The following is a 131,068-nucleotide window of genomic DNA, read 5'->3' on the forward strand; positions in this document are numbered from 1 at the left end:
ACTGTTTTTTCAGCTAAAGCCTAGTACGTTTAAGCAGTGTGAGTGCACCCGTTCCGCGCATAACTGCGGACAGCGGGCCGTCCACAGCACGCTTGAAAGAGGTGGGCTTTTGTAGAGCCGTTTGCACATGTACGAGCACGAGCGTGCGCATGTGTACGAGCACGAGCCCTACGGCGGTAGCGGTATGTGCGCCTGTTCGGACATAGAAAATAGAATGACGGACCATGCGCAGACATTTAACAACAACAACAATGGCGGTGAAAGGTTCACGTTGGTGTGATGCGGAGGTGGAGTGTTTACTGCAGATTTTGGTCGGATGAAAATATTCAAAAACAGTCGACAAGACGCACAAAAACTCCAAGGTCTGTGGAAAGATTTGTAAACAAAGCCACACACACGCGATCAATGCGTGTGACGTGTTACGGCATGATGACGTATGGACAGCAAGAAGCATTTGCACGAGGCCCTGGCAGTGTGAGTACAAACGGGGCTGGGGCACAGGGGGAGAGGGAGGGGGGACAAGTACCCTGGAGCACGGGGCGCGGTGCGGGAGGACAGTGTGAGTGAGCCCTAAATGCCAGCGCTGCCATAGTAAGCATGCTGAATGCTAGCCAGCAAGGATGAAGAAGGATGAGCAGGCAGTTCAGGGCTTGCTGGCATGCATGAAGGATTTTGATGTTGAGCCCTTTGACATCTCTTCACCTCACTGGTCGCTACAGTCAGGCCTGGTTGCCTCACCAGAGTTAGTGCATGACCTAAAGACTGCACTTTCAGATGGCCAAGCTCAAGTTGAAACCTTCCTGCTAGAGTGGGTGTTCACAAAAATCAAGCCTCTCACTACAACTGTGTGGTTTTATTAAACAAACTACATAAATCTAATAACTCCTACCGTAAAGGGTGTTTTAAACCAATGAAAAGGTGTCACACTCAAGCCCGGACACCCGATTACTGTCTTCCACTTGTTTATTTTGCATAAGAATTCCTTTAACCAAACATGCTATGCTAGCTAGCACCTGAACAGTAACCGTTCCGTTTGCCAGCTAATCAACTGAAATGACACAAAAGAAAACAAAATCAGAATATTAGTGATGCGGACATATCTACTGTATAATCTACATACATGAACACACAGTATATATAATATTCAACATAAGGTGTAATCAAATTACATCTCTCACCAGCTCAGCTTCACCAGTCAATACAACGGCCTTAATACAAAAGAAGATCCGACAGGTTAATATATCTGCCCCACATAACCTAAAGGGAGGATTGCTACCACAAGAGGTCGCTTTGACATTATATCAAATGCGGGATGACACCACACCTCCCACTTGTCCTAGACCAAGTAGGCCATAATAAGTATTATTAATACAACAAGGTAATACACAGAACATGCAAACTGTTCAGCAAAACAGATTCAGTCCAACTCCCACATTCAAATTTTCACAGTTCCAGCACCTCTTACGTACGCAGGGGAGCAAACAAAGCCTCACCAACACTGCTCAACAACCTCTTCAACATGCGGCCAGCTGCCTCCATTGCCCCATTCCGATGGGATGAGTCCACTAGACTAAATTCCATCACCAAGTCAGTTCCAACCACAACCGCTCTCCTTTGGACTTTCTCCTCGTCAATACCCACCAGGAAGCTATAGAGATCCTCCAGTGCACGTCTTTCCCCCAAGAAGTTGGTGCCCTGATCGGACCACGGCTTTCTGGGATGACCCCTGGGATGACCCCTCAATTGATAGGTCCTCAACCAAATCTTCATGGATCACTCTTGAGGCCATACAACTCAAGTGCATGCCCCAGACCTCCTTCCTCATGCACCACCTTACAGTGTCCCTGACTGTGTATGGACTGTATAGGTCCAGCGTTGTATACTTGAAAGGAGCTGCTGGCCCAATACGTACAGAAGGAAGATCACTCATTACTTGAGAGCATAACTTGGCTCTGCTCTTCTGACAATGCATTAGTCAACACCTTTGCGAGCGACTCTAGGGCCCTGTACCACCCAGGCTCTTTTCCTCATCCGAAGGATGGTACTGACAACGCCTTCATGGTTGGCATGTTGGGCTTCTTCGGCAATGAGGGTTCTTTTAGGGGATCAGTGGAATCCCAGGTCCCTCCTTACCAATAGACAAGAGGCCCGTTGAACTGTTCACAACCAGACGGTTGAGTGTCGTCGTGGGGAAGGTCACACCTGTCTGGGCAGCGAAACATAAGTCCTTGAATGCCTCCTCTCTCTCCTGGACTGTGAGTACAGCCTCCCACTGTTCTCGCTCGCCTGTTTGATTTATGCTGATCAATCAGGAGTGCACGACCCTGCGGACGTATCTCACAGTATCACAGAGCTTGGTTAGTGTAGCAAACCTCGAAAGATTCACCAGTCCTACAAGAGCCAAACCCCAAACCATATTTATACTGCAGGCACTAGATGCTGTCGAAGAAGACCCTGCAGCAGCACCTGGTGAGGAGCCTCTATTATCAATTGTAGGATGCGACGTGATAATCTGTCCGTGTCCATGGCATCCACACTGGTAGGACCGCCTGAAGCAGACAACTCCTTTGCCTGAGCCCTTGTAATGATGGCAGAGAAGGCCATTCCTTCACTACTCTTCCACAAGGAGTTACCATCAAGCTGCTCAGGGGAACACCCATTTGTGACTAGATCAGCCCCATTGTACTGACCGGGGACCCACCACCAATATGTCACTGGCCCGGCCTTCTGGTTCTCACCAACACGGTTAGCAAAAAAAGTTTGAAACCCATAACATTCCCGTTGGATGGCTCCCAACACAGTCTGGCTGTCGACAAAGTGGTACCACCTATCCACTTCCTAAGTATGTGCTCCTTCAGCTTAGCAGCAAAGACGGCTCTGCCGATCTCCGCTTTTACAGCATCGCCCTTCTGGTCAAGGAGGGGTCAACTTTGCCTTTGACTCTACAAGCCGGGTCACAACACTCCCTGAAGTCTCCCAATGCAACTAGAGGAATGCCCCATTAGGGTCACAGTTCCCATCAGAAAATGTGATCCCCCAGGGATTACCCAGCCAGACGGAAGGTGTAATACTACTGGGGAAAGTGAACTTAGGAAATATTCAAAAACAGTCGGACAAGACGCACAAAAACTCTGAGGTCTATGGAAAGATTTGTAAACAAGCAACACATCGCGATGACGTTGATCAATGCGTGTGACGTGTTACGGAGTGATGATGTATAGACAGGCAAGAAGTATTCACGCAAGGCCCTGGCAGTGTGAGTACAAACGGGCCTGGCCCGCGGGGGAAGAGGGAGGGGGGGACAAGTACCCTTAAGCCCGGGGCACGGTACGGACGGACAGTGTGAGTGCGCCCTCAGTGTACTCAGCTGGGCATACTCTTTGAAGAGGTTTATTGCCCTCCCGCGCAGCTCACCATACAGTGGCTTGTCCTATGTATCCTTAGTCAATGTCCCAGCCTCTTGAAAGGCCCTCTTGGCAAGATTGATACCCTTCTGTTTCAGGGGCATGGCCAGACCAAGGGGGGCATAAAGCCCGGCTACCTGGCTCAGTAACATACGATGGGTAAGGGGATCTGGTTTCTTCTCCTCTATGTCCTCCGTGGTGAGGTCGAGCTTGGTGCGCATCTTTTTCATCCTTGCGGAGAAATTAACAGCCACCATGAGGAAAAGTTTGTCCTCCCCCATGTGGTAACCCACTCCCAGGGCCTTGTTGTGCTCATTGTGTAGCCGGTTGGGCAACACGCTAGCCTTGCCTCCCACTTTGGCCAGACCACACTCACGGCTTAAGTTGAAATCCCTGAGTTGTAAGGATGGCCTCAACCCCCTGAAGGATCTCACTCAGTCTCTGGGGGTTTTGTGGGACACCAGGATGTAGTCCACATAATCGTTGTCTACGTTGACATGTCTTTCATCCACTTTGTCAGCGAACTGGGGCATATGGCCATTCTCCCTCATGGCCAACTGGGCGATACAACCAGCTGGCTTATCACCACTGTTCATTCGTACCACGGTGTAGTCCTTAATGTCGTCCGCGACTGACATGCAGCTCCTGATCCTCCAGCCACACTGAATTGTACATCTTGGACACATCTCCAACCTCTGCATGCCCCCCTCCCGGAAACAGAGTAGGACCACCTGGATGGGGTTAAAGACGTCTGGACCCTTCAGCAGGATGCCATTCGTGCTCACACCCCTGAATTCATGGCTGCTGTCCCAAACTATCCATTGCAGTCCTGGAAAGCTTGATGGTGGCCCCCCTGGCTACCATGTCACACACCTGCCTCGCGTATGCCTCTTTCCATTTCGGATCCTTCTCGAGGCACTTCTCCGACTTATGCCTTGACAGCTTTGCGATTGTTTGGCAGGGTAGTAGGATTCTCTTTCCAGGGGTACCTGACGTCCCAGTGGGGCTTGTTGCTGTGGTTGTCACTTACTTGAAGGTCAGACCTCCCCTGATGATCTCTATGCATGTATGAATTGTAGGACACCGAGAGGATGTGCTCCATGTGAGTCCTCTGTGTCTGCTTTTCTGCTCAGCATCACAGGAAGGGAGCGGGAGATGAGACATTTTTATACTTGTTTCAATATGAGATAAGGTGTGTTTTACAACCTCAAACCCTCCTGGGGTAATTAAAACCCAGAACATCAGGATGGAGGACCCTTTTATCCTAAATCAACGTCAAATCTGACCACATATCAAACTGTAGGGTCGGTCTCTGTTTGGAGACAGAGGGACTTTCAGTGATAAGGACGAAACAACACGACTTTGTTTGAAAGTTTGAAAAACAGTTAAAGTTCAATGTTTCATTGCGACTGGCTGTTCAAAGACATTCTTGCAAATGTGTAACAGTATATGCATTATTTGTGTCTTGTTGTGATTATGTTTATGTGGTTTCAGAAGTGCAAAGTCTCTGTCTAATTCCTGAAATATTCTGTGTTTTAATAATACTTCCCTTCACTCAGTAGGGTTATCTGTTAAAACTGCCTGCCCAAGGATTTTGGTTAAATTGGATATCAGAAAGATTAATAACGGAAAATCAACCAGAGATAGTTTAATCTTCCCTGTTAGAATTCTGGAATATAAAGCAGTTAATTCGCTCAGAACCAGAGGGTTGGGTTAGGCAAAGAGCCCCCCTTCTCAATCTTCCTGTAGATAAGGAAGACAGACAGAGTTGTCTTCTCTTCGCACTTCCGACTCTACTCCATTATTTATTGCATCTCTCTCCTCTCTGCCCCTCTTCTTACCCTCTTCTGCTTCCTGCATTTTGTTTCTTTTGTTTCTTTTGTTCAACTTTGTTAACCCAAAGTTAGCAAGAGATGTTACTTTATATTTTGTTTTCTTACTAAAGTATCCCGTTTACTAATCTATTTTTATCGCGCGACTTTCTAAGTTTTCTACAACACGTTTTTATCTTTTATAAGTATAGTAAAACCCCTAGTGTGGTCATTCCCTTTTTGTCCAGCCGGCAAATTGCATCGAACTCGCGACACCAGTCCACAGAACCGGGCAGAACTTTTTTTTGCCAACCAACAACAACAGCCAGAGGCAAGCCACGTACAGAGCTGCAGCCACCTGAGGAGCTGAATGCAAGCCGGGACGGGAGCCGACAAGCCCCGCCGATCCAACTGCACAGCTGACCCAGCCTACAGACCAGAAATCAGGTCCGCCAAACACCGGGACTCGGACATATGAAACCTGCATCAGTACTGTAAGACGCCAGGGCAACTGTAATATCAACGGCAAAGTAAGGTTGGCCTTTTAATACAACTCCTGGTTGAAACGTTAGTAATAATTAAATTCTGATCCAAGTTCTGTTGACAGGCTAACAGGCAGTTTAAGTCCAGCAATATTATAAACCAGCCCCGTAGGTCTGAATCACTCTGGTCTTAAACTTTTTTATATCCACATTTAACCCTTTTTCACTTCTCTATTCAGTGTTGTACTATCCTGTATTCTCCATGTTAGGTAGTCAAATAAAGGATTATAACTTTACGTCGTTGTGAGAGTCTTCTGTTCTGTACAGAAAGTGTTGGTCCCTGATAAGGCTGTGGTACGAACTAACGTGTTAAAGACGAGACTGATAAAAATTAAACAATCAATTACTTTAAATTACTAACAGGTATAAAACCTTCACCAAAGTTTAATAAACACCCTGTCTTATTTTGGTGCCCTACTTCGAGGTAATATAAATCCTACATTTTAACGAGTCGAGTAAATCTCATCTCATCTCATCTTCATCCGCTTATCCGGGGTCTGGTCGCGGGGGCAGCAGCCATGGAGAAGGACTTTCGGGCGGCACCGAGGTGCTTCTGGAAAACCATTCGACATCTCAGGAGGGGGAAACGGGGAACCGTCCAAGCTGTTTACAGTAAAGACGGGTTGTGGTGACCTCAGCCGATGAGGTAATCGTGCGGTGGAAGGAGCACTTTGAAGAACTCCTTAATCCGACTAACACGCCCTCTTTTGTAGAGGCAGAGCTGGAGGCTGATGGGGAATCATTGTCAATATCCCTGGCGGAAGTCACTGAGGTAGTCAAACAAATGCGTCCAGAAATGCTGAAAGCTTTGGGTTTGGAGGGGCTGTCTTGGTTGACACGCCTCTTCAACATTGCGTGAGAGTCTGGGACAGTGCCAAGGGATTGGCAGCCCGGGATGGTGGTTCCTCTTTTTAAAAAGGGGGACCAGAGGATGTGTGCAAATTACAGGGGTATCACACTACTTAGCCTCCCTGGTAAAGTCTACTCCAAGGTGCTGGAAAGGACCGTTCGTCCTATAGTCGAACCTCAGATTGAAGAGGAACAATGTGGATTCCGTCCTGGACGTGGAACAACGGACCAGCTCTTCATTCTCGCAAGGATCCTGGAGGGGGCCTGGGAGTATGCTCATCCAGTCTACATGTGTTTTGTGGATCTGGAGAAGGCATATGACCGGGTTCCTCGGGAGATACTGTGGGAGGTGCTGCGGGAGTATGGGGTGAGGGGGTCACTTCTGTGGGCCATCCAATCTCTGTACACCCAAAGCGAGAGCTGTGTCCGGATCCTCGGGAGTAAGTCGGATTCTTTTCAGGTGGGGGTTGGCCTCCGCCAGGGGTGCGCTTTGTCACCAATCCTGTTCGTGATTTTCATGGACAGGATATCAAGGCATAGTCGTGATGGAGAGGGGTTGCAGTTCGGTGGGCTGAGGATCTCGTCTCTGCTTTTCGCAGATGATGTGGTCCTGATGGCATCGTCGGTCAGTGACCTTCAGCACTCACTGGATCGGTTCGCAGCCGAGTTTGAAACGGCTGGGATGAGGATCAGCATCTCTAAATCTGAGGCCATGGCTCTTAGCAGGAAACCGGTGGATTGCTTACTCCAGGTAGGGAATGAGTCCTTACCCCAAGTGAGGGAGTTCAAGTACCTCGGGATCATGTTCACGAGTGAGGGGAAGATGGAGCGTGAGTTTGGCAGGAGAATCGGAGCAGTGTTGCAGTCGCTCTACCGCACCGTTGTGACGAAAAGAGAGCTGAGCCGGAAGGCAAAGCTCTCGATCTACCGGTCAATCTTCGTTCCTACCCTCACCTATGGTCATGAAAGCTGGGTCATGACCGAAAGAACGAGGTTGCGGGTGCAAGCGGCCGAAATGGGTTTTCTCAGGAGGGTGGCTGGAGTCTCCCTTAGAGATAGGGTGAGAAGTTCAGCCATCCGTGAGGAACTCGGAGTAGAGCCGCTGCTCCTTAGCGTTGAAAGGAGCCAGTTGAGGTGGTTTGGGCATCTAGTAAGGATGCCCCCTGGGCGCCTCCCTAGGGAGGTGTTCCAGGCACGTCCAGCTGGGAGGAGGCCTCGGGGAAGACCCAGGACTAGGTAGAGATATTATATATCCACACTGGCCTGGGAACGCCTCGGGATCCCCCAGTTAGAGCTGGTTAATGTAGCCCGGGAAAGGGAAATTTTAGGGTCCCCTGCTAAAGCTGCTGAGTCGAGTTAATTCATAATGAATTCAACGACTAATATATTCTAGCCATAATAAATGTAGGCTTAACCTCCTACAGCATGTTACTAATCCAACTTATTCCCCAGAGTTGTTTGTGCTTTTTGGTCTCGCAGGTCTCTGTTGATAGTGGTGGTGCCTACTGACGTGGTTCTGTGTGTAGGTCTCTACTGATGGTGGTGGTGCCTGCTGCCTTGGTCCTGTGTGCAGGTCTCTACTGATGGTGGTGGAGCCTGCTGCCGTGGTCCTGTGTGCAGGTATCTTCTGATGTTGCTGGTGCCTGCTGCCCTGGTCCTGTGTGCAGGTCTCGGCTGATGGTGGTGGTGCCTGCTGCCGTGGTCCTGTGGTCCTGTGTGCAGGTATCTGCTGATGGTGGTAGTGCTTGCTGCCGTGGTCCTGCATGGCGCTTCCTGCTACATCTATAACTATTAGTCAATTATACTGTCACTAGTCTTATGAATTATAAAATTTGTAGCCATAAAAACACCATCAATGGTATGTCTTGCTGTATCGTAGCTGCTTTTGGCCCTACTCATCATTGATCATGTTTGTCATGATTATTATCCTTTTCATATTCTATCACCTTAGATGTGCCTGTTCCTACTATTCTGCTGTATTAACTGCCATAACACATAAGTCATATTCACATTACTATAGATATTGTTATAGTTACTGTTACTATTTGGCCGCTTGCATCTCTGGAAGTGTGTCTGTCTCTCCGTCTTTTGTCTGTCTTTGACTTTCTATCTTTCTCTCTCCTTTTCTTCCTCCCCAAGAAGTCAAGACAGATGGCCGTCCTCCACAGAGCTGGGTCTGTCCGACGTTCCTGCCTGTTATAGGGAAGGTTTTCGTTGCCATCGTACTCTACGGGGGAATTGTTGGGTCTATGCCTACTCTGTAAAGTGTCCTGAGATAACTTTTGTTATGATTTGGCACTATAAATAAAATGTAATTGAATTTAATTGAATCTCCTTCCCCCCAGGGGCACACTTTCCACAATGACAACAACCACACAGAGGGCTACAGGCAGCCCCAATGCTGTCCCACTGCAGCCACTTGACAATCTTAGCATTGCATGCAGCCGTGATTCTGACTTCCACTCTGCTCTTTAGCTCAGGGCAGTATTTATGGAGAACCTTCACTCTCCTGGACTCTGCCCTCATGGAGCACGCAAAGTGGGTCGATGAGTGGCGCAAATCACCTCAATGTCCTCAAAAAGGTCCAGGTGCAAACCACTGACGGTCTTTCGTAGTGGACCATCCCACAACACCAGATCGCCGCACCTCATCATCCGCTGGGGTTCAGGGCGACCTTCCCGGGTACTGATAAGTAACTAAATTTTCTCTGGGTGGGTCAGCTCCCCCGGTTTGACAACACCTGGGAAGAAGTTCTCCAGGTGCTCCTAGTCCACTGCATGATCCACTCTGGCAATCTCCTCTAGTCCTTAGCAGAGCATTTCATGGAGCCACCATGACCCCTTTTTCGTGACTACTTTATATGGTCACACAGTACCTCTTTGTCTCAACCCTCACCTCCATACCACCTACACCGTATATGAGTGTGATTGGCTCACCTACCAGTCCAAGCCTCTCTGCTGCTTGGTGAGTGATATAGCTAGTATCAGAGGCTAGATCAATTAGGGCACTGACCCAGTCCCCCTCTACACCAACATCAGGAGGTGTTTTTAGTTCCACTCTCGTCCACCAAATCTATACCAACACATACTGTTGAAGACACCTTTTTTGTGCAGGCCTTTCTAACAGCCTCCAGTTGAACTGGGTTAGACCAAAACCAGCAAACATAGTCTCTTGTTCTTCAGTCAGACCACGCGGTTCTCTCTTCTTTTCCCCCTTGGTCTCCAGCCTAGCAGTGTCCCTTTTGGCGAGTGATTTGAGGCACAGAAAGAAGTGGTGATCTAAAGGGGCATCACCCCTTTTACATTTGTCATTGCGACAAAGACAGTTTGTATTGCATGGACAGACTTTTATCTTTTTTTTGCCCTCCGTTCTGCCGGGTTGGCCTTCTTAAATGTCTTACACCAGTATAAACGTTGAGTATGCCCCTCTTCACTACACATCCAGCAAGGATGATTCTCCTCTCGCCTCACTTGCTGTGGCCTTGGTAAAACTGTCCAGCAGGTGGAAGAGCCTACATTCCAGAGAGCCTGTCAGTTCGGCTAATGCTTGAAGGGTCACCCAGTTACTCTTCCACCTCCAGTAGCTTCTTCTGTGTCCAGAGAACTTTGGAAGGCTTAGGGGTGCAAGTGCAATCCCGCTCAATCCCTGAGAGGTGGCAGACAGGCTCTGCCCTGCCCTACCACTATCCAGTAACACAACATGCGCTTCTCGCTGCCACCGCAGTGTGCTATAGAAGCCGGGGTCAAATTTTGGGTTCATGGACCACTGTGGTGGCTCTTGGGGAGACGTTGACGGGAGGCTGTTCTCTTGTGCCCCACTGGAACGGTCCACAATACTATCCATTGCTCTGATAACCACAGCAGCAGTCGAGTTGGTGGCTTGTCCTGCACCTGCACTTTGCACCCCATCATCCTGGGCTGTGCCACTGACCCCACCACCATCCGAAGGCCCACTCGGTTAATCAGTGAAGGTTGTTCCTCCACTGTCCACACTTCCTTGACCATCGCCTCCACCATCTTCTTCACTGCCTGCCAGGAAATCAAGGTCGCTATGCGCTTCCCTTTTGCTTTGGCGTATGTAGTCAATGCAACTATAGTCATTTTTCCCTGCTCCTTGTAGTTGAGGTCGCTATGACATTACAACAAATGCGGGATAACTCCACAACAACCATCCACAGGAATAAGAGGCAAAATTTCGCTGGAGATATTATCTTCACTACATCTGGTGCTCATATAAAGGTTGCCCAAATAGAGAGATTGGGGCTTGCAGCCCTAGTGGACCTTGCAGAGGGATCAGGAATGTTCCAACTTGAGTCAGCCCTTAAGAGGAGAGTGACTCAGGAGTGCCTTTCACTACAATTTAGATGGGTCAATGCGCAAAACTGTGAAGAGCAAGTTGTTAGAGCTCTTCAAGCTAGACCCAGTAAGTTAAAAACCAAGAGACCACGTAAGCCTTGTGGACATGGGGCTGATCTGACGGCTTGCCACCCTCACATCTGAAGACCGGGAGTCTCAGAAACTGGATGGTTCAGAGTACCACTGGTGTGATTACTTGGATAAAATATGTGCTTTGACCTTCTCACACCATGCCAACGCATACCTCATCATCCATGTAAATGACATATATGACCTTCCTTTCAGCATCAAGGATGATGAGCATAATCGTCGAGCAGCAAAACATCCAAGCCCAAAGACCGGTTCCCAGGTGCCACTGAGTTCAGCCAACTCATGTTTAATTCAGGAAACAAGGCTAGACTACAGGAACTTGTAAAGGAACAGCTGAAAAGACAAGCAGGTCAGGGGCAAGGGGACATCATATACTGCAAGGGAGAAACATCAACCAACCTGAGCACTGCCGTGGCTAAGGGGGACTATTCAGACATCCAGAAGCAGATACAATGCTGATTAAATGCAAGCATATGTGGCACCCCTGAGAGGTAATGGCCACAATAATATTATTTTGTATAACGTGTTATAAGCCTTGGGGACATGGGGCTGATCTGACGACTTGCCCCCTCCACATCTGAAGACCGGTAGTCTTGGAAGCTGGATGGTTCAGAGTTCAACCAACTCATGAATTAAACATGAGTTGGTTGAATTCAGTGGCACTGAGGTTGTGGAATAGTTTAATGTAAATGACGAAAAACTGAGAACCAGCTGAATTGTATAGTGAAAGCTTGTAGTGTTTACATAGCTTTTATTTTGTATAAAATAAATCAGACTCGGACACGTTCTGGAGGAAAACGGAGATGCATGGTGTTTTCATTACTCCGCTCTTTACCTGCTTCTACAAGTAACATATTTGTCACAACGGTCCTAATCCTTGGGACCCGTAACACATACGTTAGTCAACTGCCGTGCCATACTCTTGGAAGAGGTTGCAGATATCATCATACCTCTCCATGTGATCACTGGCAGTGACTACACCTCAGGGTTTTATGTTCATGGGAAGAAGAAGGTGAAGATCAATTCTGAGGCAAGAGAGCTCCTGGGATGTGTGGGCGAGAGTCTGGAATTAAAACATTAAGTCAGAGCGGATATGAAGGCATTGTCCTCTCCATCATTTATGCTGAGAGTGCAGATGTGAGCTGTGGCTAGGCCAGAGTTTCCAAATGACACAAACTAAAGAATAAGTGTACAATCCGTCTCCCATCTGATGATGACTCTTTGAATCTTCATATGGAAAGGTCAAACTACCTTGCATATTGCCAGCTCCATTACAACCTGCAAGAGCATTCTTCTCCCATTGGTCACGGCTGGGAACTAGTGAACGTAAAGTGTCGACCAGTGCGTCACACCCTGCCCCCCCTTGCCCAAGCAGCTCATGTCTCATGACTTCTCAGATGAGAGTAGCAATGATTATGAGAGGAGTCAATGTGAAGATTCAACAGATTCAGATGGGGAGTCTTTTTAGTTAATTCAATAAATAAATAATTAAAAAATCTTAATGTCATGTAAATAAAAACTCCAAGCTAAAGAATCTTCTCTGTCTCCCTGCTTTCATTTGTTCCATTCCAGACATCTGATGACCTATGTGTAGTATTGGCAAGGTTTCACAAGATGGCGCTGCGTGAGTGGCAGCCTGTTACAGCAGCTCTCGCTCACTTTTGAGCTTTTTCCTCTTTTTATATTTCTTTTGCACTGTCTTTTGAGCTCTCTCTTGGGCAGTATGGAGACCAGACTTGCGTACTTCGTTCTGGTCTCAATACTTATTTTTTCAACTTTTTCCGTTGTGTCCGGGGAGCCTGTACGCAGCCCTGTTGTTTACTGTAGGGATCAGCTGTTGGCCCTCAGTGGCGCTGCGGTGCAGCCGCACGAGCGGCCTGATGTCCCCCGCGAACTGAGGAGGAGGAGACGTGGGTGCAGTTCCGGAGCCGTTCCAGAGCCGCTCGCCGTCGCAGGAGGACATGCTACAGACCCGTCCTCCCGTATGTCATCATGGGGAATGTAAGATCTCTTCCCAACAAGATGGACGAGCTAACGGCGCTGACCCGGCATCAGAGGGACTACCGCGAGTGCAGCATCATAGTGCTCACTGAGACGTGGCTAACGGAGCTGACCCCCGACACGGACGCTAACCTGGACGGGTTTCAATTACGGCGGGCAGACAGGATGGCAGAGAGCGGTAAGAGGAAAGGAGGAGGGCTGGCTGTGTTTGTTAATTACAGTTAGTGCAACTCTGGGCACATCACTGTTAAAGAGCAAGTCTGCAATAAGGACATCGAACTTTTAGCTGTTAGCATGAGGCCATACTACCTCCCGAGGGAGTTCACACAGGTGATTGTGTTAGCTGTGTGGAGTCTGGAAAAGCCTAAAAACTATCTCAGGGCAGAGGACACCAGGCTCACAGGCTGCGGGGGATCAGACGTAGGTGAACAACATTATATGAGCTGAGGAAGATGAAGGTGAAGAAGGCTACGGGTCCAGATGGGATGAGCTCGAGGCTCCTCAAGTCCTGTGCAGACCAGCTGTGCAGGATTGTAGAGCACATCTTTAACATGAGCCTGAAGCTGGGAAAAGTGCCACTGCTGTGGAAAACCTCCTGCGTGGTACCTGTACCAAAGATCCCTCACCCAAAAGACTTCAACAGCTACAGACCAGTTGCTCTCACTTCACACCTGGTGAAGACCCTGGAGCGGCTGGCCCTCATCCATCTCCGCCCTCTGGTGGGCCCCTTTTTGGACCCTCTCCAGTTCGCATATCAACCCAGCATCGGAGTGGATGACAGATCACTGTCTCACCTGGAGAAGGCTGGAAACACTGTGAGGATTATGTTCTTTGATTTCTCCAGTGCCTTTAACACCATCCAGCCTGCACTTCTGGGGGACAAGCTGGAGCTGGCAGGGGTGAACCAACACCTCACATCCTGGATCCTGGATTACCTCACTAACCGGCCACAGTATGTGAGGACTCGGGACTACGTGTCGGACACAATAATCTGCAGTACGGGGGCCCCACAGGGAACGGTCCTGGCTCCTTTCCTGTTCACCCTGTACACCGCAGACTTCTACCACCAATCCCCTCACTGCCATCTACAAAAGTACTGTGCTATCGTCGGCCTCATCAGGGACGGTGACGACGGAGCCTACAGAGAACTTATTCAGGACTTTGTGGACTGGTGTCGGCGGAACCACCTCCAGCTCAACGCCGGGAAGACCAAAGAGCTGGTGGTGGATTTCCGCAGGCACAAACAACCCTGCACACAGGTGAACATCCGGGGAACGGACATTGAGATGGTGACATCTTACAAGTACCCGGGAGTTCACCTGAACAATAAACTGGACTGGTCTGACCACACTGCAGCAACATATAAGAAAGGTCAGAGCAGACTGTACTTTCTGAGGAAGCTCAGGTCCTTTGGAGTGCAAGGGGCACTCCTGACCTCCTTCTATGACTCTGTGGTGGCATCAGCCATTTCCTATGGAGTAGTCTGCTGGAGCAGCAGCATATCAGCAGCAGACAGGAGGAGACTTGATAAACTTATCAAGAAGGCCGGCTCCATCCTGGGATGCCCTGTGGACAGGTGGTGGGAGAGAGCAGGATGCTGGACAAGCTGTCATCCCTGCTAGTACAGGAGTCCCATCCCCTGCAGGTCACTCTCACAGCACTGGGCAGCTCCTTTAGCAACAGACCGATTCACCCCTAAGTGTGCGAAGGAGAGGTATCGCAGGTCCTTCCTTCCTGCTGCTGTCCGACTTTACAATCAGCACTGCTCCCAATAGACTATTGACCTCATCCTGTACCCTGTATCCTGCACTGTGCAATATGCCTATACTATGGGCACTTCTGTTTTTTGCACTATTTGGACATATTTAATCATATTTATTCACTCCATATTACATTATTACAAACCAACAAAACAAGAACAACTGCAATGTATCATGTGAATATGTATATATGTCTATTTCCATTCCTTCCCTTTTTAAATTTAACTTTATTGCTTATTTTTGCTATTTTTTATCTAATTTTGTCGTATTCTGTTGCTTCTGTGACAAAAGAATTTCCCCGTGCGGAACATTAAAGGTTTTCTGATTCTGATTCTGATTCTGATACTTGCCCTAAAATGTAATTTGTAACTAATTCCGTGACATTACTCCATCCAAGTGCCGTATTCTAAATACTTTGATTACATCACAACTTTCTTCATGGGATAAACTGAAACATTATGCATTATGTTAATGCAGAAGATCATCTCACAGAAATAAAAAATAAGTTAAAAGCCCAGAAATTCACTTGAGAATTCTAAAAGTAACTCATTAAATGGACCAAAGTAACTGTATTTTGAATACCACACATTGAAAATGTAACTGTAGGAAATACAGTTAGTCATATTGTGTATTCTGAATACATAATCCCAAATACATGTATTCAGTTACTTCCCAACACTTCCTATGTGTATGTTGTAATTTTACTGTCCATAACTGAACTCAGTATGAGCAGAGCATTCATTTGAGCCTAATATTAAGGCTTTATGACAATTTTGAAAAAATTACATTTAAAGAGCCAGAACTTGGTGGCCATCTTGAATTTAAAGGTCAAAAATAGGTAAAATCAATAGATCTAAATTATATATGAATTTATTGGCCCAAATAGTCTCAGAAACCATGTATTATGCAGGACCGTGGGTAAAACCATTAAAAGTTAATTTCCAGCTTGGCTGACAACCGCCATTTTGGTTTTAGAGCTTTCACAAAATTTCCCCACATTTTTGTGAGGGGCACCCCGGCTAATCTTTTTCTTTAACCTTTATAGATTACAAATCCAGTGAGAAACGAACCTTCGCTCTCCACGGTCACAGAACTTCTATAGATGACCCAACTACTTCAAATCAATGGTAATATAAGAGGAAAGCAATAATTGTTTATTACTATAGTGCTTTTCTTGTGTCTTAGATTTAACTTGAATGTGCCCAATGTCTTATTAAGATATGTTTACAGACAGACAGGCAGACAGACAGACAGACAGACAGACAGACAGACAGACAGGCAGATAGACAGGCAGACAGGCAGTCAGACTGACAGACAGATAGACACGCAGTCAGACAGACAGAAAGACCCCATAACTTAATAAACCATATTTGGCTTTTATTTTGAAGGGCGTGTCAGACTGCAGTGATGATGTCATGTCAGCAGAAGTGAGATGTTGCCATAGCGATGGTCAGTGCTCTTTGACCCATGGGGCAGACAGTCCTATAGAGAATGTATTGGAGCGCAACTATTAAACTCAGTCTTCTAGATCAAAGACAGTAACTCTGATCGCTTAGATCTCTGGCGGTGAGAGTGAAGACACCCTGGCAGACATTTAGTGTAAGATTTGTCTGGATTGTCCAAAAACTATGAGCGTGTGAGTAGTTTTTACAAAGACCCTGAAACTGATCCGATTCCCATAAGTTATTAGTGTGTAGTGATAATAAAGAATGAGAATAAAGAAGTCTGTATGTGGAAGTATGTTGAACTAGATGAGGTTAAAAGAGAGGTATGTTCAAGAGTATTTTCAGCTGATCTCCATTGGTTTGCATTCTAAAAAAATATATGGTTGAATATATGCAAAAGTATGAGAGGCAGAAATTATTGAAAGTCAGCACACAAGAGCTGAAAGAGCTGAACATTTTGATTGTTGAATGGTTTTTGTAGCTGAAAGTATGCAGAAGCTTAAGACAACTTAAAAATGTACGGTAGGTATGAGGAATAATAAACCTTAGGATAACTTTGGTTGGAATGCTGAATAAACACACCAATGATACTAATAAATATGTAGAATAACAAAGGTTGTGACCAATAAACATTTTAATAACAAAGGTTGTGAATGATTTCATCGTCCACACCAATAGAATAGGACACATAGATAGCTGTTAGGCTAGCTGGTTTTGACCCAAAAGCAGACTAGGTGAGAAGCAGATTAAATGAACAGAGTGAATCCAAAACAGGCAGAGTAATCCGAACGACAGAGAAAATCCAAGACAGGCAGTGTGGCACACAATCTTGCAAAACAATCTGACAAAGGACACATAGAGGGCTGAACTTAAATAGGGAGACAGAGACCAATCATTGGGCAGGAGAAAACAAGGTAACAAGCAAACTAATTGGCAGGACAGGTGTGGACAATAAGTGGTGGAAAAAACCGGGGGGAGTGGCGTCACAGCCACAAACACAAAAGCACATGGTCTGCAAACAAAGGCATGGCCAACAGTACACAAACAGACCAGCAGAGTGCACCGGACCCAAAACCCTGACACTACCCCCCCCCCCCCCCCCCCCCCCCCTCAACGAACGCCTCCGGGCGTCACTTTGTGTTGGGCGGGTTGCTGACTGCGAAAGTCTTTTATCAGTGTCGGGTCCAGGATGTGCCGGGCTGGGACCCAGCACCTCTCCTCAGGACCATAGCCCTCCCAGTCCATGAGGTACTGGAGTCCTCGGCCCCGATGCCTGACGTCGAGAAGCTTGCGTACCGTGTACGCTTCAGTACCGTCAACAAGCCGTGGGGGCGGGGGAGGGTCGGGCTCAGGGTGCAAGGGACTGGTGATGTATGGCTTGATCTTGGAGACGTGGAAGGTGGGGTGATTACGGCGAAGGGGAGCGGGGAGCTCGAGGCTGACAGCAGTGGGGCTAAGGACTTTAGAAATGGGGAAGGGCCCGATGAAACGGGAGGTCATTTTGCGGGACTCCGTTTTCAGGGGAAGGTCCCGAGTTGAAAGCCATACCCGCTGGCCCTGGCGATAGCGTGGAGCTTGGGTGCGGTGCTTGTCAGCCTGGGCCTTCATCTTGATTGAGGTAAGAAGAAGGGTTGCCCGGGTGCGCCTCCACATTCGACGGCAGCGGCGGATGAAGGATTCGGCAGAGGGAGACCCCACCTCCAACTCCTGGTCTGGGAAGAGAGGTGGTTGGTAGCCCCAAGGAGCACTCGAAAGGGGACCGGCCAGTGGAGGAGGAGATATGGGAGTTGATGGCGTACTCCGCCCAAGGTAACTGCCGGCTCCAGGATGTCGGGTTCTGGGAGGCCACGCAGCGAAGATGGATGAAACCCAGAAGATAAGCAAACAGATGCTCCGAGGAGCTTACAAAAGGCTTTCCAGAAACTGGACGTAAATTGCGGACCTCTGTCCGATACCACCTCCAGGGGCAACCCGTGCAGTTTGAACACATGCTGAATCATTATATTGGCTGTTTCACTGGCAGACGGAAGACTGGATAAGGGAATAAAGTGTACTGACTTGGAGAAGCGGTCAATGACTGTGAGAACAGTGGTGTTGCCATCAGATGGAGGTAGACCAGTGACAAAGTCAAGGGAGATGTGAGACCAGGGTCTTCTTGGGACTGGCAGGGGTTGCAGGAAGCCAGCAGGGGGTTGTGTTGAGGTCTTGTTCCGGGCACAGACAGGGCAGGCAGCGACAAAGTCGCGGACATCCTTACTCATCGTAGGCCACCAGAAGCGCCAACTGATGAAGGCTTGAGTTCTTTTAGACCCTGGATGACAGGACAGTCTAGACGAATGACCCCACTGCAGAACCTGAGAACGAACAGAACTTGGGACAAAGAGGCGGTTAGTGGGGCACTAGCTGGGCCCTGCTTCCCTAGCTTGGGCTGCAGCCACAACAGATTCGATCTCAAAATGTGCTGCCTGGACAAAGCAGTGGGCAGGCAGGATGGGATCTGGTTCTTGGATCTCGTCACAGGAGCTGAACTGTCGGGAGAGGGCATCAGGTTTCACGTTCTTGTGGCCAGGACGATAGGACAGAGTAAAATTGAACCTAGAGAAGAATATGGACCAACGAGCTTGCCGAGGACTAACCCTTTTAGCAGAGCGGATATATTCAAGGTTCTTATGGTCGGTCCAGACCAGAAATGGCACGGTGACCCCCTCCAACCAGTGTCTCCACTCCTCCAGGGCCATCTTCACTGCCAACAGTTCCCTATTGCCCACATAATAATTCCGTTCGGGTGGTGTCAGACGGTGAGAAAAGAAGGCACAGGGGTGGACCTTGTTGTCCTTGGCCGAACGTTGGGACAGTACTGCTCCCACGCCAACATCGTATGCATCAACCTCCACAATGAACTGCAAATCTGGGTCTGGCTGGATCAGGATTGGAGCAGAGGTGAAACGCTGCTTCATGGTCAGAAATGCTTCCTCTGCCTTGGGAGGCCAGGAGTACTTAACAGAAGTAGAAGTCAAAGCTGTTAGGGGGGCAGCCAATGCACTGTAATTACGTATGAAACGTCTATAAAAAATTGGCAAACCCGAGGAAGCGTTGGAGTTCTCGCCGGGTAGAGGGTGTAGGCCATTCCACCACTACCTTGATCTTCTGTTGGTCCATCTCGACAGTGCCGGCTGAGACCACATACCCAAGGAAAGAGACGGAGTTCCTGTGAAACTCACACTTCTCTGCTTTCACGTAGAGTTGGTTCTGCAGGAGGCGTTGAAGCACCTTTCGGACATGGGATGTGTGTTCGGCTAGGGACTTGGAGAAAATTAGGATATCATCCAAATAAACAAAAACAAACTTATTAATCATATCTCTGAGTACATCGTTTACCAGACACTGAAAAACAGCTGGGGCATTGGTAAGGCCAAATGGGGGGACAAGGTACTCATAGTGACCGGAGGTGGTGTTAAAGGCCCTCTTCCACTCATCCCCCTCACGGATACGAACTAGATGGTAGGCGTTCCGGAGGTCAAGTTTAGTAAACACTCAGGCCTCTTGAAGTAACTCAAACGCTGAAGAAATCAAAGGGAGCGGGTAGCGGTTCTTGATGGTGATGTCATTGAGGCCTCTGTAGTCGATACAAGGTCGTACGGAGCCGTCCTTCTTGCCCACAAAGAAAAAACTGGCACCAGCAGGAGAGGAGGACGGATGATGCCCGCTGCCAAGGACTCCTGGATATACTTGTCCATGGCTTCAGTCCCCGGCCGGGAGAGGGAGTAAAGGCGCCCCCTAGGGGGGGACGTGCCGGGCAGGAGATCGATGGCACAATCATAAGGGCGATATGGTGGCAGGGAAGAGGCTTTGGACTTACTAAAGCCAGCTTTGAGGGCCGTATAGTCTGCAGGGACTGAGGAAAGATCCGGAAACACTTCAGAGGATCTGGGATCTGGAGTAAAAGGAGCCTGAGCACGAAGAAGGCAATGAGAGTGACAGAACAAGCTCCATCCCACAATCTGCCCACTAACCCAGTCTATGTTAGGATTGTGTTTAACAAGCCAGGGATGGCCAAGCACTACGGGGGCTTGTGGAGAATCAATAACGTAGAAAGACAGCTGTTCATGGTGATTACCCGAGAGGTGCAGACTCACCGGAATGCTGGCACAGGTGATCTTGGCCAACTGCTGTCCATTCAAGGCATTAGCCACCAGAGGAGTCTTAAGGGACAATAAGTGGTGGAAAAAACAGGGGGAGTGGCGTCACACCCACAAACACAAAAGCACATGGTCTGCAAACAAAGGCATGGCCAACAGTACACAAACAGACCAGCAGAGTGCACTGGACCCAAAACCCTGACAGATAGCTAGCTACACACTTCTATAAATTAATAAAATTACCCTCACCTTTATCACCTGCAACATTGGATATTTACATTAGTCCATCAATAATTATAATCCATTAATATATTATTCTGAAACATCCAATTCTGCATAATGAGTAACTGTATGTTTACTTTTTGTACATTAAGCACATTTGAATGCTAATACTTTTTTACTTTTACTTAGGTAACATTTTGAATGCAGGACTTTTTCTTGTAACAGAGTATTTCTAAAGTGTGGTATAAGTAGTTTTACTGGTGTAAAAGCTCTGAGTACTTCTTACAACCCTGGGTATTATACATTATATATATTATTATAGTGGTGGATCTGAACTCTTCTTCCACCTTTGCAGTTACATAACATGCGGTCACACCCTCCACCCCCCACCAGTTGCTGCGAATATTATGTGGGGGTCCAATGAATGACTAGGTCAAAGGGTCTATACTGTAGCAGAACAGACAACGTGATACCCTTTGAATATCCAGACGAGAAGCCACACTCTGCAGAGTCCATTTCACTGAAGACACAAACAGCTCCTCTCCTCCTTCAGCCATGGCCAAACGCAAGTCAAAGAAGCCACAAGAAGAAGACACCTCCATTTTGTTGGAGTCATCAGTGTCACAGTCCAGGAGAAAGATAAACTCCCACACGTCTCTAGCAATGATGTTCATCATCATTATCTCCACAGTTGGGGCCTCTTTAATGGGGTGGTTTTGTGTACAACAGCAACACAGCCTCGACCAACTGTCTGAGTCTTTTACAACGATGCACAAGAAAATTACAAACCTGAAGGAGATGAGGGACACACAGGTGAGTTAACAAAGTTAGCTCACTATTCTCACCTGTGTTTTATCTGCTGGGCGGTGTCACTTCTTTGTAGCTCAGAGGACATCGAATAGCCTACCTGAAATTGATGATTTGCCTTCAAAATAAAATAATTACATTTGTCATTTTTGAATGTATATATATATATATATATATATATATAATCCAACAATCAAATAGATATGAATGTGTTATAACTCTTTCAGTGACTTGTATTGTGCCGTTTAAATGGATAACATGGATGAAAATCATGGTCTGGGACTTTATTTTGAAAAGCTAAGGCTGTAAGACATTAAAAAAGGGCTGCCTTGACACTGCTTGTAACACCTGTTGTTATTTTTAGCCTGATCTGTGCAACTGCATGGTCACGTTTCAGTGGCATTCACAGCACCAACGGCTATTGTGAAATATTAGTATTGCTAATTATATCTTTCATGTTGCTGCCATCAGGGCACAGATACAAGCTGCCTTTCTGTAGAGCTAACAAACTAAAAAAAAATCCCTCATGCCCACTGCAATCAGTCTGGTCAACAACCACATTAAATTGTGATTAATTTTAATGATTTTGTTGTTTTTATGTTGTTGATTTTATAGTGTTTTGTGTTTGATATCTGATATTTGTTTACCGTGGCACTTTTACTGCTAGCTATACACCAAATTGCCCCCTTAATGAAGACAGCTTGAACCTTTAACCATGATTATTAGCAGCTGCTGCCCCCGCGACCCGACCCCGGATAAGCGGATGAAGATGAGATGAGATGAGATTGCTACTTGTTACTCTGTTATTGTCTGTAATCCTAACATTTTCTGGAAAATTGGTTGATAAGCAGTTGGAAATATCTGGGTTTAGTTGATGCAGAAAATTAAATGCATGCATTAATCACATCACATTCATCACATCACATCACATTGATGCAAAAATCGTCCACACAAAACAAGATTGCTATAGAGCAGTGGTTCCCAAACTGTGCCGTGGCTCATTTCTGTGCCTTGAAATTTGTCTTATAGATGATTATTAACACAGAATCATATGTGAAGGTGTCCTAAGAAATACTTTTTTTCATAAATGGTATGCCTTGTGACAAAAAAAACATTTGAGAACCACTGCTACAGAGGGGTCCTGCTCACAATGGCCTAATACATTCAGAGATATTAAAAAGGATAACTACAGTATAAACAATATTTAAATTCCACTGACAAATTCATATCATCCCTCTATGTATTGCTATATTACACAATCCTTTTTGCTATAGATATATGACATTAACAAGAACAAGAACATATGTTAAATGTTTGAACTGAAGTCAAACCACATGGCTTAATCATTTCTCCTGCTCTCCAGGCTGATACAGGTCTTGGTGTTGAGGAGAGGATCTTTGCCCTGGAAGAGACCAAGAAACAGGCTCAGGAGAAGGCGGAGGTTGCCTTAGCCACATCACTGAAGTTAAAGAGCTCAGACCACTACTCGCAGCTTTGGGCCCTCAGGGATGAGGTGGACACCCGGTTGACTGAGATAAATCAGGTTGCCCTGTCCGTCACAATTCTCCAGGCCATGTTCAAGAACCAGAGTGAGGAGTTTATGGCTGTGAAGGAGAGCGTAGCATTCGGTTTGAGCTCCAGCTCAGCACTGGCTGAAAATGTGGCTGAGTTGACTAACACTGTGGCCAGCGCATGCTCCAGAGTTAACGAGCAGGTTGCATCAGTGAAGGCTCTTAATGCACATTTAGAGGAACAAGCCTCAGACCTAAATGAGCTGAAAGAGTCAATGAACTTTTATAATGTTGCACTTCATTCAAAGGAGATGGAGATCAACCAAGACATGGCTGCAATAAAGTGAGCTGAATCTCATTTCAGAGTGTATCTGTATGCCTGGGCAGTACTTAAAGAGGTGTTAATTGCTGTTATGTGTGGTTTTTTTCAGGGAGCTTGTCGAAGCTAAGCAGACCATGCAGGTTCAGGCGTTAGAGGAGATGCTCAGTTCGGTGCAGATTACTTTGGATGAGCAGTTTTCCTCGTCACAGACCCTCCGAAGCAGCGTCATGGCTCACCTTCAGACCTTTCACACCCAGGTAAAGCCCATTCAGTATTTTGTCACTGTTTTTCAAGGTAACAACTGTTCAATTCCATTACGATGAATAATTTATAACATATCCTTCTACCTCAGTTGGGGAAAGCTCCTTCTTGGTCAATGAAACTTGAGACTAATGAGGAGGGTTCAGCAGCAGAAGAGTTCATCTTCACGGCAGCCCAGAATGCCACTGAGGTACAGGAGGAGCTAGAAGATGTTGAGGAAAAGGATGAGCAGCAGCAGGATGATGAAGATGAAGCAGAAGAGGAGACAGAGGAGGAGGAGGCAATGCAGGAAAAACAGCCACTGGAACAGGAAGTTGAGGGGGGCAGTATAGAGAAGAAAGAGGAAGAAGAAACTACACCAGGAGAGCAAGAAGACAAGGAGATTACAGAGCAGAGTGAGGAGCAGGAGGATGCTGGGGAGACAGCAGAAGAGGTCATTGCAGAAGAGACTGAAGACAGCCAAGTTTCGGACAATACTTTGGAAGAGGAGGTATCTGAAGAAGTCGTGGAAAGCTTTAAGACTGTAGAGGATGAGTCAGCTGAGTTAAATAGTGTGGTCTTCATGGACGGTAATGAGGAGGACGGGTAGTGAAATGTTCCAGCAAATCCTTGATGTTTTAAAGTCTTAGAGAAATGAATGGGAAGTATTTCTATACACACCATCTTACAAATGATGTGTAGTATTTGTTTGCTTCTACTTGTGTCAGCTGCCCATTACTGAAAAACATGAAGACACTTTTGAATTTCAGTCTGAAATTATTTAAATTTTATAAATTTAAGTCTTGACAACAATTGACATGTGACCCCTGCTGTTAGTTAAATATGAAGTATATAGTCAGCAGAAACATTGGAAGGATTGAAATAAAATAAAAAAGTCACTGAAAGAGGTTCGACCTGAACACGGCTGTTGAAGAAACAGGATGTGTTGATATAAATTACATGATTTCTGTACATTTATTTCATTCATTTTGCAATATTAAAAAGAACATGAATGGGACTACTTATAGATTGTCACTTAACACAAGGACATATTTAGTGTCTCTCTCCATGAAGTTATTTGTGGTACGAGTGCACATACATTTGGGAACATATGATTCCATTGGTACATACTGTTCTCTTGTCATGATGCTCTTTTGTGAAAAGGTTAAAGCACTATTTTCAGCCAGCAGGTGGTGCCTGATAACTGTCATAATGAGGAAGTAATCAACAAATAAGGAACAAAAAAAATGTATTTCTTGAGTAAAGGAGGAGGGAATGCTACTTACAACTAGGTTCATACATTTTAAAGACAACAAAACCCATATTAAGCCAGTTATTAAGTTCATACATGTATTTGAGGTTTCTACTTCAACATGTTTAAATGCTTTAAGGTTTAAAAAATACAACATTTTTCTCATACTGTCTATCTGAATAAACCTGTATTCACTCTCTGTCTGAAACGTTCCGTTTTATTGCCTGTCTCTTGAAAGTCCCCTCTTGGCTTCTCTGCACCATGATTGCAGCATGGAAATGACTGTGACGTCACTGTAGCAACACTTTACCTATATATAGTATAGTTGTGACAACTGTACAGACATCCTGACAGCTTGTTAAAAGTCACAGTTTCTGAATACAGAATGTGTGCATTTCTCCATGGGTTGAGTGTTTTGATACTTTCACAGTATTTATATAGCACTGATCTACTTTATAATAAAAAAATACATGGAAATCTCACAAAACAACAAAAAGGAGCATGATGGTCAGATGTCAACATGCTGACAGTTATCAGGTGTTTTAAGGCAAAAAATTGTTTAAGGTTTAACTTTCTTAAAATGTTAAACACATAATTTCTTTAATACCATGAAGTGCTTAAACAGTTGCTACACATTTAGCTCAAAATAAGGGCAAAAACTCCAATAATCATGTTTGTCCAGAAAGAGCAGAAAATAATATTAATCTATCCAAAAACAAATTGTTAAACTGGAGGTTGCATGCACTAACTGTACAAATAGCATTTGTGAAATTATTTGACTTATTCATTCCTGTGATCAGATTACAGCAGGTGCAGGCCGGAGCTTGCTCTGACAGCCAACTGTGACTCCGACTGGAACTAATTAGAAACAAACAGACTGGAATTATGCATGTGGTGTTTATCAGTACCTGAGACCACTAACGTGCCAACCTGCCATCATTCAGTTTTTAACCCTTATTGAATATTTTGTGTGAAAGTTTTCAGTGTATTTCCCATGCAGTATATTTGTCACGTCAAGCATTTACAGTACAACATGAGTAACACACAGATGTGTGCAACCCCTTCAAAGTCCTTTTTAGGGGAATAAATTGCAAACAAATGACCTGTGCTAACATAATGAATGCAACTGTGTCATGGAACATACCCAGAAAGGTTTGCTAACTCTGCTTAACTGTCAGCACATGCAGCCTCCAGCTTGATTAAATTGAAACAGGTCTTAAGAAGAAGAATTCCTTTATTTGTCCCGCAATGGGGAAATTCAATTTTCACTCTAGTATTAATTTTCATTTTACACACACACAGGCCCGAAATACACACACATGCACAGACAGGACCTATATACATGCAATTAATAGAGGGATGTTAGAGCGAGGGGGCTGCCAGTGACCGACGCCCCCGAGCAGTTGGGGGTTTGGTGCGTTGCTCAACAGCACCTCGGCAGTGCCAGGGGATGCACCTCTCCAGCTACCAGTCCACATTTCTCCTCAGCCTCAGATCTACCTTCTACATTACCAGCTGTTTTAATTTAGGGGAGGAATGTAACTAAATACATTTTGTCAAGTACTGTGGTTAAGTACATTTTTGTGACATACATTTATTGTACATTCTTGCAAGCCACAGATTCTTAAGCGCAGCAACCTGTTCATTCTCTGCTTCACACATTCTGACGTAAAGATGGTCCAGCTGGCAGGCAGTGCTTAGTTCTAGCTCGACTGTTTTCAACATGGCAGCTGGGTCACAAATGTTCTCATTTTACAGGTAAACAGTAGACAATTTATGTTTCTGAAAACATTTTAGGATAGAAATGTGCAGTGAAGTCACATAATCTTGATTCATACTTGATCAGTGCTGCCTAGTTTGACTCTTTGACCTGAGTTTCGTGAGCCTGGTTCGTTGAGATGGACAGACCTAATTTGCATAAAGTTGAAGTCCAGTCGTGTTTATGCAAATCCAGATATGGTGAACGGTCAGTTAACACCGCAGGGCTGTATCCATCATGCAGTGGGCTGCCAGATGTGCTGCTCTCCATGAACAAAAAAGAATAGGATACATAGACTTCATATACAGTAGGCTACGCCACCGTTTTATATAAATGTTTCATTGGTCTACAGAAACCCCTCAAAGTTTTTTTCTGGTGACCAGGCTGATTTATGAGGTACTTTTACTGTACATTATTATTTCCCTTCTACTTTCCCTTCTACTTTACTTCTATTCCCCAACAATTCAGAGGTAAATATTGTACGTTTTACTTACATTCCATTCCATAATAATCATATGTTTTTGTCAACATTAGTTAATATTTACTTTGCAGATTCAGATTAGTAACAAAAAATACAATCAGCTAATTAATTATGATGTATTATTAAAGATGATAAAGCAATTGGAATTAGCTCCAGTTTCACTAGCTGCAAAATAAAAGTGATTTACACACAATACATTACAATTTATAACCCAACAACATTGATACATGATACTGAAAGGGCCATTCTGTATAATGAGTGCTCTTACTTTTGGTGCTTTAAGCAAATTATGATTCAAACAACAAAGTAGTATACACTGTGAAATTGATATTTTTATCCCCTCACTGTTTCTCTGCCCTCTCTATAAAAAACAACAAAAAATCCCAATAAATCGCTTATTTTTAATGCAAAGGAAAGTGATAAGTGCACTTCCCTGTGCATTAGATACAGTATTAAAATAAAATACATAAAACCTTAATACATTTATTTTGTGAACAGTTTCATTACATCTACAGAAGCTACCTTAAACACATGAAGACTAATGATGCTTTACTTTTTCCATTTTTGGCTGAATGACTCTTAGTCCCTTGAGAGCCCTTGTGAACAATACTGCTGTCAGATCCTTGTGTCCACACACACACACACACACACATACACACACACACACACACACACACACACACACACACACACACACACACACACACACACACACACACACACACACACACACACACACACACTACAGCCCGCCTACTCCCCAGTCCCACCACTTCCTCCACAGCTCTCACATTAGTGCAGTTCTTTCAGGCTCATCAGATATTCAATGTCTCACCATCACATGAAGATCACACTTAAACTCAGGAAACAGCCACATTATTCAGTGGATTATAAGTGAACCTCTCTACAGCTGCTGGGCTGCTTTTGTTTTGTTTAAGAAGAACTTTTATTCATCAAAAAATAATAACTTTTTGGAAGTACTTTGGACAACATTACAGCTGCATGTGGAGGCCACCAGCTCGGGAGCGATGTCATCTCTACTTTCTCACAACAAAGATCAGCCGCACATCAGAAAGTCGCTCTCTGATTCTTCTCCAACTCCATCCAGTGCCACCACCAAGAGCCTGAGGGTAAGGCCCGATGGTCTTTAATCTTTTCAGTGTCTGTTTAGTTAGAGGAAATGCCACAGCTGACATCTTGCAAATACTAACATCAAAGCTAAGTCACTGTCAAACAAACCTCTGTGGAACAAGCCAGAGAGGTTTTTATGTTTGTAGAATCTTAGCAGCTACATGATCAATGGAAAAGAATGTGAAGCCATAAATGACCTCTCACTGCCTCAGTTGAAATGAACTCGAGTCCTTTTTTGGAAAATACAGTTTACACATGACAGCTGTTGGAATGCAACTGCAGTTTTTTTTTTCTAATGTCCTCTAATCCTCTTTATACTTTGGCTCCATTGCAATATTTTCCTTTAAATTGTGCTACAATAGAAAATTTGTAAGAGCAGAATCTATAAAGGTGTAATGAGTGTCTTCTCAAGTTTTCCTGGAAAGCATAGTTGCTCAAAGTGCAGCCTGCAGACCAAAGGAAGTCCTCAGAAACATTTTGTCTGGCCCCCAGACGTAAAATGAAATGCATGCATTATATCTGAAACATCCAGAGTCCATTTCAATACTGTCACTTGCCCACATTTAATACACAACCCAATTGCGTCGGGAGCAAAGAAGGAAATCAGGAGATGTTGTATAAAAGCATCAAAATCCGTGCAGGGAGGAGGGTCGGGGTAATGGATTGGTGCCAAAACACAGGACTTTTATCTGGGGGACTGGTGTTCCTGTCCTGGATGTACTAAGACCACCACAACCTGTTTTTGAATCTTATCCAAGCTGATTTGTTGCCTACACTTTTCAGTTGCGGTCCGCTTCGTATCACTTTTTCATGGCGTTAAAAAGAATGTCATATTTCACAAGATATCCCACAAATTATTGTGCATAACTTTTCGTAAGATATCATACGAACCTTCTGACGAGAATACGTTGTTAAGTGTCGCAGGCATTACATTCATCATTTCTAGTGCTGTTTTTTTTTATTTTGATGGCCGTAATTTGGAAATGAGATATGTGCATTTTTCCTGTGCGGCCCTCAATCATATGTGGGCTCCGTAGACTGGCACTCAGTCCCTCGATTCAGAACCCCTAAAAGCTATAATGATATTCATTTATTTTAGTACTTTAATTGACAATTAATCATACCCAAACATATACAGATGATGTTTCCGTTTTTTTAATCAAATTATGTATATGCTGATTTGAATGACACAGTCAAAAATGTGTTAATGGTTAGATTATGAAGTCCGTTTTATATTATATGTTGGGCATTTTCCTTTATTCACTTATACCTTATACACTTTATACATAAATACATCTTCTTCTCTATTGTTTTTCATTCTTATGATTTCTTATGTTTTACTCATTTTACTAAATGTATCTATCAACCTTTCATTGTTTTTCCATTAGGTAATACTGTAAGCATTAATCCTTATACACTTAACATTTACGATCCTATTGTTTTTAATATTATGTTGTTGTAATTTTTGTGAAATCTCTGGCACAAGAATTTCCTTAATAATAAAAAAGTTCTAACCATGTCTTATCTTATCTTATCTTATCTTATCTTAATCACTATTAGTGTACCAGGGACAGTGTGGTTATACCCCAATGCCACAGATAATAAAGGTTTTTCTATTATAACACTTTGACATGTTTGTAATAACCTGCATAAAGTGTGAAATAAATTACATGTTGATGTGCATGGTAATAGGAATAATATTGAATTCCTACTGAATCGAAGGAAAAGTTGTAATCTATCTTATCTGTTTATGTAAACTAAAGAATCCACTTGGGAAAGAGAGAGGGAGAGAGAGAGAGAGAGAGAGAGAGAGAGAGAGAGAGAGTGAGAGAGAGAGAGAGAGAGAGAGAGAGAGAGTGAGAGAGAGAGAGAGAGAGAGAGAGAGCGAGAGAGAGAGAGAGAGAGAGAGAGAGGGAGAGAGAGAGAGAGCGAAGAGAGAGAGAGAGAGAGAGAGAGAGAGAGAGAGAGAGAGAGAGCGAGAGAGAGAGAGAGAGAGATACAGGAAGAGAGTGAGAGAAAGAAAGCAGAGGCTGAAAGACGGGATGAACAGAGGAGGAGGGATTGAGTGCTTACGACATGCTTGTGGGAACTCAGACGTTATGTATGTTTATTTCTCTGCTAGTCCTACGGGAAGCTCACATTTTCCACTTGGGAATAGCTGGTCAGCAGGGAAGAAGTTCCTTGCAGGATCCAGAGAGGCTGGAGGACAGCTTAGTGACAGAGTCACTCACATACATGGGACACAAAAGCCTATGTTTCCAACAGCATCTGTTTATACGTGCTGTCGCTTAATCTAAGCCAGATCTTTTTCCAAGTCTGCATACTGTATATCATTAATGAGCGTTTACAGAGCAAATCCAAGTGTCCAGAGAGCCCTAAAGGAGCTGACATCAGAGTCTGGTGAGGCTCCAGAGATCTTGTAAATGTCCGAGCAAAGGCAAATCACTATGTTTACACGTACTGTCTGTAACCTGAAGCCCTGTTTCTTCTTCATATGAATCTACTTAACATCTCCTTGATTTAGTTAGATGTGTGACTGTTTAAGCAGTGGTCACCAGTATACTGTTTGCTTTAGTTTATATGACTGTAGTTGTGCATTTACTCAAGTATTTAAGTAAAAAGAGTATTTTCTGTCCATGCCACTTTATACTTCTACTCCATTTCAGACGGAAACTGCATGCCATTTATCTAACATTAATTTGGCAAATCAAGACTTTTGCACATTAAGTATGTGACTATTAAGATTACTAACAAGTTGATTGACAAAAAAAAGTACTGTAATGAAAGTAATTTTTCAAGTACAAATATGTCATGGTTCCAGCTTCACAAATGTGATGATTTGCTGCATTCCTTGTAATAATAGTTATAATAATAATAATAATAAAACAATAACAATAAAAATAATAACACTACAATAGTATGTGTACATTAACGTGCTGTTTCTTTTACCTTGTTATTGTATTTGTAAATATTTTATGTCTTATTATATTTACTTTTTTTTCCTTTATCTTTTTTTTTTTTGTTTTCCTTTTAGTTGTTATTTTCTTTAATGGAGCATGTCACACGTTTGCTCTGTACAACCAGAGTGACAATTAACATCTTGAATTTTGAATAAATGTTGAGGTTTAGACTGTTGGTTAGACAAAACAAACATTGTTAAGGTGTCATTTTGATTAGCTTTTAATACCTGTACTTTTAATACATTATCCTGATTCAACTTATTACTGACATTTTCAATGCAGTACTTAAGTCTTGTAGACTTTTCAGTCAGTGAGGTATTAGTACTTCAACTTAAGTGAAGGATTTACTGTGTGACTGTCACGAAAATGTCTCTATGTCTGAAACAATATACGATGCAAAATGGAACAGCATGTACTATCTTCGAAGTTCAGTCAGACAACCCACGTTTGAAATGTTTATTGCAACAGCAGAGCATCGTTAAAGTTTGGCATCTAGACTCCAACTTCATCTCTTTCTCTGCAGAAAGTTTATAGTATGAGATAATGTTAAGTGATAATCAAATATATTCCTCCCCGTCGGAGCCTGCAGGTGGATGCTAGGACAGAAAGAGAAGTCAGCAAAACTGATGCAGGGCAGCAGTGGCATTGAAAAGGGAAATGTTTGCAGCTTAAATAGACAGCCACATTATGTGAAACAGTGCAACTCGAGTTGACAGCCTGAGCTACCTCGCAGGCATCGCTCCATTTATGTCAGCAGCAATATGTAATTTTAGTGCATCATTACTCTGGTATATGCTCATCTAATTACTGCAGGCAGGATAATTACCTATTCTAAGTTAATACATATTGATTGTTAGCATTAGTTAATGTCATAAAAACTGAAAGAGTGATTCACATTACATACATGATTTATATGATGACAGAGCATTTAAATATGGAGTGGATGAGTTCAGCAGGTTCAGAGAGGATTGTGATTTCTCTCCGCTGTCTACTGTTTTATATCTTAATGTCATTTTATCTTTAAGCACTTCCAATTGCCTTGTTGTTGAAAAGTGCTGTAGTAGCTCCTAGAGGCTGCACTTTGGCTGATGGAGCTCACAGTGACACTACTAACATGATGATGCTAATTAACACTAAACAAAAAGTCCAGATGAGCTGGTGTGAACGTCAGACAAAATGCATTTTTGTTCAAAAACTTCAGGACATCACCTGAGTTATTATAATTCATCCTATGAGTGCCATGTTTGTCTATGTAAAATGTAATTGTAATCCATGTATTACTTTCTGAGATAACACTCAAAACCACAAACGTGAACCTCATGGTGACACTAGAGGAAAAGTAAGAGGATCACAGAAGTCATTAGGATTCATCGTTGGTCGTCATCGTCCATGATGACTGGACAAAATTTCATAGCAACCAATCCAATAGTTGTTGAGATGTTTAGATAAACCAGCAGACCAGCATTGCTATCCCTAGAGCAATGCCAAAATAGAATAAAGTAATATAGGCAAATTTATTGCAGCACTGAATACATTTTTAGATGTCTGTTTGAATGCGATAGATTTTCAATTCAAATATATATATATATATTCATTATATATATATTCATTATATAAATGGAAAATTACAAATTAAAGGAAACATCTGAATATCAAAAATTTTGTAAATCATAAACTATGGCCTTCGAAGTCATACATGAAAACTAAATTAAACACCTATGCTCTTCCATCATCACCACCAGCATCATCATCAGCGGCAGCACTAAACAAGGGGAATATATGAAAATTCACACACAGAGCCTTTTATCTGTGATCTTAAAAAACTGTTCCCAAATCATTTAGTGTAAACCCGCTATTACTAAAACACTTTTAATTTGTCATAATTTATATTTCATATAACTGGTGATGTTCGAATGAAACCTTTGCCCCTCACAGTCAATTAAACGATGTTGTATCATGCTAAATTTTCTCATCTTCTTGAGTTTTGTTCTGCTTTTCTATGTGAACATCTCTCACCAAGGAAACCGTCTAACTTCCAGCTTCAGCAGGCAATTATGCACACAAGCCACTGCCAGAGCTATTACCTTCTTTGGATGTGTTTAGTTATCTCTGCCTGTCAGTTTATTTAAGGGATCACTTCCTCTCTCCTTCTTTAACTTGGCTTGGTATTTCAGACGGCCATAAACCTTTTCTTGGAAAACTGAAAAAAAAAGTATTTTGTGAGGAATTGTGGTGTCCCTTCAAAGAATTGCTGCACTTTGCTTTTAGATCTATTGATAATGAACGTACTTGCTGACATTTTACATCCTGTGCGCATTGAAACTGCGTGTTTATAATATTATGCATAAGAAATGGTCAACATTGTAAAAAAATACAACCTTGTTTGTGGATTTGATTCCACATAGTGCTTCAGAAATCTCACATTCTGTCAAACAAACGATGAAGTCAAGCTGTGAGATGTCATTATTTGTTCAGTAACGAGCATCTACTGAAATAGAGGACAGCTCATGACGGGGTTGAATGACTTGTTTATGCCAGTGTAAAGTGTAAGTTGGGACTAAGTAAAGCTGAAGACTCGGGTAAGATAATCAGGAATGTCCTTACATTGGCATGAATGTTGCATTTTGCTCAGTTCTAAAACATTTCTCTTCTCTTTCAGCACGAAAGACTGTCCAGGTGAGCAAATCTAATCCACACCATTAGTACAGTACATACAATTATCAACGAAGAGATTGACACAAACAGCAATCCATCAGTGTCTCTGTGACATTCAAGTGTGACAGTAACTGAGTCAAATCTCAGTGTTGAACACTTAATACCTGTCTTGTGTTTTCAGACTGAGCTCTTCTGGATCCTCTGACGTCTCCAACGACTCGTCGACAAATCACGCTGAGTCGTACTTCTTACGGCGGGACAACAGACTGTCAGCAAGAAAACGGGCAGAAGAAGAATCAGCAAACAATGATTATAAAAAGGCAGGTGATGCATGTTGATCAAACAACTGTTGTTTGAACTAACAAAGGAACTCACTGTTATAACTTGACAGTTAATTAACTCACGTAAAGAGTCTGCATCTTGTTTAACCAGCCATTTTCAACTCGGGCTGTCCTCATGGAGCTTTACACAGTGGATATGAGGACATCCTATACACACGAAAAGATGGTTGAGCCTCTGTCAATTCATAATGAGAACTGAAATATCCAGCCTGCAAAGGATGTTGCACTGCCAACACAGAAACGTCAAAATAAAAGTACACAACAAAACGTTACATAAACAGTGGCTAATCAATTAATAAGTTGTTGCACAGAATATAAATCGGCAAAATTGTTTGACATGATCATGATATGTGATCATCTGATTTTGTAATTTATTAATTATCATTTATTAAGCCATTTATTTTTGATACATTTTGTCTGGGTTTTCTAACTGTTTGTTATCCAGATCTATTTGAAGGCATTATCTTGAAATCTTGCAAATTGTGAAAGATGTTTAGTAGAAGTCATGTTTACCCAGTTCACCCTCTTAGTTTAGCAGTTCGCATGCTAACATTTGCCAATTAGCACCAAACAAGGCCAAACACAAATTTGGTCTTTGAAATAAAACTAATTTAAAAACAATTTAAACGTTTGACCCGATGATGGCTCTACAGAAAAAGTCACCAAAGTGATTAGAATTCATCCTGAGGGGAATATGAATTAATGGCAACGCATCTAATAATTGTGGATATTCAAGATTCAAGATTCAAGAAGCTTTATTTATCCCGAGGGAAATTATTGTGCAACAGTTTCAATACAAAGGTGGGAAAGGATCAGAGTAACGATAAGCTAACATAATCAAATAAAAATAAGCTAACGTAAAGTGTGACAGAGTGCAACAGACATTGTGGTTAAGCGTAGGTATATACAATATACAACAATACGCACTGTGCAGTTTAGCAGCAGATTGAAATAAAATAAGCTAAATAAACTAAATAAGTGAGAAGGAGCGATAACAATGTTAAAAATTTAGCAGCATTTCCTACAGAACTAAGTGACAGTAAAGTACAGTGTAGCAGCATTTTACTGAGATACGTTACAGTAAACCACAGTGAAATGTAGCAGCATTTCCTACAGAGCTAGGTTACAGTAAAGCACAGTAAGTGTAGCAGCAGTAAGTTACAGTGCCACAAAATAAAGTGATGTAGTGGTGATATAAAGTGACAGTGTAAAGTGTAGCAGCCTTTCTTACTGAAGTAAGTTACAGTACAACTGAATAAAGTTGTGCAGTGATGATATAAAGTGACAAAGTGACATTATCTCAGGATACAGTGTCTCCACTGTTCCTTACCTGACCAGGGGGAGATGAATTATAAAGTTTGATGGCCACCAGAAGAAAAGACTTCCTCCGCCGTTCAGTATTACACCGGGGGAGAATGAGTCTGTGGCTGAAGGTGCTTCTGCTGGAGGTCAGCAGATGGTGGAGAGGGTGAGAGTTGTTGTCCAGGATGCTGTGCAGTTTAGACAGCATCCTCCTCTCAGACACTGCCACCAAAGAGTCCAGTGGGACCCCTAGGACGGAGCCAGCCTTCCTGATGATCTTACTGATTCTCTTTGCGTCTGCTGCCCTCAGCACACAACAGCAAAGAAGATGGCACTGGCTACCACCGACTGATAGAACATCCTCAGCATGGTGTTACATACATTGAATGACCGGAGCCTCCTCAGGAAATAGAGACGACTCTGTCCTTTCTTATAGACAGCCCCAGTGTTCTTGGACCAGTCCAGTTTGTTATCCAGGTATACTTCAAGGTATTTGTAATCCTGGACAACATCCACAGTCACGCCGTTGACGGAGATGGGTGTGGGGGCAGATTTACTCCTACGGAAATCCACCACTAGCTCCTTAGTCTTGGTGGCGTTTAGAATCAGGTGATTAGCTGCACACCAGTTGATGAAGGAGTCCACAACGGCCCTGTATTCCTCCTCCCCTCACTGACACAGCCAACAATTGCAGAATCGTCAGCAAACTTCTGCAGGTGGCAGGACTCAGAGAGGAGCTGAAAGTCTGAGGTGTACAGGGTGAACAGAAAGGGGGAAAGAACAGTTCCCTGTGGAGCTCCAGTGCTGCTGACCACAGTGTCAGACACTCCGTCCTGCAGTCTGACATACTGTGGTCGACCCGTCAAGTAATCCGTAATCCAGGAAACCAGGGGAGGGTCAACCTGCATCGCCATCAGCTTAGGTCCCAGCAGAGCAGGTGGGATGGTATTGAACGCACTGGAGAAGTCCATGAACAAGATTCTCACTGTGGTTCCTGGTCTGTCCAGGTGGACGCAGGCACGGTTGAGCAGGAAGATGATAGCGTCCTCCACACCTAGTCTCGGCTGGTAGGCAAACTGTAGAGGGTCCAGTGATGAGCTGACCAGGGGCCGAAGAAGTGAAAGGACCAGCCTCTCCAGGGACTTCATCAGGTGCGACGTCAGCGCCACCGGTCTGTAGTCTTCGGAGGTGCTGGGACGCACCTTCTTTGGTACTGGTACCAGGCAGGATGTCTTCCACAGCACAGGGTCCTTCTCAAGACTCAGGCTGAGGTTGTAGATGTACTGCAGGACTCCAAACAGCTGGTGCATGCTTTGAGGACCCTCGGGCTGACACCGTCGGGACCTGCTGCCTTGCCTGGGCAGAGTCTGCACAGCTCCTGCCTCACCTGCTCTGCAGTGAAGGTCTGTCTGCTGTGTGTGTTGGTGGGGATGGAGAGAGGTGATGCCGGGGGGGAGGGGACAGGTAGGGCAAAATCAGGAAGGAATTGAGGGGGAGGGGGGGTGTCAGCAGGGCTGGAGGTTTGGAGGTGGATGGTTGTGGAGGAGCCGTGGGGGGGTGGTCCAGAGCCCTTTCGTCAAATCTGTTGACGAACAGATTCAGCTCATTGGCACGTTCAGTACCACCTCCTACTGTCTGGCTACTAGATGGTTTGTAGCCAGGGATGCTCCTCATGTCGCTCCACACGTCCTTTAAATTGTTCTGCTGGAGTTTGTGCTCCAACTTCCTCCTGTAGGAGTATTTGCCCTGTTGGATCCTCTCCTTCAGCTCCCTCTGGACCTGCCTCATCTGCTCTCTGTCCCCTTCTCCTCTGAAGGCCCTCTTCTTCGCATTCAGCAGGACCTTGATGTCTTGGGTGACCCACGGCTTGTTATTTGGGAAACAGCGTACAGTCACTGTAGGAACAACGCTGTCCACACAGAAATTGATGTATCGTGTATATATTGTACAAACCTGATGAAAAATGATAATGGATATACTGTATGTACAAATGTTTGGGCAAATGCAGCCAGTAGATGTTGAGATATTCCATTGGGTAAGTGTAAACTCTGACTTGTTCATTGCGATAGATGCTAATTGAGTTAGATTTGAGTCAAATAGTTAGATTTGAGTCAAATAGTTAGATTTGAGTCAAAGTCTATCTTTGTGTTACCGGCCCCTGTGAAAATCCCACAAACCATCACTGCAGCTGTTGATTGGATTCTAACTATCTACCTTCTTGCACTTATTTTCTTACTTCTACTGTGAACTTTACAGCTGCTGGACAAAAGTTTGCACATTTCTTCACATCTGTACACATTTTATACAAACCCTTTAATATAGATCTACAATTTACATATTCATATATTTTTCTATTGTAAATTGTCATCACCAAATCAAATTCCTTGCATGTGCAAACATAACCTTCAGTGAAAATGTTTCTGATTCTGATTTTGATTACAGTCTGAGTTCTGTGAAAACAATCACTTTGGAAATGCTAACAAATGCATATTTTGTAGATGTATGAAAAGGCACTGGCCACCAATCAAAGGCTCAAGTCCAAGCTGGAGACAAGTAAACAGGAACTGGCCATGATTCAGGACCATCTGCAGAGAGCACAGGTACGGCGCACACCCAAGAACTAAAGGGAATGGTAGATTTCTTAGCACGCACACGCACACACACACACACACACACACACACACACACACAGAAATGCCTCCCATATATATTGTAATGATGAAATCAGGTAACACTGTAATGTGAGAGAAATGTGACATGAATGATAGCAGTTACACAAGGAAGCTGTAATTACTGTCAGACTGCACGGCTGACTTTTGCAATAATAACAGTGAGTCTCTGTGATTGAGTTCCTGTGTGCAACTGTGGAATATTTTACATCAGACACTTAAATGTAACACCTTTAATTATACAGTTGCAAGTATGTGTACTACATTATATATGCTATAATCTTTTTGAAATAACCTTTCATTAACGCAGAAGGGAAGTGTGGAAAATTGTGGATCCAACATGCTTGAGACAGAAAAAAAGGTAAAAATTCATAATAATACTTATAGATATGTTTTTATTAAGTATATTGACTTATTTATCTTAATCATCAAATGCTCTTCTAGGAAAGCTGGAGTCTAAAAAACAGGATATCAGATATTGAAGAACAGCTGAAGGTAATTCTAGTTACTTTGTGATTCCCCTTAATATTCACTGCAACTTTTTTATATTCAGTCTCCTTAAAATACAGCAGGATCTCTTAACTCAGGAGGAGCTTATTTGACATGAGGAAAACAATGAACAATAAATCTAAACAGAGTAAAGTGTCTGTGGGACTTGGAGCGGCGGTGTTAGCTGCTCTGTCTGCGGTGGTTTTAGCTGACATCATTTGTCACCATTATGCTCCGTTGGCTGAGGAATGTGTGAGCACTTTGACACTGCAGCAAGCGAGCGAGCGGGCGAGCCATCAGTATTCATCTATAGTCTAACGTTCACAGATGTCTGCTGTGTTATGCCCAAGAGGATACAAACAAAAACCTTGTTGTTATCTGTGAAAGGGAGGGTCTAAATAAACACGAGATGCTTGCTTAAAACAGAGAAGCACGTTATTGTGTGCATTTAAATGAGCGAGTCCTCTCCAATTGTGTCCGTGTATGTGTAATGTGTGTTTGTGTAACTGTTTTATTGTAATACTCTGCCCAGACGGATCGAGATCAGATTACTCTTTTTTTGTTATTGGGTTGTCCGTCCATATCTCAGGAACCCCTGGAGGGATTTTCTTCAAATTTGGCACCACTTGGACTCAACGTCACTGTGATCTCACAAAACACACGTTTGTCCATGATAACATTTCACGCAAATATCTAACAAGATAAAATGATAGATGATTACTTTTCATACCCAAAAGGTATAAATCAGAAACAGAGAAGGAGACATTTGGTCGGATACTGCATTGGTGAAACTGTGTTGAGCTGGTGTTTCAGATGTTTTTAAAATTAAAAAAGAAGTAACTTTTTTTCAGACTAGGACTGATGAAGCCCCACGTTAGCTTCTGCCAGTACTGGATGATGGTCAAAAGTTTCTATCCTGATATGGATTAATTCATTTTATGATAACAATAACATTACATGTTTTATGTTCATTATGAGTATTTTATCACTTTATTGACAAATTTAGTGAAAAATATAAACTCTAACTATTTCAGTTTGTTGATTTATTGTGCTGGTTGTGATCAATTTAGATGATATAATTATAATTGTCTATCTTATATTGCAACGTATGATTCCATTGAAAGATGATAAATGATCATATTGAACCATCAACCAGCTTCAGATGACCATTAGACTGCATGTTTTGTTTGGAATGACTCCGTTAACTCGAGTCTGGAAATGTCGCAGGAATACAAACCAGGACTTTGTGTAAGAGACAACCCACAAAATAAGCTGTACAGTTTCCATATGCTAACAGTTAAAATGCAGCATGTGAGGTAGACCTATAGCCTATTAATAATAAAAAAAATATATATTTACCATAATAATAAGATGCAGCACAGTGAGCCCTCCAAGTGAGGAGCCACGTGTAATTTTAGGCCTGTGCCCTCTTTAGTTGTCTCATGCTCTATTTGTAGGCCAAAGCCGAGCTGAAGATGGAGAACCAGAGACTGAAGGACGAGAATGGAGCTTTAATCCGCGTCATCACTAAACTGTCCAAATGAGACAGGAAGCAGGAAGGAAGAGAAGAATACGGATACCAGAAGCCATTTCTACGCCTGTATTCTTCCTGCATTCATCCTCTGACAGAATGTATGTACATAGTTTCCCAGTAATGTTGGAAACTCAGGTCCTGTGTGTGTTGAGTAACTAACAACTGCAGGGGTGAGGACACATTTGCCATCATCTGTGGAAGCTTCATGTTATTGTACTGTATCTAAAAAAATACATTAAATAAAATTCAGATTGTATATTCATAAAATATTTCTACATAAAAGGCAAACCGACCAATTGGTGTGTTTTTCTTCACTGTGCAAAGCCTTTACAAATACATGTACATATATGGACAAAATATTGCAGGTATTTCCACATTACCATGGAAACTACAGTATTTTTGTTCGCTTCCATAAGCAGCAAACAGTCTCTTAGGTATCTGGGACAGATCATGGATGAGCTACATTTCTTAAGAACATGGGAGCGTCATCTTTGATTAAAGAGCTTTACCTTGAGGTATCATGTCACAAATAATACATGTTTCCCTTTTTAACTGCATTTAAAATGATACAAAATAAAATAAAAAAAACAAACATATTGCTTCACAGCTGTCAGCACCACAGCAAAATCAGAGATGCATTTAAAATGATAGATAGAAATGTAAGGTGATCAAAAGTTAATTAAAAGAAGAATTTAAAGAAGATCATGTACCATGACAGACACTCAATGAACTCAGAGTTGAGACTTTTCTGTCTTATGAGACAGGTTTAAGATGGACGAGTAGGTCAAAACCACAGAGTCCTGCACACTGTCTAGCAAAAATACATTTATTTCCTTCATCAGCAAATACATTTATTTTTGCAAAATAGACAGTGTACGAAGGCTTGTTAGCAAAATGTTAAGAAGGAACTTTGAAGCTGAAGTATTGTTAAAAACATCAGAGTGAAATGAAGTGAATTGTTTTTATATATGAATTTCACTTTAATATCATTTGATCATCACGACTGAAGACAAATACTTGTTGTGTTTGTGTTTTTTACGACAACTTCAAAAGCACCACGCTGGCTAAAATTTATCATCTGTTTCACATTCAAAAGATTTAATGAGTCCTATTTACAATCTTACATTCACAAGAACTCTGTCAGACTCACATATTATTTTCAATTCTGTTCATATTTGATTTAGTGTATTATGGATTATGAATCATTGAAGAGGTGCCTTTAGATTTGTCCCAGATTTGTAAGGGAATGACATATTGTCCTAAACTCTTTTGTCTCTTTGGTTGCTTTATCATCCGATGGCTAGAACACTCACTCCTCAACACTCTTCCAATTTTATGCTGTATATAATGCCACCCACTGACAGGAACAGGAAAAGCACCCTCTGATCCATTTACACATCACGCAGGACGAGACTACTTAAAATGCCTTTATTTCCTATGAGTACATTTTGACAATACACAGATGTCCTGACCACATCCCATATGTTGGTTCCCTTGAGTAATTCTACATAGAGTGACATATGATTACAAGTTTTGTGGTAATTTTGTTCTCTTTAGTTTGCTGGAAAACATGGATTTTTGCACAGAAATAAAACATGCAGTTCACAAAAAGGCACAACTACTGACACACCTCTACAACAAGACAAAAACAAGAGTCAAGAAAGATGTTCAAGCATTTCCCTTGTCTATGTTGCTCAGAAAGTGGATAGGTCGGAGGATGATCAGGTCTTTGGATGTTCTGTATCATGGCTATGTTCATATAAGAGGACTAAAGAGGAACCACTTTTGAAGCAGCAGGTTGGCAGTATTGCATAACGAATGTTGTTCTGAACTCTTTGGGTCTGCTCTGTGCTCAAGATAGCTTGGGAGACCCAGGAAGACAGGGATTTTGTTGCCTGCATTGCAGAAAAGTGACCCATATAGTCATTTAACAGAACGCCAATAAAGAAATACAGGCTCTTTTGGTCCTATTGCAAATACACAAAAATAGGAGACATAATCTGATGGCAGCTCATGTACACGTAGATGGGAGTGAGTCTATTCAATTACCCCCAGGAAAGCATGACCTGACATGAAAAGAATGTAATCTGGCGCTTCCACTCATCCTGAAATCAATTCTTCAGAACAGACTCGATATTAAAAATGGAAATGTTGTGTATTCCTCTCAGTCCCTCTTAACATGAAGAGAAAGCTACATTGTTCTCTCAAAGATGGGTCTTCATGAAGATTAAAGGTCCTCTTCATGCAGTATTATTGAAGAGTAAATGACAGCACACAGGGTAAACAAATCCCCACATTAGAAATGTCATGGTAGAAACAACATTGATATCTCAGAGCATGCACATGTGACACGAAACCAACTCATCCCATTACAGTCCATCAGTCAAATAGTTTGTTTGTTTGGAATGAAAAAAATATTGATTATTTAATCATATGACTGGAGCTCTTTAAGAGGATTACATCAATAATATGCATTAATAATATTCCATAGAACTGATCCAGCAAAGAAACAGTAATAAAAAAAGAATTGTATAATAATGTTAAAAAGCAAAGTTCAGTTTAATTTAAATGCAAATTGCTGACTAATTTCTTATGTTAAGAGGTATAATCAGACATATGGGAGCAGGATTTGGTGAATAGCAATAAGATGAGAAGGAACAGTTTAATGATTGACACAAGGAAAAAAGGCTACAAGTCGCTTAAATCGTCCATCGTGTATCTACATTTAATAAACTAAGACATGACACCCATCTGGCAGGAGTAAATGAAAAAAACACTTGCGGTACACTGAGATAGAAAATCAAGGAGCCGACAAATATCCTCCTTTTAAAAATAAAAAAAATACAGTCTACTGGTCAGTGACCAACACATACTGTATAACAAATGCAGGCAGAAATGAACAATAAATATATGACTTGTAGCCCAAGCACATCAAAACACTGGGTTTGGAGAACAAATAGAAAACAAAGCGTGCAGTTTTGTGGCAAATTAAGGGGATTTCTTTTTTTTCTTACATGTGTAACACAAAGCAATCCTGCTTTAATCCCAGGCATTAAAGGAGCCTGTGAACCCTAACATTGATTATTCAGACATACATCCAGTCCCATTCAGCAAAAACACATACACTTTGCAGTCAGTGCATACTCTTTTTTTACTCCGTTTATTATAAAAAATGACACAGAACACAAACACACATACACAATATAATTATGGTTCCTCTTTAAAACATGCTACTATTTACATCATCTTGTGAATAGCATGCTGTAGCGTATTAACAAATTTTGCGTGATGCATAATGTCAACAATAGGAAGAAGTAGTACTGTGCTGCTGTTCACCCGCCTGCAGAAGTTTGATTTCTGGTGACAATATGGCCTCCTCTGGAAGCAAAGAAAGGCTGTAATAATTTGAGTTTTATACGCAACTGAAGGCTCAATTCTGAAATTTAACCTCCACTGAATATTTAATGTTGAAATGTACATACCACTGAAATTATAGAATTCAAACAGTTTACTTCTAAAACCATTTTTCTCACTTTCTGAAAATCACATTTGACACTATTTGCACAACTTTTTTTGCGATCTGAAACTGAGAAATATATATTTTTTATTTAACTGTCCTGTCTACGAGGACCTAAAGTATGTACTTTTTGGTGAATTTCTTTTGGATGGATGAATATGAAAAACAACTTCAGTCGTGCATCAGGAAGGTAGATTTTATCTGCCGAGCCTGGCAGATAAGGCAGAATATTTTGTGTGCATGGCATGAAAATAAAATCAATAAATCAAATAAAACTGGAGTCTTTCTACCACCTTGAGTGATATAAGCTGGACATTTCAATGATTTCATAATGCTGACATGTTTTCTAAATACTAGTTATTGTGGCAATAAATATACTGAAGATCAGCATCACATACATTTGTAATCCCTTGTGGTTTTATGTAACTCACGGTTTTCATTATTATTTTAATCAAATCATAATTTCTCTCACTAGATATATTTCTCAAAGTACCGAAGCTACTGTAAAATCTTACCATGTACCTCATAGTAAGAGCAGAAGCACCACGAGGGGTATAAATAACATGTCTGGTTGGGAATCAGCGCTATAGGAAAGAAGTTGAATCATTTCATTCAGATGGTCGGCTTTGGTAGCCCAAATTTTCAAACTTGAATGCTTCATCCTGAATTTTGGTGTGCAAATGAACTTGTCTCTTTTTAGATAAAAAGGACCAATTGAATTTGATCAAATTGAATATAGTTTTCTCCCCCAAGGAGGTTTTGATTTTGGTTTGTTTGTTTGTTTGTTTGTTTGTTTGAACCCATTACATTTTGGAGCGGATATTCAAATTAATTCTAAATTGTTAACACTGCCAAGGGCATTTGTCCCTCATGGAGGTCTGCGCTCTCTTCTACTTCTTCGCAGTTGAGTTGAACACAATACTTTGAAATTTCCAGGTGGAGTTTCCAAACCACATTAATTCAGTTAAATGGTTCTCTAGGTAAAATATTTCAATGCTATAAATTCAGAGGTATTCAAATATAAAAATTTAGTTGTTCAGAGTAATACATTTTTAGGTGCTTATAAGATTCAAGTCCTAATGGGCTTTTTTTTTTTTGCTTCAATACCTCTGCACATCAGTCTAACAGTTTCTGTGTTGAAGTTGATACACCACCTTGTTGCAGCATTTTGGCTCCAGGTTTACAAAGCTTGTGGCCAATGAGTGAGCGATCCAAACAACATGAAACACTGCGAGGCATGATACATGCTAGATTCTGCAGCTTTATTTGGTTCAAGCAAAAATGGTCCAAGGTATGTTGACTGAATAATATATTTCGCCCTGTTGAGATTCTACAAACCTGCATTTTGTAGTTAAATTCACGCTCTCTTCTTACATTTCAAATTCAGTTCTCTATAAAAACATCTCGTCTTTGACCAAAATCCTCATGTTGTTTCACCGAAAACTGTTAAAATATTTAAATGTACTGCAGTTTGGTAAAACAAAACTAAGGAAGACATATACTCTGTAAAATGTATATCCAAACAAAAAAGATTAATATGGCACTGTTTTAGGAAGCAAGAGCAGAATTTAAAAGGAGCAGTCATAATTGGTTTGAACATCATTGATAAGCTTTCTTGTATCCTTACTTTGTCCGCAGATAAGTAAGATTTTACATCCAAGTTGTCAACACAAGACAGAACCCAGATGGCACATTCCCTGACTACTTTTGAATAAAGTTTTCCTTTTGGGTAATAAAACAATGAAGCTTTCTCTATTTTCCAAAGTGTCATATCAGGAAAGGCACCCTTGTATTCCTGTCCTACATTAGATCTGTCAGAAGACACAACAAATTAGTGTTGAACCTAAATGCATAGATGTGCCTTCATGGCAACACAAAACAAGCAACTTAGATCAGACCATACTGTGTTTCTACTGCACTGTATTTATCTCCCCCTCCAATGAGAGCGGATAAAATTAAAACAATCATTTATGCAGCTTTAGCATGAAAATTAATTGCAACATGGATTGCTGCATTCAGTGACTTTGACCTCATTCATTCTCAATTAAATATTTTTGCATTAATAGACTTAAACAGACTCTATGCAGGAAAGAACCCAATACTACAGTACTTTCTATTGCAAGTTAAAGCACACATATTAGCAAGATACAATACTAGGCATGGTGTATGCAGAGCAGTCAGGAGGTAAGTAAAGCATGCTCTATAAACTAAACTAAAGCTTTATTTCCAGCATTGTCTTCACCAAGACTTTCGTTCAGTGTCAGCACCCTAAGAATCAGTTTCTAAGTTTCTTCAAATGAAAGAAAGACCAACAGTCGATCATTCATGAACCAGTCACGCGATAACGCAACGCCACTCTCCCCAGCATACACGAATGTGTGAAATGTGATGCACAAAAAAGAGTTTTTTCGACCATGAATGAGCGGATATTCTAAGATGTCTCTTTTTTGCTGAGCAGGTTTCATGACGAGGAGTCATTTGTTAAGTCATGGGTTTCATGCAAAGTAGGGGTGGGGGTTGGATTTTTGAGTTAGTGCATTAGCTGGTTGGTTGAGCACTTTACTTCTTTGCATTCAAGGATGCCAGCTGACCATCAATATCCTCCTCTGGCTGCAATGGATGCCACTGGGCAATGGGGCGGCGCGGATTGGCCAGCATGTCTGACCAGTGCTTCAGACCTAGGCCAGTTGCCTTACTGCCCACAAAGATCTTTCCAATGGCATCGTTCTTACCGATCTTGTCATAATCAAACACTGTGACCGCCACCAAGATTTTCTAAGAAGGGAAGAAGAGAGAATGTGTAATTATTATTTTTTATAGTTATTAAGGCATTAAGATATGCCCTTTAATTACTTCATACTTACTTACTAAAGATAAAGATAAGGATAAATATTTTGGTTTGACTTGTACCTGCATCTGTTCCAGAGGGATTTCAAAGCTGAATGATTCATTATAGTAGGGGTTTAGGGTGTTCTTCTTCACTGTGGTCTTCTTTTTCTTCAGACGTTTACCCCCCTGCAGCAGCTGGATCTTCACATAAGGATCTGCAAAGGGCATCCATATAATCAGTAATAGCACTATATTTTCCTTCAATATTTACTTCCTTTTTGTGACTTCTGATATGCATTTCCATCATTTGGATTTTTTCCTGTGTTGATTTATCCTCTGTTTTGTGACATATGTATTTGGGTCTGCTGAATTACAAATGTGAACTGCATTTACCAAGTGCACTTGACTTGATGAAGCACAGTCATTATAAACTCTGGGATTCCCTTTTGTCCAAAAAAATGCACATTAATAAAGAATATAAAGCAAAATTAACATTAGTCAAATGTATTGTATTTTCTTCTTATTTTATGTATTAGTATGTATAAATATGTTGTACTTCTGTATTTTTCAGTTTTGTTGACTGGAGGGGCCTCTTTTGGGTAGTTGATGACTGTCATAATGTATATGGGGATAAACAAGAATATTTGTTTGTACTTATATTTAAAATGAACGATGTCCAGTATTACATGTGTATGTAGAGGCTGATGATTTGCTGTTGTTCTCAATCTAACCTCCAGTACTGACAAATACAAAAAGAGCCTTCCTTACAATAAACCATGTCTGATGTTTTCATTATGTGTTTTAAGCCATAGCAACAAACACAAAGCCTAAAGTGTCTGACAACAACACTAATCTCAACAAAAGTGTATTAATCTATACTTTGTTTCCAACACTGTCATTTTTCTCTACCAGATAATCCACAGGCGTCCATCTTCTTCAGGTTCTTTGCCTCCAGGATGCAGACGGTGAGTTTCCCTGCGGTGGGGACGTAACGGAGGGAGATGCAGATGTCTCCGAGTTTCTCAGGCTGAGCAGTCAGCACAGAGAGAAGAGACAGAAATGACACAAGCTCATTAGACAAGCATGAGAACACAAGCAAGAGCTGAAGCAGAATGTTCTCAGCTACAGTCTGCTGAATGTCTTGCACGTTCTCTTTGGGGCCTATATTAAGTTTGAGAACAGTTAAGGATATTAAACGGACCACTGAGGGGAAGAGATGGTGGTTTTTGCTTCAAAAGGTTGAGGCAAGACAAAGAATGTTTTCATGCACGGGTCAATTAACATGTCTTCTTTCAGACTAGTGAAAAGGAAGCATCCAAAATACACATTACAAGGTCACGTAACGTTATGAAGACAAGATCCCTGAAAAATGATCCTACTGCTGAAATCTATCAATGATATCAGTCTTCATTCAAAGCATAATTTCAAAAGTTTAATTCTTAACAGCACCTCCTCTTGATCTGCACTCTCCAGATCCTTCCACTCTTCTATCGGCCGTCCGAGGTCGATGGTGTTCATGGGAATCTTCACCTCTCCAATGACGTCATGTTTGGAAAATCGGTCGTAGTCGTAAACAGACATCAGCAGAGTCTTCCCACCAAGCTCCTCGTAGGGCACCTGATCAACAGACACAATACTGATGCACACCTTGATACTGCATGTTTTCAAGAGGTACACTAAAAGAAATATGTTTCAGCGAGTTGGATCTAAAGTTTAACTTAATATGTTCAAGAATAATTTTGATAACTCATCATCTTAATTATTATTTAAACATAGTCATGGTGTTTTTTCAGCTACTATAGAAAATCAGTGAATGAGTGAATATTTTAAGGGACACTGTGTAGAGTTTCAAGTAATTTATTACGTCTTCAGTCATAGACAAGTCCTCATCGGTGTACAATTAGGCTACCCCTGCCAACATTCTGACTTATCCTCCTGTGCGAATAATTTCTTATAGGAAAGGTAAGCTCGATGGAGGCTTCCATGTCCTTCCGGTCTATAAAAAACTATGAACGGCCGAGAGAGACAGAAGGCACTATGTGGTACCGGTATGGCTAAGCACGATTCTGCTCAGAGCAAGAGTATGAATAGATGCGAATTAAAAAGGCAATGTGACTGTGGTTGAAGGCCAGTGTAGCTTCTACTACACGCCTGGAAAGGGAAGGGTGAGGGGAGGAGTATTCAGTCGGTTGTAATCTCTAACTCGCCACTAGATGACGCTAAATCCTATTATTGTCCTAATGACATACATTGAATTAAAATGTATATAACCTCTCATTTCAAAGTCAGAGAAAAATATTAGAAAAGACAAATAGCTCCAGCTGACTGAAACTTTCTTAACGTTGAAGATAAATCTATGTGGTGCCATCCTTTTGCAGCGACACACAACCTTTCAAGTTCAAATAGTAAGAAGTGACTTGGTTAAACTGTAAATTCTGTTTTTGCTGCTGCAAATTTGCAGGCAGGCAGTGCTCCCAGCGTTACCCAGAGCCACTTGTGAAGTCTCTGCAGGCTTTATTAGCAGCATGTACTGCCAGCTGCATAGACTAGAGAGAATACATTGGCAGCAGGTTCGGAGGATTATTTGTGCAGCTCATTATATATAAAAACACAAGCTTCCTCACTGTAATCCATACATGTTTGATATGTGTCTCTTTCTGTTTACAGCTGCAATTGATTGACTGAAGCAGGATATACACCTTTTCTGCACCAAACAGCAGACATACTGACAGGACTTACCTTGAATATAAATGTCTCATTGAAGACTGGGTTCAGTGTTTTCTTGTGGACTTTGGTGTCAAACTTCTTCTTCTTTTCAGGTAGGAGTTGGACTTTAACGTAAGGATCAGATGTTCCACCTGAGTCCATGGATATGAGGTCCGCAGCTTGAAGGATGCCAACTGTGAGCTGTGTGCAGAGGAGGTGTGGGCATGACATAAGGCACAGAAAACAGAATTGTATCAGGCCAAAATCGAAAGCTTTTTTTCATTTATGTCAGGGTCATTAATTCAGAGATTGATTATGTAACATCTGACAACTTAAGCTGTGCAGTCAATGCAGATGTTTCGAATGTCAGAGGGTTTTCTTCATTGTCACACAGCTGTCACACTGTGGTTTTTCTTTACCAGACGATGTGTGTTTACACTGTATGTTCAAGCTAGTTTTACATTAGGGACAACTAGAACAGATACCTACATATTTTATTCTAGTCTCTGCTTTGTTTTATGTTGATTTAATTTAATGAATTTACTCTTTGATTTAACACTCAAGGCTCATGAATTCATGTCATACTACTCTATAGGCTACTGAGATAATTACAGCAACCATGGTTACTAAAGTTTCTGGATCTTTTCCCAGGGCAGAATGATTGCAAAACTATTTAATACATATAACGATTTTCAAAATTGGTCAGCATGTTGCTCTGCTGAGGTTTTACAGACCTTGAAGGAGCAGTTTTACATTTTGGGAAATATGCTTTTTTCGCTTTCTTGTAGAGAGTTAGATGAGAAGATCATTATCACTCTCATCTGTCTGTTTAATATGTTAGCCAGTTAGCTTAGCATAAAGAGAGGGGGAACAGATGCCTATATCTGACCATAATTGAATTAATCTAATCTTTCATTCATTTTCCACACAAATTGTCCTGTTGCTTAGTTAACAAAATTATGCAGGATGACATCACTGAAAACTGCATTGCAGGAAGCTAGGCTAGCCTGTTCATAAGCACCATTACCATTACAATATAACCATAAACTCCAACCAGTAATAGAATGTCTATATTTTTTTAAAGCTTGCAAATTCTGTAATGTATTTACAAGTGAGAACCACAGACCTTTCCATTTTCAAAGTCATAATCTATAGAATATTGCAGCTTCCCCAGTTTCTCTTCTTCTTTCTCCTCTTCCTCCTTCTCCTCCTCCGTCAGTCCGGTCTCTCCCTCGTCATCATCCTCATCATCCTGGTGCGTCTGTGGTGTGAAGGTAAGACAAAACCGAGTGTTAAAGGTCATGGGAGCGGGGATCAGACTGCGCGGCTCCCCACGACAGCCAGCATGCCACAGACACTGGAGCTCACTGGAGTTTTTACGTGGGAGACACATGTTTTGGTTACTGCTTACCTGCACAGCACCTGATGATAATAACCAGGGATTTATCATTTACAAGGTGAGAACTATCTGTTGGTTACACATAAATACATGTTTTTCCTTTTTTAAATCCCACACACCTTGTCCTGTCAGTGTTTTTGTGGTCATTGGGCAATTCTTTCAACATGCCTGTGCAGTACAGTGACAGCCAGTCAGTGGAGGGTTTGCATGCTAGTTTCACGGAGAGGGATGATAAATGCAACAGTTCTCAAATGAAGTCAGATATTAGCACAACTCTCTTGTTTATCAAAGGGCTTTGATTTCACAGATTGAACAAGGAGATGCATGTTATATAAAACACCCTAAGGAACTATCTCACAACAGCCGATGCACACAAAAACGATCAAAGGCAAATAAGACGTAAAATTCAGTGCAAGGACCTGGCCTTCAAATAACATTCTGCTTTGTTAAACCCTACATTCACAACTTTCAGATTTCAAGATAAAATTCAAAATTGCTTTGCTTCACCTCTAATGTATTTTGCACCAAATAAAATGCCTGTCTTTTCAGCTCACCAATATTACAATAAATGGTTCAGGATTAAAGAACACAGGCAGCTATTTGAATACTGTAGACTCCCATTGCTGCAGAGTTATTATTGTAGTTATGTTAAAACCAAGGTTACCTTGTCTTTGAAATGTCATTACCCTTTTATTTAGGAATCCAGTGTCTCCACATCCTACTTCCCCCTTGAGCCTTACATGAAAAGGACAGATTTGCTTGTATTTGGCTCTTCATGCAGTTTTAGCATCACTGTTTCCATGTCTCCCAAACAACCAACCATGCCCTTCATCACATGCATAGATTAATAGTGTTAAATGTGTCTTGCATATCATCTCTTATTCCAATACGTTTTATATTGGTGTGAGTTACAGTTACATTGTCCCAGGAACAATGCATTAAATGGTTAGACTCTCCTCTCTGGGGTTTATGGAGCACATCATAGCTTCCCATTGCACCCGTTTCGATTGTTATCACTCCATTGAACAGGCGTTATCAGTTGTTATCAGCGTCATAGACATCGGTTACTCGTAGGTTCAGAAGTTATAATCCATCTTTCTAACCGGCTTGCTGTTGCTCTCTGGTTGCCAAGGAAATGTAAACGTCACACTCGAAACATCTATCCCATTGGTTCTTCCAACTTTGCGTGTTTGAAAGGTCAGTGTCAACTAGGCAAATCTGAGCGGTGCGCACTGCTACTGCAGGCGATGCCGCTACATTGGGCTCTACCGCCTCTCCTATAGGAAATGAATGGAATGGCTGGCGCAAAGCGTTTTTATCGCGTGTAGTGGCCTTTACACTCCCTACTCCCTACTATTGTCGCTCTTCATTATATCATCTAATGGTGTGTTCACACTGCCCACGTTTTGTGCCAATTGCACTGCATGATAACATACAAAGTCTTGGCAAAAGCATGAATGACACAAATTTTGCATGTGTGTATCACACCATCTGTGTATCCCACCATCTGTGTATCCATGAGTTGACATATTTTGAATTTTTGCGGACGGTGTGGACACAACATTACAGCACAGTGAGTGTCTAATATTGATGCAGATGGATGCTCCAGCTTACCAATAGAATATATGAAAAAGGCCTATTGAGGTGGCTAGGAGGTTAAGTAAAGTCATCCCACCTTATTTCTATGGTAGTGATAACAACTGATAACATGACTCCCATTCAATCGGCTGTTAACATTCGAAGTGGGTGTTCCATTGTTCCATTCTCAAGCTGTCATAACAAAAATAAAAAATAAAAAAAAGAGTTGCAAAGGAAGCTAGGACTTTCATTCCATGAAACCCCCTCCGCCCCGGGGGCCAGAGAGCGTCAACGTGAGCTATCCACCTACCGTAGAGCGGGAGTCCACCACAGTCAAGAAACACGAGGCACACACAAGACAGGCACAAAGCGGAGAAAAAAAGGAGGAGAGCAGAGAGAGGAAGAGATTCAACTCACAAAACACCAAACATACTACAACAAGAGAGGCAGTCAACATCACCACCACAATTATGATGAGAAATGACACTCTTGTTTTCGGTTGGGGATGATATCGTGGACACAAGTAATTGACTGCTTTAATTAACTGTCACTGGAGCTCAGGGCAATCTATGGTGATGTTGGTTGATTAGTTCTCAAATTAATCATGGGCTTTTCTAACATGTATCCTCTGATTTACTGTACTTTGCTTTCAAATTCTCAGAATATTTCTTCGGGTCTCATGCCTTCATTCATCATCTTTAGTTATAGAAATGCAGCTTTTTGAACTTTGCGACTTTCCATTTCATAGTGCTGACTATTAATGTGCCCCTGTGTGTACCCTAATGTGTACCCTGTAAAAAAGCGTGTCATTTTACACCATAGGACCACAATGGAATACATCACACATTTAACAACCACACCAACAACATCAAATAAATGGAGGGGAAGAGAGCTCTCCTTGTGTCCTCTACAGCCTGGGCTACAAAAGCTGCTGGTAAAAGATCAAATTTGGTTAGCTACATACATATTTAAATAAATGAAAACTCAGCAGTAAATGTCATAAATAACAATAAAAAATGCCTGATAAATTGTTGTAGAAAAGAAGAGGCATAACATCACCCAACACATCCCGTTCCCCTGACTTTTGCAGCATGTAGGAAGCATACCTCGCCCTGCATGTTCTTCATGTTGAAGCCATCCTTGCCCTTCTTCCCTTTCTTGTTCTTCTTCTTCTTGCAGCAGCATTTTTTGATAATGCAGAAGCAGCAGGTGAGGATGAGCAATGCGGCCACCACAGCGATGGCGATTAGTGCCCATGGAGGCACTGTCGGTTTCAAAAGCAATAGAGTGATAATTGAGACTGACTTTTAAGTTTGGACTTCATCACAAAGAAGTTGTAACTTTTTGTAAAATAAAGAGCACTTTGAATTGCAGTTGGGATGCAGTGCGACATTACTTACATGGGATTTTATCAATTTCATTCAAGAATTTGCTCTTGATCTCCTCAAACATGTCGTTCTTGCTGATCTCTGTGTTGTTGGAGCCAGAGGTGTCTGGCATAGAGGTGGAGATGACAGCCGGGGTTGGAGCCATGGTCACGGTGGTGACGGCGGTGTGCTCAGTGGCCTCCACGGCCTGTGGCCTTCTGAACAAGTTGAACTTCATTGTCAAAGACTAGGTGCAGCGTCCCTGAGGTGGCACACATAGATCAAACAGAAAGGGAGGATGAGATGTGTCAAAAAAAATGATCATGCCATAACCTCAGCGATGAAATATGGAACAAAAGCTAAAATTGCAAAGCAGAATATTTTATCTTCATTCATATTAAAATACTTTCAGAATATACTTTTTGCTGAGGCTTATTGTTACAGCTGTTTCCCCATCTATAGTCTTAATGCTATGCTTAGCTAATTGCAACCCGCCTCAAGTTCTGTACTTAACAACAAGAGATGTTGATCTTCTTATCCAACTCATGAAAATAAATGTGATAAGCATATTTCCCGAAAAGTTTATTAACTATCAAACATACAATCTTTTCATGCTCGTTCCTTATATACTGTTGCCCCTTAGTGAGTGACGCATGGATAATGATGATCTCATTTGTTTGAGAAATGATGAGATCAAGAGCTGCAATGAAGCTACTCAGCTTAGTGAAATATGGAGGGATGTATGAACAGGCTGTGTGGAAGTCATCACAATCAACAATGTTCATTGACAGTAAATTATTACACAGAAGTGAGTCACATTAATGAGCAGAAATGTTCAACTGATAAATCTCATAGGACATAAAAAGCCATAAAAGCTGAGACTAAACAAACATTACACTGATGATGTGAGACTATTTTTTTTCCTAATGTCCTACTGAATGCAGTGATCTGCCAGAACTGAAGGAGACCAAGAAACAGAGAAGGAGGCAGTGAGATCTCGGCAGGTAGATGGCAGCTAAGTTGTCAAAGAAATAATAGAAAAGATTGATACAGCTACAGTATAATTCCTGTCTGTTAAATATAAATCCACAGCCAGTAGATAGAAAGAGTTGAAACGGGGAGGAAAGAGCTGGGCTGGCTCTGTCCAAACAATATTCAGTCGAGAGTAAAACCGCAACTTGTTGATTTTACATTTCTATTTTTGTATGAATAACATAAATTTGATGACACTACAAAAAAATGATACCTGCCAATTGGTCTTAATAATGTTTAGAGCTCTCTGTTTATGAAGAAGTAGCTTTTGTAAGAGTTACATGTTGCTTTGTGATATTTCATTTCCAATACTTCTTCAACCCGCTGGAATGTTTCTCTGACGCAGTAGCCTTTCCTCCAACATTACTGATTAAAGCCTGTAGGGTTAGCTTTGGACAGAGCCAGGCTGCAGTTTCCAGTCTTACTGGCTGCTGGCTGTAGCTTCACATTTACCGTACAGACATGAGAGTGGTATCGCTTTTCTTATTTCTTGGCATGAAAGAGAATATGTTTCCCAAAATGCCAAACTATTTCTTTAACACTCATTGCACAGCATTGATGCCCTTTGGTTTGGTCTCCTGCAACTTCCTGTGTGGAGTTACCATGTTCTCCCTCATGTTATATTCAGTGTATTTGAGTCAACATGTCCTCATACCATACAACAAACTGCCAATGATTCCAAAAACTTTCTAAACTAAATATCTAATATTGTGAAATGGCCGTACGGTGGCAATTTGAAGGCAACAAAAATACTTGGTTGGTAAAAAGGATCATGGGATGGCTTAAAATGAGTCACAGACAAAACTACGTCAGGGATGGAAGTTGGTTAACTTAAACAATGTCACCGTTGACTTTTGGTTTCAGTCTGTCCCTCTTTGTGACCATAAACACAGTAAGAAGAAGCTGTTGTGGAGTCTGTGAATGAATCATAGATGGCCAAATATGCTTTGAAAATTACTTATTTGGATTGGCTGGCATGTGAATTTATCCCATCAAAAAATAAATAAATATTTGAATACTTAATATAATACAATAAAAGAAACAGAGATAAAATAATGAGCTTATGTAATGACAGAAAAGGCATCAGCTACAATTCATCTTGTTCCAACTGGTTCCAGCTTCTCACTTGTGAGGATGTACAGCATTTCTATATTTTTTTTGTGATTGTAGATAAAATATATTGATATTTTTGACTGTTTGTCAGACAAAATACGACATCTGAGGCTTGGGCATTGTTCACAATTATCTGACATTTTATAAACGACACTATGAATCAGTTTGTCACGGATGAATCATTAGTTGCAGCCCTAAAGAGGAATAATCTAAAATGTAATGTTAAAAACAAATAATGAGGCTGCCATTCAAATCGGTTTAACCACATTCAGAGAGTAACAAGTCTCTCATCACAATGCTTCACCTTTTTATCCTTAGGAAATTTAATCCATTGCAAAACAGCTGACAAAATCAATTTACCTCCCAGCCTCAAGTGAGCATTATATTATTTATTATCCACTTTCTCTTTGCATCACTGAGAGTAACACCAGAGTGCTATTAGCATTTATGAAGGTGTTGATGCTCTGGCCTAAATGAGGCCTGCTGAGAAAAAACATATGCTGCAGATAACAGAATGCATCTGACAACTGTCATATTAATTCACTTTTTCAAATTAGATTAAATTAGAATCTGTGCATTATAACTTGGTGCAGGGAAAAAGAAATCCTCTTTGTGGTCATGTATTGCTTACTTAATGCAGACAATAACATTACACTAATAAGGAGAAAAAACAGTTTAGATCGTATCAGAAAGATTATTTTTACTGCAGTATGTTACATTTCTGGAAGCTACGTGTGTGATAGACTGAATTATATTATTTTCAGTACTGACCACTGTGATTTGGATGCTGCCTTTTTGCTTTCTTGCCCCCCCACCCCCACCCCCACCATAACCACCATTATTTGGTTCTCTCTTTTTTTAATTTCTTAGTAGCTCAATGTCACTGCTGCTACTGTGTGTGTGTGTGTGTGTGTGTGTGTGTGTGTGTGTGTGTGTGTGTGTGTGTGTGTGTGTGTGTGTGTGTGTGTGTGTGTGTGTGTGTGTGTGTGTGTGTGTGTGTGTGTGTGTGTGTGTGTGTGTGTGTGTGTGTGTGTGTGTGTGTGTATCAACACTGCTCTCCAGATAATTTCTGCATTATCTCTGTCTCAAAGCCCTAACAGAAAATGATCTCTTTCAGTTAAAAGACAGACGATTAATAAATGTTATAGGGTTTCAAAGACACAAACACACACAAACACAGAGTTTATGTGTCAAATTAGAGTGGTATACAGTGAGTCTTTTGCTGTAGAGACATTGTTTTAATCTAAAAAAGCTCATAGAACATGTGAGGATTTCTGTATCACACCAGGAAAGTGAACCAGTCTGTCGACGTCCGGCAAATAGAATCATGATGTAACTTCATCTTCATTGACTCAGAGGCCACAGATCAATATATATTACATTCCAACATGTGTAATTTAGCGACTTTTTTCAACGAGAGAAAGGATTTTACAGTAGAGGCCTGTGTGCTGTGGGCCAGCAGATTATTGTTGCTAAGCAATCCTGATAGTGTCTATCAGCTATCCAGAACTGCCCTGAACCTGCCTATAGCCGAGGTGACCAGCCAATCAAATAAACATTTGGCTCAAGGCCAGCATTAAGTCACTGCCTGATCGGTGGGCATGGGCATGATGTGAGTGCCAACTGCTCTGCTCTAGTCAGCTTCATGATGATCACGATTAAAGTTTCAGCTGCAACAGGAATCCTTCCAAAAAATAATCACTTTATGTCTGCCAAAGAATTCACTCAACAAATGATCACCTCTAATAACCTCTAACTGAACATGTCAGCAGCTCTAATTAACATAAAATTCAGTATAATTTCTGCAAATTAATAAAAATGTAACACTCTAACTTCCATTACTTAGAGTATGCTTTCTGTTAGCATTTAAATGATCAGTAATGAGGATATCGCAAATACACCAAAACACATCCACAGCCCCCCTTCTTGTTTTAGCCTGATGTTTACCTTTGTGCCATCAGCACTCGGTCCTTATCTGCTGATTTCTACATCAGCATCACTCAACCACACAAAAAAAAGCCCCTCACACATTCCGATTCACAAAGATATTCATGTACAGAGAATACAGGAATGGTTAACATTAATAGTAATAGTTTATCTTGAGTCACTTAGTTTGAAATTGCAAAGAATATCCTCTAAGATAGCCATCTTCTAGTTGTACATTTTGATTGTATTCATGTTACATAACTGCATCCCTTGATTTAAAAAGATCCCCCCAAAGAACTCACCAATCAGATGTGGTATTCCCTTTTGCGAGGTGGCCCATCCAATATCAATAACTACAGCTAGCTACAGTCCCTCAGAGCTGTGGTAACATAGTCTGATCTCTCCCATAAGCAGAGACTGCAGTCTCCTCTCACTTCTCTCCACTGCAGCACTACACCCCTCCTCCTACTCCTCCTCCTCCTTTTCCAATGCAACCCATATCCCCCATTTTCCACCCTCCCATCACACACTTGCCTACTCCCTCTCTGTCTCTCTCTCTCTATGTACTCTTTCCCTCTATCTCCCTACCTCTCTCTCTCTTTCGCTCTCCAACCTAATTTGTGATGCTGCTCACACAGCTGATTGCAGCATGCCACTCTTTGGTCTAGCATTGGAGGGCAGTTGTAAAAAGATCAATATGCACACGCTTTGGTGTATGTGTATTAAAGATAAAGCCACAGTTTGCATGTAGCGATGGGGATGTAGTTTGTTGGACAGCTGACAAACTCTTAAGGGTGTGCTGACTTTACGACATCAGCTCCAAATAGTATAAAACTGAGCTCATCCAATTAATTGGATCTCCACAATTGATCGACGAAGTGTGATATAACCCTCTGGAGAGACTGTTCATCGTTAAAACCATTCAGAAAGAACAATTGAAACCAAGAATGATTAGGTCAACTTGTCTGCCTTCCACGAATCCCTCAGGAGACCTGTCAATGATGACTGGAAGTGAGCATATTGCAGAGCATTTTCTCCAGGTACAATACAAAAAAAAATGCAGCAGCCCACAGTGTAGATTTAAAACCATTACATCATCAAACAACAGATGTGTGACCAAGAAGCATGCATAGCGAGATATGAAAGTATTAGTCTTGAATATAAAAATCTGGGTAGCCGTTATATTTATTCTGCATCATAAACAACAAAATCAACAAATGCATGAGAAAGTCCCTCATGCTGTTACTTCTTTACATATTTGAGCCCTTTTCGATTCCATGATTTAATCTTTGTACTCGGCTTTCTCCTCAAACCCACTCTCCCTCTTTACTCTCCTTGGGGAAATACCTGTATGTGCTCATGTTCAGCTAGTAGCTGTCAGCAGGAGCCAGTGTGAGGTGCCTCCTCTCCCTTCAGGTTACACTGCAATGCCCTGCTTCTGCCAGAGGGGGGCAGGAATCTCACACAAAATTGCTGCATCACAGCACACAGATGCACTGTAAAGTAATGCCCTGAGATGCATGTATTCCATGTTTTTTTTTTTTTTTTTTACCCCAAATCAGTTTCTATCTCCTAGCAAAAGTGACACATACAACTCTTTTTAAACACTACATTTAGCTGTAACTTTGTACAAAAGGTCACCAAGGTGTTTTACTTTATTTGGGTTGGATATTTTTTTTTTATGGTTTTCTCTTTCATTAGGTTCTCCAAACCTTTTTCAATCCAGGAGTGGGTTGAGTGACCTTGCTATCTATTTGCCAGCTACATAACTCATTGTAGAAATGAGTGATTTGGTAGACTGAGCTGTGTAAGGGGGTGTCATAGGAGTGAGAAGGATGTGGCATAATAAGGGACGACCAAAGCAGCAAGGTGATGTTAGGAGGGTGGTACCGGTGCAGACAGATGTAGATGTAGGGAAGGTTTTATTTGCCACTGTACTCTACGAGGGAATTGTTGGGTCTATGTTTATCATAAATAAGTCAGTCACAGTGAGTGTGGTCTTTACCTAGTTTGAAAAGTGTCCTGAGATAACTTTTGTTATGATTTGGCACTATAAATAAAATTGAATTGAATTGAATTGAGTCACAGGAGGCAATTTGTGAAACAGTTGTTATTTGAGGTTAGATTTTCTGAGTGTCTATTGGTTAGTTTCACAGAAAATGGTGACAGACGCCAGAGTCCACCAACCACACACTGAGAGGAAAAAGATGCTAGTCACAAGTGCGCTTTCCTGTCTTCTAATTGGCTGTGTGGGTGACCTATGAGCTTGCAGTAAAAAGAATGCGGAAGAGGAAAGTCTGCTGTCTCCAGCAATATATATATCAAGTTTTTACATTTTATCACTAAGATACTGATATAACAGTGAAAAAACATCACTAGGACGTGCAGGCGTCAACCTCAGAGGGTTAACAATGCAGAGAGGATGAGTTTCTTTCCAGATCTTGTAACAAACAAGGACTTATCGACCTTATCAATGAGGAGCTGGAGAAGGGCTGAACTGTTATCAACACAACAGGTGATGCAGACGTGGACATTGCCAAAGCTTCAGTCAAGGCCTCAGAACATCATCCCACAACCTTGATAGGGGAGGATACAGACTTGCTCATTCTTCTACTGTACTATGCTGGGACGAATAGAGGCCTCTATTTTTGTTAAGACGCATCCAAAACTACAACCAAGTGTACAACATAAGTGAGATGAAACAAGTCATAGGTTGTGACTTTAGTTGCCAGTTACTGTTTATTCACGCCTTCACAGGATGTGATACAACTTCATGGATTTTTAGTGTTGGCAAACAGGAAGCATTCCAGAAACATGTGAATGGTGAATAAACCATCCAGTCCTGTGCAAATGTGTTTCTGCTCCCACATCAAGCAAGGAATGTCATAGAGGACCATTGGACCAAGGCGATGGCAGTGTTGTTTGGTGGAAAGGGTAATAATTTGCTTGCCTCTTTTTGCTAAAACGTTTTAAGCAGGAAATTGTTACCGTCAAATAATTTGTTACCCCAGAATGTCTGCCTCCAACTGAGTCCTCAACCAAATTCCACCGCCAAAGAGTTTACTTCCAGATCATGGTGTGGATTGGAAAGGAAGGTGACATGAACACAGTGGACTGGGAGTGGAAACTGTTGGACAACTGGTTCCTGACAGTTATGACCAGTAAGACTGCTGCCCCAGAGAGCCTCCAGCAGATGATCCACTGTAATTGCACAACTTCCTGCGAACACAACGGTGCAGTTGCAGGGCATATGGACTACCATGCATGCCTGCTTGTGGCCCATGTCAAGTTGGGAATTGGAATCACTTTAATCAACCTCTATGGGAGGAAGAGTGTGACAACTAATGATAAATCTAGTTTCTAGATCACAGGGCAAAAAAAGTATAAAAATATAACCAGAATAGGAGGGAAAACTGAAAAAAAAATCTAAAAAAAAAATTAAACACAAAAAATAAAATAAAAGGAGTCACCAGCAAGTCAAACTTAAAGCAGACTGATTTGCCGGTGTTTCGGTTTAATGAGTGACCGTGTTAACTGGAGACTTTCAGCTGAGTGCCTCTGCAGTTGCAGATGATGAAAACAGGATTATGTTTTTCATAGAGATACTCATAGACTGTATGAAAAGGAGATACTCTGAGATATGTTTTACTACACCAGGGAGACTGGTAGGCTACTGGCTGGTGGTGCACCGAGTTAACCTTTGTCTTTCATATAATTTGCCAACGGCATGACTACAAATCTTCAAGAATTTTTTTTTTTTGAGTGGTTAATAAAATTCTACGCACACATTTACACAGACAGGTTTCAAAAGACAAATGATTGATTTAGAAAATGAATTGGAGAAAGAGATTATTAGGAAGAACTCGCTCTCTTCCTGTTTATTGTATCAACAAGCAACATACAAAATGTGACTGACACATTTACTCAAACAAAACTATAAAGACAGATCAGTAAGTGACTTTTGTTTAACATTGTAATGAAAAACTAAACTAAAACTATAGAGCCATTCACAATGACAGACACATCTGCCGTCATTACTGCCAAGCAGCACTATTCTACAGAGAGAGAGAGAGCGAGATAAGGCTAATAGCCGCATTATTAAAAGTAATACAATTTTGCTTTGTAGAAAATCATATGAGGCTGTATTATGAAATATAGACATTTCATTCAATTTATCTTCAGTCGTTCTAAAGCACTTAAAATAGCAAACTGAAATGATGACGGATTAAAAATCTTGTAAGTCTGTGCACTGGCTCTTTTACCAAACAACATAAAATATATCACTTGCTAATGTGAAAACATTGGTGTGTATATAATACTGTAGATCTCATTTTCAGCAATATTATTACTTACAGTGTTATTATATATTGTAGTATGCATACGTTTACACATTATCTTATCTTATTTTAAGCAAATCCATGATATTTTCCCTCTGCTTACCAATTGTTTTTGTTTTCTAAACTTGAGTAGTTTTCACAATGTCAACAAGATACACACATGTTTATATATTTCTTTCTTTGTTCTTATAATATAAATGTATTTCTGATTCTGATATAACCTCTTTGATTTGAATTATTACATTTTAGTATTAGCAGCTCTGAACTTCCATACTCATAAACAAAAAGATTTAAAAGAAAAGTAACTGTTATTCAAATAATAATCAAAAGCGGTTTGTCAACAATAATAAAAAAAATGCTCAAGATTTTTCCTTCTTCTGGATGAACACATCAGAAGTAATCAGCTAATGTTCTCACTTCTGCTTCATGACTCAGCAGCTTTGGTCCCTGGCAGAGTTTAGTGCAAGGTCACAATGATGCTCCATTACCACCCGAAGCAGTGATAGTACAGTAGGATTGGTTCACTTGGACTCCCAGTGCATTGTGGGATACTCAAGCACTTCTCTGACTCTCTCACTCAGAGCATCTGTGAATGTGTAAAGCTCTCTCTCTCTCTCTCTACTAGTCATCCTCTCCACAGGATGAGTCAGGCCTCAGGAATGCGCTGCACTGGGACATTGATAAGAGCAACACAACCACTTTTAAAGCCCCAGATAATGAACATTTGCAGACAATAGCTGCTGCCAACGTGGGCCGTCGCCGGGACGTTTTTGGTCGGGATGATTCTTCTCCACTGAGGCGGTAAAGAGGATGCGGAAAAGACTGCATCCTCTCAACTCCTGCAGGGAGTGCTGCAATGCAGGGGTACACGAGAGGAACACAAAGCTACTTTAGAAGGTAGTTTGTCCAACAGTCAGCTGCTCACACTCTTCCTCCATTTCCTGCCAGGCCTCACTTCTTCCTCTCCTCATTGCTTTCATCTCTTGCCCCTATCATTCTAGCCTCCCTATCATTCCTTTCTCTCTGTATCTCTTTTTCACTCTCTCTCACACACACACACACACACACACACACACACACACACACACACACACACACACACACACACACACACACACACACACACACACACACACACACACACACACACACACACACACACACACACACACACACACACTTACGGCACTGCTGGCCAGTCATTACTGCAGCGTAGACTACAGTAAAAAGAAAGCACCATATGGTCGTAGTTGGCTCTGTATTTCAGATGCAGTGTTTGGGTGTCAGTAGCAGCAGTGTGTCTGTGTTTGCCTCTCTCCCTCTTTATGCGTGTCTGCAAACACCAGGTGGATTTTTTTTTCTTGTGCTTGAGAGCTCTTGTGCAGTGACTGAGTTACTGGCATGATGATATTAAACAGTGTGTTCGGTCAGTGTCAACATGCACATGTGAGTTAGGGCTGGGTTTAAAAAAAAAATTGTTTGAATGATCCAATATCGATAACGAAAAATATATTTTCGTCTCTTTGTATCATAGGAAACTCAAAGATCTAAGGAATCCATTGGTACCAACCATGTCATGCTACTTTGGAAGGATGTTAATAACGCTCTAAAGTTAAAATTAGGAGGTAGACACCTCTTCCCGAGTTCCTGTCGGCGGCCCGGTCGACACCTGTTAAAGTCAGCGACCAGGTCTGCCTGCCTCCCTGTATATTCAGCCGGTCCTGAGTCTAATTTGGGGCCGGATCGTTATTTCAGATACTCCAGATGTCTCAGCAGCAGGAGCGGTAGGATGTAGCAGGGCTGGCTTCATCCTTGTGTCGATGTTTTTTTCCTCTCACTCCTCCGTGGACCTATTTGTGACTGTTCCTTGTGTTTTTTGCTCCTGTTGCCCGTTTCCCTGTCAACCTGCCTGCCAGCCTGCTTGCTTAACTGCCAGCCTGTCTCCCAGCTTAGCCCCCTCCTGTGCCCGTTCCCCGTGACAATTTTTTCCCAGTCCTCTCCGTGTTTTCCCCTTGTCCTCTGTGCACCCTTTTGTGTTATGTAAGTAGCTCATTAAATCTATTAAACCTGACTCCCGAGTTTGTGTCTGCATTTGGGTCCAATCCTCCATGTTTTCCTTGTCACCGTCCATGACACTGCACTCATACTGTGTCTCTTTTCTTCTCTTAGAAATTATTTTTGTTTGTTTTGTATGTTCACTCTTAACAGAATATCAAACATTTTACATTGCCTTTGTGTCTTAAATGTGCAATAAGATTACTGTCACTAACTTAATCTGAATGATTAGACCTCCTGTACTAAAGCAACAAAGAACTCAGCCTCCTTAACTTCCACACAGGCTGTTTCACTATGCTGATTGTCACCAAAAGGAACAAAGTCCTCCAAATCACACGTCTCGGAAATCATTGGTCTCCCTTCTCCCAACCTTCCAGACCTCACTGACACTGCCATCATAAACAAATCACATCAGCATAGCACAAGACCCCAGCCACTTTCTGAACGCATGCTCCATACTACTCCCACCCGGCTGCAGACAGATCTCTGTTCTGTAAAAAAGCATGCTACAGTAAGAGCTTTGTGCCCTCTGCCACCACTGACCTCAACAAACTGTAGGACCTCAAGAGGAAGTGCTTTCTAATGAGTTCTTTGTGTCTGGTTTTTCTGCTCAGCGTCACAGGAAGGGAACGGGAGATAAGACGTTGTTATACTTGTTTCAATATGAGATAAGGTGTGTTTTAAAACCTCAAACCCTCCTAGGGTAATTAAAAAACCAGAATTCCAGGATGAAGGACCCCTTTTAACCTAAAACAACGTCAAATCTGACCGCAATTCGAACCGGAGGAGCGGTCTCTGTTTGGAGACAAAGGGACTTTCATTGATAAAATCTAAACAACAGAACTTTGTGTAAAAGTTTGAAAACAGTTAAAGTTCGATGTTTCAACGCAACTGGCTGTTCAAAGACATTTTTGCGAGTGTGTAACAGTATATGCATTATTTGTATCTTGTTGTGATTATGTTTATGTGGTTTCAGAAGTGCAAAGTCTCTGTCTAATTCCTGAAATAATTTGTGTTTTAATAATAGACCTGTCACTATATCCAGGAGAATGTGATGATGTGTAGTATCTGTATCTGTTAAAACTGTCTGCCTAAACATTTTGGTTAAATTGGATATCAGAAAGATTAATAATGGAAATTCTAACTTCCCTGTTAGAATTCCGGCATAAAAGGCAGTTGATTCGCTCAGAGCCAAGGGGTTGGGTTATGCGAAGAGCCCCACTTTTCGTTCAACTGTGAGACAAAGGAACGGACAGAGGTGTCCTTGACTCTCTTCTGCATCTCTTCTTCCCTTAGCACCTCTGACCCCTTCTTTACTTCACTTCTCTCTTCACACCTCTGACCCCCTCTTCTGTGCTTCCTGTGGTTCGTTTCCTTTGTTATTTGTTATTAATCTATTTTTTTCGCGTAACTTTATAAGTTTTCTACGCCACGTTTTCATCTTTTATAAGTATAGTAAAACCCCTCGTGCCTTTCCCTTTTGTCCGGCCGACAGATTGCACCAAACTCTAGTTCACAACCGGTCAGAATTTTTGTCAACCCACAAACAACCTCCAGAGGCAAGCCACGTGCAGGGCCGCATCCACCTGAAGAGCTGAATTCAAGCCAGGACGGGAGCAGACAAGCCCCGCCGAACCAACTGCGCAGCTGACCCAGTCTACAGACCAAGCCCAGGTCCGCTAAACACCGGGACGCGGACCTACGAACATGCATCGGTACTGTAAGATGCCAGGCCGACTGTAATATCAATGGCAAAGTAAGGTTGGCCTTTTAATGCAACTCTTGGTTTAAACGTTCATGACAGTTAAATTCTGATCCGAGTTCTGTTGACAGGCTAATTAGAGCCAGCCCCGTAGGTCTGAATCTCTGGTCTTAAGCTTTTTATATCCACATTTAACCCTTTTTCACTTGTCTATTCAGTGTTGCACTATCCTGTATTCTCCGTGTTAGGTAGTCAAATAAATGTTTATAACCTTACGTCGTTGTGAGAATCTTCCGTTCTGTGCAGAAAGTGTTGGTCACTGATAAGGCTGTGGTACGAATTAACGCGTTCAAGACGAGACTGATAAAATTTAAACACTCAATTACTTTAAATTACTAACAGCTTTTAAACCTTCACCAAAGTTTAATAAATATCCTGTCTTATTTTGGAGTGGTGCCCTACTTCGAGGTAAAATAAATCCTAAATTTTAACGAGTCGAGTTAATTCATAATTAATTCAGCGACTAATATATTCTAGCCATAATAAAGGTAGGCCTACTCTCCTACAAAACTATAGCATTAATACTCAATGGGCTCATGTTCTTGTGAATGTGTTGTTTGTTGAGGCTATGTTTTTGGGATTGGTGTTCTATCTATCTATCTATCTATGCTCAGATTGTAGTTAGAACTCCATGTCCTAATAAGAATGATGAAGGTTTCAGGTGCAAAAAACCTGAAAGAGAGATTTAAAGTCCCCCTCCACTCACAAACATGTTTGTCTTCTTGTTCCTCCAGTTGGATGTTAAAGCTTCACTGTGCAGAATGAAGTGTGCAGAGCTTATCACAAGAAGACTGTTTTCAAATTCATCTGCTAAAAGCGGAAAGTTTCTCTGTGTGCGTTAAAATCTGATTTTTTTTATGGCAGGCTTATGAGCCTGATTTGTGACGAGTCAATTCTGGTGATCCTGTGATTTAGAACCTTTTAATGTGTAAATCATACTTTTTTGTGAAAAAAATTCTGTGTATTTAAATCGCCCCCTGTTTGTACTCTAACACAGTCCTGAGAAGACGTCTAATCCAAGAGGTCCTGGCTGCAGACCTCCACTGTGAGGTCGCTTCCACCCCAGGCTCCACTGTCAGAACACCTCCACTGTCGGGACAGGAAATGCAGGTAATACCTTTCAAAATAAAATCGTGAATGCACTTCCATTTGAATAGTTTTCCTCACAATTGCATTAATAAGTAAAAAATATGACATCCAAATCTCGGACAAAAAGCCATCCATAACCTGTATTCATTCAAAGAAAAAAATAAGGCTGTTGATGTGGACAACTGAAGCATTAGTCTCTAGTTTTCAAAACCCTTCTCATAATGATTGCCATATATGTAGACTAATATGCACTGCACTGTGTAATTCTACAACTTAGTCATTACGAAAAACAAACAGTGAGTGATATGACTCTGGGCTCAATTGTCTATTTGTAGCCTGCTATAAAGCTGAGGATCTTGAAAAGAGTTCTAATAACTGACCATGAAAACAATGGAGGGCAGGAATAGCATTGTCATTGCACATTTTCTCTTAAGCTATTACTCATATTCATATGCCAACATCTCATAAGATGTCATAGGCCTATACATTTTATTGTGTAGTATACAGAGTACTTTGGTGCCTTTTCATTATTATTATAATATTTTTGACTAATTGACTTTTTCAATATATATATTTTTAATTAGTTTTTCTGTTGTATTATTCTGTATTTTTTTTTTTCTTAACCACCATACATTTCTTGTTTGGTTCTATGCCTATGCTAATTATGTTCTTGTGCTGCTGGAACATCTAAGAACCACTAAATACTACCCTTACTCTTGATATCTACAGTATAATCCAAGTAAAATGATTAAGTGATCAATGAGAAAAACATTTTTAAAAAAACACACCAAGTCACAAAATGATCCAATGTTCTGTAGCCCTTTATTATCAAACAAACTCACTCATCTCCGTGCCTTTCACAATATGCCAAATAATATATAATTACCTCACAGAATTTCCACATGTACTCTGTTTTATAAAATCAGAATCAGAAATACTTTAATAATCCCATTATTTTTTGTACAAAACAGATATGCAAACAACAAATATTATACAGACAACATATCTTAGAAAAACTTCTAAGAAATCAAAAATACCAGACTAATGTGCAAAAGAACATATTGTCTGTGGTTGAGTCTGAATTACAGAGAGGAGGTGACAGGCTCTCCATGGGATGCATTATATCATTTAATGACCACAGGCATGAAAGGTTCCTGTGGCGCTCTGTGGTGCATCTGGGTGCGAGGAGTCTTCTGCTGAAGGTGCTCCTCTGCTGGGCCAGTGTGTCGTAGAGAGGGTGGGAGACATTGTCCAGGATAGACCGGAGCCTGGACAGCATCCTCCTCTCTGCCACGGTCGTCAGGGTGTCCAGCTCCTCTCCCACGACATCACCGGCCCTCCTGATAAATTTGTTCAGTCTGTTGGTGTCTGCGACCTTCAGCCCACTGCCCCGGCATGTGACAGTGAAGAAGATCACACTGGCTGCAACAGAGTCATAAAACATCCTCAGCATCGTCCGCCAGATATTAAAGGACCTCAGCCTTCTCAGGAAGAAGAGTCGACTTTGGCCCTTTTTGTTTCTAGTCCAGTGCAACTTATTACTGAAGTACACCCCCAATTACTTATACTCCTCTACAGTGTCCACAGGGACCCCCTGGATGGAGACAGGGGTCACATGTGTTTTCACCCTCCTCAGATCCACTACGAGCTCCTTTGTGTTTGTCACATTGAGCTGTAGATGCTTCAGCTCACTCCAAGTGACAAAGTTGCCCACAACAGTCCTGTATTCACTTCCATCTCCCTTTCCAATGCAGCCAACTATTGCTGAGTCATCAGAAAACTTCTGAAGGTGGCAGGACTCAGTGCAATAGTATAAGTCTGAGGTGAAGAGGGTGAAGAGAAAGGGAGAGAAGACAGTCCCCTGTGGGGACCCAGTGTTGCTGACCACCCTGTCAGACACACAGTTCTGTAGGCGTACATACTGTGGTCTGCCCATCAGGTAATCCACAATCCAGGACGAGATGGGGGCCTCCACCTGCATCGCAGCCATCTTCTCACCCAGTAGAGCCAGACGGATGGTGTTGAATGCACTGGAGAAGTCAAAGAACATGACTCTCACAGTGCTCGCAGTCTTATCCAGATGATAGTAGACTCTTTTCAGCACGTAGACGATGCAGTCCTCAACTCCCAGGCGGGGCTGGTAAGCGAACTGTAGTGGATCAGTGAAGGGCCTGACCATAGGCATTGGCTGCTCCAGAATGTATCTTTCTATGTCTTTTCAGGTCTTCATTTAAGATTCAAGATTCAAGAAGCTTCATGATGTGGGACGTCAAGGCCACTGGTCTGTAGTCATGAGGGCCACTGGGATGCGCCGTCTTTAGCACAGGCAAGAGGCAGGACAGTGACCCTCTGGAGGTGCAGGCTCAGGCTGAAGACTTGACTTAGTACTCCACACAGCTAGGGGGGCACAGGCTTTAAGAACCCTGGGAAATACACCATCAGGGCCTGCAGCTTTGCTAGAGTGGAGTCAGCTATCTTCTCACCGGGTCAGGCGTGAAGGACACTGCAGGTTGTGGAGGACATGATGTTGAGCAGGGGGGAGGGCTGGAATAGGTAGGTGTGAAATGAGGTGGTGAGGGGCAGACAAAGGGTCTGTAAGGAGGAGGAGTAGGAGGAGGTAAAGTGGCATTAGTTGAGGGGCCGGCAACAGCAGAGTCATGTGGGGGATGGGCAGCAGTATCAAACCTATTGAAAACTAGGTTCACTTCATTGGCCTGGTCCCCACAGTCCTCCAACCCCATGCTAGCAGTCTTCTGGAACCCGATGGTGGTTCTCCTGCTACTCCACACATCCCTGATGTTGTTTTGCTTGAGTTTGTTTTCCACATTTCTCCTATAATTGTCTTTAGCCTCCATTATTTTAAGTTTGACTTCCCCCTTGCACTCTCGTCACCTCATCACGGTTGCAATCTCTGAATGCTTTCTTCTTTTCATTCAGGATGGCCTTAATGTCCTTGGTGATCCAAGGTTTATTGTTGGTGTAGCAGGTTACAATCCGAGCTGGGACACTGCAGTCCACACAAAAAATGGATGAAGTCGGTGATGCACTCAGTGAGCCCATCAATGTCCTCCCCGTGCGGCTCACAAAGTGCAGGTCAGTCAGTCACCTCAAAGCAGCCCTTCAGAGTCTCATAAGCCTCCTCAGACCACCTCCTCCCAGTCCTTGTGGTCGTAGGCTTCCTCTTCACCAGAGGCACATAGCAGGGTTTGATGTGAACCAGGTTCTTATCTGACCTTCCCAGAAGGGGGAGAGAAGAGGAGATGTATGCATCCTTAATGTTAGCATACATCAGGTCCAGAGACCTCTCCTCTCTGGTAGGACAGCTCACGTACTGTTGGAAGGTCGGCAGAATTCTATCCTAGGTGATGTGGTTAAAGTCTCTCGAGCACTGGGTAGTCTAGAGTCTGGAGATGGTGGTGTTTATGATGCTGCAGGCAGATATCGGGTTTGCAGAGGGAGGGATGTACAGAACAACAGTGATGACATGCGGGATCTCTCTATGCAGACGGTATGGACGGAGTGTGTGAATTTGAACAGCTCCAGGATTACTTCCTTTTCATGTTCATCCACTTCTTCTTTCCACACCCTCCAATATTGTTGCGCAGCTCCTTCACCCCTATGCACAACAAATCAGGTGGCTCCACTTTTGCAGAGAACAGTGCTTTGTTGGCCTCAACCCTCTCTGCTGCATGTCTGCAATCATGAAGAATGCGATCGTCAACCTCCTGTGAAAAACCTGCTCTGCAGGTCTGACTGAGACCTCTGCTCTTCTTCATGAAAATATATAGATATGCAAATGATCAGTTGAAATAATTAAAAACACAAGCTCCAGAAATAAGAAAAGAAAATATCCCATCAGTTCCCTCCTCTAATGTGTCTACCTAGTCTTATTAGAGAATAGGTCTACCCAGACATGTTAAAGAGCTCAACAAATTTTCCAATTCCAATTTCCCAATCCAGTCATTCATTATCTAGAAACTTTTTTTTTTTAATTGCATACAGCAGGTCTGACTTTACTTTTTTAGACACTTAGACACGCTATGTTAGAAGCAAAATATACTCAAGTATCAAAAATAAAAGTACTATTTGTTTCATTTATATACTGTAGTATACAACAGAGGTGCAATAATAAAGTAAAATGTGCCATGTCCTTCTGCCATATGTTGATTCCACTTGTGCACTTAAACAGGTGATATCACTAATTCGCTAGTCGACCTCTGGCAAAACATCATGGTGTGTTGCATTGTGGTGGTAGCTTGGCTGACTCACATCACGTTTGTGAGTTCAGAAAGACACATTTTCAACTTTGTGACTATGCAAACCTAATGCAAGGAGAGTTTACAAAAAAGTTTTATTACGTTACATACAAACAAATGCGAACAGGTACTGTTATGCACTAAAAAGTTAAGAATCCTTAGGTGTTGATGCTAACCCCCATTGGTGAAAGTTAACTTTTAAGTCATCAAACTTACCTTCAAAATGACAACCCAAACCGACAGGTAGCATATGGTAATTTGAATCACATGACTTTTATAACGCTACTATTTTGCGGGACCTATATTGATGAAGAACACAAGACACTTTGCATTTCCTTACTGTGGATAATAAAAATCAGCAACACACCGCTACTCAGGGTACACGCTCACTCGTTGGTCTCTCTTGGTCCCTCTCAAAATGTCTTCCTCACCCAAACAAACGTCCTCACTTCCTGACAGTGGAGCCTGCGGCTGAAGCAACGTCACAGTGGAGGTCTGCAGCCAGGTGCCTCTCGTTGAATCAGGCAACACCTGTGTGGATGGATTGCTAAGTTTTTCAGGAGCCCATGCCATTGAGAAGACATCTGAGAAGTTTGCCATCAGGACTTTCAGCCAGAAATCTCTTTGGTTTAGACAACAAAACTACTAACCTGTGTGCCCCTGGTGTAAGGATGCAGTCATTATTTAATGTTTCCTGCTATAATATATCAAAATGTATCTTGTGTAACAGGTCAATTAAAGCCAATTTGCCTTGACAATGTGTCATAAAGCAAAGCTCACCATTACGCTCCTCATGGCCTCAGGGACACTAACACAGGGGTTAAAGCAAGAAACCAAGCCTGAAAAGTTGTTGTGGAGTGAATTTTTATAATGTATAGAATTATGCAGAATACAGTCATCCATTTTTTTTTATCAATAAGCACTTATTCAATCTGATTTGGCCTTTAGCAATGGCTCAGTTCTATACAATTGTTACAGTAAACCGTGCCACAGTAACAGTGAGCCAGTATGCACCACCCCAGGACCCTTAAAACTGATGCAGCTACATCAAATTCAGCCATCAGTGATTTAGTTATTTACATTGCTACTGTGACATTTCTCCTGATGAGTCATTCAGGTACATAAGGCTTCAGTTCAGGTCAGTTCAGTTTACTTTATTAATACCTGTAGATAGATGTGTTCTGCAGTAGCCGGAGAGGGCATCTCACAAACATTAATGACAGAACATACAGAGGACGAGTTAACACACAGCATTAAACAGACTTATTTAAAAGGGAAACAGCAGCAGGGACAAAGTTGTTCCTAAAGCGAGTGGTCCTAGATCTTGGGACTATGAATCTCGGTCCAGATCGCAGGAGCTGGAGCTCACTCATAAGAGGATGTGAGACGTCATTGGGGATGGAGCTGGCTAGTCGCTGCAACTTTACAATGTTGTCAGCAATCGGGCCCTGATTATGTTCACTCCCCTGGAGCAAGCTTACAATCACGGAGTCATCTGCATACTTTAAAATAAGGAGATTTTTAAAAGTGCCCGGACACATTTTTGTGTATAAAATGGATAACAAGGATGAGAGCACACACCCCTGTGGTGAGCCAGTGGAAAAGCACACTTTGTTAAATAAGACCCCATTAACTCTGACCCTCTGTGTCCTGTTTGTTAAAAAGTTTAAAGCTTCTATGATCTGCTGATGCTCAACAGTCTTAGTCACCAATGCAGAAAATTACAACAAACTTTTCTATTTTCTTTAAAGAAAAGTAACTTTCTTGAACTAAACTTGTGCCTAACAATAGTGAAATGATCGGTGTCTGCAACTGAAGAAATACATAAATGTGTAAGTAAGTAAAGTCTATCAAGGAAGCATGATCACAAAGTGCTTCACAAAAGAAAGGCCACAAAACCAACAGCAAAACAAAGGCAACAGACCTTAAAAACAAATTAACACAATAACACCAGACAGCACGAGGCAAGACAAAGGTCAGCTCCGGTAACTGAGTCTTCAGCTGCGTTTTAAAGGTGTCACCAGACACTGTAGATCACAACAGGAAGAATGATTCACAGTGTCAGAGGCACTACTTCAAAGTCATGTTGAGTTTCCAGTTGAGTGTGAGGGCGCACTTAAGGCGCACTCACAATGTCCTCCCATACGGGTAAAGCCTAGTTCGTTTGACCATTGTGAGTGCAACCACTCTGCGCCTAGCAGCAGCCCGTTTGAGAGAGGTGGGCTTTTGTAGAGTGTGTTTGCACATGTACGAGCACGAGTGTGCGCACGTGTACGAGCACGAGCACAAGCACGAGCACGAGGCCTACGGTGGCTCTGATGTCATTTTATGTACACCTGCTCGGATATAGACATTTTTTTTTTTTAAAGACGGACCGTGCACGGACATTTAAAACAATGGCGCCGATAGGTTCATGTCGTTGTGATGCGGAGGGGAAGTGTTTACTGCAGATTTGGTTGAATTAAAATATTCAAAAACAGTCGGACAAGACGCACAAAAACTCAGAGGTCTAAGGAAAGATTTGTAAACAAAACGGCGCATCGCGATGACGTCAATCAATGCGTGTGACGTGTTACGGCGGGATGACGTATGGACAGGCAAGAAGAATTTGCGCGAGGCCCAGGTAGTGTGAGTACAAATGGGCTGGCCAGCGGGGGGAGAGGGAGGGGGGACTAGTACTACTAGTACTAGTAGTACCTAAAGCCCGGCGCACGGTACGGATGGACATTGTGAGTGTGCCCTTTCAGTCTATCCGTGTCGTGCCCAAGCACGTTTCACGGCTAAAGTATAGTTCGTTTGACCAGTGTGAGTGCAACCGTACCGCGTCTAGGCGCGGTACGCTTGCCGGCCACGGCCCGTTTGGGAGAGGTGGGCTTTTGTAAAGCACGTTTGCACATGTACGAGCACGAGCGTGCGCACGTGTACGAGCACGAGCATGCGCACTAGCATGCGCACGTGTACGAGCACGAGGCCTATGGCGGTTCTGACGTCGTTTTATGTGCGCCTATTAGGACATAGAAAAAAGAAGGACGGACCATGCACTGGCAACAATGACGGCGAAAGGTTCACGTTGGTGTGATGCGGAGGTGGAGTGTTTACTGCAGATTTGGTCAAATGAAAATATTCAAAAACAGTCGGACAAGACACACAAAAACTCAGAGGTCTATGGAAAAATTTGTAAACAAAGTGACGCATCGCGATAACGTCAATCAATGCGTAGGACGTGTTACGCCGTGATGACGTATAGGCAGGCAAGAAGCATTCTGCCGAGGCCCAGGTAGTGTGAGTACAAACGGGCCTGGGCCACGGGGGGAGAGGGGGGATGGGCAAGTACCCTGAAGCACGGGGCACGGCATGGATGGACAGTGTGAGTGCGCCCTTAGTGACCCTCTGGTGAAGGATGGAGCAGGTCAGATGGACAACCTGAAACCTTAATGCCTCTGGCCACAGTTGTCATGGCATAAATGCATGGAAGACAAATGTAGTTGTTGAAGATACTCATTTAGAAAATATAAATCCTTTTCGAACAATCAAACCATCACCCAAATTGTCTGCAAGCTTGTCCTTCGAGAGTTACGCCACAGTATATTACCATCTACTTACATCATGAAACAAGCGGAAAACAATTCTAATCACAAGGGTAAACTAACAAAAGTAATTAACTGCATAATGTCTCTCTACAGAATTTCCCCCAAGATCATATGTTTGCTTAAAGCCAAACTATAACGCCTACAAACACGTCCCTGTTGTAATGAAAAATCATCATCAAAAAGTGGCCTTGAAAGTTTTATAAGAAAAGCGTATTTCCTCGTAGCTTAGCTAACATACTGCACTGCTTTGGAAAACATTTGAATATTTGTAACCCATTTTTTTTTATTAATTTCAGTGCACAAATGTGACAAATTTGGCTCTCTAGAGTTGATGTGCAATGATTTTCAAGGCTTCTTAGATTGAACCAATTTGAACATGTCAGCCATGGAAACTCTTTACTTTCTGACTTCTTCCTTGCCTCCAATCATCTTTCCACACCATAACACATATGAGCCTAATGTAGATTAATTATACACATCACCAAGATTGAAACCAACAAACATCCATACAGATATGCATGGATGGATTATTGAACATTTATTTTCCAAAGGGACACTTTTTAGACATACTTCCGTTAAAAACTGGTTTTAGTTGCAATTATAACAAAACAAGACGAAAAAAGATGAAAAACCACCACAAAGTGTTTGTCTTGTGTCTAGTGGGGCCTTTTGCATGTCTTTGCCTTGGGGGCCATTGTCTCCTCTTTCGCCCATGCAGACTGTACTGTATACTGTACGAATACTGTTTCTTCCTCCTAGTGCTGAATATCAATGCATTTAGGGAGCGGAAGGAAGGGAGAGCACGACTTTTAGAGACAGAGATGGAGGAAAAATAAAGGGAGGGAATACATCTTCCCACCAGTGAAGGATTTGTCGCTGTACTGCATAGATCTGGAGCAACATGGCGGAGTAGTACTGAGTAATGAGAAGCCAGAAGGGAAACAAGTACAGTGAGTAATTATCTGATCCTTCTGCACCGACTTCCTACATTCCCTCTTCTTTTCCTCTGGCCTCAAAACCATTTCACATCAGACTTTATTTGAGATGTTCGCTAACGAAACAGTGAGCAGTCATTTTCCTCCTTCCTTCTTACATAAAGTGATGCATTTGGAAGCAAACACTTTTGAGGCTATATTACTAGAGTCTCTAGGCCAAAGGCAAAGTGATAAATGAAAGAACCAGATGTGTCAATCGTGGCATCTTCCATTTTCCGCTCCAGCAAATTTCCAAATCTGTCAGGGGTTTCATGCTGTGTGAGAAGACAAATTGGTATCATTAAGAAAGCCCAACATCAGCAAATCCTCAAAAGCAAGCCTGTATTGTGTATCAACCCATAAAGGCAGAAATATTTTCTTTGTTTTGGGATTATGACCAATTAATCGCTTTTTAAATGTGATTTTAAATATTCAGTTCAGAAACAGAATTAATATTTCTGTATTGTTGTTGTTAATTCTTGATTATCAAGCTTCTGCATTTCATCATCCAGAGAGTGCAGGACTCAAGAGTGACCAGTTGAGGTCACTATATATTCAGTCTTAAAGAGGTTACAGTATATTTACATCAGTAAAATGGCTCTGCATACTTGATGGAGACTTCATGCACATTGTCCAAATTGAGGATTTCCAGACTTCAGAGGAAAATATTTGACTTTTGATTGCTGCTCGGTTATAATTATAATCACAATTATTTTGGATTTAAGTTATTTAACACATATACTCACTGACTTTGTAGACCTTGTGCATTTACTGAACTTTAAGTAAACTTTAAATATAATTTGATTTACAAGAAATAAAAAATACACATAAAAATTAGATAAACAAAGTTTATAAAATACAATACAATATATACATATTTAAATAATATAAAATAATAATAGAAATAAGTTAGATACAAATAAATAGGACGAACCATGTCGTAACATTAGTGCACTTCCACATCTACTGAAAACTATTAAACATGAAAATAAAAAAATTAATTAGATCATATATATTGTAATGCATTTCCACAAGCTACTGAAAATGATTAAACATATAGTCAACATTCTGGTGAACCATATTAAACATATTTCAGTCAGTACCTCAGTGCTGATAAGGGTGTCAGTGCTGTTGCTTATTCACACATCGTGCAACATTATGATGAATGTACGTCCAATATTCACTCTCTATTAACTAATAACTGGGTCTTTGGCTGCTAAATGCTCAAATGATTACCAGTGAGTCGCTAACTGTGTCTGGTGCTTAACAGGTAGTGTACAGAAGGTTTTTACAGAGCTTTTTCTCTGAAGACAGCTGCCTGCTGCAGCTGGAAACAACAATACGAGTGTGGTGAGTGTGAACCAAAACAGCAATGTTGTTGGCTTAACAATGAGCGGAAACTCACTAGGCTCTGTAAAGTCAAGGGAGGTTGCAGATTCAGGTGATATTGATACACTGTTAGTAAAAGACACATCGATTATCACAGCTTTAGGTTAAGGATCTTAATTCTTCTTCCGCCACTGGTAACAATTATTCAAAAGCTGAGACAGCTACTCTTTATTTTGTATGTACGTCACTTGAAATGTAAAAATGTTCCTTTACCTCCTCTGACATGTTTTAGCCTTTACCTTTACAGTATTACCACATGTAGACTGTCAGTCTCTAACAGGAGTGGTCAACAGACACTCACAGTACACAAACTACTCTACTGATTGTTGCCGTCTCAGTCTGGTACTTAAACATATTAATTCACCAATGAAGCACTCAAAATTGATCTGCTGAAAGATATTGATTCTTCTCTGCACGAGACTGCAGAGGTTGGGCAGAAAATGACATTGGGCATACCGTAATCTTCACTGAGGCAAGTAAATAAAGCAAATGGCAGACAAATGTACTACAGTGATACATCATATGATGTTGGATTTATTTTTTATTCTTCCATGTGGCAGGAAGTGTACAGGCGTTGCATTTTACCATCAGTGATATATTCTTAATTAATTTTTTTATTATTTTTTTATTTTTATCAGGGACAGTGCACATTGATCAACATTACTTCAAATGTGCCAGTGTTAGCCATAAGGCTAATTTTCAACTGTTGTCCCTCAGCCCTCAACCGTGCAAGAGACAGTCAGGGGCTCAAAAGTGGCTGCATCTTTGGCAGTAAGAAATAAATGCAGGTGTTTTTGTTTTCACTTGTTTTGGAAGTTTCACTCTCTGTAGTCATTGGTATTTTCTTTGTTTGATCAACCATAGTAATTGCTTACTCAGCAGAGACCGCACAAATCGGTATGCCGCTTCGCACACAAGTGAGTTGAAGAGGGAGTCTGTTTTGTCAGCTCTGCCCGTTGTTCCCACTCTAGCAAACCAACTTTGAAAAGTGCTCTGTTAATAAAGATTATTACTGTTGTTAGTATTATTTACAAACATATAAAACAGAGAGAAAAGCAACAAAACATCACATTGGAGAAGCTGCAACCAAAGGATGGTTGTAGCTTTTACTTGATTCATTAATTTATCATAATAGTTGCTACATTTTTCTGCTGATCGACTAATTCTCTGTGAATCTGGTTCAGCTGCTACAATTTCCCTCTCAACTCATTTGGCCCAGTTTTTATATTACTCCAGTCTGATTTGTGGATTTGACCTGCTGTATCTTTTGGGTAGGCCTGAAGGTTTAGCATCAACATCCTTTCTCTTTTGATCTTTTTCGACACGCTAACTGACCACAAAAAGCTAAATATTAGTCAACATTTGATGGCTTGTTGATTGTGTTTGCATGCAGTCAGGCAAGAAAAGAGATGTAATGTATCCTTTTCTAGGCACTGTTGTGCTGATAGCGTCCAACTGACAGAAAACGCACTGCAGCACGAGCAAGGACATCAGTTCAGCAGCTTTCACAGGGAAGCTCTCAGAGTCTACAAAACATCTCCTCTGACATCCCCGTCTAGGTGTAAAAATGTCTCTGAACACAAAAACATCATCAACTGGTATCACTTTTAGGAGACAGTACCCTATATGTTGTCATAAAAGAATAGGGGGACAATTTGTGATGACGCCCCTGGATGCCATTCTGATCAGAAATCCCTAATGACCATCCGAACTGTTTCTCTCTCTCCCTGGCCTGATCATGTAAGTATTGACATTGAGGATCCACCAAGGATTACATTTTAGGTTTGTCCTAATCTGTATGCATGTATCATTCATCATACTGTTCATCATCATTGAGGATCTTACTTTAACACATTATCAAAATATATTTAGACTTATATCAAAGAATGATTATTTTAACATATGAATATGTTATTATTTGATGTTATTGTGTCACTGAAACTTCCACAGGATTATTAACTAAGAGAAAGCTAACATTATGTGTTACTGTTTTCATTCACTGTTCAAATTCATACATTTGGTCTTTTGGTATGTCTATGACAACCAGTCCTCTTCTTTTGGAGACAAAGGAAGAGGGAGTTTCTTCCAGTTTAAGTGGGAAAATGAATGCATCTCATTGTTCAGGCCACACCTTTAGACTTAAAGATAGCAAGCTCAAGCTGTCTCTTCAGATTTCTAGAAGATTTCCTCAGACTTCTCACTTCTTCCTTCTTAGTCTTGTCTATTGTACAGTCTTTTATTTAGTTCAGTGTTTTATTTGATTATAAACATTTCATTTTTTATTAGTAAAACGTCGTTTTAGGATAGTGCTCGTGTTTTTGAGAACAAGCTTATTGTTATTCCGACCAGAGAAATTAAGCTTTAGTCAACAGCGAGAAGTTACCTTTTAAGTTTATTTCAAAGTCCAGTATTCACCAGGAGCTTGGAAGTGACCAACTGACTCTCTCATTCAACTAACTCAAAGCTGTCGAAGCTGAGGCATCCAGAAAGACTCCTTAAGGCTTAAATCTGAAGATTTAGGGCTCACAAAGAAAGTGACCCTTAGCGCTGAACATCCGTTGCCACGGTGAAGCGTCCCCTATCGCATGCCGCCCTGTTGGATAGCCCATCCACTCCTTGGCGCCCTCCTTCCTCTTGGATCCCCCTTCTACAAAGCTGAGTTGGTGAGATGACGTTGTTGGTACTTTAATGAGCGATCTGGTGAACACCAGCTATTTGATCTTAAATTTTACTTTCCATAAAGGTCTGATTAGAATTTGCATTTCCGAATCATAGCTTTTACCATGCCCATTCATTTTGTGTGTTATTCTTATGTGTGTCATTTCATGTTATAATCTATCATGTATATTATGTATATAAATATATTCATATTTTGTAGTAAAAACCCCAAAACCCCAGCTGTTGTCTATGAGCTTTCATTCTGTTTTGCAAAGTTTTGAGGTCACTGTTTTACGAGAACAAACGTTTTCAGATTGAGATTGATAGAATTTGACTAATACATTTAATTGATAAAAGAAATTGTTCTTTTAATTATTGCAGGTGACTAGGTTTCCATCGGGCTTAGTCCACATTACCTGTCTATACGGTGGTGGTGCCCCCTTTTTAACGAGAAATAATTAATTTGGCTAATTAATAATTAATAAGGTTATTAATTAATGTATTATAATAAGTGTAGTTCTCTCTTTCTATCCTACACACTGTACTTTCTGCAGTTGATGATCCAGGCATACACACAGCACAGTGTAGTGTATAAATGAGAAACATCAACACCATGCTTCATGCCCATTGATGCGCCTGACAGCCTGTGAAAGAGGATCTTAGTTTAGAGAGGAGCACAGGATTATAGGATGCAGTACAGAATCCCATTTCATCAACCATCAAGAAGCAGAAGTCCTCCGGGCATGAACAACAGCAGTAATGTGGAAACTTAAAAGGAGCTCAAATGAGGCCTCCTGACTAAATGCAAGAACTGCCACAACCTGGACTAAACATACCAGTAGGTTCAGGAGGCTGTTAACAACCATAATTTAGTCAATGTGGGAGGAGACAAGTAGGCTCAGACGTTGTTGTAGTTGCAAGATGATGCAAACACAATAACATCACAAGCTTGAGATGACAGCCATGGTAGCAGTTCTGAGAGTCTGTATTGAGGCACGGCGATGCTTCAAGCTAAATACTATCATCATGCTAACATGATCACTATGACAATGCTAACATGCTGATGGCTAGCATGTATGATGTTTACTATGTTCTTCATCTTAGTTTAGAGATTTAGCATGCTAACATTTGCTAATTAGCACTAAACACACAGCTGAGGCTGATGGGAATGTCATTTTGCAGATATTTTGTCATAAAATTTAAAAATTGAAGGAGATGATGGAGCTAGAAGAAAAGTTAGGGAACCAGCAAAGTTGTTATAATTATCCTGAGGGGGAACACGGATGACTGAACACTAAAAAACACGAATGATGCATGACTTAAAATTAGGATCACCAAAAATTCAGCAGGATGAACGACTTCTGAATCATGGATGTCTGCAAAATATTTCATAGCAATCAATTCAATTGGTGTTGAGGTTTCAGTTTGTGTAGTGGTAGACTGGATCGACATTGCCATTCCTGCAGCAGCACCACTAGCATGGCTACAAAAGAAGGGTGCTTGCTTTCATATACTTGTCAAGTAAATTAAACTAAATACTGTGGGATTCTCATAAAAAGGGACAACAATTAATATAATCTTGTCCAAGAGATGTAACGCTGACTTCATCACCAGACACAGGCTACAAAACTGTGCAGTATTATTAATCCCCTCTCACTGTACCACTAAATGCAAGTTCAGCAAGAAAACACAACTTTAGATGCAAAATGATATTTTCTCATTGACATCGTCCCAAATAGCTACAAAGAGGTTAAAAATATGTAATGTGCTACTATACCGCTTTGTATTTTTTGCAGTTAATCTTGTGCTCTCTCTATCCCTGTTTAATTACATCAGCAACTTAATCAAGACTATCTGAATAGTTAATAAAAGAGGTAATAGAGGAGAAACATAAGCATAAGATTGCTGTGATATTCCATTTTCAGGTCTGTTATGTGTAGATGTGTAATTTTGAACCTGTTAAACATCTATTGCAGCACACATCCAGGCAAGGACATAGTACATTGTGGAAGAGGAAAGCTGCATGGCAGTATGTGTGTGTGTGTGAGTACAGACAAGACATACTGCAGCGACACACCCCCCGATCAACCTCTACTGATGCCAAAAGGAAGTCCTCATTTGGCTCACACACTCACGAGTGTTCCAGTCATCATGTACTCCTAACGCCCCCAGGGAATAATGAAAGGACTGCACCACCTGATCTGTTCACACCCCTGCATCATAATCAGCCCAAGAACATACAACGCCAACATGGATCATTCACAAATCTAAAATATTTCTTAATCAATAAGAAAAACAGATGAATATCCATATGGGAGATGTCTGTAAAGCTGAATAAAGAGACTATGTTGCCTAAATGACAAGAAAATGAACAAAAAGTCAGGCTCGAGTGTAATCAATGTTCACCAAAGGCTGTAATGTGCAAAATTGAACAAAGAGATCATCAACCACCTTCCACTACAGTCAGTGAAGGAAATATTTTTGACTAAAAAGGTATCTAAACAAAAGGTTGTAATAGACTTGGCATAAATCCATTCCTATAAACACAGTGAGCTCTGCAGACTCTTATGTGGACCCTGTACTCCTGCTGGCTCAGCACATTCGAATATGCAAACACTCCCTCAGAGCTTTTACTGTAAAAGAGTTTGCTCCATCTAAAGTGAGTGACACACTGTAAAAAATGCCCCAGAAAGAAATACGGATAAAAATAAATGAAAATAGGTTAAATGTTAGATTAGAACAACTTATTTTCGATCTACTACCAGGAAAATACTCACCATGTATTAAACAAAATTCTAATATCAATCACTTTAATCCATATATCCAGATCATAAGCAGCCAATACAAAAGTGTCTCTACTGTTCTTTCTATAGTGCAAGAAATCCCCATCTCAACTTCTACGCTCACACACGTTTGTTTTATAATATGTAACATTATACTGCAGCACTACATGATCTGTGAAGGCATAAGGCATTATCGGCATGCTGTAAAAGTTTCACTCTTGCAGATTTGATACCAAGACTTTGTGCATTAAAATGAGAAGCGACTGGCAAAAAGCTAACACTGTCTGCTCTAATTACCCCTGAGCCATTTATCCTCTCTTCCTCTCTCTGCAGAGCTTTTTTTTTTCTTCCACATTCAGACAGGATGTGTGTAATGAGGCTATGTGCCTCTGTGATAACCTGGCACAAAGCAAAGCTCCAGTAACTGATAATGCTGTCTTGGACAGAAAGATGCAAAAATGCTGCTTACCTTGAAGAGAGATGTGCTGCTTTCTAAACAAGAAGTGGAAGCAGAGAACAGGGTCAGGTATGCAGGAAGGAAAAAAAACAAATCTTAACAATCTGCACTTTGGTTCATCCCACTTTCAAAAGACATCTCAAAACACCAGAGCTGGAAGATCCCAGTTCGACCTGCTGTCGCTGTAAAACTCACACTTTTCTTGGCTTAAGGTGATGCTGACGTGTACTCAGATGTGGCAGAGAGGAGAGGAAACACTCACATAGATTAACATTGTTCTAACACACGGAAAGCTGCAGAAGCATCACAGGCAGTGCAGTTTCACTGCTGTATTTCCCGGCACTGCTTGCTCATTGGCTGCGAAGCTACTCAATAAAAACCCTCCTTGCCATCAATTGGGTAGGAGGAGGAGTGGGGGTTACATTTTCTGTGGCGCACTAACAACCGTGCTCCTCCTCTTTTCTTTCTTGCTCTATCACTTTTTTCCCTCAGTACAGAGTGCAGGCAGCCAGGGAGTGCTGAGCTTTGAGAATTAGACGCAGGAGGGAAGGGAGGAAGAGAGCGAGGAGAGGGAGGAGAATCGATGAGTGGTGAGTAGAGAGGTGAAGATGGTAACCAGCAGCCTGCAGTAACTCTCACACTGCTTGGTTTTCCGTCCTGTGTCTCCCTGCTGCAGGAGCTCTGCAGGAACCTGAGTGCAGTGAGGTGTGAGGACCAGAGAGGATAGAAGGAGGAGGAGGAGGATGGGTGAGGGGGTGTTACCGTTCTGCTCGGGCTGGTTTTGCTGCAGTATAGAGGCAGGCAGAACACAGATGGGAAGTTTTTTTTCTTCTTTTTTTCCCCCAGCAGCAGTTGATGTAAAGCTCCAGCAGACTCAGCAGCATAAAAAGGCAACTAGTTCCTCCCTTCCTTGTTTACAGGCCTCTATCATGTAACTGGTGAATAATTTAAATGAGCAGAAGGTGGGATGAGCTGCAGGACTGATACATTTCACTGCTGCTGCCTCATTAGAGAGACAGAGATCACAGAGTTGACTAATTATAGAAAAAGTAAAGTCAAACTGCATGTTTATGCTGCCAGCAGACAACATTCAGATAAAGAACGGGACATTTGGCATGTCTTATGCAAATTCCTTTGAAGACTGGTCATGTCAGATGATAAAATCTAATTAAACATATATGTTGGGAAAATGTTTTTCTTTTTCAATTTTCTTCCCACTTGACTTCGGTGCTTCAGTTCAATTAAACAGACTGAATGAAGTCTCATTCTGCTGTCTGAAATCAATAGACAACCTGACTCCATACACTGGACAGCTGGAGAGAGCTGCAACACACTGCAGGTTTCTCCAGGGAAATCCATACAGTATGTGGCAGGTTTGTGGGATGAACTATCAACTACTGTACTGTAGCATAAGAATACAAAATCAAATGATTTCTGTGAAGGCAGGTGAATATGAGATCTCAGGGAATGTCATGAGAAAGAATGCCTTATACTATACATGCTAACTATACACAATAGCTTCACCTCCTCATGCCACGTTAATTTGCCCAAGTCTTAGCCAAATGAAAAGTGTCCTCTCGGCCAGTCTATCCAGCTGATTTAGCAGTGTAACATTTGTTAATGAAAAGCAATGACAGGACAGTGGTGTGGGTGCCAGTTTCACCATTATATATATTAAACCTTCTGGGAACATTGCCAAAATCTCTGCAGCAAATAACAGTCAGGCTCCCTCCAAGGAGGACACTTTTTTTTGGCCTTGTCATCAAAGCAGCCAGTGCTCAGTGCATTACCAACCATATGAGTCAGAGATGCAGCATCACTAAAGCATTGTGCCTTTTACAAACTTCCCATCTCGCTTATTTACTTCCCGGGGGTTGGGGAGAGTGGACAACACAGCGATAAATCATAATTGATGAAACAGAGGGATAATTCAGCATAGAGATTGGTGTGCCTGAAGGTAAACCAGGAAGTTTCAACTATAAAAGGAAAATGCAAGTTGGACTGAAACAAGACTGACTAACAAAGGGCCCTGCTAGCTGCTCACAATGACAATGTTTATCATGTTTACCATCTGTGAGAAATAACAAAAGATTGACCTAACTTTTTTTGTAACTCTTTATTTATCTATGATGTAAATCCCATAACAGTCAAGCTGTGAATGACTGCTGGGGGGATTGTGGGAAGGAGTCACAGGGGGTTTGCAAATGGTGACATTCGGTGGTCGTAAACACTGATAACATCCACTGGGGTCATAAACATTGGGTAGTGTGTTTTGGTTACTTTGATGTCCTTGTGTCTGTAAGGAGCTTTGATGTTACTGTATAAATGTTGAAGTGACTTGGAGACAGGCAGAGATGGTTGGAGACCCGGCTGTTGGTATGATGTCTCTCCTGTATGCATGCAGTATTTAGTAAAGACATGATTTGAGAAACACTGAGGACTCGAGAGAATTTCTTTCACATTTGGCGACGAGGATGGGATGGACGTTCTGCTGATCAGGCCTGAGTCCTGACTGAAGGTTAAACCGGTAAGGAAAAATTCCGCTCCACCAAGGAGGACAGGATCCCGCCTGATGTCAGGAATGGGTGCTGGACAGCAGACGCTCCATCCATTTTAAACGTGAGTACAGTGTTTTTTAAATCATATCGTGTGTAATTTTGAAGACAAGCTTCATTTACTTGTGTGGTTTTTGAAGCTCAAAAGAAGGGGTGTAAACCTAGGCGACAGTTCGAGAACCTGTGTGTGGTCTGCTGTCATGATATTCTGTAATTCCTGTGAGGTTTGAATATAAGGTCCGACGAGTCTATTTGTAGAGGTCGGACCGTCTTCATATGTCCTTTGTGGTTTTGAAGACTAGTTTCATTTTCTGTGTGATTTTGAGGCTCTGAGAAGGCTAGATAACCTAGGTGACAGTTCGTGACAATGTGGTCTGCTGTCTGATATTCTATAAATCCTGTAGGGTTGAATATCGAGGTCCGATGTGTCCCTTTTGGAGGTCGCGACCGTCTTCATATTTTCTGTGTAATTTTATTTTGTAGACTAGTTTAATAAAAATATATATATGCACTTAAAGGTATATAAGTGATGTCTTAAAATATACATAAAAGAGTATAATGTGCTGTGTGAGGTTGGTGCGACCTAACAAATGAGAGAAGTGTTTTGAAAAATACACAAGCATTTAGGGAGAAAATTAAGGATTTCTGAATCAATTATTTAAAGGAGTAGAAATTTTTTAAATGCAAATATAATTTGCGTGAGTGTAGGGATTCCCAACTACAATAAAATGGGCGTATGAATGTGGTAAGAAAAATAAACTTTGTGGTAACTCTTTCAGTGTCTAAATATCCAGTTTGGATATTAAAGGGTGCGAAGCTGTCGTACAAACCTGGCTGAAAGATTATCCAAAGTTAGTGTATGTGTGATAAGATCTAACCATCTTTGTATGGGAAGATCAGCGTGTGTGAAATAGTCTGAGTGATTGATAAGCCCATTGAAAGTGAAAAGCACATCCGTTTAAGTGAATCAATAGACAACATGAGTAACAACACTGGAAAACTCAAGTCAGTATCTGATCCTCTTACGGGTCCTTCTAAATCAATGGCAGAGAAATGGGGTAAAAGTGTTGTTGAAAATGTTCCACTGTGGCACCATTTGACTGAAAAAGTTTTTCCTATAATAGGCACATTGAGCACTGATTGTTTGAAAAGGTGTAGAGTGTTGTCAGAAGAGAAAAAGCGAAAGAAGTAAGAAAAACTATAGACTGGCATGCATTTGAAAAACGGGAAAGAGAAGCAGCTTTTAGGGAAGCTAAGTCTGTTGCAGGTTTAATGTTAAAACAGGAAATAGGAGAAGAAGGTGATACAAAGAAAGAAAAACAAAGACGTAGGGCCAAAGAATGGAATATGCCTCCCCCATATGGTGCCCCCATGTCTGCAGCCCGTCCTTCCTCAGAGACAAAAAAACAAGGACAATCACCTGAAGCTGACTACCCCCAAAAGGGTGCCGAAGGGGAGAAGGAGGAGAAACCAGAGCTGTACCCTGATCTGTCAAATCTTTCAACACCGAGGAGTGACAACAAACAGACTGGAATTACCAATCAACTAGTTAACACCACCTCTCCCAGAAATGCACCTTCTTTCAATTACTGGCTCAGGGGTCACAAAGACAAAGGACACCACCAGATGCCTATGCTGACGTTTCCAAATCCACAGCCACGGCCAACAGATGAAGAGGCACAGGCTCACTGGGAGCCAGAAGTGTTGGTTTACAGGCCATGGCAACCGGATGAACTGAAGGAGGTTGCAGGAGAACTGCCGGATCCTCAAAGGACTGGAGGTGAGAAATGGGTGGCGGCAATGCAACAGCTGTTAACAATGTATAATCCAACTCTGCAGGAGGTAGAAGCTGAGTGTCTGAGGTGCTTTAAGCTCAAATGGGCCAACATCCGACCGGCCAACTGGTCTTCATCCCCATCTGTTGGATTAATGTGCTTCAATGACATGATGACCAGACTGGCTGAAGCTGTCCGTGCTGCTTTCCCCTTAAGAGTGTGTTGGCCTGAGATCCACAACACAAAACAAAAGGAGGGTGAGTTAGCAGCTGACTATCGCACTTGCATGGAATCTGTTTTCGCAGCTCACTCCGGCATCGACGCAGACACTGAGGTATACAATGATTTGCTGAAAACAGCTTTGATTAATAGACTTCATCCCAGCCTCAAGGATCGTGTCATGGCTACATGTATTGGATGGGAGACTGGGACCATAGCGAATGTTTGGACACATGTTCTACACGCCGAACGAAATAAGGTAGATTTGGACTCTAAACAGACACAAGAACTTCAGACTGCTCAACTGATGTATTACCAGCAGGGTGGGGCATATAATCCTGAAAAGAAATGGAAGCCGCACCAACCCAACATCAGAGGGAGGCGTAGACTGGGTCCAAGCCAGGATTTCCAGGAGCACACCAACAGCCGAGACGGATACAAGATACAGTGCTACAATTGCGGGGGCCATGGGCATCTGTCATATGATTGTCCTACAATGACATCCAACCAGCGAGGAGGAGAAAATCCAGGGGAATCATGGCCACACGCACCACCAAGAGGTCTCGCTGTGCAGTCTCTGGGGCTACAGGTAGCGCAACCATAGGTAAAAGTGGAGGCAGGTCAGAGCATACAACACATAGACACCTATACACATGTAGACACTGTTGAGAATAGTGACAAACCAGTTGTCACATATCAACAATATGTACACTTAACACAAGACTCTAAAACACCCCCTACATTGCTGTTAAACATACAAGGTATTAATGTGACATTCCTTGTAGATTCGGGAGCACAGGTCTCTGTAATCCAATCTAAATTACTCCCTGAGGCACCCAAAACAAGTAAATTCTTAAAGACAATAGGAGCTTCAGGGGTTCCAGATTTTGAGCCATTGTCTGAGCCACTGACTGTATGTTTTGGAGATTACAGAGGTTAGCACCAATTCCTTCTCTCTGATGTATGTCCTGTTAATTTGTTAGCATGTGACCTTATGTGTGGTCTAGGCATTGATGTACATTGTGATTCTACAGGAATCAAGGTGACATGTGCCACAGCTGGTCTATATCCTCTTCCTGGGAGTGATCATCAATATTCTTGGGACCTGCTAAATTTAAAGGATATAGACAAGCTGTTGTCCCTGATACCACAGATTACAGAGACACCTAAGTATCTGCAGTGTGTGTCACATTTCTCACAAAAATCTAAGAAGATACCTGGAATGTGGGAGGGTATAAGGATGCAATAGGTATAGATACAGTTTTTGTGGGTTTAGAGTTTGCAGCTGCGTCAGTAAGTCTGTCTGAAACTCAGTTGACCTTGGTTTCAATGCCTGGGTCTGTGCCTCACATTCCACTGAAAAAAAATAAAAATAAAAATCTGATGTTGCATGGACCAAATTGGGACCCTGGGTTAAGGCAGCTTTACTGACGACAGATTGACAAAATAGACCAAATGGTAGTTTTTACTCCCCGTCAATGAAAATCACATCTTATCGTGTAAACATGAAAGCAGAAGTCAATCCAAAAATTCACACATACACAAATGAGGTGACACTAATGACATTAACTACTGAAGAGGAAGCATTGGTTTCAACAAGTACCTGGGAAATTGTGGGCTCAAAATAAATTTGATTTTGGAAATGTGAAAGGAGCAATTCCTGTTACTGTTCAGCCAAAATCTGTTTTCAGACCATGCAAAAGACAATATCCACGTAGCCCAGAATCTGTTGAAGGCATAGATCCTGTCATTCTGTCTCTCATAAAACAAGGTGCCATTGTGAATATACCTCCCATTTTACCTGAAGATGCATCATAGATGTCACAGGTTTGAGTTTCTGGGGATTGATTTTAGAAAATGCAATATTGATGCATCACTGTAAATCCTGACTCATTATTCTGGGTTTTCTTTTTTGCTTTCACTCTCAATGGTATTTGAATTTTTGGAATTTAATGGTATAGTTTTCTGGGAAAACCTGGTTTAAAAAACTTCCATAGTGATGGAGAAGTTTTCAGAAACATACATCTTGTTTTTGCAAATTGAAGCATTAGATATAACAATAATAATAAGGATAATATTATTAATAATGATAATACGTGGGTCCTGACTGCATCCATAGGAACTGGATGGGTTTTAAAATAAAAAATAAAAAAATAGATGAAATTCTATTGCCACTTATGGATTATTTTATGTTTTTGTGGAGATCTCCCAAACCCTGTATAAAGAAACTTGGCCAATGACTGACTTTTTAGACTGTGAGTGCTGAGGCAAACAGCCTGTACCGACTTAAAATGACCTAACTGATCGAGCTCTGATTGTTTCTTTTTAATTTTTGCATGATAATTGTATGTCAGTAGTTTTATGTCGATTAACAAACACTAACATCTGACACCCATTCTTGTGTGGTTTCTCCTGGAGTTTGTGACGGCGAGCAGAAACAACGACCAGCGGAACACGTACTCCAGAGAGACCCTACTACAGCTCGGACTCCATCCTCTACACGCCTTCGCTGTAGACTCGCTACCGAAGGAATTACTGCGGAGTAACTCAACCAGCCATGACAAGTCCACACACAAGAACAATAAGGTAACCAGAAGGGGGAAGAGAAAGAGCGGAATCAGGGCCAGGCTCAAACGGGAGACTTGTAAACAACGGCCGCTTCCATCTATCGTCCTAGCTAATGTTAGATCCCTCCGGAACAAAACGGACGAGCTACAAGCTAACGTTAACCACATGCATGAGTACAGGACTGCCTCGGTTCTTGCTTTCACTGAGACGTGGTTAAATAAGAACGACGATGACCATGCCCTGCACGTTGATGGCTTCAGCCCCCCTCTAAGACTTGATCGAGACAGTGAGCTCACCGGTAAACAACATGGCGGCGGCGTGTGTCTGTATGTAAACACGTGCTGGTGCTCAACGATCGTCGTGAGGGAGAAACTGTGCACCCCGGACATTGAGCTTCTGGCTGTCTCCCTTCGTCCTTTCTACCTACCCAGAGAGTTTCCTCAGCTCTTTGTCATCCTGGTTTACATCGACCCCAGAGCCAACGCAGTCACAGCCACTGAACACATCACAGACTCCTTAAACAAACTGGACCACATTTCACCGGACTCTCCCAAATTCATCTTGGGTGATTTCAACCACTGCTCCCTGGACAAATCATTAAAAGGTAATCAACAGTATATCACATGCCACACACGCCAGGAGAAGACACTGGACAAGTGCTATGGTTCAGTACCCGACGCATACAGATCTGTCGCCCTCCCCCCTCTGGGCTCTGCTGATCACCATGCCATCCTGCTTGCTCCGGCTTACATCTCTGTCATGAGAAGGGTGAAGAAAGTTGTCAAGAACATCAAGCAGTGGACCAACGAAAGCATCATCACACTCCAAGGATGCTTTGAATACACTGACTGGGACAACCTCCTGGCCCCCTCTGATGACATTAATGAACATGTGGACACTGTGTCATCGTACATTTCCTTCTGTGTGGACAACATCATCCCCTCCAGAACGGTCACTATCTACCCCAACAACAAACCCTGGATCACCAAAGAACTCAAGGAGATCCTCAACAAGAAGAAAAGGGTCTTCTTCACCGGCTCTGAAATGGAGAAAAAGGAGGTCAACAGAGAGGTCAAACATGCCATAAAAACTGCCAAGCTGGAGTACAAGAACAAAGTGGAGGAGTGCTTCACGCAGGGTAACCTCCGCTCAGCCTGGCAGCACAGTCCCCCAGCAATGGAAACACTCTACAGTTATCCCCATCCCCAAGAAGAGCGCCGTCAAATGTCTGAATGACCTCCGGCCAGTGGCCCTCGCCTCTCTTGTGATGAAGGCCATGGAGAGGATCATAAAACAACACATCATCAGGGAAACCCACTCCCAGATGGACCCGCTCCAATTCGCTTATCGAGCTGGCAGGGGCGTCGATGATGCAAAAACATTCATAATAGACACTGTTCACAAACACCTGGAGCGCCCCAACACCGCAGCCAGACTCCTGTTTGCAGACTTCTCCTCTGCATTTAACACCATGCAGCCCCACATCCTGGCTGACAAACTCTCAGCCCTCTTTCATCTGGACCAACTGCTAATCCTGTGGATACTGGACTTCCTGACCAACCGTTCACAGAGAGTCCTGGTCAACAGCACCTTCTCCGACCTCCAACACACCTCAACCGGCTCCCCTCAGGGCTGTGTGCTCTCACCTCTGCTCTTCATCCTCAGCCTAACTGTCATCTGGTGAAGTACGCTGACGACACCGTCCTCCTGTCCCTGCTGTCAGGCCCATCTCTGCACCACGGACCAGCTCTTCAGGAGTTTGTGGAGTGGTGTGACAGCTCCTGCCTGGAGCTGAATGTCAACAAAACCAAAGACATGGTGGTGACCTTCTCCAACAAGCAGAGGGAACTGGCTGCATCAGCAAACACTGTGATCCACGGGAAGCCTGTTGAAGCAGTTGAGGAGTACAGGTACCTGGGCACCATCTTCGACAGCCTGCTGAAATTCTCCTCCAACACAGAGGAGATTCTCAGGAAATGTCAGCAGCGGAAATATCTCCTTAGGAAGCTCAATTCCTTTGGAGTCAGCAAGAACATCCTCCTGACCTTTTACTACTCCTTCATCGAGAGCATCATCACATTCTCCATCACATGCTGGTTCTACTCCACCAGCCTCCAGAACAGAAACCGCCTGCAGAGCGTAGCCACGGTCTGCTCTAAGATCATTGGACTTCCTGTTAGAACTCTGTCGACCATCCACGAGCAGCAGACACTCAGGTTAGCTGGTCGGATCATGCAGGACCCCTCTCACGCTCTCTTCTCAGCGTTTGAGTGGCTCCCCTCAGGACGCCGTCTTCGCTGTCCCTGCTGCAGGACACAGAGGAGAAGAGCAACCTTCATCCCCAGGGCTGTCCAGCTCCTCAACTCCTGACCCCTCTGACCATCCCCCTCCCCACTCTTGACACCCTCCCCTGGACACTTCGTTTATAATGTTACTCCGGTCTGTTGCACTACTCCACTTACTTATTTATTCTGTTATTATGTTCACACCGGACTTATTCTGTTACTATGTTCTTACTGGTCCACTTGATTCTGTTAGTTATGTTAATTTATGGTATTAATGCACTACTCCACTTTATTCTGTCTATCAGGTCTTATATTGTATTCATCATAGCACTATGGTCACTATTTTTCTTTATTTTTCAGTATTCATCTGTTACACAGAGCTAGCATATATTTAGACTGCTGTTTTCCTGCCATGCACCACTATCACTTTATTATCTAGCTTATAGTTATGTATTATATTTATACTCTATTACTGCACTATAGTTCTGTTTACGTCTGCTCATTACACACATGTATCATGTCTGACCTCATCTGAAGCCGATCACTGTCCACTTATATCTTTTCTGCACTACAGTTCTGTTCATACCTGTTTCAACAGTCTACTGCATGTTTACATTGTTTACATCATATACACCCGTTCACATGTCTGCTTACATCTGATACACACATGTCTTTCTACATCTCACGCCGACGATGCTCTCTGTATCTAACCTGTACTAACACACTAACATCCTGACACTTGTTCTACCTGTACTAACACACTAACATCCTGGCACTTACTCTTCTTTTACACTTTATTCTTGTGTTAGGTTAAAATGTTTTGTATAATTGTCGTTATTTGCTGCTCTGTGTGCCCTGAATTGCCCTCCGGGGACAAATAAAGTTTTTTGAATTGAATTGAATTGAATGAATTGTATTTTCAAAGTGTGCATGTTCTGCATGATACTCATGTCACACTAATGTTTTATGTCAGCCTGAAGCGCTGTACTGTCTTAATTTTTGGGCCTTTGATCCTACAGCTGAAGATGGAGAACCATTCTTGGATGGAAATGTTTAACAGTGGATCAAAACCATGGGATGCATTGTTTGATACATAGTGTCTAATGATGATTCTGTTTTTCTTTATAGATGGTTCTGCAAGGAATCCATCTAACTGCTCTTTCTGTGTTTGCCTTTGAACCAAACTGCCAAATAACTCGTCTGCTAAAGCGACAGAGTTATTTGTATTAATCTGTGGTTTTCTTTCTGGGCGCAACAGATGATACAGTGTCAGAGTCACAATATGCTTTAATATTGTCCATAAGTTTCACGCTCTGGGAACAACTGTGACATTCTCACTTCTACAGGAAACCCTTGTCCTTAACCTTTTGTCTCCAACACTTTTACCTGTTTACAGTTAAAAGAGTTCACGCTGACTATAACAACTCAGTTTTCACAGGGCAACGCCATTGCAGATGATGGTGCTAAAGAAATGAGACAGTGGTAAAGACTGGTTTCCAACGGTTTGAAAGAGAGAAGAAAATGGCATCCATGGCATCGAATGAGGCAAAATAAAGCAAAGAAACCTATGTAGTGGCTCAGATGAAGAAACGGTGTAAATAGAATTGTGTTTGTTTTTATGTTTTTCGTTGTTTGTATTTTTCCTTGTCATATTCGGAGAGTTAAAAGTGAACCTCTACTAATGTTTGTAGTGTGTAGTCAAAGAAAGAGTTAGTTGATGATATTGTGTTATTTCCAAAAAATTATTTGACACTCTGTGTCAAAAGGGGGGAATGTGAGAAATAACAAAAGATTGACCTAACTTTTTTTGTAACTCTTTATTTATCTATGATGTAAATCCCATAACAGTCAAGCTGTGAATGACTGCTGGGGGGATTGTGGGAAGGAGTCACAGGGGGTTTGCAAATGGTGACATTCGGTGGTCGTAAACACTGATAACATCCACTGGGGTCATAAACATTGGGTAGTGTGTTTTGGTTACTTTGATGTCCTTGTGTCTGTGAGGAGCTTTGATGTTACTGTATAAATGTTGAAGTGACTTGGAGACCGGCAGAGATGGTTGGAGACCCGGCTGTTGGTATGATGTCTCTCCTGTATGCATGCAGTATTTAGTAAAGACATGATTTGAGAAACACTGAGGACTCCAGAGAATTTCTTTCACACATCTTACTTTAGTGAGTCTATGGTTAACATGCCAACATTGGGTAATGGGCGCTAAACCAAACAAAACAGCTGAGGACAGTTTTCAGGTATTTGGTCATAAACCAAAGTATTGGACACATCTGCTCTGACAATGGCACTGGATGAAAAGTCCAGTGGATTATGGCAAGCGGTTTTAACACTTTAAAGCTAGACTGGATATGTATTGCAGATATCTGTGATTCAATTCTAAATATCCACAATTACATATTTGTAGATATCTAGAAATAACATTCTGGTTGTCTATATGTTAGTATTATAGATATTTAAAATGAAATTACAAATACTAGTGTGTGTGAGTGTGTGAGTGTGTGAGTGTGTGCGTGTGCGTGTGCGTGTGCGTGTGCATGTGCGTGTGTGTGTGTGTGTGTGTGTGTGTGTGTGTGTGTGTGTGTGTGTGTGTGAATGGGACAAAGAGGAGAGAAGGAGGAGGGCTGTCGGTCTTGGACCTGCAGAAAAATATGTGAACATTTAAGTTTCAGGTTATGTGTGTGTAATCTGTTCAAATACAGATATAGTTAACAGAGTGTCCAGAAGAGGCTGAAGACGAGATCCAGCAGGAGACATTATTTTTGACAATTTCAACCAAAAAAAGGATTGGGCTGAAGCAGCTTGCTTTTATTAGCCCATCCTAACATCACAGTTCTAACTGTTTAAACACAACATATTTACTTAGTTTCCATGTTTGATTATAAGTATATTTACTTATACTTAAATAAATGAAAATATTTACTTACTTAATATACATTTAAACATATTATACATATAAATATATATATGTATATATATACACATACACATACATACTCACAAAGCAAAAATCTATATCTGCAAAATCAAAATACATATTTGCTTAAATAAGGTTTACTTTTCTTCTAATTTCCGTGTATACAATAATCAAAATGAATAACATTTCCCTTTTTGTTTTTATTTATTTATTTCTCTTTTCCAATTATAATATTTATAAATATGCATTAATTATTTCAAATTTCAAGGTCTTTTTAAATATTGGTCGTGTTATAATTACTTTCAGTTTGTCATTCAACATTTTTACACCAATAACGGACACGCATCTTTGTCTAATGTTAGTTCTTGCTTTTCTTATTTCAAATCGAAGCAGTCCTCTTAAATTATAGCAATTGTTTCTTAATTTAAATAAAGATTGTCGGAGAGTAAGCCTACTTTTGTTATGGCTACAATATATTAGTCGCTGAATTAATTATGAATTAACTCGACTCGTTAAAATTTAGGATTTATTTTACCTCGAAGTAAGGGCACCACACCAAAATAAGACAGGATGTTTATTAAACTTTGGTGAAGGTTTAATACCTGTTAGTAAATTAAAGTAATTGAGTGTTTAAATTTTATCAGTCTCGTCTTGAACGCGTTAATTTGTACCACAGCCTTATCAGTGACCAACACTTTCTGCACAGAACGGAAGATTCTCACAACGACATAAGGTTATAAACATTTATTTGACTACATAACAAGGAGAATACAGGATAGTGCGACATTGAATAGACAAGTGAAAAAAAAGGTTAAATGTGGATATAAGAAGCTTGAGACCAGAGTGCTTCTGACATACGGGCTGACATATAATATTACTGGCGGACCGAAACTGGTTCTAATTAAACTGTCAACAGAACTCGGATCAGAATTTAACTGTCACCAACGTGACCAACCAAGAGTTGAATTAAAAGGCCAAAATTACTTTGCCGTTGATATTACAGTTGTCCTGACGTCTTACAGTACCGATGCAGATTCGTAGGTCCGCGTAAGGGTGTTTGGCGGACTTTAGTTCTGGTTCTGTAGACTGGGTCAGCTGCGTGGTTGGTGCGGCGGGCCCGTCTGCTCCGTCCTGACTTGAATTCAGCTCTTCAGGTGGCTGCGGCCCTGCACGTGGCTTGCCTCTGGAGGTTGTTTGTGGGTTGACAAAAATTCCGACTGGTTCTAAACTAGAGTTTGATGCAATTTGTCGGCCAGACAGAAAGGAAAAGACGGCACGAGGGGTTTTACTATACTTAGGAAAATTAAAACCGTGTCGTAGAAACTTATAAAGTTGCGTGTTAAAAATAGATTAATAAACGAAAATACTTAAGTAAGAAAACAACGTCTCTTGCTAACTTTGGGTTAACAAAGTTAGACAAAAGTACAAAGGGAACGAAGAGGGGAGAAAAGATAAGTGCAGGAGGTGAAGTAACAGAGGGGGGTCAGAGGTGCAGAGGTGCAGGAGCAAGTTTCAGAGTGAGAGAGAGATCAAGAGAGTGCAGTCTCTTCCTTTTTTACTCAGGAAAGGAGGGGTCTGGGTTCAACCCATCCCTTTGGCTCTGAGCGAATCAACTGCTTTTTACGCCGGAATTCTAATTCTGAGATTAAACTATCTTTGGTTGATTTTCCATTATTAAGCTTTCTGATATCCAATTTAACCAAAATCTTTAGGCAGACAGTTTTAACAGATACAGATACTACACATCATCACATTCTCCTGGATATAGTGACAGGTCTATTATTAAAACACAAATTATTTCAGGAATTAGACAGAGACTTTGCACTTCTGAAACCACATAAACATAATCACAACAAGATACAAATAATGCATATACTGTTACACACTTGCAAGAATGTCTTTAAACAGCCAGTTGCGATGAAACATCGAACTTTAACTGTTTCCAAACATCTACACAAAGTTCTGTTTCTTAGATTTTATTAATGAAAGTCCATCCGTCTCACAGAGACAGCTCCTCCAGTTCGACATGCGGTCAGATTTGACGTTGATTTAGGTTAAAAGGGGGGTCCTGAGACCTGGAGTTCTAGGTTTTGTTACCCCAGGAGGGTCCGAGGTTGTAAACCCCACCTTATCTCTTATCCAAACAAGCATACAAATGTCTTATCTACGGTTGTCTTCCTGCGACGCTGAGCAGACAGCCAGACACAAAAACTCCTTGAACAGCATTTTCCTAATGAGGTCCTACAACCTGTAGGAAGATCTTTTTTACAGCTCTGAATTAGATTACAAGTATTTTTAGCTTGACTATATCCATAAATTTTAAAACATTAGATTTTATGAAAAGCTCCTTAGTAGAGTCATGGTATCCCATTTTATTGATTAGCCTTATTGCCTTTTTTGTAACTTAATAATTGGATCTATGTTCGTTGCATATGCATTTCCCCACATTTCTGAACAGTAAGGTATGGGAGCACAAGTGAGGAATAAATTATATTAAATTCAATTCAATTTTATTCATAGTGCCAAATACTAACAAAATTTATCTCAGGACACAGACTAGGTATAGACCACACTCTATGACTTATTTATGATAAACATAGACTCAACCATTCCCCTGTAGAGTACGGTGGCAACAAAAACCTTCCCTATTACAGGCAGGAACGTCAGACAGACCCAGCTCTGTGGAGGACGGCCATCTGTCTTGACCGGTTGGGGAGGAAGAAAAGGAGAGAGAAAGAGAGAAAAGACGGACAGATGGACACAGAGAGACAAAGACAGACACAAAGACAGAGACAGACACACTTCCAGTAACTATAATAATATCTATAGTAATGTGAATATGACTTATATGTTATGTCAGTTAATACAGCAGAATAGTAGAAACAAAGACAGCTAAGGTTATAGATTAGAATAGTAGCAGGAAGCGTCATGCAGGACCACGGCAGCAGGCACCACCACGATCATCAGAGACCTGCGAGACGACAAAGCACAAACAACTCCGGGGAAGAAGTTGGTGTGTAATATGCATTGATGAGACATGAATGCAGTGGGGAACCTTCAGGGCCTTCTACGCCTTCAGAGAAGGCCTAAATAAATAAGAAATAATAATAAATTCAATAATAATAATAATAATGAAGTATTCAATAAAAAAAAATATATATTTTTTTTTTATTTCTATCGCATTTAATTTAATACAATATATTAATACATTTTCTCTCATCTTTGTTCTAAAATTAAGCTTTCTGTCAAGTTCATGTCCTGAAAACCTGTTATCCAATCATAATCGTCTGTCTCTATTAAGGCCAGGTTAGCTGGCTCATTCATTGGTTAGGACTTCACGAATCCCGGGGAAGGCCAAGCTATATGTTTTGGTGTGGTGAGTGACACGCAAATCGACCAATCACGGTTTGATTTCAAGAGGGCGGGAATTAAACAAAAGATCGAAGGCCTTCATGAAGTCCAAGCAGCGAATCTATGCAGAGTGGTGAGAGCGGTTGATTTAAATGGCGGAAGACGAGAGTGACGTTGTGGCTAGCTTGATAGCATCGCCTTTTTCAAGGCGGGCCTTCACAGAAAAACTTGAAATAATAAAAAACAGAAGACCAACTCCAGAGCTGGAATTAAAAGAAAAGGTTAAGAAAGTGGAAAGGCATTTCAAGACCGAAAATTATCAGCGGTATCCATGGATGACTGGCTGTAAAGAAACAAACATCCACCTGGGTCAGCGGCGGATTTGTCAGCCTTACAAATCTGACAAAGTCAGCCCATCGACATCAAGATTCTGCGGCACACCTGCAAGCGATGGTCAATTTGAAAACTTTTGGGGACACAAGAATTGATCTTCAGCTAGATGAGCAGCGCCGGAATCATACAACGGCCCACAACAACAAGGTCAGGCAGAACAGAGAAATCCTGAAACGTCTCATCAATGTCGTCACATTTCTTGGAAAGCAAGAGCTGGCATTTCGAGGACATGATGACAGTAAAGATTCTGAAAACAAGGGGAACTACTTGGAGCTTCTGGAGTTTTTGGCGGGGTATAACAGCCCTCTGCGCTGTCATCTGGATTCGGCCACTGTTTTCATCGGCACCTCCAGCAAAATTCAGAATGACCTGATTCAATCGGTGGCAGATGTAATGACCGAAGCAATGAGGGAGGAGGTGAGGAAAACGCCTTTTGTCTCCGTTATGGTAGACGAGACAACTGACGTAAGTAACTCTGCTCAGATGTCATATGTCTTGCGTTACACCACTGACGGTGGTGTCAAGGAGCGCTTTTTCCAGTTTGGTGATGTCAGTGGTGATAAGCGCGCAGAGGCCATAGCTCGTCAAGTTTTGGAGTTTCTGGAGGACTGTGCCTGCACCAATAAAGTAATTGCCCAGTGTTACGATGGAGCTGCAGTCATGGCCTCTGGACTGAATGGGGTGCAAGCTAAAATAAAGGAAAAAATTCCACAAGCTCTCTTTGTTAACTGTTATGCGATTTCTCTGAATCTCATCATGTCTCAAAGTGCTGCCAAAATCAAAGAGTGCAAAAAAAATTTCTCCCACCTAAGTGGCCTCGCAGCCTTCTTTACAAGGTCAGCCAAACGCACGAAACTCCTGGATGAAATATGCCAGCGAAGACTGCCCAGAGTGACTCCAACACGGTGGAACTTCTCATCACGTTTGGTTTGCACTGTGTATGAGCGGAGAGAAGAACTCTTGGAGCTCTTTGAATTCATTGTTGACAACCACAATGATTTTGATGCTGATGCTGTACACAGCGCTGATGGATACACTGCACTGCTGACGGACTTCGAGTTCTGCTTTCTCCTCGCCACATTCAACTCCGTGTTTGCCTACTCCGACGTGCTCTTTGGGATCTTGCAGAATAAGGAGTGTGACATGCAGTTCTGTTTGTCCAGCATCGAGGACTTTTGCAGCACCACAGAGAGAGAAAAGGCAAAATTTGACTCCATCTATGAGGACACTGTGCGCGAAGTCGGGGTTCCCAGCGGGCGCAGGGCACGGAGAGTCGGAGATGTGCGCGCAGCGTACCAGCGGCTGCACAGTGAAATCCTGGACAACATCCTCACTCAGCTGAGGAACAGGTTCAAGGATCATGAAAAACTCATGTTACTTGCCCTTCTGGACCCCAAGAAGTTTACCTCACACAGAGAAAACTTCCCCAGCTCTGAGTTCCAGAGCCTCACGGAAAGCTACGGGCTGCATTTTGACCTCCCCAGGCTCAAGACTGAACTGACGGTCATGTACAACATGGCAAACTTTGAGGCAAGGAGCCCAGCAGACCTGCTGCACTTTCTGACTCTTAAAGAGCTGACTGAGAGCATGCCGCACCTCACCTGCCTGGTGCTGACCATCCCCGTGTCCACCTCCTCCGTGGAGCGGTCTTTCTCGGCTCTGAAGCGCATCAAGACGCACGCTAGGAACAGTACTGGACAGGACCGCCTGGGAGCTTTGGCACTGATGTCCATAGAGAAAGGACTTCTTTTGGAGCTCAAATCAAAGGACAAACTTTATGACGCCGCCATCGCCCACTTCACAAAGAGAGACCGACGAATGGACTTCGTGTTTATTTAAGGTAGGCCTCTGTTATAATACACCTTGATTATTATTTCAAGGGATTAAGATTACTGGCCAAGTGGACATTTGGGAATTTGTATTTATTGCGGAGGTTGTCCCAGCGCAAATTGCCTTGAATTCAGTATGTGATCAATCAATCAATCAATCAATCAATGTATCAAACGTATCATAAGTGTGTGGTTGGATTTTTCAGAGGGTTTTTATTCTCTTCATATTCACTTGTCTGTCCCTTTCCCTGTGGAGAATTAAGGAGGTATAGTAGTAAAAATTGTGACTTCAATTTATTTGACATCGGTATTCATTGCGCTATGCGTAATTGCGCATGGAGAGGCATTTGCACTTCATTGCAACTTTAAAAAAAAAAGTCTTTGTATTACAAGCTTTGTGTAACTTTTGAAATTGTATTGTAGATTGATAATGCTAATGAATTTATGTGTGAATGATTTGTCATGCGCCGTGATTTCATAGCGCTGTCCAAGGTGATGAAATGAGCCTCTGTGTCCGCAGCGTCACGGGGTGACATTCTGGGTGACCTTTTATATTTCCAGATTTTCCGAAGTTAATGTTGAGAATGTTTCTTGTTGCGGAGAATGTTATTGACGTTATGGTATATTTGTTTACATCCTTGTCATCGTTAATTAAATTTGCACTTGTTAAACCCTTTTAATTCGTTGTACTGTTGCTTTTTTCCGCGATGATTTTTTTTCTTCTCGGCGGTGAGGTGAAGGCCCAGCTGTAGTGCTCACGGTTCACCACTGCATGAATGATACAGACAGAGAAGAGAGAAGCTCAGAGTATCAGGAAAAGTATTATCCCCCGGCAGACTAGGCCTATAGCAGCATAATTAAGCAGAACAAAATCAGCTTAAAAATAACAACATAGCTGAGGGCTCTTAAGACCTAGCTGTAAGCTTTATCAAAATGGAAAGTTTTAAGTTTACTCTTAAATATGGGGACAGTGTCTGTATTTCGAATAACACTTGGGAGTTGGCTCCACAGGACTCTAGGAACGACGAGTAGCTCTGCATTCTCAGAGCGCAGCGATCTAGTCGGGTAATACGGTACTATGAGCTCTTTAAGATATGACGGAGCCTGACCAATAAGAGCTTTGTAGGTAAGGAGAAGGATTTTAAATTATATTAGTATAATAGTTTTATAAAGTATACCAATTGTTTTAGATATTTTACTCTTGATGTATTGAATATGTGGTTTCCAGCTAATCTGTTGATCAAAAATAACCCCCAAAAATCTTGTCTCGTAGACCCTCTCTATGTTGATCCCGTTCCAGTACAATTTCAAATTAGAATTTGTCCTAATGGGCCCAAAAATCATAAATTTATTTTTTTTTCTCATTCAATGATAGCTTGTTTAAATAAAAAACATTTTTAATTAAAGTCAATTCAGTTTCAACCTGTTGTGTTAACTGATTTATATTATACCCTGAACAAAACAATTTGGTATCATCTGCAAAAATCACCAGCTTCAAAATTTTAGATATTTTGCAAATATCGTTTAAGTAAATGTAGTCCTGTGGCCCTTATTTTTATTCATTTATATGCAGATATTAAAACTTTTATGTTAATAAATAACAGTTCATGAAGTGTAAATATTGTAATAAATTTTGATGTTTAGGATGTTTAGAGTAGCGTACAGCTGCCACCACCTTTGTTAACCCGCTCTGGTCCGGTATTTAGAGGTCAGAGAGCACCCACCACAGACAGATATGTATAAAAATAGACAATCTTTATTTCCAATTAATTTTTGGGTTAGGGACATTTGCACTCAGCAGGCCAATGAGGGCAGCTCCAGCAGGTCAGGCAGGTAACTCCACCACCCGGCGACACCAACACTGCACACGAGAGAACACACCCAGAAAGGGATACTGCACACAAATCACTTCACAGCAACTAGAACAGGTATCACACTACCCACAATGGGAGCTCAAATCACACAAAGGGTCGAACCCCACTCCCAACACTAGGGGGAAATAGAGCACCGCAAGAGCAATGAGCCGCCCTTAACGGGCCGCTGGCACACTGACAGTTAATTAAAAACCTTTCTTTATATGAAAATCATTAAAACAAAGGACTTATCCTGCCCCGATCTGGTGACAAGACCCCCCCGTGGGGCCTAGGCAATGGAACGGGGCTGTGCACCGGAGAACAGACTGCACAGCTGGCAGGCATGGAATCGTTCAGCGTGGTCGGCGTCACTGATGTGGCTGCTACATGAGAGCACAGGTAAGGCACGACTACTCCCCAGTCCCTCGCTACCTAAAGGAGGTTTCTGGCCTCCCCTCTTGATATAGGGCTGATCGACACGACAAACTCTCCCTACTCAGCTGTCTTCACTGCCGGCAGCACTATAAGCTGCGAACAGCACCCACCCGCCACAGTGCCACTGGCTCCCAAAAAGCTCAGGCCGACGGCTCTCACTCCCTCCAGTCTCTGCCCCCTCTTGCTCTCTCCCCCACCCGTTTTTCTTCCCAGCTGCTGACCCCGGTCCCTCCTCCCCCTCCCAGGTGAACTGCATCAGCCCTTGATTGCCCCCCACTCTGGGGAGTTCCTCCGCCCCACGCCACTCCCTCACTACAATATGTTTAAAATGTGTCAGATTGTAATATGTTAAAACATTCATTCTATGTACAGTTAAAAGTCAGAGAAAGAAGAGTGGTGTTAGTTTTAAAAATCATTCATAGTTGGTTGTCTGCACAACTACCAAAGGACCACATTTGTTTGTGGGGAAGTGAAGCCTCTTTTATTCTCTCATCTCTGTTGGTATGTCTGTAGTCCTTAGCCAATCCTGTCCTCACCTTGTCCAAGGAGGAGGTGCTTAGCGTCACCTACGTGCTGCTGCAAGGTTAGCGACAGCAGAAGCGGCCTTAGTGGCATCCAAGCTGGATAGCTGTAGCGCTAAAAGTAAAGTAACAACACTCCTTACTTCCAAGACTGACGGAGAGTCGTCCTGTGGTTGATGTGTGTGAACTCTGAGAAGCTGCCAGAGGTAAATACATGTGTTTTGATGTACTTGGTGCTGTTGTTTAATTGTAATGTGTAAGAGACGAGCTGATTTGCTAATCACTGTTAGCCGTTAGCTTAGCGTGCACATGTTAATTCCGCATTGCAGCTAGCAATTGCCCATTTGTTTAATACTGTGGGTTTTTCGCCATGAATTAGCTTGTGGCTTCATTACTAATAGGAATTATGTGATTCAGGACCAGACATTTGCCATAAGAGGGAGAGATCGAGGACCGGGAGAGCCCTGGACCGTTGGAGACTGTAGCTGCTGTACTTGATCGTTGGTTCAACGCTGCGTGTGCTGCACCCCACATTCCCTTGCCGCTGAAAATACACCTTGCCCTTTGCCCTTCCCCCACTCCCCAATCTTCATATCTGACTGCTGAGGATTTGTGAGTACACTTCTAACACCGTGCGCGTGCTTTTTGTTTATGCTGGGTAACCAGTGAACGAGTCATTTGTTTCTGGCCTCAACGCTCACAAGCTTTGACCGGGCCTGCAACGTTTTCTTTTAGTTACTTTTAATAGCCCGGTGTGAATGTGTGTGTGAGTGTGGGATGTGAACATTTGAGTTTTTCTGATTTAACTGTCTCTGTGTGTTCATCATGGGCCCTTTGTGAACCTACTAGAGCAGGTCATTGAGAGTTTGAACACTGTTATCAGTGCACACTTAAAGGTCAACAGTTAACCAGTTAACTAATTTCCAACTAACCCATTTGTGACTTTGTAATAAATAAGTCTTATTGTTTCTACTAAATCCTGTGTTGTAATTGTAAAGGTGATACTTTTTGGATAAATAAGTGGTAAAACAGGTTAAAGTGAACTGTCGATTTAAGGGGGAGTACCACATTTTGTGTGTACTTCTTAATAGTTATTGGAGGCACCGCCAAGTTAATTTTCATCTTTATCACAGTTTTCACGGGAACATAGCGCCATCTTAAGACAAACTCAGGCCCCGTCCCATTGTACTACAATACCCTAATTGTTTATCAATAAATATTTACTAGCTACATGGGACTGGGGTTACATAAAGAATAAATAATTTTGGCCCCAAAACGGAGCCCTGGGGGATCCCATAAATTAGAGTTTCAAATTATGATTTTGTCTGATTGATTTCAACGTATTGAAGTCTATTATTCAGATAGCTTTTTAGCCATGCATTTGCCGTGCCTCTGACACCATAATAATTGCATTTCTGTAAAAAGTCATTTGTGATCAATGGTATGAAATGATTTTCGTAAATCTATAAATATGCCAATTGTGTTTTGTTTGATGTCAAGAGCTGAGGTTACATTTTCTATTAAATCCATTACAGCTTGGGATGTCGATCTATTACATCGAAACCCATACTGTTGGTCACACAGTAGGTTATGTTGTTCTAAAAAACTATCCAGTTGTTGAAGAAATCATTTTTCAAGTATTTTGGATAATTGATCCAATAATGAGATTGGCCTGTAGTTGGATAATAGTTGCTTTTCACCATCTTTGTAGATAGGTAGCACTTTGGCCAGCTTCATTTTCTCAGGGAAGGTACCAGTTACAAATGATCTGTTGCACACATGTGTGAGAGGCTTCAAAATACATTAAATTATCTCCTTGATCAATGACATGCCAATATTATTACAATCCATAGATCTCTTTTTTTTTTTTACATTTGTTGACGACTTCTAAGATATCACTTTCACACACTGCCCTAAGGAACATTGACTTCTTGTTGTTTTCAAGAGAGGCATCTGAAGCAAGAGCATGTGGTATTTGCGTTGCCAAGTTTGGCCCTACATTGACAAAAAATGTATTACATTTGTTTTTCTAGCACATGATCTGTTACCTTACCGTCATTTTTAATTGTGTGTTAATGGATCTTTGGAATAATGCTGATCAATTACTTCCTTGATTATATCCCAAGTAGCCTTTATGTTGGATTTATGTTTTTGCAGCAAGATACTATAATAGTTCTGTTTCTGATGTCTTATAAGGGTTGTCAATTTGTTTCTATAAAGTTTATACTTGTCTTCATTTTCCTTGGTTGGCCGTTTTATGAATATTTTATACAATTTATTTTTCTTTTTACAAGATTTTTGTCATCCATTGACTCAGTTTATACTTGTGTTTTATTTTAACTCTCCTCAGTGGGAAAAAATAATTATACAATGCCATCAATGTTTTGAGAAAAGCATTATATGAAGAGACTCCATGAAAGACAATCCAAAAATAGAGAGAGCAAGATGGTGTCCTCCAGTTTTATAAGCGTGATGGTGTCATCAGTCAGAGGTCAGGTCAGCCAATGGACTAACATTTTGGGGTCCCTAGGAGAGTTCACACCTGGGTGTGACCTGTTGGGGTAGGGGTTACATGGCAGTTCTTTGTCAGTACCATCAGTGGTAAAAGTACCACAGTTTGAGGACCAGAGCCATAGATGATCAATTGAGTAATGTCTGTAACTGTAATTTCCTCTGGGTTACACATACAGTTTATCAGGATTTGAATGAGAGTGTGGGCGTCTGTTTGTAGCATTAGCAAGTAGCCTGCTACTAAGGCCACTACGTAGCCCTGCTGAAGTTATCGGCATTTTACTTTAGTTTCATCAAGTATAGTCTTAAACTCTGTCTCTGAGTGGGAAAGATACCGGAGTTGATATTACAGCTCATTAAAAAGTGTGCCAGACAGGTTTAAATAGAGGTGTGTACAGCTTATGGGTGGACAAGCGCTTCAGTTTGAATACCACCGCAGACAGAATTGAGGGTAGGGAAGATTAAAATGAATACATTTAAAAAAATAATTAAAAAAATAGACATTAATAAAATTAAATGAATAAAAAATTGGCGTCAGGAAGCCAGCTGGATCCTGTCGGGCACGGCCGCACCTTTGCGCTAATGTGGGATGGGATGCTGCGTGGTCGGTGAGGGGCTATCCATCACAACTCTTGCAGCGATTCCCATGTCCCTTGTGTGCCGCTAGAGAGCGGGTACTAAACCCACTTTGTGCTGCTCTGTATTTTGTGCTGAACTCACATTGGGAATTTTATGTAAATCGGATGAAATCTGTCATATCAGGCTGACTTCCTGTTTCCAGTAGGTGGCGCTGTGGCTGTTGGTCTCTATTGGCATGTGATTGTCTTTAGGCCTGGACTGTCATCATGCCTGGAAAATTTGGTGGATTTGGACAATTTATGTTTCAGTTAGAGTGACTTCCTGTGTCATGGTGAGAAGCACAAAATACAATTATGCAAAATCCAAAAAACATGCCTTATGTTTCCATATATATAGTCAAGAACCCCCAATGGAAATTTCATGTAAATCGGATGATGTTTGTAATTTTTCTACGACAACTTCCTTTTTAAAGTTTTGGGCAAAATTTACTGCCACACCACATCGAGGGCGTTCCATGAATCCTCAAAAGCTTCGTAATTCAGTATCACAAAGGTCTTTAGATGCAACATACCACACTTGAAGTCACTCGGGTTAATTATCTAGGAGGACTTAGTTAAAGTACAACATGTCGGACTGACTTCACTTTGCAAAAAAATGCCACAGTAAATCCAAAATGGTCAACTTCCTGTTGGACTTATGGTATTCTCCAAGAGGCTTTTTTTAAATTCTCCATACTTTACATCTGCCAACAAATTTCATTCGTCTACATCAAATTTAAAGGGGGGCGGAAAATTGACGCACAAAATCCAAAATGGCCGACTTCCTCTCCAGTGAAATTTTTTTTCAAAACTGTTCATGTGCTCTGTAAGATGAGAGCAATGATCCCACCAAATTTCATGAACATCAAAAGAACTTTATCCCAACTATGGCGTGCGTTTGGGGGCGCTATGGAGCCCGCTGGCCATGTCCGACCCCAATGACTTTTGAACATTGCAATTTTCGCCACTTCTGACCTGTGCGCCAATTTCTGTGAGCCTACGTTTATCCTAAGCCCCTCAAAAATGTGATGGCGCAGTAGTAGAATAATAAAAATAGTAATAATAATAATAATTGTATCGAAAACAATAGGTTTCCTCGCGCTTTCAGTGCCAGGGACCTATTTATAATAATAATAATTATCAATATTCCAATAACAATAGGGTCCTCGCTGACTTGGTCGGTGTCCGGGCCTAATAATAATCATTCCAATTACAATAGGGTCCTCGTCGAAGTAGTCGTTGCTCGGGCCCTACCTATAATAATATCTATAGTAATGTGAGTATGACTTATAACAACAATACAACTGTGCATCTACCCTTGTTCTGCTGGAAGGATTTGTGAGATCTGTGCTGGTGTGTCAGTTTTTTGCCTCCAAGTGAGTATTTCTGTGTTTTTGTCAATATCCCGGGATTGCAAATTGTGAAATTTCTTTGTTTGTCTTTCTAGGCAAAAAACTGACACACACACACAGAAAGAAACAAAAAACAGATGGTTTAAGAATTTGTCGGACAGAGATCTTACCCACCCAGATAAGGAGGTCTTAGCCAAGGGCTTGAACTTTGCCATGTCACCAAAAGAGTTACCCGTTGTGGAGTTGATTACGGCTACAGAATCGGCTATAAAAAAAAACAACCTTAATGGAACTGAGGCTGAACAGCTAAGGTTGAAAGTGTCAGCAGCGTTGTCCCAGGCTAAGGTCCCCCCATCCAACCTCACCATCGAGGAGAGAAAGGCAGGAACGGCACTGAGCAAAGACCACAGCATCACTATCCTTCCAGCAGACAAGGGTAGATGCACAGTTCTTCTTAATACAACTAATTATCAGGCAAAGATCTATGCATTACTCAGTGACTCTAACACTTATGAAACTCTGAAACGAGACCCTACCAGCGGTTACAAAAAGAAGGTTATAGAGTGTCTACAGCAACTACAAAAAGGAGTCATTAGCAAACCACAGTATTACAGGCTTTACCCCCAGGACTCAACCCCCTGCTTATATGGACTCCCAAAAATCCTTAAAGAAGGGGCCCCGCTCAGGCCCATTGTCAGCAGCATAAACTCGGTCACTTATAACATTGCTAAGCAGGTTGCCAATATTCTGGCACCACTGGTGGGCAACACCCCACGCCACATCCAAAACTCCATAGACTTTGTGAACAAAGTCCGAGAACTAAAAATGGATCCAGATGAAACCATGGTGTCCTACGACGTGACTTCCTTGTTCACCTGTATTCCAACCATGGAGGCCTTGGCCACGGTAAGAGAGCGGCTCACAAAGGACAACTCCTTACACAACCGAACAAATCTCAAACCAGACCACATTTGCCAACTTAAGGATTTGTGCCTGAATACCACATATTTCCAGTTTAATGGCATTTTTTACAGACAGAAACACGGCTGTGCCATGGATTCACCAGTATCCCCGATTGTGGCAAATCTGTACATGGAGGAGGTAGAGGACAAGGCTTTGAACTCCTTCAAAGGAGTAACCCCGAGCCATTGGTTCAGATATGTGGACGACACATGGGTTAAAATCAAATCCAAAGAGGTGCAAACTTTTACTGAACATATGAACTCTGTGGACAGAAACATCAAGTTCACCTCTCTGGTGTCAAGGACAACAGTTTGCCTTTCTTAGACTTTGACGTCCATATGGAGAATGACAGGAGCCTCCACATTGGGGTATACAGAAAACCCACTCACACAGATCAATATCTACTGTTTGACTCTCACCACCCTTTGGAACACAAGCTTGGCGTTATCAGAACTGTAGGAGATTAAGCCTACTTTGTTATGGCTAAAATATATCAGTCGCTGAATTAATTTTGAATTAACTCGACTCGTTAAAATTTAGGATTTATTTTACCTCGAAGTAAGGGCACCACACCAAATTAAGACAGGATGTTTATTAAACTTTGGTGAAGGTTTAATACCTGTTAGTTATTTAAGTAATTGATTGTTCAATTTTTATCAGTCTCGTCTTGAATGCGTTAATTCGTACCACAGCCTTATCAGGGACCAACACTTTCTGCACAGAATGGAAGACTCTCACACGACATAAGGTTATAAACATTTATTTGACTACATAATAAGGAGATTATAATACAGTATAGTGCAACATTGAATAGACAAGTGAAAATGGTTAAATGTGGATATAAGAAGCTTGAGGCTCGAGGGGGGCTTGTTTAGAATATCACTGGCGGATACAAAAACTTGCTCTAATTAGCCGGCCAACAGAACTCGGATCAGAATCTAACTGTCACCAACGTTTAACCAAGAGTTGCATTAAAAGGCCAACCTTACTTTGCCGTTGATGTTACAGTCGCCCTGGCGTCTTACAGTACCGATGCAGTTTTCCGTGGGTCCGCTTCCCGTTGTTTGGCGGACCTCGGCTCGGTTTGTAGACTGGGTCAGCTGCGTGGTTGGACTGGCGGCTCTCGTCGAGTCCCGTCGTGGCCTGGACTTGGTGCTTCAGGTGGCTGGCCTCTGGAGGTGGTTTGTGGGTTGACAAAAGTTCTGACCGGTTCTGGGTTTAACTATACTCATAAAAGGTAAAAAAAAACGTGTTGTAGAAAACTTAAAAAGGTCACGCGATAAAAATAGATTAACGAACGAAAATACTTTAGTAAGAAACAAAATATAAAGTAACGTCTCTTGCTAACTTTGGGTTAACAAAGGAACGAACATCAGGAGGGGAGGTCAAGCGAGGTGAAGAGAAGAGATGTATAGAGGAGTAGAGAGAGAGGGAGAGGTGACAAGAGAGCGAGGACAAGAGAGAGAGAGAGTGACAGCAGTCTCTTCCTTTTCTACTCAGCAAAGGGGGGGTGTCTCTGGGTTTAACCCATCCCTTTGACTCTGAGCGAATCAACTGCTTTTTCCGCCGGAATTCTAATTCTGAGATTAAACTATCTTTGGTTGATTTTCCATTATTAAGCTTTCTGATATCCAATTTAACCAAATCTTTAGGCAGACAGTTTTAACAGATACAGATACTACACATCATCACACTCTCCTGGATATAGTGACAGGCCTATTATCAAAACACAAATTATTTCAGGAATTAGACAGAGACTTTGCACTTCTGAAACCACATAAACATAATCACAAGATACAAATAATGCATATACTGTTACACACTTGCAAAAATGTCTTTGAACAGCCAGTTCCACTGTTTTTCCAAACATCTACACAAAGTTCTGTTTTATTAATGAAAGTCCATCTGTCTCACAGAGACAGCTCCTCCAGTTCAACATGCGGTCAGATTTGACGTTGATTTAGGTTAAAAGGGGGTCCTGAGACCTGGAGTTCTAGGTTTTATTACCCCAGGAGGGCCCGAGGTTGTAAACACCTTATCTCCCATTGACACCAGTATAAAAATGTCTTCATCTACGACTCCCTTACTGGGACACTTAGCAGACCAACCAGACTCAAAGAATTCCTTAAACCGCACTTTCCCATGGGGTCCTATAGAACACTGCAGCATAGAGCTGATAACGTACCCACCAGCTCACAGGCACAGGGGGGAGAACACAAGCACCTGAGAGGCGCCCTCACAACTTGTGGCTACCCCAGCTGGACCGGCAGCTGCTTCCAGAAAGAAAACCAGAGTGGTTGAGAAAGACAAAGAAAACAAGAGAAACAATATAGTCATCCCGCATGTGGCTGGGGTATCAGAGAAACTCAGGAGGATCTTCAACAAACACTGCATCCCTGTGTATTTCAAACCCGGTAACACACAGACAGAGACTAGTACATCCCAAGGACAGAACACCACACACCCACAAAAGCAATCTGGTTTATGCTGTCCAATGCAACAAGGAATGCAAAGATCTTTAAATTGGAGAAACAAAACAACCACTTCATAAATGCATGGCGCAACACAGGAGAGCTAACTCCTCAGGCCTGGACTCCGCTGTCCACCTCAAGGAGAAAGCCCACTCCTTTGATGACAACAATGTACAAATCCTGGACAGAGAGGACAGATGGTTTGAAAGAGGAGTAAAAGAAGCCATCTATGTAAGAGTAGAGAAACCATCGCTAAACAGAGGAGGAGGGCTGAGACACCACTTATCTCCAATTTACAATGCTGCCCTTTCATCCCTTCCCAGGAGACTCAACAATCTAACCTCAAAGAACAACTGTTCACAAACGGCCTCCTGTGACCCCAAAGTCTGTCGTTCAGACTCAAAAGAGCACTAATGAAATCGAAACCAACTTCCCACCAACAACTGTCACTCCAATGACAAACAACCAAGTCCAGTTGCTTTTGACTGAAATTGCTTTGGGGATAACAATGACCTGGACAATTGAGAACATTCACAGGCATAAGCCAGAGGAGTCAACTTGTCTTGCCTGACCGGTACCAACCTATGGTCCTGAAAAATCTCCATGATCACATGGGCCATATGGGTACCGAAAGGGTCCTGGGCCTAGCTAGAGACCGATTATATTGGCCAAACATGAAACATTGACGTTAAGGCTTATGTGACAAGAAATTGTTCCTGCATAAAGCAGAAAAAACCTCTCTCACATCAGAGCGCCCATGTGGAGCATTATCACCAGTACACCCCTAGAACTTGTGTCTATTGACTAACTTCACTTGGAAGCTAATATGGGAGGCTTCGAGTACATCCTGGTTGTTTTAGACCATTTAACTAGGTGTGTTTAACTCTATGTTACCAGAAACAAGTCGGGAAAGACAGCTGCAGAGAAACTCTTTGATGATTTCATTCCACGATTCGGCTACCCCTGGAAATAATATCATGACCAAGGGAAATAATTTGAGAATTAACTTTTCAAAACGCTCTCACAGCTGAGTAGAGTGGGTCATTCACAGACAACCCACTTCCATCCTCAGGGAAACACTGCAGAGAGGTTTAACCATACCTTGCTTCAAATGATCGATCATTGAAGGAAAATGGAAAAAAGGAGAGAACACTTGCCGCAGGTCTTCCATGCCTATAACTGTACCAGGCATGAGTCGACTGGGTTTTTACCATTCTATCTAATGTACGGCCGCTTCCCACATCTGCCTGTGGACATATATGGTCTAGATGTGGATGGAGAAGCCACTTCTTCAAGAAGCTATGCAGAGAAGAGGGCTTCTAGAATGAAGTAAGCTTACAGACTTGCCTCTGTGAATAGCAAACAGTCAAGTTCTCAAGGGAAGAAATACTATGGTCGCCACATGAAGGGTGCTGTCCTGGAACCAGGAGGCCACGTCTTGGTGCGTAACCTGAGTGAGAGGAGGGATCAAGGGTAAGTTAATATCATACTGGGAAGGCATGGTTCATGTTGTGTAGGAGAGGATTGCTGAGGGGCCTGTTTACAAAGTGATCCTGGAAACAGATGAGAACCGGATATGCACACTACATGCTTCACTCTGTTTATGACCTACCCGTAGATTTACCCCAGCAGTCACAGGAATCACCAACTGGAAGAAACAAAGACTCAAAAAGGCACTTACCTGCAACATCAGTACAACCACAACTTCGACAGAGAGCAAGTAACAAGCATTCAAGTAGAAAAGCATAGAGTGAATGGCATCATGATGATGGACCACGGTACTGGCTGACAGTACCAGTAAGGAGAAGATTTGAGAGGACACAAGTACAGCTGATGCGTGAGCCTCAGGGAAACTCTGATCATGTAACAGTCACTAAGAGACCTGAAAGTGAAGTCATAACATCCATAACCAGAAGAGAGCCCAGAAGTATCAGTGAGAGAGAAGGGAGCATGTCTGCTGGAGAGAGTGGAGAAACTAGACACAGAACACATGAGGAGGAAGGGACCGAAGAGGAATACTTACCTGCTGCAGAATGTGAGCACGAAGATTTAATGCTGCAAGATGACAGCTGTAGCTCCCTAAACAATCAGTAGACAGCCTTACAATAATCAGTCAAATCAGCCACCAACTTGAAAGTCCACCTGAAAAAAAGTCTACCCAGATGCTCACGTATGGATCATTTTGTCAACCCTCTTACCAACCCCAAACTATGTGCAACACTGTGGGGTTCTTAACATCATCTTCACTGCCAATCTGGGAAACACAGACATACCCTATGACTTTCCACACACCTTTCAAGCCATGTCCCCCACCGTACCAGATCCTACCTTACATCTCAACTATGCAATACACTGGACCACTATTTCTATACTGATTGGCACAGATAAAGACACACACACACATACTTACTTTGAATTTACCTCTGGGTATTGCAAGTTTTCATAGAATGTAAAAGGTTTTAAAAATGTCTGGAGCCAATTTATTTTGTGTGTCTGAGCTTGTGACGCACACAAAATGTATCGTCACATTTAATGTAATTTTTTTAATATATTTTTTTATTTTTCTTGAATGCTATTTCTTTAAAAAGAGTATATTGTGAGCAGGCGCGTTGCTAACTAGTGAAAACATCCGGGGCGCTAGCCCACAAGTTAGAATCGTTTACAAACCAGGGTTGAGGGGTTTCTCCCCCGAGAAATGTCTTTAAATTGCACTGATAAACATGCAATTGTGACGTAGTTGGAGAAGGAAAGGAAAGACCAATGGTCATGTGTGACTCCCGTCGGGGCAGTTCTGAGTAGGTTATGATTTCGTTAAGGATAGGGAAGGTCACCACAGACAGCAGCAGCAAGAATGAGACATTAGAACAGCTTACAGGCTCAGAAACACTGTCATGCACCAACTCGATGTCAAGTGTACTGGGTAGAATCCACTGCAGGTCTCCTGAAACTGTGCAAACTAGAAACCATCACTGCTCTGAGGGACGTCATCTCCCCTGACCAGTGTTTGGGTTTAAGGAGTGACCCGTTAACTGGACACTTTCAGCTGAAAGCGTCTGCGGTTGCCATAATGACGACAGATGTGTCTGTCATTGTGAATGGCTCTATAGTTTTAGTTTAGTTTTTCATTACAATGTTAAACATAAGTCACTTACTGATCTGTCTTTATAGTTTTGTTTGAGTAAATGTGTCAGTCACATTTTGTATGTTGCTTGTTGATACAATAAACAGGAAGAGAGCGAGTTCTTCCTAATAATTTCTTTCTCCAATTCATTTTCTAAATTAATCATTTGTCTTTGAAACCTGTCTGTGTAAACGTGTGCGTAGAATTTTATTAACCACTTAAAAATAATAATTTTTTTTGAAGATTCGTAGTCATGCCGTTGGCACCACCAGCCAGTAGCCTACCAGTCTCCCTGGTGTAGTAAAACATATCTCAGAGTATCTCCTTTTCATACAGTCTATGAGTATCTCTCTTAAAAACATAATCCTGTTTTCATCATCTGGGTTATATTTTTATACTTTTTTCCACTGTGATCTAGACAATAGATTTGTCATTAGTTGTCACACTCTTCCTCCCATAGAGGTTGATTAAAGTGATTCCAATTCCCAACTTGACATGGGCCACAAGCAGGCATGCATGGTAGTCCATATGCCCTGCAACTGCACCGTTGTGTTCGCAGGAAGTTGTGCAATTACAGTGGATCATCTGCTGGAGGCTCTCTGGGGCAGCAGTCTTACTGGTCATAACTGTCAGGAACCAGTTGTCCAACAGTTTCCACTCCCAGTCCACTGCGTTCATGTCACCTTCCTTTCCAATCCACACCATGATCTGGAAGTAAACTCTTTGGCGGTGGAATTTGGTTGAGGACTCAGTTGGAGGCAGACATTCTGGGGTAACAAATTATTTGCCGGTAACGATATCTTGCTTAAAAGGTTTTAGCAAAAAGAGGCAAGCAAATTAGTACTCTTTCCACCAAACAACACTGCCATCGCCTTGGTCCAATGGTCCTCTATGACATTCCTTGCTTGATGTGGGAGCAGAAACACATTTGCACAGGACTGGATGGTTTATTCACCATTCACATGTTTCTGGAATGCTTCCTGTTTGCCAACACTAAAAATCCATGAAGTTGTATCACATCCTGTGAAGGCGTGAATAAACAGTAACTGGCAACTAAAGTCACAACCTATGACTTGTTTCATCTCACTTATGTTGTACACTTGGTTGTAGTTTTGGATGCGTCTTAACAAAACTAGAGGCCTCTATTCGTCCCAGCATAGTACAGTAGAAGAATGAGCAAGTCTGTATCCTCCCCTATCAAGGTTGTGGGATGATGTTCTGAGGCCTTGACTGAAGCTTTGGCAATGTCCACGTCTGCATCACCTGTTGTGTTGATAACGGTTCAGCCCTTCTCCAGCTCCTCATTGTGGGTGAGATGTGGGTAGCTCCTCAGGGTCGATAAGTCCTTGTTTGTTACAAGATCTGGAAAGAAACTCATCCTTTTTTCCCACAAACTCTCTGCATTATTAACCCTCTGAGGTTGACACCCGCGCTTCCTAGTGATGTTTTTTCATTGTTATATTAATATCTTAGCGATTATAAAATGTAAAAACGTGATCTATATATTGCTGGAGACAGCAGACTTTTCTCTTCCGCATTCTTTTTACTGCGAGCTTATAGGTCACCCACACAGCCAATTAGAAGACAGGAAAGCTCACTTGTGACTAGCATCTTTTTCCTCTCAGTGTGTGGTTGGTGGACTGTGGCGTCTGTCACCATTTCTGTGAAACTAACCAATAGACAGGTGAGGTGTCCACACTGACAAGTGTCTTGAAAATCAAATTTAATGCAGACTGACCTGCCGGTGTTTCGGTTCAACAAGTGATCGGGTTAACTGGAGACTTTCAGATGAGTGCCTTTGCAGTTGCCGTAGTGACTGCTGTTTCCAGCAGCTGAATTCAAACATTCATCCTCTATCACAGGTGGAACTGATGAGGAGAAGGTAATGGTTGCAGCCTGCAGGAGGGTGGGGCTGGATGTCTAACTCCGCCCACATCCATATTGAAAGGTCCAGCTCCGCCCACCATACAACTTCAGGATCCCTGTGATGGTTGCTGTTGACAAGATGGATTCGCAACGCACCGAAAGTCCATGTCGGTGAGCAGGGGTGCCACCAGGGATTTTGGGCCCTATGAAAAGATGTCACACTCTGCCCCCCCAACCAGGCATCAGCCTCGCCAACCAAGTGCCATTTCTGTAATGGGACATCCAAAACCCAACCAACCCATTTAAGCTTTGAATACCTTTAAATAACTATATTCATAGTGTAATATCACTATATTCTTTTGTGATTCATTCATGGTAACATACAACACGCTTCCCTGCCCTTGGAACCTTCACCAGTGGTTTGGTAGAGAAGAATCCTGTGCACTCTGCAATGCCCCCAATGCAAGCCTCCAGCACATCAGGCTGCTAGATCACTCTCTTACAGGGGCGCTACAGATGATGCCACGACCAGGTCCTCAGAAAGCTAGCTGAAGTGCTAGAGGAGTGTCAGCAGAGTAGCAAACAACCACCATCAGCAGAGGACCCTACCATCTTTATCTCGGAAGGAGGAGTAAGGAGAAGCACCAGGCCAAGACAAACAGCAAGGCCCTTCTCCCTCGGCCAGGAGTGGAACATGATGGTTGACCTGGACAGGCAGCTCAAATTCCCCACAGAGATAACCACCACATCCCTCCGGCCAGACATAGTTGTGTGGTCAACCAAGGCAAGATCTGTGCACCTTATCAAGCTCACAGTACCACTGGAGGAGGGGATTGAGGCCGCCTTCGAACGGAAGAAGGCCAAGTTCACAGAGCTCGCTGATGATTGTCGGGAAGCTGGCTGGAAGACTGCCATCTACCCAGTGGAGGTCGTATGTCGAGGCTTCTTGGGCTTGTTGACCATGCGCCTTTTGAGGGAGGCAGGAGTAACTGGAAGGAAGTTAAGGAGGGCAACAAAGGATCTGGCAGAGGAGGCTGAGAAAGGGAGCTTTTGGTTCTGGCTAAAGAGGAAGGATCGGTGTTGGGGGAAGAACATCTAACCCCAGATAACAGCCACAGGGTAGAACAGCCATCAGCTGCAGGGGGTGACAGGGAGATGTCCCTGTCACTGCTCCGCCACCAGGAGACGTTCCAGGATCAAAAGGGCGAAACATCGAAGAATGGTGGCTGATGACCCTGCAGCTGATGACCCTGTGGCTAAACCCATGGGCACTGGAGGAGGTGCGACAGGCAGCAATGCCCAGCATGTGGTAACATCTTCCTGTGCAATTACTGACGTTCTGGAAAACCCAGTGACTACTGTGAATAGTGCAGTTGGAGTCCAGGGCAGACTGGAGGACAACCAGGAAAGAGTGGATGGCAGCAGGGAAAGACCGCACTGGGAGTGGGCGGCTGGTTACCCAACCCACTAGTCTCTGATGAGAGACACCCAAACCTAACTACGAAGAAACACATAAGAAAACAACCCATGGGCCCTCCGAGAGGCGGGATGAAAGATGGGCCCAATAGGACAGACCACATGGTGACGATGGCAACGGACACGGGCAACGAGAACACCAGAACTCCAGTAAATGTTGAGAAGATCCTCGGAAGGTGTCCATGCGGATGGGAGAAAGTCACCACTTTCAGAGGGTTACGGATCCACCAGGGGAAAAAAAGGTGTTGACAGAAGGGCCAAAGCAACCTTGCACTGCGACAGCAGGTGAGACAAGAGGGACCAAAAGCCAGGGCAAAAACCGCAGAGCCGAAGGACCCAATGTTGCTGAAGGCTAGAGAGTCACAGAAGAAGGTCACCTGGTGGAGAATGAGCCCCCACGTGAGCATTAAGACCCAGTGCCCACCACTTGAGACAGAACAGAGCCAAACACAGAGACCAAGGAACCAGCAAGAAGGAGCAAGCTCAAGTGGCCGAAAGCCACCGAAGCAGAAGCAGGGAGCATGCTGGACTTGGACCTGATCAAGACCCTGGAGGGATCACTGCTTGGAGGTGTTGAGACGAAGCTGAACCTGATTGGAGACATCATATACCAGACCTGCAAGGACCGGTTTGGTGAGATTGTCCCAAACCAGAGGACTGTCGGGAGAGAGAAGGGAAGGAGGGAAAGGGAAATCCTCCAACTAGTGCTAAGGCGTAGACAACTCCGCAAGAACTGGAAGAAGGCAACCAACGCAGAGTAGGAGGGTCTGAAAGTCCTGTGGGAGGAGGTCAGGAAAAGGCTAGCTGGGCTTCGCAGAGCCGAATGCATCCGCAAGCGCAACCAGCGAAAGCAAAAAGAGCGAGCCAGTTTCTTTAAGGATCCCTTCAAGCACACCAGACAGCTGCTGGAGGAAAAGAAGAGCAGCAAGCTTGAGACCACCAGGGAGCAGCTGGAACTTCATGTCAAGGAGCAGTACAGTGATCCCCAAAGGAGCGTCCTCTTAGGAAGTCCAGGATACGTACCTCAGCCAACAAAGCTCAATTCAACATCATGCCCCCCAAGCTCAGCGAAGTCAGGCAAGTTGTGGAGAAAGCAAGGTTTTCATCTGCACCAGGCCCCAACGGTGTCCCCTACAAGCTCTATAAGAACTGCCCCAAGGTATTAGAGCTGCTATGGTATCTGATGAGAACTGCCTGGAAAAAGCAACTTATTCCATCTGAGTGGCAAAGAGCGTTTTTTGTAGTTTTCATACCCAAGGAAACAGACTCCGGAGACATCAGCCAATTCCAAAACATCGCCCTGCTGGACGTAGAAGGAAAGATCTTCTTCTCAGTGCTAGCCAGAAGGATGACCACCTACCTGCTTGAGAACGACTATCTTGACACCAACTGCCAAAAAGCAGGAGTCCCAGGCTTCCCAGGGTGTGTAGAGCACTCCGCCATGATCTGGGACCAGATCCAGATGGCCAAGCAGGAGAAGACCGACCTGCATATCATCTGGCTTGACCTCGCCATTGCATATGGATCAGTCCCACATCAGCTGATCAACTATGCCATGGAATTCTTTCACACAGCTCAAATTCCCCACAGATATAACCACCACGTCCCTTTGGCCAGATATAGTTGTGCGGTCAACCAAGGCAAGATCTGTGCACCTCATCAAGCTCACAGTACCACTGGAGGAGGGGATTGAGGCCGCCTTCGAACGGAAGAAGGCCAAGTACACAGAGCTCGCTGATGATTGTCGGGAAGCTGGCTGGAAGACTGCCATCTACCCAGTGGAGGTCGTATGTCGAGGCTTCTTGGGCTTGTCGACCATGCGCCTTTTGAGGGAAGCAGGAGTAACTGGAAGGAAGTTAAGGAGGGCAACAAAGGATCTGGCAGAGGAGGCTGAGAAAGGGAGCTTTTGGTTCTGGCTAAAGAGGAAGGATCGGTGTTGGGGGAAGAACATCTAACCCCAGATAACAGCCACAGGGTAGAACAGCCATCAGCCGCAGGGGGTGACAGGGAGACGTCCCAGTCACTGCTCCGCCACCAGGAGACGTTCTAGGATCAAAAGGGCGAAACATCGAAGAGTGGTGGTTCCTGGCTGATGACCCTGCAGCTGATGACCCTGTGGCTAAACCCATCGGCACTGGAGGAGGTGCAACCGGCAGCAATGCCCAGCAGGTGGTAACATCTTCCTGTGCAATTACTGGTTAGTTCATCATACTGTGTTTGCTAAATGACTCTAGGGTTCAAGAGTTAAAATATTCCACAAGAAAAGGTGAGAGTTTCAAGTAAACCTTTACTACAGGTAACAAACATTTTCTGTTTCCCAATAAAGCTTTATTTTTGAGATATCACAAAAATACAATGCTTTGCACAGGATATTGAAAGCATGCCAGAAAATCAGCAGCTCTAACAAAACATTTAGAACAGTAAAACATTTCCAAGTGAATGTTGTGTGATTCAGGATAAACTCATAATATGCAGGGTTTCCCCCGGAAAAGTTGTTAGGCATTAGGGCATGGGGGCAGGTGACCAACCGACATCTTTTTTTACTTTTCTAGATAATTTGGTCACTTGAACTAGAAGTAGTAAGTAAGTAAAAAATAACACATAGATTTACCATATTTATATTAATTTTAAGTAGAATATGCAATACAAGTACCATCTAAAGTGACCTGTGTATTTTATTTTTAAATTAACAAAGATCTTCATTAAATTTCCACCAACTACTGGCGACGAGGATGGGATCAGACGCGTGATCTGGACTCTGTCGGACGGACAGAAGGCGCCTACTCCCCAAAAAAAACGAAAAACGAAGCTGCATCCAGCAGAGCCCAGGTTGCCGATCCGATCCAGCCGAACTGAACATAGTTCACGGCAAGAAAAAAAAACTAATTTTTAAAAGAAACAAGCAGAGTCATAGCCAAGGGTAAAGATCGATCATATCTCACAACTGTGTAGAGTTGTTGACAGACATGTCAGGGAATGCGTGTAAAGATGCCCCCTGGGCGCCTCCCTAGGGAGGTGTTCCAGGAACGTCCAGCTGGGAGGAGGCTCCGGAGAAGACGCAAGACTAGGTGGACAGATTATATCTCCACACTGGCCTGGGAACGCCTCGGGATCCCCCAGTTAGAGCTGGTTAATGTGGCCTGGGAAGAAAAATTTGGGGTTGCTAGAGCTTCTGCCCTTGCGACCTGACCCCAGATAAGCGGTTGAAAATGAGTGAGCGAGTGGTATGAGCAACAGGAAGAACCAGAAAGGTTAAGTCTGAAGCCTGTGTACTGGACAGAGGAGGTTGCTGCTGTGTCTGTTATTCTCTCTCCTCCTCAGGAAAAGGTTTTCCTTGGTTCAACCCCACATGTTTCAAACCATCACACTGGCGGTGGAGGGATCTCGGACCGTGGCTGCAGCATTGTCTCGGACTGCTAGATTTTGGACCGGTTGCGGGGGATCCCAGGACTGAGTATAGCGCTAGCAGTAATGTGTTTCGAACCGCAATTATAAGTACAGTACTTGTGCACAAAATAGCTGACCTCATGGACCCCCCCCCCCCCCCCCCCCCCCGCATCTAAGAAAGCAGTAATAGCATTAAGGGACATTGTCTGAGCCTTGTTGAAATGTAGGGTTTCTAACATCATCTGGTAAACCTATTGCACATCACACCCTGGTCTCTGCCCTTCAGGAAGCCATCTTACTACCCAAAGCTGTTTCTGTTGTTAAACGCGAAGCTCACACCTCTTCTTCTGATCCTGTTTCAGCAGGAAAATGCAGCTGGTAAAACCACAGCTGCTAAAACCACAGCTTCATCCAGCTCTTTCTTCACCCTCACTCAGCTGCTCTCTGCAGACACGACCTATATGCTGATCTCCCCACACTTCAATCTCTCGCCAATGCCTAGGAGCGCCCCATGGCAAACCTTGTTTAGCATACTATCCTCATAATGGCAAGTTGTCAGGGCAGGCTTTACTGGACCCAATCCAGTGGATGTTGCTGGTCCAAAACAATTTCATATGGACTTAAACCATTTTTATGTCTGATATGCATGTGCATGTGGGAAAGCACCAGTTGAAGTGCTTTAACCCAGGACAACCCTGTCTGCTCACAACATTTAGCCAATTTGGCTTTAATGGTGCCATTCTCCCGTTCGACTGCACCTGTCGACTGGGGGGGGATAAGAACAATGATGTCTGATGTTAAAACCCAGATATTGAGATATTTTGTGAAGGGCCTGATTAGCAAACCCTGGATTATTATCACTACTGATAAATCTGGGTATTGACCAGCGTGGGATAATTTCTCTCAAGATAATTTTTGCCACTGTCCCTGCATCCTGGTTAGACGTAGTAAACACTCCAGTCCATTTTGAAAACCCACACACCAGAACCAGGCAGAACCGTTTCCCCTCACATGGAGTTAACTGGATGAAATCCATCATAATGTAGTCAAAGGGTCGTTCAGGGTGAGGTTGACCCCATGGCAAACCTTGCAAATTGGTACACCAGAGGGTTTTCAGCTGTTGCTGCTGACTTTTGTAGGAAATGTGTTATTTGCGCAGCTTCTGGAGCAATAAAAGTAACACAACAAGGTCAACCTCACCCTGAACGACCCTTTGACTACATTATGATGGATTTCATCCAGTTAACTCCATGTGAGGGGAAACGGTTCTGCCAAATTGGCTAAATGTTGTGAGCAGACAGGGTTGTCCTGGGTTAAAGCACTTCAACTGGTGCTTTCCCACATGCACATGCATATCAGACATAAAAATGGTCTAAGTCCATATGAAATTGTTTTTGACCAGCAACATCCACTGGATTGGGTCCAGTAAAGCCTGCCCTGACAACTTGCCATTATGAGGATAGTATGCTAAGATATTGTACTAATCTCTCTGCTTCACTCTCTTCCCTGCATGCACAGGTAAAAGCTTCACTTCCATCACCAGCCATGCAGTCCAGCATCACCTAAAGCCAGGAGACTGGGTGCTCATAAAATACCACAGAAAGAAGAGAAAGCACTGGAAGCAGAGGCGCCATACTGAGCCCTTCCAGATCCTCTTGACCACTGAGACAGCAGTAAAAGTGGCTGGGAAGGTAACTTGGATCCAAGCCAGCCACTGCAAACACAACCCAGGTCCGGGGCGTGAGGTGGGCTCAGACTAAGGGGGAGAGGGAAAGGGTGTGACAGTTGTGGTGACGTAGGAGACACTCTCCTTTCAACAATGGATGGGCTGCGACCATTGCACCCATTCAGAATGCATGGCTGGAGCCTGAGAGTGGCCATGTGTGTGCTGTTTTCACTGAATATGCTGACAATAATATTTTTCCTCATCTGTGAATTAGAAGCATATGAATCCTGCAACATAACGGATACAGGCACTCACAGCCGCCCCAGGAGAAAATGGCGGGAAGGGAACATTGTTTTTCACTGCCCCACCGGACAATGTAACAAAGATAACTGCTCAATTTATGCAATAGAGAATGGTGTAATCATTAAAGTTGACAATAATCTCATCCAAAGGATATGTGATGCAAGACCAAGGGCTGAGGGTGTCTGTACAGTGTGGTTACATGATATCTTCTAACACAGACTTTCCATATTGGTGCGGAAAACCACAGGCCTGCCAGGAGAATCTGACCTATGGTGTTGATATTGATTGGAGAAGCATCTGTCAAAAGTTCATCAGCGCATCAACCAGACACCACTTACAACAGTGCAACCCAATGTCATTAATAAAACACTTATACTTAAGACTCATATCCCATGATCATTCATATACAAGCCCAGCACAGCAGGCAAGTAGGGGTGGGGGCAGGGATAGTCAGGTTTAAATGCCCAAGAAAGACATGTAGGAATGATATGTGTAAAGCATATACACTTCGATTTAGTAAGCCATCTTTTCGGCCATTGGTCAGCAGTAGAACCACAACATGTTCTAACGCAATGTCCCACAAATGACACCTGCTTGGTAACTCTAAATCCAATCTATGATAGCAGCTGGGCTTACGAGGAGCGAGGAGCCTACCGGAGCGAGGAACCTACCGGTTGTAACACGAAACCCGCTTACCTGACTGAAATGGACTGGCAGCATACATATGGAGCAGGCCTGGTAATAAAAGGTCTCCCCACACGTATGCCACTCACAATATTGCACTGACAATCATGACCGAATTTGCTGACAAAAGAAACATCTCAAAATGTTGGATATGCCAACGCATCCCCACTTCATCTAATGCTCCTATGCTTACCCCAATCCCCTTCTAAGGAGCAGACTGGAGTATAATGGGGTGGCCTGCCATATCTGATCAACTCGTAGGGAATAATGTAGACTCACACACCGCAGCAATCACACTGTCCACGTCTAACTACAGAGGCGATAGGGGGAAGGTCACGAGTTTTGCGGCACAGACAAACCTGAATTGTATCCGATTGGGTTCCTCCTTATCCGGACAGCCTTGATAGTGAGGATGAGCTTGAAATGTATACTCCAACGAAATATCATGTTGGTTTGGGATGGTAATAAGACAGTACAAGTCCTTTCGGATATAGAGTTAATGATGTGATGTTCTGAATCTTGGATCCATCATGGATGTGTTGCTCTAAAGGTCTTATGAATTGTATTCTGGGTGTTTGCTTAGCTATTTGATCAAGTTCACAAGTTTGTCAGAGAATAAGAAAAGGGTGAAATGTGATAGAAATTTGCAATATTCCTTAATATTAAGCCTTGCTTTCTTGTTATTGTAAACCTGTAGTTCTAAACCAGTTTTGCTGAATCATTACTCTCCCTTGCTCTTGAAACAGGTTTGTCTCAATTGAACTGAGAAAACCCAAATGGACTGGCTACGTCAAACAGCCTTGATCAAAGTTCGCCCCTGCGCAAACAACTGTACGGTGCCCATGCATCATTCCACCTCTACTGCACATGGAAGCTGTGTGTTAAAAGGCCTGCTATACTTTAAACTTTAAATTGTCAGACTCTGAAACCAGTTTGGTGAACGTCTCTGACCCTACTCAGCTGAATAGCATTGCATGACTGTTTGATTGTCGGCCCATTTGTTGACCTTTATAATTGTTGACTGAACCTGTTCCTTATTAAATCATTTTAAAACTCAGTCGACTTGAAGCTACATTTATTTCTCCCCAGGGAAGTTATCATTAAATTCCCAGCACAGTCCTATTTGTTAAAAATGAATCAATTATGAATCACAACTAGTGCCCAATTCTATGTTTTGATTAAAATGTTGAACAGTATGGCCAAGTCAGCATGAAGGAATTTTAAACCTCTCCGGGAACCATAACCTTATCGTGGTGGAGAGGTTTGTGTGTCCCTGTAAACCTGAGGGCTGTGTTGTCTGGAGTCTTGTGCTCCTGGTATGGTCTCCCATAGCAGAGTGGTCTCAGGCGAGGGGCCGGACTAAGAATGGTTCACAACGACTCTATGGACAGAAGAGGAAGAGAGACACTGTCCGGAGGAAGCCACGGAGCAAAAGTGAAGCTGTCTGACTGAAGAAGGAGGCCTTCCGGGATATGTTATCCCAGGAGACTCTGGAGGCAGTTGCAAGGTACCGACGGGCCAGAAGGGCTGCGGCCTCTGCTATGTCAGAGGAAAAGCAGCGGGTGTGAGAGGAGATCGGAGAAGTCAAGGAGAAGGACTTTCGGGCGGTACCAAGGTGCTTCTGAAAAACTATTCGACACCTCAGGAGGGGGAAACAGGGAACCGTCCAAGCTGTTTACAGTAAGGACGGGACGCTGGTGACCTCAGCTAATGCGGTAAACGGCGGTGGAAGGAACATTTTGAGGAACTCCTTAATCAGACTAACACACCCTCTTTTGTATAGGCAGAGCTGGAGGCTGATGGGAAATCATTGTCAATATCTCTGGCGGAAGTCACTGAGGTAGTCAAACAACTCCACAGTGGCAAAGCCCCAGGGATTGATGAGATTTGTCCAGAAATGCTGAAAGCTTTGGGTTGGGAGGGGCTGTCTTGGTTGACACGTCTCTTCAACATTGCGTGGAAGTCTGGGACAGTGCCAAGGAAGTGGTAGACCGGGTGGTGGTTCCCCTATTTAAAAAGGGAGACCAGAGGGTGTGTGCCAATTACAGGGGTATCACACTACTCAGCCTCCCTGGTAAAGTCTACTCCAAGGTACTGGAAAGGAGGGTTCGTCCTATAATCGAACCTCAGACTGAATAGGAACAATGCGGATTCCGTCCTGGATGTGGAACAACGGACCAGCTTTTCACTCTTGCAAGGATCCTGTAGGGGGCCTGGTAGTATGCCCAAACAGTCTACATGTGCTTTGTGGATCTGGAGAAGGCATATGACTGGGTCCCTCGGGAGATACCTTGGGTGCTGCGGGAGCATGGGGGGAGGGGTGTCACTTCTGTGGGCCATCCAATCTCTGTACACCCAAAGCGAGAGCTGTCTCCGGATACTCGGCAGTAAGTCGGATTTGTTCCCGCAGGGGGTTGGCCTCCGCCAGGGGTGCACTTTGTCACCAATCTGGTTTGTGATTTTCATGGCGGGATATAGATAGATAGATAGATAACTTTATTTATCCCCAAGGGGAAATTAGGTTATATCGAGGCGTAGTCGTGGTGGGGAGGGATTGCAGTTCGGTGGGCTGAGGATCTCGTCTCTGCTTTTTGCAGATGATGTGGTCCTGATGGAATAGTCGGTCAGTGACCTTCAGCACTCACTGGATTGGTTCGCAGCGGAGTGTGAAACGGTTGGGATGAGGACCAGCACCTCTAAATCTGAGGCCATGGCTCTCAGCAGGAAACTGGTGGATTGCTTACTCCAGGTAGGGAATGAGTCCTTACCCCAAGTGAAGGAGTTCAAGTACCTCGGGCTCATGTTCACAAGTGAGGGGACAATGGAGCGTGAGTTTGGCCGGAGAATCTGAGCAGCGGGGGCGGGGTTGCAGTCGCTCAACCTCACCGTTGTGACAAAAAGAGAGCTGAGCCAGAAGGCAAAGCTCTCGATCTACCGGTCAATCTTCTTTCCTACCCTCACCTATGGTCATGAAAGCTGGGTCATGACTGAAAGAACAAGATTGCGGGTACACACGGCCGAAATGGGTTTTCTCAGGAGGGTGGCTGGAGTCTCCCTTAGAGATAGGGTGAGAAGTTCAGCCATCCGTGAGGAACTCGGAGTAGAGCCACTGCTCCTTTGCGTTGAAAGGAGCCAGTTGAGTGGTTGTGGTTCGGGTATCTAGTAAGGATGCCCCCTGGGCGCCTTCCTAGGGAGGTGTTCCAGCCACGTCCAGCTGGGGAAGACCCAGGACCAGGTGGAGAGATGTTATCTCCACACTGGCCTGGGAACGCCTCGGGATCCCCCAGTTAGAGCTGGTTAATGTGGCTCGGGAAAGGGAAGTTTTGGGTCCCCTGGTAGAGCTGCTGCCCCCGCTACCTGACCCCAGATAAGAGGCTGAAGATGAGATGAGATGAGATTTTTTGTCTAAACTCAACAATACAGTTAGTATGAATATTTAGTGTAAACTGAAGAGGGCTGGTATGTGAACTGCAGTCTGTGTGAAGTGCTACGTCCTGTGTGTGCTTCAAGATAAAAGTCACCTCAATTTTAGCCAGTTACACGCTCTTAATTTGAAGCTGCACTGTACATATAGGAAGTGTTCCGTTTTTATTAGCAGTAGTTTAACCCATCTTGAGCCATGAGAAAAGACTCATGTCTTGTCTCACCTCACCTGCGCCTTGTTTCAATACTTTTTATTTTTGAAAAAGACTCCAAGATAAGATGCCCTGTCTGCATTTTCTTCCTACTCTGTCTCCTTCCGTCTCGCGCACATGAACAGTTTTGAGGGTCGAGCTCATACACTGTATAGAAAATGGAAGTAGCCTCTCCACCGGAGCCCGTTCTTTCAACTTGATCCAATTATATTCGCCTCTGTAAGACTTTGACACCGCCTCATTTCCTTATACCAAAAAAGGGCATTGATGTGACCTTGGGGGGAGGGAAATACATCCGTCTGAGTGACGATTACAGAATTAGCCACATCAGCTCACATTAGCTCCACCACCCGGGAGCTAGGCTAACAGAAGACGTTACTAGATGAGCGGGAGTGGGAGTCCCGTGTCTCTAGCGGAGACTGCTCCGGCTCGACGGGTTGAGTGCAGGCACTCCTGTGTCTGTAGTGGAGACTACACCAGCTCTGGGAGTAAAGTGCAGGCAGCATTTCTGATCTATGATTTAAACTGATATTCAACACAGTTCAATTCAACACAAATCTCGTTTATGGTTTTAAAATGTATTTCTTTATGTTTAGGGCGAATAGAAAATTTCAAGAATTTTGTTCTAAGAGTCTGAATTTCGGTTCTCTTAGACTCTCTTAGCCCATCACATTCTCTTCAAAGACATGCCCACCTTCAAACAAAGCAGAGCTCTAATCAGCCAGTATAACTGAAAACACTGTTATGGGTGTTCAGAGGCTTTAAGCTTCCTGTTAATTGACCCAGCTGGGGCTAAGCAAGTAATCAGTCTCAAGGGGGTGGGGGAGTATACAGCCTTGTAGAGGTGCAGACACATTTTAGTCATGATCACTTTTTGTTGACATTTTTTATCTGAACATGTAAATAAAAGGTTGTTTTAACTGTGGATTGTGTGTATCATTTTTGTTCTAAAGAAGAGACACGTTTATTAACAAAACTTTTTCATTTTAGTTCCTGCACTTTTTTGTGGACAAATACATGAATTAGAGCTCCAGATAAGAATGATTTACTTTTATACTTAAATATATTTGCATACATTTCCAGAACAGAAATCTGAACATCGGATAAAGCTCTTTTTTTTTTGATCGGGACACCTCTCTTACTCGCTCCATAAATCAGAAAATACTGACAACAGTCTTTAAAAAATCAATTATTGCCATGTTTCAGGAATAAAATGCTGTATAAGTCAGGCTATGAATGGTGTATGACTACAGATAGGAATGAACGGTGAAAGTTTGGTGTGTGTAAGTGCTACTAAAGTACAGATTTATTTCTGAGAGAAAAAACTACCTGTAAAGCTATATATTGTAAAATTACATACATTTCACGGGACACTACAGGCGAATAGGGTAAAAAATGTTAACTAATAGCACATATATCAACAGGAAACTTACCCAGTTGATAACTACAACACTATTTTTTATTATTTTCTTAAATTGTATGTTTAAATATGAGAAATGTAGTAAAATAAACACCTATATGTGTATTTTGGATGTTTTCTTTCTTCTAGTATGAAAGAATACATGTTTTTCCATACAAACAATTCATTTCTAGAGTCAAGTTAGGCAGGCAGCTATATTACGTGCAATGATCAACGTTATATGTAAAAAATTAAAGAGTTAGGGAATGTTTGTCCATACAATTTACTAGAGGACAAGTGGGTAAACGAGCCCACTCAGTGTCCAGAGGTGGCGTACCCACACATGTATTCCTTCCTCACTGAATCACCAGGTAATGCAGGCCTATAAAAACAGAATGGAAATATAACTTATATTTCCTCAAATGTAATTTAATTTATTTTTTATAAACTGAGTACTCACTCCTGTTTTTAGTATAAGGGCCATGGCCTTTTACATGATGTAAAGTTACTCTCTTCTATGCTAGCTGCTAGGATAGGCTACGTTACCTAGCAACTGCCTTGGTAACAGGCAGCCAGCACAGATGGGTATATTTTATTGACAGTGTGTATTTTGCCTAAATTAGTACCAAATGAAAATGAATGAGACATTACAGACTTAAAAAAAACAAAGCATCACTAAATTTAAAATAGAATTTAAAAAATAAATTCATTATGTATTGATAAAAAATCTACATGAATTGAAATGTGTAACTGTCATCTTGATGACAGTTACTCATTAATGCATATAGCTCATTTCAGTGATATAACCATAACATGCGGTTCATCCAGAGGAGGACATGATTACCAGTGTATCAAATTCTATGGCAACCCATTCAATAGTTATGCAGATATTTCACTCAAAAACAAAAATGTGAACCTCATGGTTTTGTGTGGGGAGTCGTGGCCATGTCTGCGCAAAAGGTCATGTCATTTCATAAAAAAATTGATGTATTACAGTCTGGACGGAAGTGGTGGACTTATCCATGACAGACTGACATTGCTACCCTGGAGACCTTGCACATCAGATATTTGCTAGAATGACACTCCCCAAATAACAAACAAACATAATAATTAATCAAAACATAGCTTAAAAAAAGAGAGAAATAATAAACTCATCCAAACACTGAATTGCAGACTTAAATCACACAAGTTCTCATTTACAAGGTAATTCCAATTAAAATCAATTGTAAAATTCGACCTTATGACATAAAGTATATTACTTAAATATATTTAATATATGCACTTATCAACAGTATACATCTGGGATTTAATGATGGTTTTCATCAAAGGTTTGAAATTCCCTAAGTTCAGGACTTAAATTAGACAAAGTCTCTTGCTCCATGACCTTATTGCGGCATGTCAGCATCCAGGGACCCACCAGAAGTATTAGGCCTGAGACCCATTAAGGCTCCCAGCCCACAGGTTAAAGCAGCATGACGCAAATTGTGCAAGTTGACAGCCCAAACCGGCAGAGATACTGTATGTAGTGAAAGGATTGTAAATCATAAGGTCAGTTTATCTTTTGCTTCTTTTTGGGGGGGAAATTATGAATGTGTATATTAAACATGTTCTTTCATTCCTCCTATTTCCAGAAGGCCTGCAGATTACTCATTGCTCGGTTGTAACACTAGAGGACACCAAACTCAAAGAGTCAGACTTAGTTATTTTCCTCTTAAACTGTTGAGTATGCAGCACACTTCCTGACTATCTCTACACAGTAATACTGCGGGTGTGTACTACTGGAAAACACATGCACAAAATTTGCCACCAACTTAATACAATCTAAACATTGTGTGAGGAAGGGAAACACTGGTTCCTTTAGTAATGAAGGCATTCCCTTCCTCTATTCAAAATTTTTTTGTACGTGATTTATACTTCACTCTCTGTATTTATTTACGGTAACATAGCCTTAAAGCACATTTTGCCATTCGAGCCACTTGTTCCTAGAATAACCTTTGTGAGATGGAGCGCTGAGGCTAA

At 42.4% G+C, this 131,068-nt stretch overlaps 3 protein-coding genes and 1 long non-coding RNA gene across 5 annotated transcripts; 3 read left to right on the forward strand and 1 right to left on the reverse strand.

Annotated features, from left to right (window-relative positions):
* Window positions 1-21,142: 21,142 nt before the first annotated feature.
* On the forward strand, window positions 21,143-24,913 carry LOC310965321 (uncharacterized protein). Its single transcript, XM_083938845.1, has 4 exons — window positions 21,143-21,431; window positions 22,789-23,279; window positions 23,368-23,515; window positions 23,611-24,913. The coding sequence occupies exons 1-4, from the start codon at window positions 21,174-21,176 to the stop codon at window positions 24,106-24,108; spliced, it is 1,395 nt and encodes a 464-aa protein (XP_083794971.1). The 5' UTR covers window positions 21,143-21,173; the 3' UTR covers window positions 24,109-24,913.
* Window positions 24,914-27,854: 2,941 nt separating this feature from the next.
* LOC310965326 lies at window positions 27,855-34,020 on the forward strand. Its single transcript, XR_014593779.1, has 3 exons — window positions 27,855-28,120; window positions 33,741-33,757; window positions 33,918-34,020. It is a non-coding gene; the product is annotated as an uncharacterized lncRNA (long non-coding RNA).
* Window positions 34,021-43,214: 9,194 nt separating this feature from the next.
* On the reverse strand, window positions 43,215-82,998 carry LOC310965162 (synaptotagmin-2-like). Of its 2 annotated transcripts, none has more exons than XM_083938604.1 (9): window positions 82,901-82,998; window positions 53,501-53,729; window positions 53,207-53,364; window positions 50,250-50,375; window positions 49,157-49,324; window positions 47,867-48,034; window positions 47,327-47,444; window positions 46,499-46,632; window positions 43,215-46,363 (listed from the first exon to the last, which is right to left on the reverse strand). In XM_083938604.1, the coding sequence occupies exons 2-9, from the start codon at window positions 53,703-53,705 to the stop codon at window positions 46,148-46,150; spliced, it is 1,293 nt and encodes a 430-aa protein (XP_083794730.1). In that variant the 5' UTR covers window positions 53,706-53,729; window positions 82,901-82,998; the 3' UTR covers window positions 43,215-46,147. The 2 variants fall into 2 exon arrangements, with proteins under 2 accessions (XP_083794730.1, XP_083794731.1); XM_083938605.1 differs by lacking the exon at window positions 82,901-82,998 and adding an exon at window positions 57,841-57,888.
* A 16,019-nt stretch (window positions 82,999-99,017) lies between these two features.
* LOC310965780 (zinc finger MYM-type protein 1-like) lies at window positions 99,018-100,799 on the forward strand (the record flags this gene model as incomplete). Its single annotated transcript, XM_083939533.1, has 1 exon — window positions 99,018-100,799. One exon carries the CDS (start codon window positions 99,018-99,020, stop codon window positions 100,797-100,799), a length of 1,782 nt encoding a protein of 593 aa, XP_083795659.1.
* Between the last annotated feature and the right edge of the window lie 30,269 nt (window positions 100,800-131,068).

This window comes from Echiichthys vipera (genome assembly GCF_963691815.1).
Source record: "Echiichthys vipera genome assembly, chromosome: X".
NCBI lineage: Eukaryota > Metazoa > Chordata > Actinopteri > Perciformes > Trachinidae > Echiichthys > Echiichthys vipera.

Excerpts from the sequence above, each read along its gene's own strand:
- LOC310965321 (XM_083938845.1), top strand. The coding sequence starts at position 21,174 with ATGGCCAAACGCAAGTCAAAGAAGCCACAAGAAGAAGACACCTCCATT. Across the intron at positions 21,432-22,788 it reads AGGAGATGAGGGACACACAG|GCTGATACAGGTCTTGGTGT; the intron begins GTGAGTTAACAA and ends CCTGCTCTCCAG. Across the intron at positions 23,516-23,610 it reads TTCAGACCTTTCACACCCAG|TTGGGGAAAGCTCCTTCTTG; the intron begins GTAAAGCCCATT and ends CTTCTACCTCAG.
- LOC310965162 (XM_083938604.1), bottom strand. The coding sequence starts at position 53,705 with ATGAAGTTCAACTTGTTCAGAAGGCCACAGGCCGTGGAGGCCACTGAG. Across the intron at positions 50,376-53,206 it reads TGAAGAACATGCAGGGCGAG|GATGATGAGGATGATGACGA; the intron begins GTATGCTTCCTA and ends CAGACGCACCAG. Across the intron at positions 46,633-47,326 it reads GGACGCCTGTGGATTATCTG|ATCCTTATGTGAAGATCCAG; the intron begins GTAGAGAAAAAT and ends TGCCCTTTGCAG.